General features: G+C 41.0%; 1 protein-coding gene and 1 long non-coding RNA gene across 8 annotated transcripts; one reads left to right on the top strand and one right to left on the bottom strand.

Annotated features, from left to right (window-relative positions):
- Window positions 1-12,106: 12,106 nt before the first annotated feature.
- LOC140848720 (uncharacterized) lies at window positions 12,107-14,092 on the top strand. Its single transcript, XR_012129831.1, has 2 exons — window positions 12,107-12,671; window positions 13,075-14,092. It is a non-coding gene; the product is annotated as an uncharacterized lncRNA (long non-coding RNA).
- Window positions 14,093-36,109: 22,017 nt separating this feature from the next.
- LOC140848937 (solute carrier family 22 member 15-like) lies at window positions 36,110-124,606 on the bottom strand. Of its 7 annotated transcripts, XM_073234379.1 has the most exons (15): window positions 123,429-124,604; window positions 121,109-121,218; window positions 118,596-118,659; window positions 116,705-116,919; window positions 110,651-110,866; window positions 87,420-87,552; window positions 86,588-86,752; window positions 80,627-80,756; window positions 76,691-76,906; window positions 70,698-70,838; window positions 68,704-68,789; window positions 42,859-42,979; window positions 41,287-41,359; window positions 39,021-39,209; window positions 36,110-38,718 (listed from the first exon to the last, which is right to left on the bottom strand). In XM_073234379.1, the coding sequence occupies exons 4-15, from the start codon at window positions 116,744-116,746 to the stop codon at window positions 38,629-38,631; spliced, it is 1,602 nt and encodes a 533-aa protein (XP_073090480.1). In that variant the 5' UTR covers window positions 116,747-116,919; window positions 118,596-118,659; window positions 121,109-121,218; window positions 123,429-124,604; the 3' UTR covers window positions 36,110-38,628. The 7 variants fall into 7 exon arrangements, 6 of the variants coding, with proteins under 6 accessions (XP_073090480.1, XP_073090482.1, XP_073090483.1 ...); XM_073234381.1 differs by lacking the exon at window positions 121,109-121,218; XM_073234382.1 differs by lacking the exons at window positions 118,596-118,659; window positions 121,109-121,218 and having other exon boundaries at window positions 116,705-116,994.
- Between the last annotated feature and the right edge of the window lie 19,573 nt (window positions 124,607-144,179).

Genomic DNA, 144,179 nt, shown 5'->3' with positions numbered 1-144,179 from the left:
GTTAAACAAACCAATTATAAGCAAAGAAAATGAAATAGTAATCAAAAAACTACCCAAGAACAAAACCCCAGGGCCGGACGGATTTACCTCAGAATTTTATCAGACACACAGAGAAGAAAGACATAATACCCATTCTCCTTAAAGTGTTCCAAAAAATAGAAGAGGAGGGAATACTCCCAAACTCATTCTATGAAGCCAACATCACCCTAATACCAAAACCAGGCACAGACCCCTCCAAAAAAGAAAATTACAGACCAATATCCCTGATGAAGGTAGATGCAAAAATACTCAATAAAATATTAGCAAACAGAATTCAACAGTATATCAAAAGGATCATACACCATGACCAAGTGGGATTCACCCCAGGGATGCAAGCATAGTACAACATTCGAAAATCCATCAACATCATCCACCACATCAACAAAAAGAAAGACAAAAACCACATGATCATCTCCATAGATGCTGAGAAAGCATTTGAAAAAATTCAACATCCATTCATGATAAAAACTCTCAGCAAAATGGGAATAGAGGGCAAGTACCTCAACATAATAAAGGCCATATATGATAAACCCACAGCCAGAATTATACTGAACAGCGAGAAGCTGAAAGCATTTCCTCTGAGATCGGGAACCAGACAGGGATGCCCAATCTCCCCACTGTTATTCAACATAGTACTGGAGGTCCTAGCCACGGCAATCAGACAAAACAAAGAAATACAAGGAATCCAGATTGGTAAAGAAGAAGTTAAACTGTCACTATTTGCAGATGATATGATACTGTACATAAAAAACCCTAAAGACTCCACTCCAAAACTACTAGAACTGCCATCGGAATACAGCAAAGTTGCAGGATACAAAATTAACACACAGAAATCTGTAGCTTTCCTATACACTAACAATGAACCAATAGAAAGAGAAATCAGGAAAACAATTCCATTCACAATTGCATCAAAAAAAATAAACTACCTAGGAATGAACCTAACCAAAGAAGTGAAAGAATTATACTCTGAAAACTACAAGTCACTCTTAAGAGAAATTAAAGGTGACACTAACAAATGGAAACTCATCCCCTGCTCATGGCTAGGAAGAATTAATATCGTCAAAATGGCCATCCTGCCCAAAGCAATATACAGATTTGATAAAATCCCTATCAAATTACCAGCAACATTCTTCGACAAACTGGAACAAATAATTCAAAAATTAATATGGAAACACCAAAGACCCCGAATAGCCAAAGTAATCCTGAGAAAGAAGAATAAAGTAGGGGGGATCTCACTCCCCAACTTCAAACTCTACTACAAAGCCATAGTAATCAAGACAATTTGGTACTGGCACAAGAACAGAGCCACAGACCAGTGGAACAGATTAGAGACTCCAGAAATTAAACCAAACATATATGGTCAATTAATATTTGATAAAGGAGCCATGGACATACAATGGCAAAAATGACAGTCTCTTCAAGAGATGGTGCTGGCAAAACTGGACAGCTACATGTAGGAGAATGAAACTGGACCTTTGTCTAACCCCATATACAAAGGTAAACTTAAAATGGATCAAAGACCTGAATGTAAGTCATGAAACCATTAAACTCTTGGAAAAAAACATAGGCAAAAACCTCTTAGACATAAACATGAATGACCTCTTCTTGAACATATCTCCCCAGGCAAAGAAAACAACAGCAAAAATGAGCAAGTGGGACTACATTAAGCTGAAAAGCTTCTGTACAGCGCAAGACACCATCAATAGAACAAAAAGGAACCCTACAGTATGGCAGAATATATTTGAAAATGACACATCCGATAAAGGCTTGACGTCCAGAATATATAAATAGCTCACACGCCTCAACAAACAAAAAACAAATAACCCAATTAAAAAATGGGCAGAGGAACTGAACAGACAGTTCTCTAAAAAAGAAATACAGATGGCCAACAGACACATGAAAAGATGCTACACATCGCTAATTATCAGAGAAATGCAAATTAAAACTACAATAAGGTATCACCTCACACCAGTAAGGATAGCTGCCATCCAAAAGACAAACAACAACAAATGTTGGCGAGGCTGTGGAGAAAGGGGAACCCTCCTACACTGCTGGTGGGAATGTAAATTAGTTCAACCATTGTGGAAAGCAGTATGGAGGTTCATCAAAATGCTCAAAACAGACCTAGCATTTGACCCAGGAATTCCACTCCTAGGAATTTACCCTAAGAAAACAGCAATCAAGTTTGAGAAAGACAGATGCACCCCTATGTTTATCGCAGCACTATTTACAAAAGCCAAGAATTAGAAGCAACCTAAATGCCCATCGGTAGATGAATGGATAAAGAAGATGTGGTACATATAGACAATGGAATACTACTCAGCCATAAGAAGTGGAAAAATCCAACCATTTGTAGCAACATGGATGGAGCTGGAGAGTATTATGCTGAGTGAAATAAGCCAAGCGGAGAAAGAGAAATACCAAATGATTTCACTCATCTGTGGAGTGTAAGAACAATGGAAAAACTGAAGGAACAAAACAGCAGTGGAATCACAGAACCCAAGAATGGACTAACAGGTACCAAAGGGAAAGGGACTGGGGAGGATGGGTGGGTAGGGAGGGACAAGCGGGGGGGAGAAGAAGAGGGGTATTAAGATTAGCATGCATGGGGGGTGGGAGAAAGGGGAGGGCTGTACAAGACAGAGAAGACAAGTAGTGATTCTATAACATTTTGCTATGCTGATGGACAGTGACTGTAAAGGGGTTTATAGGGAGATCTGGTACAGGGGAGAGCCTAGTAAACATAATATTCTTCATGTAAGTGTAGATTAAAGATAACACACAAAAAAAGAAAGAAAGAGAAGGGGGATTACTCCCTGATAGGATAAAACTAACTGTAAATCAACAATTAATGCATGCTTTAAATATCCTTAACTTTGATCACTTAAAGGGTGTCTGATGATCAGCTATGGATGTGCACTTTTCTGATAATATTCCTTTCTCTTAAAAAGAAAAAAAGCAGTTGCTGTGTGGTGACCTCCAATGAGTTCTACACAATGGTATAAAGGGCATATCAAAGTGTGGGCAAAGGGTCTGTTTGTGTTTATACAGAGTATCAAAGATTAATTTGGCTACCCAGAAAATGAACTAAGATACGATATGAAGAAGAACTTCCAACATCAGCACCCTCTGGAAGAGGCATACCAGCAGATGATCACCAAAAAACCTCAACAAAGATCCAGGTGATGCTGCAGTTGTAGCTGCATTCATCCCACCAGTTCCCGGACTTGCCATTGGAATGAAGAAGGAGATATCTAAGCTGGCCTGTGCATACAGTAAAACAAAAAATTTGACTGGATCTATACTGTTGGAACTCAACCAAGAATTAGGAGAAGTGCAAGTTGTAGCACTCCAAAATCTTACAACTACAGACTATCTACTGTTAAAAGAACATATGGGATGTGAACAGTTCCCAGGAATGGGTTGTTTTCATTTGTCTGATTTCTCTCAGACTGGGCAAGTACAGTTGGACAATATCCATTATATCATAGACAAATTTTCACAAATGCCTAGGGTGCCTCACTGGTTTTCTTGGCTTCACTGGAGATAGCTGGTAATTATAGATCTGCTTTGGTTATGTAACTGTATTCCTATTATGTTAATGTGTGTGCACAATTTAATTAGGAGTTTAAAACCTATACATGCTTAAGTTACTCTACAAGAAGATATGTCAAAGAAATAATCAATCTTCCCATGTTTCTTCCATCTGCAACCTCTATAGCTTTTCTTCTTCCTTCCTAATTACAACCCTTAAATAGAATTCGTGCCTCATATCGAATTCACCGAGTATCATAACTCCTCCAAGTGGTAAAAATACCTCAGGACAAATGCTGGGCATAGAAGCCACAGGGCATAAATATGCAAAGAAGTAAAAAGCTAAGCTTTTCAAACAATATGGCTTCTCTCTCACTTACCAACTTTACATTTCCCTGTATGGCCCCGGAAGATGACTGGTTAGCCAGAGACAGGTAAGATTCCTCAAGGTAGGAACAACCTAAGACAGGCACAGAAGCAGGGGGGCCTTCAGGTGAGAAATTGGGGATCAACAGAGGTGAGGCTTAGAACCTCACCCCTCCTGTTTTGAGAGAAATCTTCTGCATCCGTGGCTGTATTATTGCCCTTGTCTAGCTTGGATTAACACATAGTCTACAGGCACACACCTGATCATCTACATTTGCTCTCTTACAACACTAAACTATGTTTTCTACCTTTATCTTGCATCTACCTACCACTTCAGCATTTTATTTAAAATAATAATAATAATAATAAAGGGAGAAATGTGGGATTCACATATAAATCAATTATAAAAATCAAACGAATATTCATATTAGACATGATTGTTTATAGTTCATATTGAGTGATCAAAACCGAAAGTTTTTGTGATGACTGCCCTTGTACTGTTCACCATGTAAGAAATTATTCACTATGTAAGAATTTGTTCACCATGTAAAAATTTGTTCGTTATGCTTCAGAAGATTGGAGACTGACGAGAATTAGGCTGGGGGTGGATTAATGATTGTGCATTGAGCATTGAGCCCCCTATACAGAATTTTATTGTTGTTAACAACCATTTGATCAATAAATATGAGAGATGCCCTCTCAAAAAAAAAAAAAAACCAAAAACTTTTCAGTTTGATATAGTCCCATGAGTTCATTTTTGCTTTTGTTTCCTTTTCTTGAGGAGATGGGTTCAGGAAGAAGTTGCTCATGCTTATATTCAGGAGATGTTTGCCTATGTTGTCTTCTAAGTGTTTTATGGTTTCATGACTTAGATTCAAGTCTTTAATCCGTTTCGAGCTTACTTTCGTGTATGGGGTTAGACAATAATTCAGTTTTATTCTCTTGCATGTAGCTGTCCAGTTTTGCCAACACCAGCTGTTGAAGAGGCTCTCATTTCCCCATTGTATGTCCCCATTCTTGATTCTTGCCAGCAAAGTTCTTAGATTCGTATTGGATCCCCTCACCTAGATACTATGAGATTCTTACTCCCTCGATTTTAACTGTGGGAGATGGTCGGTAAAAGTTTACCTAACTAATCCCATGTCCCAGGACTGAGGGAAGGGGGAACAGAGGTGGGGCTGCACGCTGTTCCAGCAGGGGAAGTGTCTTCCTCAGGCTGGGTGAAGCCTCTGAACTAGGGTCTGGTTTGCGGAATTTAATTTTCCGTTTGGCTTGGCTGCCATCCCAGTGGTTGATGTGGCTCTCTCTAGCTTCATACTGGTTCATCCCCCCAGCCCTAGTAAGCCCAGTCTGGCTGTGCTCCCTCTCACCTAGGGACTTCCAAGGCAACAGCTTCTGAGACTGGTGCCCTACAACTGGGAACTGGGAACTAGGAGAGGGGAAGCTCCTTTCCCGTGCCTGGTATCCCCTGCTCTCCTTCCAAATCAGGGAATATGAATGAGTCATGGTAGAGCCCATACCTCCTACTATCACACATATCCCATCCTCATGTCATCATTACATGGAATTGGCTCTTGGCACCCGCTAATTTGTACCCATCTGCAGTTTGTGACATTGGAACAGTATCACCCTTTAGTTCCAGTGTGAATTAAAACCCCATTTTTCTTTTTCATTCAGCCGGCTTGGGGGGTGGGAGTAGAGGAAGGGTTTTGATACCTTGGCTTATTTTGCCATTTGACTGGAAGTCTGCTCTCATTCAGTGGTCTCTTAACTTACTATCTCCATTCTGCTGCCATCTTTCTTTCTTTCTGTCAGCAGAGGGATTCAATTTCTAGATGCAAATGTTACCATTTTACTTCCCAGCTTAAAAACTCTGAGTGGTTCCCCAGTGCCTCCAGGACAAAGTTCAGATGCCTCTTCATTATTTGGATGCTGCTGACCTGTAGGGTCTCAAATCATACCTCTTTACCTGCCACAGCCACAACAAACTCCTTTTAGTTTCTTAAATGTCTTATGTTGTATTTTTTCTCTAAAATACTTATTTATACCTACTTTCTGCTAGGCATTTTGCTGGACACTGGGCAAAGAAAGTCTCTCTGATAAATTCTACCTTCAGAGATCTTAAAAGACTGGTTGAAGACACAGACAAGTGTATCATTAATTATAATCCAGTTTTGATAATTACTATCCTCAAGGTTAGCAGGAAGCAAATAGAGAACAGTCTTGAAAAGTTGTTTTGCCTTCATGTTTTGTCTTTTTATTGATATATAATTCACATACCATAAAGTCTACTCTTTTAAAATGTGTGGTTTAGTGGGGTTTTAGCATATTCCTAAAGTTTTGTAACTTTGACAGTTAGGTAATTACATCGATGAACCACTGTCTAATTTCAGAATATTTTCATCACCCCAAAAAGGAACCTTCAACCAATTAGCAGTCACTCTCCATTCCCATCTGCCTTCAGCAGCTAGCAATTACGGATTTACTTTCTGTCTCTATGGATTTACATCTTACAGCTATATAATGCATAGTTTTTTGTGTCTGGCTTCTTTCACTTAGCATAATGTTTTCAACATTCATCCATATTGTAGCATGTGTGTATCAGTATTTCATTCCTTGTTATTACCCAATAATATTCCATTTTAAAGATACATTGCATTTTATTTATTCATTATTCAGTCAGTGGACAATTGGGTTGTTCCCACTTTTTGGCTAACATGAATAATGCTGCTATGAAAATTTAGGTATAGATTTTTGTGTGGACATAGGTTTCCATTTATCTTGGGTTTATACATAGGTGTGGAGCTGCTGGTTCATATGATAATTCTGTTTAAATTATTGAGATACTGAACAATTGTTTCCCAATGTGTCTGTATCATTTTATATTCCTTTCAGCAATATATAAGGTTCCTCACTTCTCCACATCCTGTCAACATTTGTTATTGTCTATCTTTTTTTATTATAGCCATCCCAGTGGGTATGAAAGGATATCGTACTGTGGTTTTAATTTGCATTTCCCTAATGTCTATTGATGATGTGCATCATTTCATGTGCTTATTGGCTTATTACTATGTCTTCTCTGTTTTTTGGTGTTTTTTTTTTTGATTTTTAAAAATTTTGTTGAGGTATGATTGATATACACTCTTATGAAGGTTTAACATGAAATGTGGTTACTACATTTACCCATATTATCAAGTCCCCACCCATACCCCAATGCAGTCACTGCCCATCAGTGCAGCAAGATGCAACAGATCCACTATGTGCCTTCTCTGTGCTACACTATTCTCCCCGTGATCCCCCACACCATGTGTACTAAACATAATACCCCTCAATTCCCTTCTCCCTGCCTCCCCACACACCCTCCCACACCCCTCCCCTTTGGTAACCACTAGTTCCTTCTTGGAGTCTCTGAGTCTGTTGCTATTTGTTCCTTCAGTTTTGCTTCATTGTTATATTCCACAAATGAGGGAAATCGTTTGGCATTTGTCTTTCTCTGCCTGGTTTATTTCACTGAGCATAATGTCCTCCAGCTCTATCCATGTTGTTGCAAATGGTAGGATTTGTTTCTTATGGCTGAATAGTATTCTACTGTGTATATGTACCACATATTCTTTACCCATTCATCTACTGATGGACACTTAGGTTGCTTCCATATCTTGGCTATTGTAAAAAGTCTGAAATAAACAAAGGGGTGCATATGTCTTTTTGAATCTGAGAATTTGTATTCTTTGGGTAAATTCCAAGGAGTGGGATTCCTGGTTTAAATGGTATTCCTATTTTTAGTTTTTGGATGAATCTACATATTGCTTTCCACAATGGTTGAACTCGCTTATATTCCCACCAGCAGTGTAGGAGGGTTCCCCTTTCTCCACATCCTCACCAGCATTTGTTGTTCTTAGTCTTTTCAATGCTGGCCATCCTTATTGGTGTGAGGTGATATCTCATTGTGGTTTTAATTTGCATTTCCCTAATGATTATTGATGTGCAGCATCTTTTCATGTGTCTGTTGCCATCTTAATTTCTTCTTTCGAGAACTGTCTCTTCATATCCTCTGCCCATTTGTTAATCAGGTTATTTGCTTTTTGGGTGTTGAGGCATGTAAGTTCTTTATATATTTTGGATGTTAACCCCTAGTCAGATATGTCATTTACAAATATATTCTCCCATACTGTAGGATGGCTTTTTGCTCCGTTGATGGTGTCCTTTGCCATACAGAAACTTTTTAGTTTGATGTAATCCCATGAGTTCATTTTTGCTTTTGTTTCCCTTTCTCGAGGAGATATGCTCAGGAAGAAGTTGCTCGTGCTTATATTCAGGAGATGTTTGCCTATGTTGTCTTCTAAGGGTTTTATGGTTTCATGGCTTACATTCAAGTCTTTAATCCATTTCGAGTTTACTTTTGTGTATGGGGTTAAACAATAGTCCCGTTTCATTCTCTTGCATGTAGCTGTCCAGTTTTGCCCACACCATCTGTTGAAGAGGCTGTCATTTCCCCTTTGTATGTCCATGGCTCCTTTATCGTATATTAATTGACCATATAGGGTTGGGTTTATATCAGGGCTCTCTAGTCTGTTCCATTGGTCTATGGGTCTGTTCTTGTGCCAGTACCAAATTGTGTTGATTACTGCAGCTTTGTAGTAGAGCTTGAAGTTGGGGAGCGTATTCCCCCAGCTTTATTCTTCCTTCTCAGGATTGCTTTGACTATTTGAGGTCTTTTGTTGTTCCCTATGAATTTTAGAATGATATTCTCTAGGTTGTTGAAGAATGCTGTTGGCATTTTGATAGGAATTGCATTGAATCTATAAATTGCTTTAGGCATGCTGGCCATTTTCACAATATGAATTCTTCCTATCCATGAGCACAGGATGTGTCTCCATTTATTGGTATCTTCTTTAATTTCTCTCATGAGTGTCTTGTAGTTTTCAGAGTATCGGTCTTTCACTTCCTTGGTTAGGTTTATTCCTAGGTATTTTATTCTTTTCAATGCAATTGTGTATGGAATTGTTTTCCTTATTTCTCTCTCTGCTAGTTCATTGTGTATTGATTTTGTTTCCTGCAACTTTGCTGAATTCAGATATTATATCTAGTAGATCTAGAGTGGATTCCTTAGGGTTCTTTATGCACAACATCATGTCATCTGCAAACAGAGACAGTTAACTTCTTCCTTGCCAATCGGGATGCTTATTATTCTTTGTGTTGCCTGATTGACATAGCCAGGACCTCCAGTACTATGTTGAATAGTAGTGGGGAGAGTGGGCATCCTTGTCTCGTTCCCAATCTCAAAGGGAAAGCTTTCAGCTTCTCGCTGTTAAGCATAATGTTGGCTGTGGATTTGTCATATATGGCCTTTATTATGTTGAGGTACTTGCCCTCTATACCCATTTTGTTGAGAGTTTTTATCATGAATGGATGTTGAGTTTTGTCAAATGCTTTTTCAGCATCTATGGAGATGATCATGTGGTTTTTGTCCTTCTCTTTGTTGATGTAGTGGATGATGTGTATGGATTTTTGAATGTTGTACTATCCTTGCATGTCTGGAATAAATCCTAGTTGATCATGATGGATGATCTTTTTCATGTATTTTTTAATTCAGTTTGCTAATATTTTGTTGAGTATTTTTGCATCTCTGTTCATCAGGGATATTGGTCTTTAGTTTTCTTTTTTTGTGGCATCTTTGCCTGGTTTTGGTATTAGAGTGCTGCTGGCCTCATAGAATGAGTTTGGAAGTACTCCCTCCTCTTCCATTTTTTGGAAAACTTTAAGGGAAATGGGTATTTGGTCTTTACTAAATGTTTGATAAAATTCAGCAGTGAAGCCATCTGATCCAGGAGTTTTGTTCTTAGGTAGGTTTTTAATGACCAGTTCAGTTTTGTTGCTGGTAATTGGTCTGTTCATATTTTCTGTTTCTTCCTTGGTCAACCTTGGGAGGTTGTGTTTTTCTAGAAAGTTGTCCATTTCTTCGAAGTTATCCAGTTTGTTAGCATATAATTTTTCAAAGTATTCTCTAATAATTCTTTGTATTTCTGTGGTGTCCATAGTGATATTTTCTTTCTCATTTCTGGTTCTGTTTATGGGTGTAGACTCTCTTTTTCTTGATTTGTCTGACTAGGGGTTTATCTATTTCGTTTATTTTCACAAAGAACCAGCTCTTGCTTTCATTGATTCTTTCTATTGTTTTATTCTTCTCGATTTTATTTGTTTATGCTCTAATCTCTATTATGTCCCTCCTTCTACTGACTTTGGGCCTCATTTGTTCTTCTTTTTCTAGTTTAATTGTGAATTTAGACTGCTTATATGGGATTGTTCTTTCCTGAGGTAGGCTTGTATTGCAATATACTTTCCTCTTAGCACAGCCTTGGCTGCATTCCACAGATTTTGCAGTGTTGAATTATTGCTGTCATTCGTCTCCATATATTGCTTGATTTGTTTTTATTTCGTCATTGATCCACTGTTTATTTAGGAGCATGTTGTGAAGCCTCCATGTGTTTGTGGGCTTTTTCATTTTCTTTGCGTAATTTATTTCTAGTTTCATACCTTTGTGATCTGAGAAACTGGTTGGTACAATTTCAATCTTTTTGAATTTACTGAGGCTCTTTTGGTGTCCTAGTATATCATCTATTCTTGAAAATGTTCCAAGTGCACTTGAGAATAATGTGTGTTCTACTGCTTTTGGGTGTAGAGTTCTGTAGAAGTCTGTTAGGCCTATCTGTTCTAATGTGTTGTTCAGTGCTTCCGTAGTCCTTACTTATTTTCTGTCTGGTTTATCTGTCCTTCAGAGTGAGTGGAGTGTTGACGTCTCATAGAAAGAATGCATTGCATTCTATTTCCCCTTTTAATTCAGTTAGTATTTGTTTCACATATGTAGGTGCTCCTGTGTTAGGAGCATAGATATTTATAATGGTTATATATTCTTGATTATATAATCAACAAGAATATATAACCATTATATGTCCTTTTTGTCTCTTGTGACTTTCTTTGTTTTAAAGTCTATTTTGTCTGATACAAGTACAGTAGGGAGCCAGTGCAGGATTTTAAGGTGGTGTGTGGTACTTAGAACCATCAAGTTGGCAACAGTGTGAGGTTGCATGGGAAGGAGACCAGCTGGGCAGTTGTTATGGGGTCCCTAAGGAAGATGAGTGCAGTCCTGGCCCTAGGTGTCTGGCTTAGCTACTGGGTACTATGCATGAGATGAACAAAATGGGGCATGGGGGCAGAGTGTGCTAATATTTTGTTGAGTATTTTTGCATCTCTGTTCTTCAGGGATATTGGTCCCTGGGGCCATGGGGCATGGGTGTGCTGTGCATGGCCATGACCAGGAGGCAGTGGCTCTGTAGCAGGGATCTCCTGGGAGGCACAGACCTGGGAGTCCTCTGCTGGTAGGTGACATTCGCATCCTAAATGTGGTATGGGAACTGTATGCAGAGAGTGGCCAGAGTCCTGACCTCTGAGGAGGGCAGAGTGGAAGAAGGAGCCACTGTGGGCCTTCTGTTCAGACACATCCCTGTGCAATGTGAAAGCCTTCAGTACACTAAGTATGGCTTTTAAAAGGAACAGAGGAACATGCCAGAACAAGGATGGAACTTCGTTTAGTGTGCAAGTTTTCGGGTGCTGTGGGACTGGGCTGTCAGGTGGCTGTGTTGAGCTCAAGCCCTGCACATTCCCTGCTGCGTCAGGCTTGCCTGGAACAGGGAGCAAGGATGAGACTCTGCCCAGGACTCTGGATCCACTGCCCTCACAGGGAGCGAGACTCAGAAAGCCCACCCCCAGCCCAGCAGAGCCAGGAGCCCCAGAGACTTGAAATCTGAGTCTGGTGTGGGTGTGATCCACGAGCTGGTCCCAGGCCCGTGATCCCAGCTGGCTCGCCTCAAAACACAGGGAGCCCACAGGAAGTAGCTCAGAAAGAAGACCATGAAATGCCCAGCATGAGGAGACATCACTGTGAATGAGTAGGATTAGCACCCCAAGACCTTGAGATAATTGTGCAATCCAAAGAACATTTCTAGAAATGGAGGCATTGTCTCAAACTTAAAAGTTAGTGAGTGATTAAGTAGCAGTTTAAACATAGTTGAAGAATTAGTGAATGGGAAGACAGAGTTTGAGAAATTATCAAGAGCTCAGTAATATAGAAAGAAACAGAAAATGGAGCCAGGACCTCAGAGGGGATGTGAAAGGCCTGTTATGATGTATCTCACGTGAAAAGTGATAAAGATGTTAAGTGTCATTATCCTCATGGTTTTAAAACTGTCTGTTAATCTTTGCTATTTTTTTCAGCCTTTCCCATGAAGATGATGAGTTTTGGGGGACCACACGAACACTGCATGTTAAATTCCTGCCTTCAGATCCTAAACTCTTTATTGTTGGCACAGATGTGGTGAATGCCATGTCTTTTAAATATTTAAAATTTAAAAATTCTACTCTGTAGATATTTTAAATTCTACTCTTTAACTCATTCTTTGAGTTGCCTGGCAAATATCTACACTAACGGTTAACCTACTCTTTACTTTTATTATAATCTTGTTTAAATTGCATCAGGAATAATAGCTTTACCCAGCCTTGCACCTAACCTTTTCCTTAGTCACCTTTGCATCTCTTACCCCTAGGGTCTTGTAAGGCAATGCACCGGACAGGGTCCGAGAGTGTCTCCCGGACTGTTTGCGCCCCAGCAGTGCAGTGTGAGACCAGTGAAGGTGAATGTGATTGACTTTTTGCCATTTGGAGAACCAGTTTTCCTGGTAAGAAAGTCTGTTTTAAAGCACCAGTTCTATTGGGGCAGCACAACACCTGATCATCTGTTGGAATTTTTAGCAGTTGGTCATCAGCAGTGCATGTGGGACATGCCTGCACACCTCGCTCCTCTGAGGTCCACCCGTGCGGTCAGTGCAGGTCCTTCACACAGCTGTGGAATGGATCAGATGTTAGAACATTTTATTTTGACATGACTTCAGGCTCATAGAAAAGCAACAGCAGTCCAGTTCTCTGCCTGCCCTCCATGCAGGCTCCCCACACGCCACGTGTTTGCCACCTGGCTCCATCCTGTCCCTTTGTGGGTGGGTTTACAGGTCCACCCTGAACAGATTGGTGTCAGTGTCCTTAGAGCAGGACCACCCTCTGCAGCTGTTGTCCTGTCCCCCACAGGTCCGACGGGGGTGACGTCCTTTCTGAGCAGAACGCTGTCCCGTCAGGAGCTCGTGCAGCTGCTGTGCCTCCTCAGGACCCTCTGACCTGGGCATCTCCCTCACGCTCTCCGGCCTCGGCACTGCTGATGCACCTCTAAATGCACGTGCTGGTCCGCACGGCTAGATCTGGGTCTGCGCCCTGGCCCGTGCCCGCCGGCGCTGTACTGTGGGTTCCACCCTTGCCTTTCTCACGCGGGTCCCATGGGGATAGACAGGCATGTCGGGAGCCCTGCTACTCGTGGGTCCACTGGTGCCTCGCCCTCTGTTGGTGGTGGCGTCCAGCCCCCGCTGAGCCTCCATGTGGAGCCAGCTGTTTCCTGGGCTCCTAGGCGCACATGCCTGCCTTTATTACATGAATGGGCATGTGGCCTTTGACTCTTAGGTGGGTCCTAATCACTTATTCTGCTGCTCACACTGTCCCCGGGGGTGTGCTCTGCCATCACTCACAAGCACTTCTTTGCCATCTGGTACAGTAGGCCCTGGAGTCAGCCGCTTCTCCAGGGAGTCCTGGCTCCTGGTGGGAGAAAAATACCTGGAAAACCAAGCTCTGGGCAGTAGACGTGGTTGCTGTGTAGGCACTTTGATCTCTGCCTGTCAGGTGTCTCTGATCCAGGTGACTTGGGTCCCCTGCCTCCCCAGCTGGGAAACCCGCTCCAGGTGTCCTGGCGCACTTGACCTCATGTGCTCCATCCCGAGTACACAGACGACTCATGATTGTGCCTCATGCCTCTGCGGCTTTTGAGTATGTGAAGGATTAAATATATTGAGGAAATAGGCATCAAGTGTCTCTTTCTGAGCTAAAAAGTTTTTCTTTGTGGAAATTTCAATCCAAGGAGGCAGTATTAACCACATTACTGGTACCCATGTATGTAATTTTTCTAAAAAGGTGGCTTGTTTACTTCCATGGAGCCTGTCTTAATGGCATATGATCACATCAGCAATATTCAAGTTTGTTAAAAATAAATACTGATTATGTATTCACTGAATTCATTAATTATCAGCCATTTGGGGAAGGGGAGGGGTGCAAGTGTGTCGAATCTCCAAGAGGAGCACCTTTGTATGGTGAGGGCAGAGGTAAGGCTCTCAGGAATTTCCCTGGCTGCTGAGATGAGGACGAAAGGAAAATGAGCCGGGATCGGCAGTCCCCTCCCTGCTTGGCCTGGTTGTCTAACACACCATATGCCTTCTACCTGCAGAGTTTTATTGACATCTCTTGGTGCTGCCCCTTCAAGTGTCTTGACTGTCATTTTGGGATTTGGGAAGCAGAAGAGAGGAGCTCCTACATTCCTGATTGGCTGTTCTCTGGGCTCACACTCAGCCCACACGCAGATGCCTCCTCCCCATTCCGGGCCCTGCAGGCGGCTCCTCCTGCGGGACTGGGCATGAATCTCAGTTAATGGCAAGGCCTGTGCCTTTGTGAGCATGTCTTCTGCGGCTTCTGCACGTGTTCAGTAAGCGAGCAGATAAAGGGAAGGGGTGCAGTCAGAGGCCTCTGGGCACCGGAGCCAAACCCTACCACGACGTGAGGAGTCCGGAAGTGAGCACACAGCTTTAACACCTATTGAGGTTTCATCATCAAAGCAGAAATTCAGCCTTTTTTGGTGACAGTGGTTGACCCTTAATCAACAGCCAGCCGTCAGAAAGCGCTACCTTATCACCCACCCACTCACATTGCAATCAGACGGCTCAGGGCCTCCATGAGACCCCTAGGGCTCACTGCCTGGCCTTGAAAAAAGAACCTGAACTTGAAAAAAGAGTCAGACCTCTCTGTGGCATCTCACTATGCTGATGGACAGGGACTGCAATTGGGGAGGTGAGGACTTGATTATGGGTGAATGTTGAAACCACAAGGTTGTTCATGTGAAACCTTCATAAGATTGTATATCAATGATACTTTAATCCAAAAAAAAAAACCCAGAGTCAGACCTTTGTACCCCTCTGTCCTCCCACCGTGGGATCCAGGCTACCTCCAGGAGGAGAGGCTCACTTGGGGAGAGCAGCTCTTTTCGGCAGAGAGCTGTGAGCTCAGCTGCTGGAGAAACGAAGGCTCCATCTAGTGAACTGGAAGATGGACACATGCAATCACCCGAAAGTCAGCATCTAGGTGTACGCCTTACAGAAATATGCCAGCACTGCACAAGGGGACATGTGCTAGGATGCACACAGCGGCAGTGACAGTCAAAGCAAAAACAACAGAGAAGCCCAAAATATCACTTATGACAATAAATGTCAGTGGTTAAACTGCTTTATGGATGCTTATATGAAATACAATAATTTCAGTTTTCTGCTAATTTTAATAGACATTTTAAGAGGTAATAGTGAAGCAAGAATCCTCAGTTAATGTTAATGTTAAACACTGAGAATAACATAAGGAGTAATATAAAGCATAACCTACTAGAAGTATAAAAAGAAATTGACAAAAACACAATGGTACTGTTGGTAGGGAGTTTTAACATACCTCTTTCAGTCCTTGGCAGATGAAGTAGGCAAAACTAAAATAGGGAAGTGGACAATCTTATCAAGTGCTCATAAAAAATTTGGAAAAATCATAGCAAAGAGAATCTTAAATAGTCTAAAAAGAAATTGTATTGGCTACATCTTTGGACAGTGCAAAACAATGGGGAAAATGATTAAATACAAAATAACTTCAATTACTTGGATTTTAAAAAAATAATTAAAAACAACAGAGACACTCACAAAGCCACTTTATTTACATTAAGTAAAAAGGAGCAAATTGAAATATACAAAATAGAGAAAAGAAAGATTTCTGATAATGCCTAGAGATATGGAGAGATTACTCTGCTAAAACATATACTAATCAATTTCAAATCTAATTAAAGTGGACAATGTCCTAGAAAAAAACTAGTTAGGAACATCGACTCAAAAAAAATCAGAACATATTAAGCAAAATCACTATAGTAGAAATGATAAAATTAAGAAGGTTACTAGTGACTCTTAAACTTCCAGGGAATATACAGTTCCCATAAATTTTTACCAAGCACCAGAAAAACACAGAAAATACTTCTAGGCTCCTACATCCAGATCTTACAAATGAAAACATTTGTTATTTTTGTTGCTGGTCTTTTTTTTTTTTTAAAGTATATATAATAGACAAAATGTTACTCATAAAGTTGAAGTCTCTCTACTTACTGCCTTTTCCCATTCCCCCCACCCACTTCCCTTCTTATGTCCAAAGAACCTGACCAGGCATGAGCTCTGCATCCTTACAGGCTGTGACATAAAGGTAGCATTTTTAATCAGTGGGGACAAGATGAACAACTTAGCAAATGGTAGAAAATTAAATACCCAGCTGCTCAGGAAAAAGTAAAGCTAGGTTCCTATGTCCTTCCGTATACCAAAATTAATTCCAAGTAAATTAAGGAGTTAATATAAAAGCAAATCATAAAAGGAAACAGGAAAAAAAAAGGATATGAACATGTACCTAAACTTGTGTGTATGAGGAACATATGCTGAAGGGACTGAAAACTTAAAGTGAAAATTCAAAACTTCAAAAATTAGAAGATATAATTTCACAATACAGAATAAGCAGAGAAACTGAATAGGCAGGCCACAAAAGAAATAAAAATGGTTAGTGAACACAGAAACAATGATATCTCCAGCTAACAAAAACATTCAAATTGTCCCTAACAGCTGCCCCACCCCTCTACTTGATAATTTGGCAAAACCCAGAAAAAGAGTGCTTAAGAGGCTGTGCGGGGTCTGTCGCTCAAACATTAACGGCGGCAGTGTGAACTGACATCAATTTTCATCAAAATGTTAAAAATTATGTCCATTTGCCCAGTGAGTCTGCATCTAAAAATGTATCTGAAGGAAACATGAGAGTTAAAGGTACTTTGTATGCCTCCTTTACAACAGGAAAAGTTGGACATAAATGAAACACCTAATGATTGGATTTTGGCTTTTTAATAATTGGATTTATTTTTGGTATTAAAATAAGTTATAATACATCCATATGATGGAAGACTTGCAGCCTTAAAAAATTCTACAGTAAAAGAAAATTTAATAAGAGAACTGCATTGGTGATATATTACAAATGGAAGAAGCAAGTCACAAAATATTACCCATGCTTGGAAAAAAGTTTAGGAACGGTTTTCTGTGGGTGGTGGAATTGCATCTGATTTTTATTTTCCATATTAGCTTTTTTCATTGTTGGACTTTTTATTTACAGTTAAGATACTGCTATACTGCTATTTTTATAATCAGAAAAAGTTTTAATATACAAATAATAAAACACAATATTCAGAGTACATGATGTTGAGATTGCTCTGGTAGAGTATGTAAAGTGGAAAGGGCAAAGGGCAAAGGACAGAACCCATATAAACCACTAGATATAAGTGACTCTGGTAACTTTTTTTTGTCCTTAAAACAATGAGATCTGTCTGTCACCTTAAGGGTGATGTACATAATGTTTCCTGTTAATGCACTGAAGGCTCACATGACTTTCTATGATTTAAACACAGATGGCATTCTGGCCAGATCACACGCTTTCCCGGAGCACAGAAGTAGTCAGAAAGAGTCGTCAAGGATCATTCTCTGTCCCTTGTAACCCAAAGAATGGTGCAGCCAGCCCTTCTGGCTTCCCCCTCCAGGCAGTTCCCTTGTAGAACTCTAGATGGAACACACACGCGTGCACACACACACACACTCCCCAGTTATCTCTCTCCCACACTTACCCTCCAAGCTGGTTCCAAAAGATTTAAGACATCTGTGGTCCAAGGCTAGAGAAAGTGGATTTTTTATAATCCTTTCACTCCTCCCAGCAGGAGGCTATTGTCTCCTCCCCAACCCGGGATTCCTCAGAAAAGTGGGAGGGGAAAGGGGGAGGTTGCTTAAAGGCATTCCTAAACAGGAAATAATAGACCTTCAAGGACAATAAAGAAGAAAGATGTGGTCCTGAAAATGTAATTGTTTCCTCAGTCACATGATTAGCTGGCAAATGAAGTGGATCAGTTGAAAATGTTTTTTTTTTTAAATATTCCATGTCAATTCCATTTTTGGAAAAAAATATTGCACCATGAGAGTTCACTTTTTCAAAAAACACTTTTTAAAATGTATTCAATCCTTGTTTTGAAGTCTTTCATGGTTCCTAAGTGGTATTTACTGAAGCCTTCTACATGTTGGAATTTCACATAGATATTACTTAGTAATCAGCACAACAAACATTTAATAAATATGGTATTATTAACATTTCATGTTAAAGAGCGGGGAATGAGAATAAAAATAAGTCTTCCTAATTCTAAAATCACATTCATGCAAAACTGTGACAACTTCAAGAGAGTATCTTCAGAGACTATTTGACACTACTCCAAAACTAAAAGTTTTTAAGCATCAAATAAAGAAGTTTAACGAGAAATGTGAAAAAATGGTGGCAATTGGGAAGGTCTAAAGGACTGCTCTGGACTTCACAATGTGGCTGATCTGATAAGTGAAGGGCCCCCACCAGTAAGATGGCAAACTTCCAGCTTCTCTTCGGGGTCCTCAGTTCCCGCCGGTGCCACCTGAAGCCCAATCACCTCTCGCCCCCCTCCCAATCCCAGCACCTAGCCAACAGCCACCAGCCCCGTAGAAGTGACACCTCAATCAATTCATGCCCCTTCCTATATAACCCAGCACCTTTCCCTAATAAAGCGGAACTCTCCGGTGAATTGCTGCTATGTGTCGCTCCTTTCCTTCCATTGGTGCCGAAACCTGGGAGACGGGACACCCCAACTGGGCCCCGTCTTCCCCCCGACAACAGCAGCAGCTTGCCCTCATCCTCTTTTTCCGGCGCTGGCTCATCACACTCACCACTCCTCTCTGGCCTTTAGGTAAGTTATCCCCCCGGAGTGGGCCACTCTTCCCCTAGCTATCGCAGTGCCATTGACCATGATCATCCGGCAAGGCCCTGACGCTCGGGGATGAGGAGGGAACGCTCCCCGCCTCAGGCCTTCACGGCTGCAGCAGACCCTCAGGCCCCTCCTCCAAAAGCCATAAATCCCCGCCTCAAGCCTTCACGGCTGCGGCCGACTCTCAGGCACCCACCTCCAACAGCCATAAACGAGGTGACTCCTTTGTGGATAAGAACGCTCCCTTCCCCCCCCTCCTCCTTCTGCTCCGTCCGCTAAAAATGCCTAGCGCTAGGTACCTCATGACTCCAGCACTCTGCCTTCTTAGGGAAGTCTGGGTGACGACCCACACTTCCTAAGAAATTCCGACTCGTATACGAGTTTCCACAGACCACCAAGGATCATCGGGGACGTCCTTTGTCTCCTTGCGGTCTGCTTCCAGTCCGAGGATCTCCGTTCGTCTTCCCCTGTTTGTCTCCTTCTCTGTCCTTTAGCCATAGGAGCCTCCTCATCCCTCCCTGAAAGTTCACCTCTTGAATGCCTGCTTAAGCATCTGGCTACCCTCTCCCTGACGCCTGATATAAAACCAAAACGTCTCCGTAAATATTGCTCCCAAGATTGGCCGACATACCCCCTAGACAATAACAACCAATGGCCCGCAGGGGGAACTCTTGATCCTAACATCACTCGCGATCTTTTTAACTACTGCCAGCGCCTGAAAAAATGGAAGGAGATTCCCTATATCGAAGCTTTCCACCTCCTCCTCTCCCCGCCCCCTCCCAAGTTCTCCTAGCCTACAAGCCGCCGCCCCTGCAGAAGCCTCCCCTTCACTCCCTACCCCTTCTTCTCCTACAACAGCCCTTCTCCCTTCCTTCCCCACCATCTCCTCCACCATCTCACCTCCTCCACCTTCATTCCCTGCAGATTAAGCCTGAGCCTTTCAGCCCCCCTTTAACTAGGCCCCGGGGGCCTCCTCTGTCTTTGCCCTCATCACCTGTTTCTCCCCTGTTAGGGACTGCCTTTGTCTTCTCACATGTTTGTAGAGAGAATGGGAAAGCACCTTCCCCCCATGTCTGAATGCAGCATGGGAAAGCACAAGCTAGAGAACAACCGGTGCAGTCCTTAGAAGTTATCTGTCCACAAAAACATATCTTGCCAAGACTCCTTACTCTGAAAATAGGGAGACCTTAAAGATGTGTAGAAACACCGCCCCTGCTTCTAGCTATGCCCTTCCCCCACTAGCTGATGTGGCAGGGATGGAGAACAAAGAACATTCTGTTTACACATTCCATAAGCAAATAACTGGAGACTGGCTAGCTCAGTTAGTAGAGCATGGGACTCTTAACCTCAGGGTCATGAGTTCAAGCCCAACTAAAGCAGCAGAGGTAAGCAGCTGGGCTGCAGGCTGGCAACACGTGGGTCTGATTCTATCTTTCTTTATTTTCTTTGAACCCCTTCCACACTTCAGGACCTGCTTGTATAGGCGCAGCTAGACCACGTCACTCCCCCACAGACTGAGCCAGAACCCTTCAGTCCCCCTCAGATTTGGTCCCGAGAGCCTGCCAAAATTATTGCACCCCTCCTGGAGGTAGCAGGATCCAAAGGCATTTAGGAGATTTAGCCCAACTAGAGAAATGCCTAAGTTTCTTTTCCACTGATCCCACGACATACATCAGGGAGTTTCAATGGACCCTCCAGTCTTACAGCCTCACGCATCATGACATTTTCATGCTCCTGGCCAATACTCTCCTCCCTGAAGAGCGTAGACGAGCTTGGGACTTCGCCCAAACGCACGCTACCGAAACCCACAGGACTGACCCCACCTATCCCCCTGGCCCCACTGCTGTCCCCGAACAAGACCCACACTGGGATTATAACACCGCCATAGGTCTCTGCTCTTGAGATATTTTTGCCTCCTGCCTAATAGCAGGTCTGAAAAGGGCGGCTCATAAAGTAGTCAATTTTCAAAAGCTCCAAGACATAATTCAAAAGAGACACAAAACCCCCTCCTGAGTTCTCAGACAGACTCACTCAAGCCCTATTACAGTATACCAGCCTAGACCCAGAAACACCTGAAAGAAAACATGTCCGTATGACATACTTCCTAGCTCAAAGCTACCCCGACATTAAAGCTAAACTCAAAAAGTTAGAACAGGGCCCCACTACCCCACAGACTGAGATCCTAACAGTGTCCTTTAAAGTCTTCCATAACTGGGAGGAGGAGAAAGAACGCCATAAACAAAAGGCTGATCAGGCCAATTTCCAGATGTTGGCCCAGCTGATAAAACCACAACCTGGGCGCCCCTCTACAAACAAGCCCCCACCAAGAGCTTGTTTCAAGTGTGGAAAAGAGGGACATTGGTCAAGGGCGTGCCCCTCCCCCAGATCTCCTACCATCCCATGCCCCAGATGCCACAAAAAGGGCCACTGGGGGTCTGATTGCTCAACCACCCGAAGGGGAGGCTGGACGAACAACCCCCATCCTAATCCCGCCATAGTGGGGCTGGCAGAAGAGGATTGACGGGGCCCAGAGGCTTCTCACCCGACCATTTCCATCACCAAACAGGAGCCCAGGGTTACTTTAACAGTAGACGGTCACCCCATCTCCTTCCTCCTAGATACAGGAGCCACCTTCTCAGTCTTGCGAGAATACCGGGGCCCTACCATGCCTGCCATTACTCCTAGAGTCGGGGTAGGAAGTAAACAGATTTTCCCATTAAACCCCCCCCCTTTTATGCACAATCCTAGACAATCCCATACCTTTCTCCCACTCCTTCCTGGTTATGCCCCAGTGTCCCATCCCTTTAGTAAGACGAGACATCCTTTCCCTCCTCCACGTTTCCATAACTATATCCACTCCCACAGCCCCCAGTATTCCCTTTCTGATGGCCCTCATAGCTGACGATCCCCCTCTACCCAATGAAAGCTCCGGTTCTGCCCTCATACACCCTGTAAATCCCAAAGTTTGAGACATTACAAGCCCCTTCGTGGCCCTATGTCCCCCTGCCTCTATCAAATTATGTGACCCCTCTCAGTATATCTGTCAGGCCCAATACCCCCTAACCACTTCAGCCCTCATAGGCCTCCAACCCATCATTCAAGATCTCTTAAACAAAAATGACCTCAGACCCACTAACTCCCCATTTAATACCCCCATATTAGCTGTTAAAAAAACCAACGCATCTTTCCGCCTTGTCCAAGACCTTCGCCTCATCAACATAGCCGTTGTCCCTATCCATCCCTTAGTTCCAAATCCATACAGCCTTTTATCTCAGATTCCTGCCTCGGCATTCCACTTCTCAGTCCTAGATCTCAAGGACCCATTTTTCTCTCCCTCTAGACCCCTGCTCCCAAGATTTTTTCATCTTCACCTGGACGGACCCATACACAAGACATTCTGAACAACTCACTTGGACAGTTTTGCCACAAAGCTTCCGAGATAGTCCCCATATATTTAGACAGGTCCTAGCTCAGGACCTCAAACATTTTCATCATGATCACTCCAAGTCCACCTTATTATAATACATGGACAATCTTCTACTCTGCAGTCTCTCGTGGGAACAGTCTCAACTTGACACTGCCTCCCTACTTAACCTTCTAGCATCCAGAAGTTACCGAGTATCCCCCGTCAAAGCTCAAATCTCTTCCCCTCCTGTCACTTACCTCAGATTCCTTCTATCTCAACAAAGAAAGTCCATTACCTTAGACAGAAAATAGCTCCTCTCTGACCTGCCCATTCCCAAAACCAAGACAGAAATCCTTTCCTTTCTAGGCCCTTTCTAAGCCTGGCTAGATATTTTAAAACGTAGATCCCTAACTTCTCCCTGCTCCCTGTTGGCAAGACCCCTATACGACCTCAGCAAGAGCCCCCCCCCTAAAAAACCATTATCCTCCTCACCCCGACACTCCTTCATTAAGCTCTGTCAAGCCCTTGTAGAAGCCCCAGCTCTCCATCTTCCTGATTTGTCAAAGCCCTTATCATTATACATTCATGAGAGGTCCAGTCAAGCTCTAAGAGTCCTAGGCCAATATTATGGCCCATCCTTTGCCCCAGTAGCTTATCTCTCCAAGCAATTAGACCCCACAGTTCGGAGATGGGCTCCCTGCCTACGAGCATTAGCCGCTAGACAGATCTTGCAGAAGGCAGCTCATAAACAGACATTCAGGGCGCCCCTTACCATTCTGTCCCCACATCACCTAAAAGATCTCTTAACCTACAAAAGTTTATAGACTCTCCCTCCCTCCAGACTCCTGACCTTACTGTCCTCTTTCCTCCAAAATCCCATTCACCCCTTTGCCACCCATACCCGAATCATGACTTTTTCCTCCTTTCCTGCTCTCTCACGTTTTTTTCCTCATTCCTATTGTCTTCCCCGCCACCCCAGCCTCCTTTGTATGGCGATTCAAAGTCAGACAGACTTACACACAGCATCAAGCAAAAGTTACTGCCCTCATTGCCACACCAGACTGCCCTCTGAAAAGCTGCTCTGAGCCTTTATACCTCCACTTTCCTCCCTCCACTGAAGTGTTCACCAGCAGCTACCCTTATTCTCCCTACCTCTGCTTCCTCTATGACCGAAAACAAGCCTATTGCAGGCGATGGCCAGACACCTACAGGGGATGTCCCTACTAGTCTTGCGCCATTCACTACATGAGTAACTTCCAGTACCCACAGTATTACTCCTCCAACCGTTTCATGAAATATCCCAACGGCTCATTCTCCTTATCAATCCCAGATCCCTGGGACTCTCGATGGGCTGCCAGAGTCACAGCCTCAGTTTACTACAGGGGGTCCTCAACCCCCCACGGTACCCTTCATATCTCTCAAAAGTATGTTCCCTCTCATTCCCAGATCTCTCAAGTTGCATCAGATAGCAGACATTCCGAAAAAGTCATTATCCAAACTCTTGACGGCGCCTCTTCATCTTCTTATCCCCGCCCCTCTTCCCATTTCTCCTACTCTTCATTACAGCTCATTCAGGACACCACCATCTTTCTCAACCACACCCTTAACACCGCCAATTGTTTCTTGTGTGCATCACTACAGCGCCCACTGCTGGCCGCCTTGCCCCTTAATATTTCTAACTACTCCTTCCATGCAGAAAGACAACCCCTCTGCCCTCTGGCAGACATACCCCTATGGGAACCAGAATACGCAGATAATATCACCATCCACCACTGTGTAGGCCCAACTCCACCCCCCTCCAGTGCACTTCACTGCCTCTCTATCTACACCCCTACCTCCGGCTCTAAGACTTTTATGCAACCGGGACACTTCTTTTGGTGTAATGGCAGTCTTTTCAACTCACTGCCTCTCAACTCTGATACACCCTGCATTCTTGTCACCCTAATCCCACAGTTAACACTTTACAGCATGGCAGAATTTCTTGAGCTCCAACCTCCCTTGCCCTCGTGCACAAAAAGAGCTGCTTTCCTTCCCATCATGGTCAGTAGCTCTTTGATCACCTCAGCCATTGGGGCAGGGTTTTCGGGAGAAGCCTTGGGTCACTCTCTATAGGCAGTTAGAGATCTCAACGCCAAACTTGAGGGAGCCCTGACATCCACTGCCTATTCCCTAGCCTCTCTCCAAAGACAGGTCACTTCACTAGCTAAAGTCACCCTTCAAAACCGGTGGGCCCTAGATCTGCTTACAGCCGAGAAGGGCGGCACCTGCGTCTTCCTCTGGGAAGAGTGCTGCTATTACATCAACGAATCCGGCATTGTAGAAACTGACATTAACAAACTCACCGACCTTGCCTCCAGTCTCCACTCTGCTTCCAATCCCAACCCATTCTCTTCAATACTAACAAACCCCCTCCTCACCTGGCTCTGGCCCACTGCAGGCCCCATAATAGTCATTCTTCTAGCCTGTCTCTTCTTACCCTGTATAATAAAGTTCATCAAATCCCAAGTCGGAAAAATCTCTAATCAAGCTTTCAACCAGCTTTTACTCAGGAACTACCAGCTTCTGGCCACAGAAGATCCCTCACCCTCAGGTGACCTCCTCACCACACGCTGAGATGGACCCCTCTCTCCACTGGAAACTGTTCCTGGAAACAATGGCCGCAGACGCCTGGCTCCTGACACCCATATCCTCTTGGCACCATTAGAATCAACAGGTCCTCAACCTATGGTTACAGGGAACCTTCATTGATTTCCAAACCTGAAGAAGTCCACATCTACTCGTCCTTACTGCGGGGAGTCCTGTCAACCCTTTCCTCCCAATCCTCAAGCCCTCACTCCCTTCTCCGCCCCTGTTCAGCAGGAAGCAGCCAGAGAGAAAGCAACGTCCACAACCCCATAGAGGAGAAAGGGGGGAATGAAGGGCCCCCACCAGTAAGATGTCAAACTTCTGGCTTCTCTTCGGGGTCCTCAGTTCCCGCTGGTGCCACCTGAAGCCCAATCACCTCTCGCCCCCCTCCCAATCCCAGCACCTAGCCAACAGCCACCAGCCCCGTAGAAGTGACACCTCAATCAATTCATGCCCCTTCCTATATAACCCAGTACCTTTCCCTAATAAAGCGGAACTCTCCGGTGAATTGCTGCTATGTGTCGCTCCTTTCCTTTCAATAAGGACAGAGAATGTTTACAGGAGGAAATGTTAACTCCTCCTAACAAGCTCCTTCTCCCCAGGTAACAGGTTTTAGCCTGTTAATTAATTTTAATTATTGGCATAATTAAAACATGCAGTGAGGAACAGCTTAAAAGTTATGTGATTTAGCCTTCCTTAAAATCACTAGCAGAAGCCTCAGCCTGAGATCTCACTTAAGAAATTCTTCCTTGAAAGAGAAATCCATTTCTGTTACTAGTCAGTTTCCCAAATCTAGATCCCAGACATTCCCTCTATTTTCCCCAGGGCCTCTTCCCCTGGGCAGGACTTCAACCCCTCCTATATCCTGTTTAGGTCAAAGACTCTGGAAAAGGTCACATTTGAGAAACTCACCACACTGCTCTTTGGCGGCTCAAAGAGCTAGTACAATGTCTGGCACACAGTAGGCCTTCAGTGAAAATTTTTTTGGAATGTTCTTGGTGGAATGGCAGGTTAACAGTAGGCCTAAATGGAACAATGCACGTAATTTCAAAGGGTACCCTACACATATGGTGAAGGATTTTTCTGTGTTCTCTACGAGACAGTAACTGCGACTGGCCCATTAGGAGGAATCTGAATCTTGATAAGCTTCTCTGTGCATATTATTTACTGACAAATGTATTCCTCCACAGATAATTCTAGAGAAAAAAATCTCAATGTTTCTCAAATACGGGAGAATCATTAACTAATTAGAATCTTTCTTCAAATAGTCTGCCTGATTTTAAGGAAGCCTAATAAAAAAATCTGAGCCTTGGTTTTAGAAGGATTCCACCAGTGTCTGTTCTCAGTTTACGGTTCTTCCTTCCTGCAAGTTGTCCTGAGAAGCTGGAGCTGTTTTAATAGTCTTTGAAACAGAAATGTCCCTTTTTTTCTCTTGAATTAACTCTCTTTCACAGGAGGCAGGTCAGAAGGGGTGATTAAATGCCAAGGCATTGAATAGAATCTAGACATAGCACAGACTCTTACTAGCTGTGTCCCTGAGAAAGTTATTTAATGCCTCTAAGCTTTATTGTTGTCATCAACAAAGCAGGGATTATAAATCTACATACAGAGTTGTTGTAAGAATTATATGACAACCACAGGATGTATTTAACATGTGACATGGTGCACGGACCTCGGTGTGTGGTACTTACCATCAGCACTCTCATCATCACCATTAAACAGCCCATGGAAGCACAAGGCCAGGTAAACATTCAAGAGCTCCTTAACAATTACAGCATAATACAGTCACCAGAGTGACCTCTAAAACCCAATAATCCAGGTTTTTCCCATTATTAGTTGCATGATTTGGCTAAATTGCTTAATGAGAGCCTCTGTTTTCTCATCTATAAAATGGAACTAATAGTATACATTTCAGTTTTCTTCTTACGATTGATTAGATGTGCCAAGGAATATTAACTGTTTAGAACAAAGCTCAAATACATGTTCTGTCTCTTAACTCAGCACCTAGAATTGGAAGCAGGACATGGTAGATACTCAAAATATATGATAATAAATAAATCTGATATTTTTCCCCAGAAGTAATGTCTTGAATACCAGGAACTAGTTAAGGAAATCTTTTCATGTTTTATGCAATCTTTCTATAATAAACTTAAAGCTATGGGGATTTGTTGAAATGCTTGAAAGTACATTGAAAGACAAAGTGTAGGTGGCCATTCCATTCTCTCATTAGATCTCATTTTATGACACTTTTGGCAACTAAACTTGTTCATGTCTATTCTGTTGATTAACTTAAATACTTACATCAAAAACTAAAATAACACAAACTTTGCTCTCAGACTATTTTTTCCCCCAAATATCTCTGCTGCCGCCCCAGATCTTCAACCTTTTACTGAGTCATTTTTGTTCCTATCAGCTGAATCCTTATCAAGACTCATCCCTCTCCTGATGCATCAGATTGGGAAGATCACAAATTCTTGCACTGTGAGAAATGTGTCTGCTATGCTGTGTCTCTTCTTGAAGGTGTTTTGGAACCTACATACCAATTAATGAATAGCTTCTCCTAGGATATATTAGGAAGAATAAATAAATACAATTGGTCTAATTGTTCAACTTTCCCCTTAGGCTTTACTCTGTTGTTTTCAGGTATTTATTCATTCCTCAAACAAAGCATTTCTCTGATAAACCAAAGGCGACATATATTTTAGTCAGCATAACAGTCAGCTTTTCAGTTACCTAGGAAACAGAAAAAAAATATAGAAATTGACATAATTCCTAATGAGTTTTTTCCTGAATGTGCTGATCCCTCAAATACCTGGAATTAAATTGACAGCATTTGACAATTTTACGCATTGTTCCCACTAGATGAATTATTTCAGGAGATCTGAGTGTTACAATATCAAGAGTTATATGAAAAATTCCTCCAAAGAGTACCTTCATAGGGTAGGTTGCCCCTCTGGGAGCAGGGAGATGTCTTGGCTTAAAAAAAGAAATCACCAAGTTAATTTTTTCCATGACTCAGTAGTTTTTTGAGTACCAAACAGTATTTTGGTGAGAAGTCTATAAATATAAGGACAAGATTATTATTTAACAATCAATACTTCTTTGCTTAGTTCCATCTTCAAAGTAGACATCTTAGACCTTGTTGAGAGGAATTTCTGTCTCCTGAATGTCTTCTAATAATTCTTCACAAAATGGTGAGATTGGGTAACAAGAAGGTTAAGGTAGACTGAAGGTCTAGCTATCCATAAGTGGCTTTCTCAGAGCTAATAATCCATATACCCCTTCTCAAATTGATTTTGGGGAAGAGTATCTCTTCTGAGTACGTTACTTGATGGACCAGTTAAACTAACCTTAACTGCCTTGTGTCTGGGCATCCATTCATTAAAAAATTTAACAAATGCCTACCATATCCCAGATACTGTGTTAGAACTTAGAGTTAATAAGATGAGTTGTAACGGAGTGCAGAGAGCATCAAGTCAGGAAAAAGAACTAATGACACTTAACCTGACTGCCTAGAGCGAGAGCCACCCAGTCTTTTCTTGTGTAAATTACCCGAGGCTTCTGAGAAATGCGCCTACCCTAAGTTAGATAACTAGAAGTGGGCAACAGCTTGGGAACGCCTGGGGATGTAACCCGTGATAAGTCACACAGACATGCTTGGGTAAGCAAGAGATAACAATTGAAGCGGGCAGGCAACTGGCGTGTTCCCTAAAAAGGTTACAATGTTTCCCATTGGTTACAATATAGAGTGTGTTTTAAACCTATTAGTTGTAGAAGTGCGCGGGCTTTGGTGTAACTGCTGTGAAGATCCTATATAATCAGTACCCAAAGTTGTTTTGGGGTCGGCAGCTCGGACTCGGCCTACGTGTCAGGGGAGGTGCTGTCGACCCCAGCTTGCTGGCTGAATAAAGACTTTGCTTAGATTTTCATCTCCGTGTCCATGTGTCTTGTTCTCTGAGAAACCCCGGAGTCCTAGACCCTAACAGAGTAAGATACAGTCCTTGCTGGCTTTTGAATGCAATGTAGCAATAGAGCTCATTTGGAATAGTGGTGAGATATTCATGTATTTCTTCAAAAATATTTGAAAGCCTGTGACACCTCGGGTCCACTGCAACTGGTTGACAGGCAGTAGGAAAAAAGAAAGGACATATACACAGTTTTCCTAGAACTCATGGCCTATGAAAATCCTGGGAAGAAATCAGGCTTAAGTACTGCAAGTACTATAATGGTAAACTACAGGCTGCTTAAGAGCACAAAATAAAGGTAGATGTGATAACAGAATTGATTTTGATAAGTGCTGAAAATTTTAGGACAGCAACAAATAAAATTCAGAAACAAGGTCTCGTAGGTTTAGATTATTTTGTAAGCAGTTCATTCCTTCAAGGAATAAGTGGGAGACTTCAGGCTCAGCCAAATAGGTCAATAATATTCATGATAAATGCAGATTTGAGGCTGTTACCCATCATCTGGATCTGGCTTCTTCCAACAATGTCTAGGTTATTCCATAAAACTTACAATTATACACCAAAGAGTCCAGCAGGTCCTGTCTACTTAGGATCCTTAATGATATGGTGATAGGCTAGATAATCACCTCCAAAGAAATCCACATTTTAATCCCTAGAACCTATGAATGTTACCTTTTATGGCAAAAGGAACTTTATAGATGTGATTAAGGTAAGATCTTGAAATGGAAAGATTAGCCTTAATTATCTAGGTAGGCCCTATGTAACCACAGATGTCTTTATAAGATGGAGGCAGGAGATCAGGGTACAAGGCTATGTGACCACAGAAGCAGAGGTTTGAGTGATGTGGCCAGGACCAAGGAATGCCACAGCATACAGAAGCTGAAAGAGACAAGGAATGGAATTTTCTCTGGAGAATTCAGAAGAAACCAGCCCTGCTTATCCCTTCATTTTAGCCCCTGAAGACTCATTTTGTAGTGTGACCTACAGAACTATAATAGAGTAAATTTGTCTGACCTAAAGCCACTAAATTTGTGGTACTTTGTTACAGAAGCAATAGGAAACTGCCTTATTATTTATGTAAAATAAAAAGGGTCCTTGGGAGTCTTTATGGAAAGGTTAGCTCATGATAGTCAATCTTTGCTTCCTCAAAAAGGATCACAAAATAGTGAGACATCATCCTTGTTGTTACTGGTGTTTCTTCAGTACCCCCTGAAAGAATTAGTGTGGGTAATGGAGGTGGTCTGGCAGATCACACTCCAGTTGCAGGCAGTATAAAACACACTCGTGTCTCTTCGTTTACATTCATATACGTGTAACTTAATCCTACTATGCAATTCAAAGGACACATACCACCTACAATAGCAAATAGGAAACCAAATATCCCGTGTATGGTGAAATGCCTCTGTAAGAAAAGTAGCTCTAGGGAGCAAATAACTTATGTTTTCATCAGTAAGATTAGCTTAGCTGCAGTGATTTTAAAACCTTAATCATCTGATGTGATGGATGTTCACCAACTTGCAAGTTCCTCCCATTGTTGAGTATCTGCTGTTTACCTCTCTGGGTCCACTCCTCACTGTTTCATGACTCAGGAGGCTGTGTTGATGGTTATCAATGGGTTCCTTCTCACTACTGCCTTTTCTTCTGTGGTTTCTGGAAGCTCTGCCCACATTGGTAAATAAATCATTTATTAAACTCTCCTCCAAGTTGAGTTGTGCATATTTTTGTCCATCTTACACAATCATTTCACTCAATTTTTTGAAGTTGTATTTTGAGACAAAGCAATTCCACTAGAATCTATTCTATTTAAAATCAGTTGTTCTGTGGGGTCTAGACTGAAGTTATTTTGTTACTAATATGGCTGCATCTGTCCTTGACATTTTCAGTAAACAAATAATCTCTTCTAAGCTTTCTTTATACTACAGAGCTCTAGGTTCTCAGCAGAGAAGCTATCTAAATGTTTCCACAGAAGCAAAGCTCTTTTTCAAGAGAAATTTAGACCTATAGGGAAGAGGGATAGTTTTTCATCTGGCTGGGAGTAACAGTGAGATTTCTCTATTTTTGCAACAGAATATCAAGTCTTAACTGTAAAGTGTGGCACAAAATATTTGCATGTCTGTAATCAGGAAGTACTCCAGCACTCACTAAAGAATTTAACCATGAAATGACTTTGATTTAGCAAAGATGCCAACATCTTGTTCATTTTTGAAATCCCTGCATTTCAAAACACAGTACTATGTTCCATTCCATTCTATAAATATAAAAGTGTATCTATACACTTCCCTGCTGAAGGTATTTAATTTCATTGTTTTACTGTAACAACAATGGACACTTTTGTACATATCTCCACACATGGGCACTAGGCAAGTAGTAAGGCAAATATTGTTTCCCTTTTGGCAACTGCATGGTTTGATTTGCTTACTGTGAAATCACTTTCATGTGTTTTCCAGTGTTCTTTTCATTTCAAAGTGAAATGGAATAGAAAATACAATGCAATGTATATAGGAAGGATATAATTTTTTAAAACTTTGTTTTGGTTATACAAATGTGCATGTAGATGTGTGCACTGTGTGTGTCACAGTGAAAAAACACTGTTCTTATACAGTCAAAAATACTGAAAACTGTTCCATGATCTACACAGAGCAGACTTTCTATATCATCAAATATGTTCATATTCAACCTGCCTTGCTACTGACAAGGTGATGAGAAAAGGTATGCTTTCATCAGGATATAAGTAAATCCTTTTTCTTCGTATCTTCAAAATTTGATTTTATGACTCCTTTTTCCCAACCTAGTGATTTTAAATATCTTAATGTTATTTCGATTTGCATTTCCCTGGTCCTCTAGCAAGGCTGAGCATTTCATCTGTGAATTGCCTAGCAGTATTTTTTATGTTTTCCTATTACTTTTATAATTTGCAGCAATTCTTGATATATTTTGCATATTGATCCTTATCTCTTACAGAAGTTGCAAATAGTTTTTCCCAATTTATTGCTTTTCTTTTAACTTTGTGTTGTTTCACCATATAGGAGGAAAATTTATATTTAGATGTAGTCAAACATAGCAATCTTTTTTTAAAAACAATGACTTGTGATTTTCACCTCTAGTTCTGAGATATCCATCTACCCCCAAGATTGTTAAGAATATTCTCCTCTATCACTTTATAATAGTTTTATAGTTTTGCTTTTATCATTTAGATCTTCAATTCATTTATAACTTATCTTTGTAGAGTGAGAAGAAAGCACCTAATTTTACTTTCTTTGATGTGGAAACCCAATAGTTCCTACACCAAGAAATGAATACTTTGCTATTCTCCCACTGGTTTGTCATGCCATCTTTAAAAAATGCCAAGTTGCTTTTTACAGTTGGTATTGTTCCGGGATCTCTTCTATGTTCTGTTGATCTACTCCTCCATCGCTGCAGTAATACTTAGGTTCGTAAGTTTCAGTATCTGGGAAGTCAGGTCCCTTCTGCTTGTTCTTATTTTTCAGGACTGTCCTAAGTATTTTTGGATCTTTTAAGTATGAACACTAGAATTATTTTGCCAGGTTCTATGTTAAAATCTTGCTTTCTCTCTGTCTTATTCTATGTTCTATTTCACTCAATCTGTGTTCTATTTAAAAATCTCAAAATTTTAATTGATACTGCCCCTGACTGTCAACATCTCTGCAGAAACGGCCTCAGCAAGATGAAAAGCCTTCACCACTATGGAGGCCAGCAGATAAAACCAAAATCAAAGGCCTCCACCACTGTGAAACCCAGCAGGAAATCCCAATGCTTTACAATTATGGCCTCCATCTCACCCCCACCTTCCAAATTCTGTCTGTATATACTGATGGAAACTAAATTGCACTGAGAAGCCTATCTGTAAGGGCCTTTGGGAAACGCAAATTTTAGCTTTAAAGCCTCTGCAGTAGAGAACAATGGATTTCAAAGTATGGGCTACAACCTATTAGTGGGTCATGAAATAAATTTAATGAGTCACAAGTGGCACTTTAAAAAATGAAACAGAACAGAATATATGTTATCAGTGTGCCTAACAGGAATAAGTATTGTGAAACTTTTAGGTACACACACACATACACACACACACACACACACACACACACACACACACACACACACACATTTGTAAAGAGGATGAGGGGAAAGAGAATAAGAAGGAAAACATAAAAAATTTTTTTATTGTGGGTCATGATCAAGAAAGTTTGAAGTCCAAGGTACCAGGAAGGTGAAGAGATGTTGTGTGCCAATTCACCATATGTCTTAAAATAGCCTTTTGACTTTAGGCAAATAATCTTTATGTATCTATTTCTTTTTCACTGTACTACATTAATTAATTTCAAGCAATACATTATTCTTTGTATTTTCCTCTTTTAAAAAATATTTTTATAGTTATTAATTGTGCCCATGACTCCCAAACTTGTATACAGCCCTTGTTCCACATACAGCCATAATTTCTAGCAGAGTCTACATTTGTCCAATTTGTCAAAGATGTTACTATGCATCCTGACACATCCTGTCCAACAAAAAAGGCTTATGTTTTGTGATTCTTTATTAAACTCATTAGAAGCCAAATCACGTGCATTTTGTTTAATTCAGAAAATCCCTAATAGAAATACCTAGGAATAAACCTAACCAAGGAAGTGAGAGATCTATACTCTGAAAACTACAAGAAACTCATGAGAGAAATTAAAGAAGATACCAATAAATGGAAACACATCCCGTGCTCATGGATAGGAAGAATTCATATTGTCAAAATGGCCATCCTGCCTAAAGCAATCTACAGATCCAATCCAACCCCTATCCAAATACCAACAGCATTCTTCAATGAACTAGAGAAAATAGTTCTAAAATTCATATAGAACCACAAAAGATCAAGAATAGCCAAAGCAATCCTAAGAAGGAAGAATAAAGCAGGGGGGATTGTGCTCCCCAAATTCAAGCGCTACTGCAAAGTCACAGTAATCAACACAATTTGGTACTGGCACAAGAACAGACCCATAGACCAGTGGAACAGACTAGAGAGCCAAGATATAAACCCAACCATATATGGTCAATTAATGTACAGTAAAGGCACCATGGATATACAATGGGGAAATGAGAGCCTCTTCAACAACTGGTGCTGGGAAAAAGGACAGCTACCTGCAAGAGAATGAAACTGGATTATTGTCCGACCCAATACACAAAAGTACACTCAAAATGGATCAAAGACCTGAATTTAAATCATGAAACCATAAAACTCTTAGAAGAAAACTAGGCAAAAATCTCCTGAATACAAACATGAGCAACTTTTCCCTGAATGCATCTCTTTGGGCAAGGGAAACAAAATAAAAACTGAACAAAATGGATTATATCAAGCTAAAAAGCTTCTGTAGAGCAAAGGACACCATCAGCAGAACAAAAAGGCATCCTACAGTATGGGAGAATATATTTGTAAATGACATATCCAACAAGGGGTTAACATCCAAAATATAAAAAGAACTCACATGCCTCAACACCCAAAAAGGAAATAACCTGATTAAAAAATGGGCAGAAGATATGAACAGACACTTCTCCAAAGAAGAAATTCAGATGGTCAACAGGCACGTGAAAAGTTGCTCCACATCGCTAATTATCAGGGAAATGCAAATTAAAACCACACTGAGATATCACCTCATACCAGTTAGGATGGCCAACATCCAAAAGACTAGGAACAACAAATGCTGGTGAGGATGCAGAGAAAGGGGAACCCTCCTACACTGCTGGTGGGAATGTAAACCCATTGTGGAACCATTGTGGAAAACAATATAGAGGTTCCTTAAAATACAAAAAATAGAAATACCATTTGACCCAGGAATTCCACTCCTTGGAATTTACCTGAAGAAAACAACTTCTCAGATTCAAAAAGACATATGCACCCCTTTGTTTACCACAGCACTATTTACAATAGCCAAGATATAGAAACAACCTAAGTGTCCATCAGTAGATGAATGGATAAAGAAGATGTGGTACATATACATAACAGAATACTATTCAGCCATAAGAAAGAAACAAATTCTACCATTTGCAAAAACATGGTTGGAGCTAGAAGATATTATGGTCAGTGAAATAAGTCAGGCAAAGACAAATACCAAATGATTTCCCTCATTTGTGGAGTATAACAATGAAGCAAAACTGATGGAACAAAATAGCAGCAGACTCACAGACTCCAAGAAGGGACTAGCATTTACCACAGGGGAGGGGTTGGGGAGGGCAGGTGGGAGGGAGGGAGAAGGGCAATGATTGTGGGGTATCATGATTGGTGCACATGGTATGTGTGGGGTCATGGGGAAGACAGTGTAGCACAGAGAAGACGAATGGTGATTCTGTGGCACCTTACTACACTGATGGACAGTGACTGCAATGGGATATGGGAGGTACTCAATAATAAGTGTGAATGTAATAACTACATTGTTTGTCTTGTGAAATCCTCCGTAAGAATGTATATCAATGATACCTCAATAAAATAAAATCCCTAATAGACACCTTTCAATTTTAGAACCTGCAATATAATAAGAATTTATAATGGAGTAAGTTGTATTGGAAAGCTGTATTTTAATTCTGATATGATAGAATTATTTCAATGTTTTTGTTTAGAATATAAATCTACTGAAAGTATCCTTATCAATTTGACCTCCTTTAAAAATACCTGTCCTAATACCAAATGATTTCATTCATCTGTGGAGTATAACAACAAAGCACAACTGAAGGAACAAAATAGCAGCAGACTCACAGACTCCAAGAAGAGACTAGTAGTTACCAAAAGGGAGGGCTGTGGGAGGGCGGGTAGGGAGGGAGAAGGGGACTGAAGGGCACTATGATTAACACACATAATTTAGGGGAGTCACGGGAAAGGCAGTATAGCACAGAGAAGACAAGTAGTGACTCTGTAGCATCTTACTATGCTGATGGACAGTGACTGCAATGGTGTGTGTGTGTCGGGGGGGCACTTGATAATATGGGTGAATGTAGTAACCACAATGCTGTTCATGGGAAGCCTTCATAAGACTGTGTATCAATGACACCTTAATTTAAAAAAACTCAATAACCAGGTATGTTCAAGGGACTCCTTGAGTCTGTAAACAATAAATAAATAAATAAATAAATAAATAAATAAATAAAGAGATAAACAGATAGATAAAAAATACCTGTCCAGATTTTATTCACTTTAACAGTGCCCAAGAAACTTTCATTTGCTTCTAGTTTATTTGCTCATCTTAAAATACTAAAGAATGTCTACATTGCTTGAAAGCAGCCAAATGACAAATACTACATTTTCAATGGGCGATTTTTAACTCACCAAATCAGGAAGTGCAACACAGTTTCTTTCAACATATACATGTGTGCCACAGTTCTTGACAAGCTATTACAAGAATTTTGTCCCTAGAAACCCTGGCATTTCTTATGTATCTTATATTTTCCTTGCAGCTTTGAGGAGAAAAGAAATTTTATTTTGAATACAATAAAAAAGTTAAAAAGGATACATACCTTTTACAAATGGTCTGCACAAAATATGTTACCTATGAACTAAAAATTTTCCAATAATTTAATCAATGCAGATGTGTACAACACAAACATGTACACGTGTACATATTCTCTACAATCAATATTCAACAGGTAATATCAAAAGGAAAAAAATCTGTTCTTACAAAAGGCAGTGGAATGAAAAAACAGTAATTATAAACTTCCAAAAGACCATCTAGAAACAATGAACATTTAGTGACACATCTGACATGAGCAACTCACCTTATTAAGCAACGTGTTCAAACTGTGTATCCCTCCCACCCTTCTTCCACCCATAGCTGGGAAAAGAGGATACCCAGGAACAGAACTAGTGGAATCGTCATTTATTTAGTCAGAGGCAGAGAGAACCCTAATGCCAACAGAGAGATGGATTCCCAAATGGTCTTCAGATAAAACAAAGCCACGCACTGGTCGTCTCTGGGTGTTGGGCCAATTGGTGATAGCCTTTTTAACTTTTAGTTTCCAAATTGTCTATAATGGGATGTACTGTTCTTTTAATACAAAGAAAACTCCAACCAACCAAAAATCACGTATATCTTAGTTAGCTGTTTTATTTTTAATGCCTGACTAGTGAAGAAGAGTTTCTAAGTGCCTTTGTTAAGTTCTTCTTTTCCTCTCCTGTTGGTAGCAGGGTCTCCATTTTCCAGAAAAGACAAGCAGGATTCTGCGGTTTGGGGGGTTTGGGTCAGATCTGTCTGGGATTTATAGAAATGATACTAGAAGGAGTTTCACAGTTTTCCTGATGGCTAAAAGTAGTAATATTGTTGAGGTCCTTAATATGGCTAGACCCATGTTCTATGCACAGCAGAGAGAAATAAACAGTAGTAGAGATGACCCATATTCATGAAAAGCCCAGTACGTAATCAGGGGCAGAAAGACATAAAAATAACACAAAGGTACAGGCTGATAGTGCAAACCAAGAGGTTAATGTAGAAGAGGACAGAGAGAATCAGAGCAAATTGGGGGTGAAACCTCCAAGGTTTCCAGAAGTAGTCTCAGCGAAGTCTCTTTTTTACTTCTAATGCAATTTCTTATTCTCCAAGAGGTTAGCAGAAGTGGAAATATGAAGACACAGAAATCTTCCTAGTTGGGAAAGTGACCTAAAGTGATGTTGCCCAAGCTTGGTGCCAGGCTGATCCTCTTATTTGAGATGACATTCAAGTTTCATGGGGAAATATTTCCAGCACTTGATTTTAGGAAACTAAGTATGATTTTGATTTACTTGAAAGTTGGTAGTACTTCATGAAATAACAGCATTTCCTGTGAAATTACTGTGCTCTTCATTCTGACCAAACAGGCAGGAGCTCATCGGGGCTACAGGAGTTCAAGTTCCTAAATATTGCCCCCACTCTCTCTCTATACAGCACAGAACACAAAGCAAAGAAAACATTGTGAAAGATGATTTTCTTTATTACTTATTGAAAATTGTGTTTTTCTTCTTAACATCCAAGTACTCAATATGTCATGTTTTCACACCCTTCTACCTTTATAAAACTTCATCATTTAGTGTTGATTTTGAAGTTATTGTTGGTACTGGAATCTGAGACGGAGATTTTTCTGGAGGTGTGACGAAGTGGGAACCAATGAATTACACAACTGGAGTATAGAAGGGATTTCACAGGGAGCTGCAGCCAAACCTCAGATGCTGAGAAAATGGCTTTGGTACCGTCGGCTTCTCCTAGTGGATCCTCTCAGGGACAAAGGGCACAGGAGCTCAAGCCAACCATTAGACTGGGAACTGAGCCAAGGACCCACCTTCATCTCTCAGGGCAAAGCTGGATGTCCTCGGGCCACAGAAGTGACCTTGGTGCTCTTCCTCTGGCACAACACTGAAATGCTCACACCAACCTGCCTCAAAGGATTCTTGGTGAGGAGCAACTGATAAGGACGGCTGTGAAATATGAAAGCTTAAGGATGGTTTATCTTATCACACTAAAATGGTAAGGAGGAATTTTCCATATCTGCCTTGAGGTCATGGAGGAAAAGCACATGATCGAACTTCTAGAAACAAAACCAGCTTGCCATCCTGGCATATGCATTTGAGCTATCTGGCCAGAGGTCATGACTGTCTGAAGTTGCCCAGGAGCAGCTGCCTTCACAGAGGCACGGAAGAGGAGGAACCCAGGGCTTCACTTGATCATCTGAGTCTCTTCATCGGCATCATAAAACTCCTCCTCGTCCTCACTCTGACTGCCTAGGGTGCTCTCCTTATCCGCAGACTGAAACGGGAACGGAGGAAAGGCTGGTGAATGTCAGCACACTCCTAAGATGAATGCTACTCCCTCGCGTTCATCTGACACACAATCTGTTCCCCTACAAATTAGCCCCTACGGCATTCTAAGAAGCTAATGAATCACTGATGATCTTCATTTCTATGAAGATCAGCTGCCATTAATCCCACCTTCGTTTTCCAACAATTTTGCTCAGTTATATTGAATCTAACCAGAACATTCTTTTTTACTCTATAACCTATCATCATCCAAGTGGTAAATCTGAACAATAAAGACAAATACCGCCATACCTCGGGGGGAGCCAAGGTCTGTAATGATACCGCTGCCTCCCCCAGCCTCCGATATGAATACACCTGAAGGTCGGAAAACGTCTCCAGCAACGGACTGTTAAGGGTTTCTGGCAATAATAAACTCAGGAGGCCCGAGGTTAGGCCGGTGGCTCCAAAGACAATAAAGGGTAAGGACCACTGCACATATTTCTGTGGGGTCAAGGAGTGGAATGAAAACAAACAAAACCTCAGTGTTAGTTTCCCAGCAGATGACATCAGCAGTCTGACTGCAGGAACTGCCAGATTTACCCCCCAGTTCGTGCCCTCCCACTAGACGGCACTATAAACCACTTCGTTCCCCATAGAGAATTAGCTGGGAAATCACTGAGTGACTCCGCAGGCAAACAGAGACGGGAGTGTGGAAATACTAGGACGGCACTGGTATGCGGACCAGAGCAGCGGGCTGTTCCGTGCGTGAGGTGGGAGCTGCGGGAGCAGCAGCCTTGGCTGTCCCTGAGCAGGGCAAGTCTTCATGGTCGGGATTTGCAGGGAATCTGCTGCTCCGCTTCCATTGTAGGTGAGCTGCCTATAACACAATGATCTCCCCATACTCTTCACATAGGAGACACCCCAAATATTTGTTGAGGACAAACTTAAAGTTCTTAAACCTGCAATCAGCCAAACAATCCCATACCCACTCCCCGATGCACTCAGCAGCATAACTAAGAAACAAAGGGGTTCAAGGTATAAACTCCCTGCAAAGAAAAAGAAAACCCTAAAGAACCCCAACATATACACAAGGTTTGAAAACTACCTGGACTGAACATGGTAGAGGGCTGCGATATAAGCACCGGCTATGGAGAACTGAAAGAAAGTCTCCAGAAAATGTAAGCAGTTCCTTTAAACACAAATATGTTCAAAGATAATAACACAGGAACATTCCTTGCAGGAGGTACTCGGAGGCCTTTCTGAGCTGATTAACACCTTGAATTCCTGCACAGGAGTAGCTCAGCTTTATCACCTTTTGGCATGGACTTCCAAATTCTGAGTAGCATAACTACTATTTACGATGTCCCCTCAGATAATACTTTCCTGATTTTTTTTCAAAAGTGAAGAGATGGTGGAGAAAGAAGAAGAGGTAGAGGAGATGGGATGGGGAGGTGGAGACAGATGGAGGGGAGAATCTCACTTCGGGCCACCTACATGCAAACATGGCCAGCAATGCGTGTGTTGTTGAATCAAAGGGACCATAACACTTACCTCCTCTCAACTTAGCAGAAATCAATAAAGACACAGGGCTAGGTATTACAATGGTTTAGGAGAGCCATCCAAAGTTGGGTATCTTTAAGAATAAACCCTAATGTTGGGCAATTTTGCAGAAGAGAACTAACATGACTCCTTCACAAGAAGTGTCTTGTAACCTAAAATTCAGCATGAAACATGGAGAGAGATACTCATAAAAACAAAGCATATTGCAACTCAAAAAAAAAAAAAAAAGGAAAGAAAGAAAAGAGAGGTTACAGTGGAGTTTCAGAGACGTCCCACACTAAGAAGTAGTGAGCCAAGCTGCCTGAGGAATGAAGAGCTGTCCATACACCAAATCTAGTCACCCTTCAGTGAGTCCTGGCTGGAATGCCACTGATCAGATCAAGCAGAGATATGCATAGAGACGCCACAGGCTCTTTCACAGAACCTGAATATTTCAAAACTGGAGGAAATTTAGTGCTGTTATTTAGTCTTTCCCCCTTTCTTCTGAGTATGAAATTTAGAATGTAGAAATGCCAAAAACTGTTAATAAACACACTACTAAGCATATTTCTCTTCTAATTTTCTTTCCTAAGTGGTGTGCCTTTGGGGAAGGTGTTTAACCCCTTTTAGCTGAATTTTTCATCTTTAATAGAGGTAACAACAATGCCTACCTCATAAGGTTACTGCGAAGATTACCTGAGATAATATATGTAAAATACTTAGCGCAGAGCCCAGCATACAGCAGACGCTTAATAACTAGTCACTGGTTGGCTAACTTATGAATGGGGACGTGAAGGGGAAAAGCTGGCACGAGCACACTCTCCAAATACAGATGAGAAAAAATGAAGGCCTTCAGGGTAAAAGCTTCCTTGGTGAGAGTCCAGCTGCCCTAACGGATCATTAATCTAAAAGGCTTAAGGTTCAGTTTGTGTCAGGCTGATATTAAATGGCAGCTATTCATTACTTCTTTCTACTCAAAAGCACATGCGTTTCCAAAGCAGAAAATCAAGAAAAACAAAACCAGGAAGTACAAACCAACCAGTGAGGGGATGAAGGGAGCGATAATCCCGCCAACTCTAGAGAACATGGAGCAAGTTCCAAGCCCAACATTCCTGAAAGGCATAAGAAAAAAAAAGATTGGTATATTCTAGGGGACAATTTAAAGATCCCATGGGATTATGGGCTTATTTACAATTATATATTCCAAAGTGGAAGCACAGGATCCTGTAGAGCACTGTTACCTACTAGAACATTCTGAGATGCACTGTTACCTACTAGAACATTCTGAGATGCTGGAAATATTTTATAATTGCACTGTCCAATATGAAGCCACTAGATAGATACAACTACTGAGCACCTGAAATGTGACTAGTAAGAAAGTGGAACTGAATTTTTAATTTATTTCATTGTAATTAATTTAAATGTACATAGCCATATGAGCTAGCAATGACCACACTAGACAGTGTAGTTATAGAAGATGACACAGCAAAGAGCATAAGAGTATTTCTTGTCAAATGTTCTCATGGGCTGTTGGGTCTTAGATCTCCTACGAGTTAAAATAACCTTGGAGAGCTAGGGCTTATGATCATTTATCTAAACTTTAATTATTAAATGATCAGGCTATACATACGAACTGACTGAGCATGTACTCTGAGGAAACCGAGAACATTACCTTCCTGGGGAGTGTGGGTATGAAAGAGTGGGAAGGAGTGGGAATAATGGTTCCAGGTAGGGTGATCACACTGCCTCGTTACCCCCGTCTGCTAACAATGCCCACACTTGCTCTCAAAAGTGTCCCAGTTTGGACAAAATGGTCATCCTTGTTTTATAGCCAGTAGCTAGAGAAAGTAGGTTACAGGAATCCTTAGGAAATGACTAGCCAATCACTGCAATCTGGGAAAAGGGGATTTAAATTAATAGTCAGAAAGAGTCATTAGGCTTGCATGGGTAAGGGGAACGAAGGATCCATTTGGCATGATCGTCAAGAAGCCTGGGAAAGTGCTGACTGAGGGAAAACTGGCCCAGCCCACAGGGGCCGTTCTGCAGAGGCCTTGCTGTGTCCCAGTCCTTCAAATCTGGGGTTGTTTTTGTTTTCAGACTTATTTCACAAAATGAAACTTCTGATATTATGTCCTACTTATTAGAAATCACCTCTAACAACTCATGTATAAATCTAATACTCATTTATTATTATATGCTATTATCTTTTTTAAAATGGACATATTTTGTGCTAAACTGTAGGCTCAGTCAGAACAGGGACCTTGTCTCTGTCACGTGACTGACACAGGCTGAGTGACTGAATAAATGAGGTCTACTGCAATAAGGAGGACGTGTGGGCACCATCTGGGTGATGGGATGTGTTCAGTGCAGAGTAGTTCTCTCACGGTTTACGTGAGAGATTTCAGCCCAAGATAAAGCTAAATTTTCCTCAGGCAAGTGGACAAACAGCAGTCTACACAGATGCTTTCTGGGCTCACACTGCTTGCTGAATCGCGTCTGGCCCTGCTAACTACGCTCCAGCTGAAATGATAGCCACACCCCTGCCGATGCAAGCCCCAATAGCAAACCACACAGGGCGCGTGCAGGAGCAGGCAGCTGGGGGGCAGCATACCTGATAACTGTGGGGTAAAGTTCAGACGTGTAGATGTACGCAACGTTAAAGGCAGCGCTGATCGTCAGCTTCCCAAGCAGAGACAAGGAATGGCTGTTCACCACTGCAAACACACCTGTGTCTGAGGAGGACAACAGCTGTGAGGCCCTTAGTGGACAGAAATTCCTTTACATAACACATTTAATTCTGAAGGAATGAGAGGCATTAATGTTGATCTCAAACAGCAAGGAGTAGAATAACTGAACGTATATTCGGAAGATTTCTTCACACGCACAACACACACGCCAATATTTTCTCCATGCTTTGGCTATCCCCAGGAAAGGTTACATAGCGGTGGTGTGAGTGGCACTGAACTTGAACTCATTCCTGAATGACAAAACTCCATGAAAACTTCGTACTGTACTGTAGTAAAGTAAGCTTCACGGAAATCCTGTTTCATCTACCACAGTCTTACCTGCCTCTTCTTTCTGCCTAACCTTGTTGAGCAATCACAGACATAATGGTGGTTAGCATGTCCAGCCCTAACATGCGAGTGGACTATGTCTGATAGACATAAGAGGCAGAGGCAAGGTCCAGAGAAACTCCTATCTTTAGTTTGCATTTCTTGGCATTGCATTAAAAGATATGAAACAATCTCATTAAATCACTACTAAGATGATAAAACATTAATGTTCTTTAAAGAACAGGACTCTAAATATACAACTACTTTTAATCCTTTTTCCTTCCCAACTTCTTACTTGACTTACTAATCAATGATATCTGAGTTTTTTAATGTAACATTTTTACATAAAATGCAAAGATACATTTTATGCCAGTTTATTTCTCAATCATGAAAATACTATCAATTGTCCTGTGGTCCTTTATTAGCATTGTCCTCTCTGGGATCTTACAATTTAATTATTACCTTTCAAACATATTTAGCCTCTCCCCTTCAGTAACCCTCTAGCCTCTACCTTCAAAATAATAATTTTCTCCTTCTGAGGAAAAAAACAATTCTTATCAGCTCTGTGGTACTTTCTCCCTTCAGTATCAGACATCTCCAACAGTGCCTGATGCTCAACTTTCTCAAATGAATCAGCCCTGTAACTCACTCCCATCTGGCTTTCAATAGGATCCTCTTCTGAAACTCCTATTCTTGAAGGTCAACAGTGATGTCCTTATCCCCAGAGTTAATTGCCTCTCATTCTCCTTGACATTTCTGTCAAAGAGAAATGCCTGTCTCTTCCTTGGGACTGCATGTGTGGCTCAGAAACCACTCTTCCCTCAAATAACCCAAAGGCAATATCCTCTAAGTCCTCTGACCTCCACTGTCTCTATTTTCCAATCCATTCACCTGGCATGCTTCAGACATTCTCTTGTAATTGCTTATTTTTCCACCTTGTCTGCCCAAAATGTACTTTTGAGTTACTTGAGAGTGAGGCAGGAAGCTTGCTTGTATCTGTGTCCCTCACAGCACCTCTCACAGTAGAATGCACAGTGATGCTCACTAACTATTTGCTGAATGAGTAAGAGGAAGGACTATGACAGGGATTAATTTAGTAAAAAGAATCTGTATTCAAGCTCCCTCAACTCAGTGGAGGGAGGCATGGAATATACTCCACTCTAAAATATAAGTTTCATCTTCTCTGCTTGACTATGAAATAAATCTTCATCAACTTTAAAGATGCTGTCCCAAATAAAATGGCCCAGACGCTGCCAAACTTGACCATCTGAGGCTTTCTCTTCTTTTGCCAGACTAGTTAGAAGGTGTTAGCTGTTTTAAGTACTGAAAATAGTATTTAAGCCATGAGGTGCATCTGGAAAAAGAATCGTGCCTTTCAGCATTTACCCCAAGATATGTGTCTGCACTTTTGAGGTCTAACAACTTCTTCAATTGAACCAATAATGAAGGCAAATTAAATTCCTCAATTATTTTCCAGAAAACTGAGTGAGTCTAGAAAAGATATTGGGTGGCATTAAAGCAAAACAAAATGTGCACATTTGCTTTATTGCAAATGGTTTTTGTGACTGTTTTCAAACCATACAGGGTGGCATCTTTCAAAACTGTATGGAAGAATGGATTGAAGATGGCGGTGTGAGACGTGAGATAGAGAGCTCCTCCCCAAATCACATATAATATGAAAATATAGTTAATACAACTAATCCTAAAAGAGCAACAGCAAAGAAGGCTGTGCTAGACTGCATACACCTGGAGAACAAAGAAGACACCTCATGAAACAGGGTAACGTAACAAAGCCTTGATCCGGTGGGACCCAAGCCCTTCCCCCACCCCAGCTCACCAGCAGGAAGAAGAGAAATGGAGCGGAAGAGGGTGGAGGCCTAGGACTGCTGAACACCCAGTCCTGGAGATCTGCTTTGGAAGCACAAACCTACATTGCATGGTGCTCTAGAGATTAGTGGGGCTGGAAAGCTAAGACAGGCAGAATACTTGGAGAGACTGAGATTCCAGCCATTTGTGGAGGACAGGGATCCACATCTGGCTGCTCTAGGACAAAGGAAAGGTGAGCAGTCTGACAGCCTTCCTAGCAGTGAGAGCGCTGCTGAAGGTTTGCATGGAGCTTGATACATGGGAAAAGGAATCTGGGCGGGCGTGCTCTACCCAGCAGGTTGGGAACTTTCAGGAGCTTCAGGCGCTCCATGGCCTTGGCTGGTTACACAGCTCTGAGGCCCCCCACTGTGATACGCAGCCTGCTGCGCCTTCCTCCTGGCCTGCTGGCCCACGCTCCCAAACCGGCAGTCCCTGCTCTGGCATCAGGCCAGCCAGAGGGAGGCCCCACCTACAGCAGCTACAGACCCAAAGCATAGAGGTTCATACCTGTATGCTTGGCCCACTAGTTCTGACAGTGGAGACAGACACTGCAGCTGGGAAGCAGGAAACAGCTCTTTCTATTTCTAATCCCCCAGGAACTAGCGCCGCTCCCCTGCGACCCTGATATCAATCCAGGGGCTGAGCAGCTTTAGAGACTAGAGCTTCTGGGCAGTAGAGGGCACCACACAAAAATAAGAAATGGCAAAGGAGCCTGCTTCAAACCAAAATATCACAAACACCAGAAAGAGGGCCAAATGAAACAGAACTCACCAACCTTCCTGAAAGAGAGTACAAAATAAAAATCATAAACATGCTGATGGAGGTACAGAAAACTATTCAAGAACTGAGGGATGAATTTAGGATGGATATTCAATCATTAAGAAATTCCATATCTGAAATGAAACATACAATGGAGGGATTTAAAAGCATATTAGATGTAGTAGAAGAAACGGTAAATGGAACAGAAATTAGAGAAGAGGAATACAAAGCTAAGGCACAGAGAGGAAAAAGGACCTCTAAGAATGAAAGAATATTGAGAGAACTGTGGGACCAATAGAAATGGAACAATATTCAAAGTATAGGAGTATGAGGAGAAGAAGAGAGAGAAAAAGGGATAGAAAGTGTCTTTGAGGAGGTAATTGCTGAAAACTTTCCCAACCTGGGGAAGGAGATAATCTCTCAGGCCATGGAGGTGCACAGATCTCCCAACACAAGGGACCCAGAAGACAACACCAAGACATATAATAATTAAAATGGCAAAGATCAAGGATAAGGACTTTTAAAAGCAGCTAGAGAGAGAAAAAAGAACACATACAAAGGAAAACCCATCAGACTATCATCAGACTTCTCAACAGAAACCTTACAGGCCAGAAGGGAGTGGCATGATATATTTAATGCAATGAAACAGAAGGGCCTGAAACCAAGAATACTCTACCCAGCAAGATTATCATTTAAATTTGAAGGAGGAATTAAACAATTTTCAGATAAGCAAAAGCTGAGAGAATTTACCTCCCACAAACCACCTCTACAGTGGGAGGGAATGCTATAGATGGAAGTATTCCTAAGGCTAAATAGCTGTCACCACGGGAAATAAAACCATGGTAAAGAAAGTAGAAGAGTTAATTACTAAGCAGATGAAAAATCAAATTAACTACCCCCAAAGTCAATTGAGGGATAGACAAAGAGTACTGAATATGATACCTAATATATAAAGAATGGAGGGAAAAAAAGGAGGCAAAAAAAAAAAAAAAGAACGTTTAGGTTGTGTTTGTAATAGCATACTGAGTTAAATTACAGTGTTAGATAGTAAGGGAATTACCCTTTAACCTTTGGTAACCACGAATCTAAAGCTGGCAATGGCAATAAGTAAATACCTATCGATAATCACCCTACATGGTAAATGGTCTGAAACCACCAGTAAAAAGACATAGAGTCACTGAGTGAATAAAAAAACAAGACCCATTAATATATGCTGCCTACAAGAGATGCACTTCAAACCCAAAGACATACACAGACTTAAAGTAAAGGGATGGAAAAAGACATTTCATGAAACTAATAGGGAGAAAAAAGCAGGAGTTGCAGTACTTGTATCAGACAAATTAGACTTCAAAACAAAGTCACAAGAGACAAAGAAGGACATTACATAATGATAAAGGGGTTACTCCAACAAGAGGATATGACTACCATAAATATCTATGCACCCAACACAGGATCACCTATATATGTGAAACAAATACTAACAGAATTAAAGGCGGAAATAGAATGCAATGCACTCATTTTAGGAGACTTCAACACACCACTCCCTCCAAAGGTCAGAAAATAACTAAGGAGACAGAGGCACTGAACAACATATTAGAACAGATGGGCCTAACAGACACCTACAGAACACTCCACCCAAAAGCAACAGGATAAACATTCTTCTCAAGTGCACATGGATAATTTTCAAGAATAGATCATATACTAGGCCACAAAAAAGAGCCTCAGTAAATTCAAAAAGATTGAAATTGTACCAAGCAGCTTCTCAGACAACAATGGTATGAAAGTAGAAATAAATTATGCAAAGAAAATTAAAAAGCCCACAAACACATGGAGGCTTAAGAACATGTTCCTAAATAATCAATGGATCAATGACCAAATAAAAACAGAGATCAAGCAATATACGGAGACAAATGACAATAGTAATTCAACACTCCAAAATCTGTGGGATACACCAAAGGCCATGCTAAGAGGGAAGTATATTGCAAAACAGGCCTACCTCAGGAAAGAAGAACAATCCCATTTTAACAGCCTAAACTCACAATTAATGAAACTAGAAAAAGAAGAACAAATGAGGCCCAAAGTCAGTAGAAGGAGGGACATAATAAAGATTAGAGCATAAATAAATAAAATCGAGAAAAATAAAGCAATAGAAAGAATAAATGAAAGCAGGAGCTGGTTCTTTAAGAAAATAAACAAAATAGATGAACCCCTAGCCAGACTTATCAAGAGAAAAAGAGAGTCTACACACATAAACAGAATGAGAAATGAGAAAGGAATAATAGCTATGGACACCACAGAAATACAAAGAATTATTAGAGGATACTATGAAAAATTATATGGTAACAAACTAGATAATGTAGAAGAAACAGACAACTTTCTAGAAAAATACAACCTTCCAAGACAGACCCAGCAAGAAACAGAAAATCTGAATAGACCAATTAACAGCAACGAAATTGAACTGGTAATAAAAAAACTGCTAAGAACGAAACCCCTGGAACAGATGAATTTTATCAAACATTTAGTGAAGACGTAATACCCACTCTCCTTAAAGTTTTCCAAAAAGTAGAAGAGGAGGGAATACTCCCAAACTCATTCTACGAGCAAGCATCAATCTAATACCAAAACCAGGGAAAGACATCACAAAAAAAGAAAATTACAGACCAATATCCCTGATGAACAGAGATGCAAAAATACTCAACAAAATATTAGAAAACTGAATTCAAAAATACATCAAAAAGATCATCCATCATGATCAAGTAGGATTTATTCCAGGGATGCAAGGATGGTACAACAGTCAAACATCCATAAACATCATACACCACATCAACAAAAAGGACAAAAACCACATGATCATGTCCATAAATGCTGAAAAAGCATTCAACAAAATTCAACATCCATTCATGATAAAAAACTCTCAACAAAATGGATATAAAGGGCAAGAACCTGAACATAATAAAGGCCATTTGTGACAAACCTACAGCCAACATTATATGTAACAGCAAGAAGCTGTAAGCTTTTCCTTTAAGATTGGGAACAAGACAAGGATTCCCATTCTCCCCACTTTTATTGAACATGGTTCTGGAGGTCCTAGCCATGGCAATCAGACAACACAGAGAAACAATAGGCATCTAGATTGGCAAGGAAGAAGTTAAACTGTCCCTGTTTGCAGATGACATGATATTGTACATAAAAAAACGTAAGGAATCCACTCCAAAACTACTAGAACTAATACCTGAATTCAGCAAAGTTACAGGATACAAAATTAGTGCAGAGGAATCTGTGGCATTCCTATACACTAACGATGAACTAGCAGAAAGAGAAATCAGGAAAACAATTCCATTCAAAATTACATTAAAAAAATACCTAAGAATAAACCTAACGAAGGAAGTTAAAGATCTATGCCCTGAGAACTATAAGACACTCATGAGAGAAATTAAAGAAGATACCAATAAATGGAAACACATGCCATGGTCATGGATAGGAAGAATTAATATTGTCAAAATGGCCATCCTGCCTAAAGCAATCTACAGATTCAATGCAATCACTATCAAAATGCCAACAGCATTCTTCAATGAACTAGAGCAAATAGTTCTAAAATTCATATGGAACCACAAAAGACCCCGAACAGCTAAAGCGATCCTGAGAAGGAAGAATAAAGCAGGGGGGGATTATGCTCCCCAACTACAAGCTCTACTACAAAACCACAGTAATCAAGACAATTTGGTACTGGCACAAAAACAGAACAATAGACCAATGGAACAGACTAGAGAGCCAAGATATAAACCCAAGCATATATGGTCAATTAATATACAATAAGGGAGTTATGGATATACAATGGGGAAATGACAGCCTCTTCAACAACTGGTGTTGACAAAACTGGACAGCTACCTGCAAGAGAATGAAACTGGATTATTATCTAACCCCATACACAAAAGTAAGCTCAAAATGGATCGAAGACCTGAATATAAGTCATGAACCATAAAAATCTTAGAAGAAAACAGGCAAAAGTCTCTTGACTATAAACATGAGCAACTTTTTTCCTGAATGCATATCCTTGGGCAAGGCAAACAAAAATGTACAAATGGAACTACATCAAGCTAAAAAGCTTCTGTACAGCAAAGGACACCATCAGTAGAACAAAAAGACATCCTACAGTAAGGGTGAATATATTTGTAAATGACAAATCTGACAAGGGGTTAACATCTAAAATATATAAAGAACTCACATGCCTCAACACCCTGTGAAGGAAATAACCTGATTAGTAAATGGACAGAAGATATGAACAGACACTTCTCCAAAGAAGAAATTCAGATGGCCAACAAGCACATGAAAAGTTCCTCCACATCACTAATTATCAGGGAAATGCAAACTAAAACTACAATGAGATATCACCTCACACCAGTTAGGATGGCCAACATCCAAAAGACTAGGAACAACAAATGCTGGTGAGGATGCAAGGAAAGGGGAACCCTCCTACACTGCTGGTGGGAATGTAAACTAGTCTAACCATCGTGGAAAGCAATATGGAGGTTCCTCAAAAAACTAAAAAAAGAAATACCATTTGACCCAGAAATTCCACTCCTAGGAATTTTCCCAAAGAAAACAAGTTCTCAGATTTAAAAAGACATATGCACCCCTATGTTTATTGCAGCACTATTTACAATAGCCCAGGTATGGAAGCAACCTAAGTATCCATCAGTAGATGAATGGATGAAGATGTGGTATATATACAAAATGGAATACTGTTCAGCCATAAGAAAGAAACAAATCCCACCATTTGCAACAACATGGTGGTGCTAGAGGGTATTATGCTCAGTGAAATAAGTCAGGCAGAGAAAGACAAATACCAAATGATTCCCCTCATTTGCGGAGTATAACGAAGCAAAATAGGAAAAATAAAGAACAAAATAGCAGCAGACTCACAGACTCCAAGGGACTAGCATTTACCAAAGGGAAGGGGTGAGGGAGGGTGCTTGGTGAGGGAGAGAGGGGATTGTGGAGTATCATTAGTGCACATCGTGTGTGTGGGGTCACGGGGAAGACAGTGTAGCTCAGAGAAGACAAATAGGGACTCTGTGCCATCTTACTACACTGACGAACAGTGACTGCAATGGGGTATGGGTGGGACTCTATAATAAGTGTGAATGTAATAACCACATTGTTTTTCTTGTGAAACCTTCATAAGGGTGTACATCAATGATACCTTTACATAAAAAAAAAAAAGCCAGGCCAAAAAAACAAAACAAAACTGTATGTAGACACTGTAATAACAGGTTACGGGACTGCCCTTCTGAAAACTGAATTTCAATGGCATGTCACAGAAAGCTTATCATCTGAAATCCCACAAGATCCAAGTCCGGAAAAAGTCTCCCACGTGCGGTTCTGGACACTTCCAGCCATGGTCCATCTGGGGAGCCTGGGTCCAGCTGCATGCCCACAGAGCACTCACATCAACTAAGTACCTCATCTGATGCTTGAAACTTCTCTCCTATGTCCCCACCAATGGAGTCTGCAGTTGTCACTTGAACTTGGGGAATTTACTCTTTCCCAAGGTAGCCCATGTCCATTTCAGACAGCACTGTTTCTTAGAAAATTATTTCTTATCCTTTTTTGGATTCTTGCCTGTTGAGCTGCTGGGTTACTGATCATCCTGACTTAATGTTTAAGAGGGCTTTGTAGTCACTGGGCTGTTTCCCTGAATTCCTGATCTTGGTCTTCATCTGAAAGTGAAATCAGATATTATTGGCTATTACCAATGAGAGCTCAAAGTGAATGTTTAGAAAAAATAGAATAATTTCAAAGGGAAAACTAAATTCAATCATCTTTGAAATTGTTTTCAAAATTTGAAAAAAAATTCTCAAAACACTTACATCCTTCAAAGTACTGAATTCAAGAGGTTCTAGTTATCTGGAAATTTTCTCAGATCCCATTTGGGGTTCCCAGAACAAAATGTCTCAGTGTGTTATATAGTCACATTTCACTGACCCAAAACAGTAAAAATTCAATTTAATAATCTACTTCATTTACTGGGTGATGATAGCAAATTTTTTATTGTTCATGCTTATGCTAAGAAGTCTTTAAGACAGCTATAGGTCCTCTACTATGATACACAGGTTCGTCAAAGAACCACATTCATTTTGCATTCCAGTGGATTTTTTTTCCCCTTAAAGAAAATACCACATATGCACAAAGTTCTGTCACTATAGTTTCAGCCATCTAGTAGTTCACATGAATGAAATAATTCAGTTTGTAGACTTTTGTGTCTGACTGTTTTCAGTTAGCATAATTTACCCAAGTTGTTGTATGTGTCAGTAGGTAATAGTTCATTTACTTTGCTATTGTTGCTGAGTAATAGTTCATTGTATGGATATACCACTGTATGTTTATACATTCCTCAGCTGTTGGGCATTTGGGTTCCTTCCAGCTTTGGAATATTACTAATAAAGTGACTATGAACATTTGCATCAAAGTCTTTGTGTGGATCAAGTTTCTAGTTTCTCTTGGGTAAAGCTGAGTCATATGCTAAGTGTATGTTTCACTTTAAGCTGCTATGATTTTCCAGTGTATATATTTTTATCAGAAGTATATAAGCATTTCAGTTCTTTCATCATTGTCAACATTTGCTATGATCAATTTCTTTTGATTTTAGCATTCTAATGGGTGTGTGGTGATACATCTTATTTTGGTTTTAATTCCATTTCCTTAATGTCTAATAATGTTGAACATCTCTTCCCATGCTTACTTCACATTTTCATATACTTTTGGCGAAGTGTCTATTCAAATCTGCTGAGTTTTTTAGTCATTACTAAACTGTAAGAGTCCATTCTATCTAAATGCTGGGTACAAGTCCTTTATCAGGTATGTTTTGCAGATATTTGCCCAATCTGAACTTCACTTTTCATTATTAATGTCCTTTAAAAAGTACTTTTTAATTTTTATGAAATCTAAGTTAAGAATTGTTTTTGTCCTATTCAAGAAATCTTTGCCTAGTCCAAAGTCACTAAGATTTTCTCCTATGTTCTCTTTTAGAAGTTGTATAGTTTTAGCCTTTATATTTAGGTTACCATCCACTTTAAGTTAATTACTGCATATGATATGACATGCAGGTTGAAGTTAAATTTTTTGCATATGGATATCCAATTATTCTAACACCATTCGTTGAAAAGATGATCTGTTCCTCATTGAATTGACTTGTCATTTTTGTCAAAAATCAATTGATCATATGAATTTTTCTTTATACATGTTATGATTGAATGAAACATTTTTAAAAGGTGAACAAAATCTCAGCCCCTCTAAAAAATAAAATAAAAACTAACTGACCATATAGGAAGGTCTATTTCATACTAAATTCAGTTCCATTATCTATACATCCATTCCTATGCCAATATCATGCTGTCTTGATTAACGTAACTTTGTAGAAAGTTTTTAAATCAGGTAGAGTAGTCCTCCAACTGTGTTTCTCTTAATAAAAATTATTTTGGATATTGTAGATCCTTTGAATTTCCATTAAAATTTTAGTATTAACTTATCAATATCTTTCAACAAAAAGAAGCCTGCTGGAAATTTTACTGGGCCTTGCTGAATGAAGATAGATCTATCTAGGGAGAACTGACATCTTGAACAAATATTTTCTAATCCTTGAGCATGGTAATCTAATTTATTTTATTACTATTATCACCAATTCATTTCTTTAGTCTTCTTTACTTTCATCAAAGTTCTATATTCTATAGTTTTCTATAGGTCTTATACATATTTTATAAAATTTATCCCCAAATCTTTTTTATTTTATTATAAATAGTATTGTTTTATTTTAAATTGTGATTGTCACTGATATACAGAAGTAAATTCTGTGTCACATGACTGCTAACTCATTTACTAATTCTAGTAGATCTTTTTTGTATATTTCTTAAGATTTTCTATGGAGATAAGCATGTAGCCTTGGGAAAGATAGTTTTACTTCTTCCCTGATTTGGAACCCTTTAATTTCTTTTTGTCACCTTATCGTATTCGTTAGTACTTTTAGTACAATGCTCTATAGAAGTGGTAAGGATGGATTGCCTACCTTTTTCTGATACAGCACAAGTTCAATATTGAGTTTTTCACCATTGAGTGCGATATTAGCTGCAGGTTTTTCCCTTGATGCCCTTTATCAGGGTAAGGAATCCTTACCGTCTAGTTGCTGGTAATTTGTGTAATGAATGGAGTTCTAACAAATGCTTTTTCTAATTGTATTGAAATGGCATGATTTTTTCCCTTTTGGTCTTTCCATATGATGAATGACACTGATTAGCTTTTGAATGTTAAACCAGCCTTGCATTTGTGGGATAAACCCTGCTCGGTCATGATGTATTACCCTTTTCATGCATTGTTGGCTTCAACTTGCTAATATATAGTTACGGATTTTTGCAACTATATTAATGAGGGATATTGCTCTGTAGTTTTCTTATAATGTCTTTGTTTGGTTTTTAGTATCAGGGTAATTAACGGCCTCACAAACTAGGTTGGTAGAGTATTCCCTCCTTTTTTTCTTTTTTCTAGAATAATGTGTAGAATTGGTATTAGTTCTTCCTTATTTGTTTTATAGAATTTACCAGTGAAGCTATCTAGGCCCAGAATTCTCTGGAAATGGTCTTAACTAAAAATTCAACTTCTTTAATAGGTATAGGGCTATTCAAGTTTTCTATATTTTTCAGTACACTTTGGTAGTTTGTACCTTTCAAGGAATTTGTGCATTTTGCCTAAATTGAATTGAGTGGCATAAAAATGTTCATAATATACCCTTATAAACACATACAGGTTCTGTAGTGATGTTTCTCTTTTATTCCTGATATTGGTAATTTGTGGCTTCTCTCTTTTTCCTTTATTAGTTTGCCTAATAAAGAGGTTTATTGATTTTATTGATCTCCAACAACCAGCTTTTGGTTTCATTGAAGTTTCCCTATTATTTTTCTGTTTTTATTTCATTGATTTCTGCCCTTATTATTTCCTTTCTTCTGCTTGTTTTATGTCTGATCTTTTTTAGGAGGAAAAAAAAGCCTTCTATTTTCCTAAGGGAGAAACTCAAATGGTAATTTGAAATTATCCTTTTTTTAAATATATTTTTAATTAAATATATTTTCCTCTAAGCACTGTTTTACAGCATCCCACAAACTTAAATATACTATACTTTATTGTTTAATTATAAATATTTTCTAATTTCCCTTGTGATTTCTCCTTTGACCCATGTGTTTTTAAAGTCCAGGTATTTGGAGCCAAGATGGCAGCATGAGTAGAGCAGCGGAAATGTCCTTCCAAAACCAGATATATTTATGAAAATACAACAAAGACAACTCTTCCTAGAATAGAGACCAGAGGACACAGGACAATATCCAGACCACATCCACACCTGCGAGAACCCAGCGCCTCACGAAGGGGGTAGGATACAAGCCCCAGCCCAGTGGGTCCTCAGCGCCCCTCCCCGCAGCTCCCCACGGGAGGAGAGGAGTCAGCAGGGAGGGAGAGGGAGCCCAGGACTGCTGAACACCCAGCCCCAGCCACCCGCACCGGAGCACAGACACAGTGCATGCGTGAGGTGCTGGTTACTAGGGAAACAGGACAGTAAGACTGGTGAGGGGCTCCCTGAGGCTGGTGCCGGAGAACAAAGAAAAGTGAGTGCTTTTTATTTTTTTTTTGGGCGAGTACTTTTTGGAAGTCTTAAAGGGACACGGACCACAATACTAGGGAAAGAGGGCAGCAAGACTGGTGAGTGGGTCCCTGAGGCTGGCGCCTGAGGACAAAGAAATTTATCTAATTTTGTTTTTGTTGTTGTTGTTGTTTTGTTTTGGTGAGTGCTTTTTGGAAGTCTTAAAGGGACGAAGCAGGACACTTAGTCCAGAGGCAGGGAATCAGGGGTTCTCTGGGCACTCTAACTCCCTAAGCAGCAGGGAGCACGGAGGCCCCTCACAGAGATAAATAGCCTCCCGGCCGCTCCCCCTCCAACACGGCTCCACCATTTTGGAGCAGCAGCCCGGGCCAGGCTACGCCCACAGCAACAGTGGAGATAAAATCCATGGAAGCTGGGCAGGAATCAGAAGCCCTGTCTGCATACAGCTGCCAAGCACAAGCCACTAGAGGTCGCTGTTCTCCCAGGAGAGGAAGGCCACAAACCAACAAGAAGGGAAGTTCTTCCAGCTGTCACTCATCCCAGCTATGCAAACTATTTCTATCACCATGAAAAGGCAAAATTACAGGCAAACCAAGACCACAGAGACAACACCAGAGAAGGAGACAGACCTAACCAGTCTTCCTAAAAAAGAATTCAAAATAAAAATCATAAACATGCTGATGAAGTTGCAGAGAAAAATGCAAGAACAATGGGATGAAATCCAGAGGGAGATCAGAGTTGCCAGGAAGGAGATCACAGAAGTGAAACAAACTCTGGAAGAATTTATAAGCAGAATGGATAAGACGCAAGAGGCCATTGATGGAATAGAAACCAGAGAATAGGAACGCACAGAAGCTGACATAGAGAGAGAGAAAAGGATCTCCAGGAATGAAACAATATTAAGAGAACTGTGTGACCAATACAAAAGGAACAATATCCATATTACAGGGGTACCAGAAGAAGGAGAGAGAGAAAAAGGGATAGAAAGTGTCTTTGAAGAAATAGTTGCTGAAAACTTCCCCAAACTGGGGGAGGAAATAATTGAACAGACCACGGAAATACACAGAACTCCCAACAGAAAGGACCCAAGGAGAACAACACCAAGACACATAATAATTAAAATGGCAAAGATCAAGGACAAGGAAAGAGTTTTAAAGGAAGCTAGAGAGAAAAAGGTCACCTATAAAGGAAAACCCATCAGGCTATCATCACACTTCTCGACAGAAACCTAACAGGCTAGAAGAGAATGGCATGATATATTTAATGCAATGAAACAGAAGGGCCTTGAACCAAGGAAACTGTATCCAGCACGATTATCATTTAAATATGATGGAGGGATTAAATGATTCCCAGACAAGCAAAAGCTGAGGGAATTTGCCTCCCACAAACCACCTCTACAGGGCATCTTACAGGGACTGCTCTAGATGGGAGCACTCCTAAAAAGAGCACAGAACAAAACACCCAACATATGAAGAATGGAGGAGGAGGAATAAGAAGGGAGAGAAGAAAAGAATCTCCAGACAGTGTATATAACAGCTCAATAAGCGAGCTAAATTAGGCAGTAAGATACTAAAGAGGCTAACCTTGAACCTTAGGTAACCACGAATTTAAAGCCTGCAATGGCAATAAGTACATATCTTTCAATAGTCACCCTAAATGTAAATGGACTGAATGCACCAATCAAAAGACACAGAGTAATAGAAAGGATAAAAAAGCAAGACCCATCTATATGCTGCTTACAAGAAACTCACCTCAAACTCAAAGACATGCACAAACTAAAAGTCAAACATATGGAAAAACATATTTCAGGCAAACAACAGCGAGAAGAAAGCAGGGGTTGCAGTACTAATATCAGACAAAATAGACTTCAAAACAAAGAAAGTAACAAGAGATAAAGAAGGACACTACATAATGATAAAGAGCTCAGTCCAACAAGAGGATATAACCATTCTAAATATATATGCACCCAACACAGGAGCACCAGCATATGTGAAACAAATACTAACAGAACTAAAGGGGGAAATAGACTGCAATGCATTCATTTTAGGAGACTTCAACACTCCACTCACCCCAAAAGAGAGATCCACAGGGCAGAAAATAAGTAAGGACACGGAGGCACTGAACAACACAGTAGAACAGATGGACCAAATAGACATCTATAGAACTCCACATCCAAAAGCAACAGGATATACATTCTTCACAAGTGCACATGGAACATTCTCCAGAATAGACCACATACTAGCCCACAAAAAGAGCCTCAGCAAAATCCAAAATATTGAAATTCTACCAACCAATTTTTCAGACCACAAAGGTATAAAACTAGAAATAAATTCTACAGAGAAAACAAAAAAGCACACAAACACATGGAGGTTTAACAACATGCTCCTAAATAATCAATGGATCAATGAACAAATTAAAATAGAGATCAAGGAATATATGGAAACAAATGAGAACAACAACACAAAGCCCCAACTTCTGTGGGATGCAGCGAAAGCAGTCTTAAGAGCAAAGTATATAGCGATCTGGGCACACTTAAAGAAGGGAGAACAATCCCAAATGAATAGGCTAACAGCACAATTATCGAAACTGGAAAAAGAAGAACAAATGAGGCTTTAAGTCAACAGAAGGAGGGACATAATAAAGATCAGAGAAGAAATAAACAAAATTGAGAAGAATAAAACAATAGCAAAAATCAATGAAACCAAGAGCTGATTCTTTGAGAAAATAAACAAAATAGATAAGCCTCTAGCCAAACTTATTAAGAGAAAAAGAGAATCAACACAAATCAACAGAATCAGAAATGAGAACGGAAAAATCATGACAGACTCCACAGAAATACAAAGAATTATTAAAAACTACTATGAAAACCTATATCCCAACAAGCTGGAAAACCTAGAAGAAATGGACAACTTCCTAGAAAAATACAACCTTCCAAGACTGACCAAGGAAGAAACACAAAAGATAAACAAACCAATCACTAGGAAAGAAATTGAAGCAGTAATCAAAAAACTACCCAAGAACAAAACCCCCGGGCCTGACGGATATACCTCGCAATTTTATCAGACACACAGAGAAGACATAATACTCATTCTCCTTAAAGTTTTCCAAAAAATAGAAGAGGAGGGAGTACTCCCAAACTCATTCTATGAAGCCAACATCACCCTAATACTAAAACCAGGCAAAGACCCCACCAAAAAAGAAACTACAGACCAATATCCCTGAAGAATGTAGATGCAAAAACACTCAACAAAATATTAGCAAACCGAATTCAAAAATACATCAAGAGGATCATACACCATGACCAAGTGGGATTCATCTGAGGGATGCAAGGATGGTAGAAGATTCGAAAATCCATCAACATCATCCACCACATCAACCAAAAGAAGCACAAAAACCACATGATCATCTCCATAGATGCTGAGAAAGCATTTGACAAAATTCAACATCCATTCATGATAAAAACTCTCAACAAAATGGGCATAGAGGGCAAGTACCACAACATAATAAAGGCCATATATCATAAACCCACAGCCAACATTATACTGAACAGCGAGAAGCTGAAAGCTTTACATCTGAGATCGGGAACAAGACAGGTATGCCCACTCTCCCCACTGTTATTTAACATAGGACTGGAGGTCCTAGCCATGGCAATCAGACAAAACAAAGAAATACAAGGAGTCGAGATTGGTAAAGAACAAGTTAAACTGTCACTATTTGCAGATGACATGACACTGTACATAAAAAACCCTAAAGACTCCACTCCAAAACTACTAGAACCGACATCGGAATACAGCAAAGTTGCAGGATACAAAATTAACACACAGAAATCTGTGGCTTTCCTATATACTAACAATGAATCAATAGAAAGAGAAATCAGGAAAACAATTCCATTCACCATTGCATCAAAAAGAATAAAATACCTAGGAATAAACCTAACCAAAGAAGTGAAAGACCTAAACCCTGAAAACTACAAGTCACTCTTAGGAGAAATTAAAGGGGACACTAACAAATGGAAACTCATCCCATGCTCGTGGCTAGGAAGAATTAATATCGTCAAAATGGCCATCCTGCCCAAAGCAATATACAGATTTGATGCAATCCCTATCAAATTACCAGCAACATTCTTCAACGAACTGGAACAAATAATTCAAAAATTCATATGGAAACACCAAAGACCCCGAATAGCCAAAGCAATCCTGAGAAAGAAGAATAAAGTAGGGGGGATATCACTCCCCAACTTCAAGCTCTACTACAAAGCCATAGTAATCAAGACAATTTGGTACTGGCACAAGAACAGAGCCACAGACCAGTGGAACAGATTAGAGACTCCAGACATCAACCCAAACATATATGGTCAATTAATATTTGATAAAGGTGCTATGGACATACAGTGGCGAAATGACAGTCTCTTCAACAGATGGTGCTGGCAAAACTGGACAGCTACCTGTAGGAGAATGAAACTGGACCACTGTCTAACCCCATACACAAAAGTAAATTCAAAATGGTTCAAAGACCTGAATGTAAGTCATGAAACCATAAAACTCTTAGAAAAAAACATAGGCAAAAACCTCTTACACATAAACATGAGTGACCTCTTCTTGAACATATCTCCCCGGGCAAGGAAAACAACAGCAAAAATGAACAAGTGGGACTATATTAAGCTGAAAAGCTTCTGTACAGCAAAAGACACCATCAATAGAACAAAAAGGTACCCTACAGTATGGGAGAATGTATTTGTAAATGACAGATCCGATAAAGGCTTGACGTCCAAAATATATAAAGAGCTCACCCACCTCAACAAACAAAAAACAAATAATCCAATTAAAAAATGGGCAGAGGAACTGAAGAGACAGTTCTCCAAAGAAGAAATACAGATGGCCAACAGACACATGAAAAGATGCTCCACATCGCTAATTATCAGAGAAATGCAAATTAAAACCACAATGAGGTATCACCTCACACCAGTAAGGATGGCTGCCATCCAAAAGACAAACAACAACAAATGTTGTCGAGGTTGTGGAGAAAGGGGAACCCTCCTACACTGCTGGTGGGAATGTAAACTAGTTCAACCATTGTGGAAAGCAGTATGGTCATTCCTCAAAATGCTCAAAATAAACTTACCATTTGACCCAGGAATACCACTCCTAGGAATTTACCCTAAGAACGCAGCACTCAAATTTGAAAAAGACAGATGCACCCCTATGTTTATCGCAGCACTATTTACAATAGCCAAGAAATGGAAGCAACCTAAGTGTCCATTAATAGATGAATGGATAAAGAAGATGTGGTACATATACACAATGGAATATCATTCAGCCATAAGAAGAAAACAAATCCTACCATTTGCAACAACATGGATGGAGCTACAGGGTATTATGCTCAGTGAAATAAGCCAAGCTGAGAAAGAGAAATACCAAATGATTTCACTCATCTGTGGAGCATAAGAACAATGGAAAAAGTGAAGAAAAAAACAGCAGCAGACTCACAGAACCCAAGAATGGACTAACAGGTACCAAAGGGAAAGGGACTGGGGAGGATGGGTGGGTAGGGAGGGATAAGTGGGGGGAAGAAGAAAGGGGGTATTATGATTAGCATGCGTAATGGGGGTGTGGGAGAAAGGGGAGGTCTGTACAACACAGAGAAGACAAGTAGTGATTCTACAACATTTTGCTATGCTGATGGACAGTGACTGTAAAGGGGTTTGTGGTGGGGACCTGGTATAGGGGAGAGCCTAGTAAACATAATATTCTTCATGTAATTGTAGATTAATTATAACAAAAAAAGAAGAAAAAGGAAAGAAAAGGGGGATTACTCCCTGATAGGATTAAACTAACAGTAAATCAATGATTAAAGCATGCTTTAAATATCCTTAATTTTGATCATGTAAAGGGTGTCAGATGATTAGCTATGGAAGTACATTTTTCTGATAATATTCCTTTCTCTTAAAAAAAAAGAAAGCAGTTCCTGTGTGGTGATCTCCAATAAGTTCTTCACAATAATATAAAGGGCATATCAAAGTGTGGGCAAAGGGTCTGTTTGTGTTTATACAGAGGATCAAAGCCTAATTTGGCTACCCAGAAAATGAATTAAGATACGATATGAAGAAGAACTTCCAACATCAACACTCTCTGGAAGAGTCATTCCAGAAGATGAACATCAAAAAAGTTCAACAAAGATCGTGGCGTTGTTGCAGTTGTAGCTGCATTCATCCCACCAGTTCCTGGACTTGCCATTGGAATGAAGAAGGAGATATCTAAGCTGGCCTGTGCATACAGTAAAACAACAAATTTGACTGGATCTATACTGTCGGAACTCAACCAAGAATCAGGAGCAGTGCAAGTTGCAGCGCTCCAAAATCTTGCGATTACAGACTATCCACTGTTAAAAGAACATTATGGGATGTGAACAGTTCCCAGGAACGTGTTGTTTTAATTTGTCTGATTTTTCTCAAACTATTCAAATTCAGTTAGACAATATCCATCATATCACTGATAAGTTTTCACAAATGCCTAGGGTGCCTAACTGGTTTTCTTGGTTTCACTGGAGATGGCTGGTAATTGTAGGTCTGCTTTGGTTATGTAGCTGTATTCCTATTATGTTAATGTGTGTACGCAATTTAATTAGTAGTTTAAAACCTATACATGCTCATGTTTCTCTACAGGAAGATATGTCAAAGAAATAATCAATCTTCCCATGTTTTCTTCCGTCTGCTACTTCTATAGCTTTTCTTCATCCTTCCTAATTACAACCCTTAAGTAGACTTCATGCCTCATAACAAAATTACCGAGTATCATAATTCTTCCAAGTGGTAAAGATACGTCAAGACAAATACTGGGCATAAAAGCCACAGGGCATAAATCTGCAAAGAAGTAAAAAGCTCACCTTTTCAAACAATATTACTTCTCTCTCTCACTTACCAACTTTATATTTCCCTGTACGGCCCCGGAAGATGACTGGTTAGCCAGAGACGGGTAAGATTCCTCAAGGGAGGAACAACCTAAGACAGGCACAGTCTCAGGGGGGCCATCAGGTGAGAAATTGGGGATCAACAGAGGTGAGGCTTAGAACCCCACCCCTCCCTGTTTTGAGAGAAATCTTCTGCATCCGTGGATGTTTTGTTGCCCTTGTCTAGCTTGGATTAATACGTAGTCTATAGGCACACACCTGATATCTCCATTTGCCCTCTTACAGCACTAAACTATGTTTTCTACCTTTATCTTGCATGTACCTACCACTTCAGCATTTTATTAAAGATAATAATAATAACAATAATAATAAGGGAGAAATGTGGGATTCACATAAAATCAAGTATAAAAATCAAACGAACATTCATATTTGACCTGATTGTTTCTAGTTCATAATGCATGATCAAAACCGAAAGTTTCTGTGATGACTGCCCTTGTACTGTTCACCATGTAAGAACTTACTCACTATGTAAGAATTTGTTCACCATGTAAGAACTTGTTCGTTATGCTTCAGAAGATTGGAGACTGTTGAGAACTAGGCTTGGGGTTGATTAATGATTGTGCATTGAGTCCCCTATACAGAATTTTATTGTTGTTAACAACCATTTGATCAATAAATATGAGAGATTCCCTCTCAAAAAAAAATCCAGATATTTGAGGATTTCCTTAATAACTTTCAGTTATTGATTTCTAGTTGAATTCCATTCTGGTCATAAAACTAATTTTTATAATATTTCAATCCTTTTAAATTTATTGAAACTTGTATTATGGCCCAGAATGTGTTCTCTCTTAGTCAATGTTCTGTGTGTACTTCAGGTGGAATGCGTATTCTGCTATATTGGGTACAGTGTTTGAAAAATGTCAATTAGGTCATGCTGGCTGTTCAAGTCTCCAAATCCTGAATTCTTTTCTGTCTACTTTTTCTATTAATCACTAAGAAAGGGATAATTGAAATATTCGTCTATTTATCCTTTCAATTCTATCCATTTTTGCCTCATGAATTTTGAACGCATTGTTACATGCACACACAATCAGAACTGATATGTGTTCTTGAAGAAATGACCTTCTCATTATTTGTTTACAGTTTTCATCAAATTTGGAATGTATCTGACCCATTTCTGCAAATACATTTTTCTTTACTTCTTCCTTCTTAGACTGTAGTTACATATGCATGTTAGGCTTGGTATTGTCCTACAACTCACTGATGCTTTGCTAACTTTTTATTCAATTATTTTTTTTCCATTTCATTCTGGGTAGTTTATTTTGTTAGGTCTTTTTCACTGATCTTTTCATCTATAGTTAATTTCATCCACTGCATTTTTTTTCAAGTAATGTATGCTTGATCTCTAGATGTTACATGTGTGCCTTTTTTGTGTCTTTTCAAATTCTCTGCTCATTGTGATCATGCTTTCCTCTACCTTCTTAAACATATGTGGTATGTTTGTAACAGCGTTTTAACAGTCTTGTCTCCTCATTGCATCATCTATGTCATTTTTGGTTTTGTTTCCATTGTGATGTCTCCTGGGTGAGGGGGGCATTTTCCTGCTTATTTGCAAGCTAGCAATATTTGACTAGATGCTGTCAATTATAAATGCTATACAGTTAGGTGCTGGATTTTACTGTATTACTTTAAATATTATCATTCATTACTCTGAGATGTAGTTAGTTACTTGGAAACACTTGAACCTTTTGATTTTTTTAAAGTACTTTTAGGGCACATAGAACAGACTTTAGTGCAGGGCCACTTTCATCCAGGAGGGTCTCTACCCAGTGCTCCACACCTGGCTGAAAAGAACACAAACCAGGTATGGCCTTAGGTTCCAAGAACTGTTCCACCTGCTCCTTTCTGGAGGTCCTCTTCCTGGCCTCAGCAGTTTCCTCAAATGCAAGCACAGAGTAGTAAGTAGCTAAGGGCTTAGAGACCCCTTGTGCAGATCCTGGAGTTCTTCCTTATGTATCTTACTCCTCCCTGGTATTTCACCCAACAAATTCTAGCCATCTTGGCCTCCTCAAGCTTCAGTATCTGTCTTTTCAGTCAGCAAGAGCACCAGGATTTGCTGGGCTCCTCCTCCCTGCACTATGGCTTGGAGACCCGAGCTATGACACTCATGGGCACACGACATTGCCTTTCTCTCAGGGATCACTGTCTGCCCGGTGCAGCCTGTTGTCCAATGTCTGAAAATCAATTTTCTTATATTTTTTCTGTTTTCATAGTTGTTTAAAGCATTTAAGTAGCTGGTCTCCATCATGGCTTGAAGTTAAAAGTTCCCATAGCATTTGGTTGTCAATTCTCATACATACCCTCTATCACTCATTTTCCTCACTAGACTGTAGGCTTTTTGAAGCCAAAAACTAGATCTTGTTTACAAATAGTAGCCTGCATATAGCAAGCATTAGGGAAGTCAAATAAATGAATGGGCAAAACAAGGTTGAGGAAAGACGTGAGATATAAATATTCCACTTGAGGTGACTCTGAGGAGACTCCCTTCAACTGGGAAACTTATTTATCTAGTCACATTCTGTGACTTCCTAGTATTCAGATTCCCTGCCAGGACCACAGTTGCCAGAAGCCTTCCTACCACCCAGGGCCACTCTGACAGCCCAGGTTCTTGGACTGTGGCCAGTTCTCATCAGGTCTGCCCACTGAAGAGTTAAGAATTGGCCCAGGCAGGATTAATCCTCCAGGACAACAGCTTCACCATGTACAATGAATACTGTGGTTGTAAAACTCCCAGAGTACAAAACGACATTCCTCAAAGAGCCCAGGCTTCAGAGTCAGAAAGACATGAAATCTGAATTCTGGGTGGGCTGCCTACTGCTGTGTATCACTGGAAAGTTTCTGGACCTATCTAAATTTTAGTTTCCTCATAAAATGGGGATAATATGTACTACCTCCTATATCTGAAGAGAACCCAGCACACTGGCAATATTTAGTAAATGGTAACCAGTTATTATAAGCTTAATCAGGTTCCTTCAAGCAAGGGTAGCGATCAGGTAAAATGTATGATAACCTGTAGTGGCCACCTAGTAACATTAGCCCCAGAGAAGAACATGTACTTGGAGGCCAAGCAGGTGCAAATATGCACTGGGCAGGACCCTTTTGTCTGATAATTCTGTATCACAGGCTGAGGAATGTCAAACAACCTATTTTCTGGCTGTCTCTTCTAGAGGTGTATCTCTATGTCTGTGCCTCAGTCACAGAGAACCACATCATATAGAGATGCTAAAAATATTTGGTAGGCAGTGGGACACCTAAATTGACAGAAAGGAGAGGAGGAATGTATGTCTGATGGGAAATAGGAAAAATAAGCATAAAAAGCAGTGAGAAGGAACCCTCCCACACTGTTCATAAGAATGTAAACTGGTGCAACCTCTGTGGAAAGTAGTATGGAGGTTCCTCAAAAAACTAAAAATAGAAATACCATTTGACCCAGGAATTCCACTCCTGGGAATTTACCCAAAGATAAGAAAATCCCTGACATGAAAAGATATATGCACTCCTATGTTTATTGCCACACGATTTGCAATAGCCAAGACAGGGAAGCAACCTAAGTGTCCGTGAGTAGATGAATGGACAAAGAAGAGGTGGTACATATACACAATGGAATATTATTCAGCCATAAGAAGAAAACAAATTCTGCTATTTGCAACAACATGGATGGAGCTAGAGGGTATTATGCTCAGTGAAATAAGCCAGATGGAGAAAGACAAATACCATATGATTTCACTTATTTGTGGAATATAAAAACAAAGCAAAATGGAACTAAATAGCAGTATACTCGTAGATACTGAGAAGGGACTAATGGCTACTCAGGGGGAGGGGTTGGGGAGTGGGAGGGAGGGGGATAAAAGAGCACAGTAATTTGCAATCACAATATAAATTGATCATAGGGACTCCTGAACCACTGTGGTGTACATTTGAAACCAACATAAGATTGTATATTAACAATACTTAAAAAAAAAAAAAGTCAGTGAGAAAATGAGTGGTCTCCAAGCTCACACAAGATACTAAAAGAATTTTTCAAACAACTACGTCTCTTTCTTAATATATATTTATCAGAATTTTCACTGCATGTAGCTTAAAGCTCAGAACTTTGAAATAACTGAAATTTAAAAGAAAGTCATCAAATATTTTGAAGAGTAAATATGAAAAGATTAAAGAAAGTGTAAAGTACAGGTTTTTTTTAGCTCAAACAAGAGGAGATTCAGGAATAGATGACTCCCTGCAAGTATAGAAAGGATTATGCAAAAGGAAAAAAGGGTGACCATCTGTTCTATATCTCTAGCAATGAATAAAATGAAAGGAAATGGGCTCAGCTGTAGTAGAAGAGGATCATTCTAACATTATAATGGTTATTAAAAACAGAAGCAATTTTCATTCCCCGGGAATCTCTAAAAATAGAGTAGATGTCCACTTTTCAAAGAATGATAGAGGCATCATGTTCCTGAGGCGCATTCCTGGAGTTTCTAAGACACCCTGCTATGCTCAGTATCCGCCAAGGGGCACAATGGACAATGGGTTTGAGATGCTCTCTTCAAACTAACTGGAAGTGAGCAGAGAGTGAAGACTGGTTGGATGGGAGATAAATACGCTTTCACTTTGGGTTTTTGTAGCAAGGGCCATGGACAGAGTCCTAGGATGTAGGTTACTGGGGTGCACAGATCTGTGCAAGGGAGGAAGATATCTATAGGTTTGGCTTGCAGAGATGAGATAGGTTATAGGTGCTTATAGTAATGATGGAAAGCTTTTCTCTATGAGGTGACAATTAGAACACTGGGCTAATATAGGAAGAAAACACTTGTATTTCCACATTGTCTATGAAAAACAAAACCTGCTGATGACATGCAGCTGGTTACTGTCTCGTCCCAAACAAACAGCCCTGGGCACTTAGTTCTACAAGCCCACAGCAGGACAGTAGTTGGGAGGAATTTCTCCTGTTCTGTCTCTAACCAGAGTCAATAATTTGCTTGAAAAATAAGAAATAAACTTACTGAATTTCTAGTTTCCATGATTCCAAGAAAATCACTATAAGGCTATTTCTAAATACTGGGTAAAATCCAAATTAGTGAACAAACTACACTCTCCATTCAAGGCAAAGACTTTCAGGCAGCAATCAACAGCAGAGCAGCTGTACTGGAAGGTTCTAGAAGTAGAACATGTGGCCGGGAGTCTCCAGCAACTGAACCTCAAGGAGAAGCAATTACCAAAGAAGCATTTAATACATGATATGCTCTGAAAGGAATGGATTCTTCAGCTGCATTTCTTGTGTTTTTCAAAACTTTCTGTTAAACCATCTCACAATGATTCCCACCTGAAGTACACCTCATTATGGAGCCCTATAAAAATCCCAAAGCCCTCAGACAGGCCTCTGGTTGTATCATATGACCCAGCAACAGAGAGTTTGTCACAACCCTCTCCTCACTGTTGAAAATCAGTACCTAAACCACAGTTCTTGATACTGAAGCTCACATGCCTCAGGTGTGCTGGAGCAACAACGAAAAGGTTGAGAACCAGCACTATGAACAGAGCTTCCACAGAGGGGCAAAAATCAGGTTAGATAGGATGCCCAAGGGATCTTTCTTAAAGACGTGTTGGTGTAACAAAGCTACAAATATATAAAAACACCAAAGTTTCCTAAGTATGGTTTATTCACCCTTTATGTATGACTGAGAAAACAGCAACTGTCACCAACAGTGAGTGTTTTTCTTACTGTTGCTATGTTCCTGTGAGGCACCCTGGGAGCACTGATGGACACACTGAGGGCTGCCAAAGCTGTCTCAGAGAACCAGTGACTCTGGTCTGCAATCTTGTGACTGGCTGGAGTGAGGAGTGCCATTTGGGGCTTTGGACAGTTTCTTTTTGTACAGAACTCAATGGTTCTCCTCCTCGTCAAACAAACAATTCTAACATCACCAGTACTTGAGGCCAGACATCCCAGATGGTAGCTTAATCGCCTGAAAGAATTAATAGTGCACCTCTAAGTACATTATTCACCCAGAGAACAGTTTACGCAATGGAAAGAATCTGGCCCATTATATCCTGCACAATTGCTAAATAATATGCAATCACAGAAATACAGCATGGCATATGGAAATCTCCCTACTATACTGAGATTCACTGTAATAAAAGTGCTGTTCAAACCCCTTATGTAGAAATTTGAAAGGCATACCTTTCTTTTCTGGAAGAAACATTACAATAAGACAAGCCAGTCCTCCCAGGCACAGAAATGCTGCTAATGTCCGCTTTCTACCAAACCTAAATAATAGAAAGAAATTGCACATTTCTCTTGAGACTAATAAATTCATCTGCTTCTTCCCTCCACCCCAACTTTCCTTTTCAAACGTCCGCAGTTTCATTATGTTCTCTTTTCTTAAGGGGTGGGTGTCAAATGTGACTGACCAGGACATAATATACATAACAACCATAAAACAAAGGCAAATTTGCTGGATAGAAGGATTAAATGATGGGCACAGGAAAAGAACATATTTCTGTATTTACTATGCTCCAGGCACTGTTTTAAATGTTTCCTATCTATTATCTTACTTAATTCTAAAAATAAACCTATAAGGCATGTACTGTTACATTTTCCATCTTCTACAGAATGAAGCTAAAACAAGAAGAAAGGAATCTTGCAGTTCAGTTCATTTTCTGATTGCTTGAGCCTTTTAGCAGTTAGTTTTAAACATTGTAAAAATAGTTCTCTTTAAAATACAAACAGAAAAAAATTCTTGTTAATATATCAGAATTAACTGAAATTTACTGCACACTTTTATTGGGGGAAATAATTTCAAATAAGAGCTCTAGATTTGGAAGAAAGATATTAACACTAATTAGCCTCCCTTTTCTAAGGGCCCACAATTTGCTATGTCCTCTTGTAAGAACTTCAGTATTACTTTTAATTTTTATAACAATTTTGCCAGAGGAATTTTATAATTCCTAGTTCAAGGATAAATACATGGAGGCTTAGTAACTTGTCAAAGTTATAAAACTAACAGGTGGCTGACTTCAGGCTGATTTGAATTCAGGTTTGCTTGATCTAAGAGTGATGTTCCTTCCCTGTGCCTGAGACTTTAATCCTCACTCTGACTGGTAGTGGCTAGGAGACAGGAAGGGACTTGAGTGGCCAGGTTCCTGTGCTTCATTTAAGTCAGTACTGACTGCCTTTCAAATGACAGCCCCATGCGAGGCAGGCACTAGGGATGCACACACACACAGGAGCCTTCCACGGACAGCATCTTTGTAACACGTGAAGTGGTCATCAGAGGCGTGCACAGGAGGCTATAACAGCACAAAGGAGACGTGTCTGGCACACTGGGGACCTGGGGAACAGATTTCTGAGTATGCTGCCTGACTCAACTGTGGGACCATGGTGAGAGCGACTCAGTCATAAACAGGGGGTCAGCAGGCAACTGGGACCATCCCCCAGAGAAGAAGCTTCCACTGAACACAGTTCAAACCTGCCTTTCAAAAATGCTCTGAGCTCAATATCCATCAAACGGCACCAAGTGCAATGGTAAAGGAATGCTGTTTTTGATTAAAATGATGAGTATTGGATAATGAGAAATGACACAATCCAGCGGATCCCTGGGTCACACAGAATGGGATGTTTAGCTGCCATTGCAATGGGTTCCACAACAGAAGCAACTGGAGAAACCTGAGGAAAGGGTGCTCTATGAAACAACTTTTAAAACGTATTTTAAAACTGCCCACTGACAATGAGCAACAAAAGCAGGATACGTGCTTCAGCTCAGCGAAGTCAAGTCAGTCTTGGGTGGTAAAAAAAGTCTTTCTGGTTCCTCCAGTTCCCTGTCTTGTGTAAGAACTTCTCAGTGATAGCGGTTAGGCTGATGGAGTTCTCTCTACATACAGCCAACAATCTTATCTGTTAGGATCAACAAATTATACACACACTCTCAAAAATGTTCAGGTGGTTACGCCTTTCAACACTGCACCAAAAACCTACATGAAAACCTGTACACATGGAACCCAAACAATAATACACTAAAAAATGAATTCTTATTGTTGTTTGTTCTGAGAAGAATTCTAATCATCATGGACTAATTAGCAGATACTGCATATGGGCAAAGACAATAATATTTTGGTATTGATGTATAGAAGAGTGTGTGTGTGTATACAGTGCACTTCACACTAATCTATACTCACCATCTTTGGTTGATCAAGTAGATGCATATAGGGTAGGATGGAATCTCTATGAGGCCAGACAGGGCCAGATTGGCATAAATATTTCCACCTAGATCACCTGCACTCAGAGTTAGGCCATAATATACCAAGCTGCACACAAACCTGAAAATGGGGGAAAAAGACAAGAAGGACAACAGAAAAAGCACTTAAGAAGTTGCCAGAGAAGTTTCAAATATTGGTTCAATATAATATCATCTGTCTCAAGCAATAAGCTTGACTCTTCCACTAACCTTCCTACCCTAATCTAAATTTTTATATTAGGAAAAAACAAAAATTAAAGGGACCTTGGAAATGATTGGAGCTACATTTAGATGTTCTGAAGAGCCAATGAGTAGCCTGCTCCTAAAAGAGGAAAGACATTGTGCTTTTCTAATTCTCCCAAATATTTATTTATTTATTTATGGATATTTTATTATTTTTTATTAAGGTATCATTGATATACGCTCTTATGAAGGTTTCACATGAAAAACAATGTGGTTACTATATTCACCCTTATTATCAAGTCCCCTTCCATACCCCATTGCAGTCACTGTTCATCAGTGTAGTAAGATGCCACAGAGTTATTACTTGTCTTCTCCATGTTACACTATCTTCCTCATGATCCCCCCCACACCATGTGTACTATTCATAACACTCCTCAATCCCCTTCTCCTTCCCTCCCACCTACCCTCCCACACCCCTTCCCTTTGGTAACTGTTAGTCCCTTCTCGGAGTTTGTGAGTCTGCTGCTGTTTTGTTACTTCAGTTTTGCATCGTTGTTATTATACTCCACAAATGAGGGAATTCATTTAGTATTTGTCTTTCTCTGCCTGACTTATTTCACTGAGCATAATACCCTCTAGCTCCTTCCACGTTGTTGCAAATGGTACGATTTGTTTCTTTCTTATGGTTGAATAGTATCCCATTGTGTATACGTACTACCTCTTCTTTATCCATTCATCTACTGATGGACACATAGGTTGCTTCCATTTCTTGGCTATTGTAAATAGTGCTGCGATAAACATAGGGGTGCATATGTCTTCTTGAATCTGAGAACTGTTTTCTTTGGGTAAATTCCTAGGAGTGGAATTTCCAGGTCAAATGGTATTTCTATTTGTAGTTTTTTGAGGAACCTCCATCTTGCTTTCCACATGGTTGAACTAATTTACATTCCCACCAGCAGTGTAGGAAGGTTCTGTTTGTGTTTTCATTAAGCATTCCTACATCTAATAGAAGACAATGACTCTACTCTTACTTTTTTCAATTCAACAATTTATGGAACACTTGCCTTAGCCAATTATTATAATATTATCAAAATGGCTCCAGAAAAGAACTTCTATGCAGAAAGCCAACAGAGGATGGTGTTGAGAACATGCACTGAGAAGTGACTGGACCATCAGTGGGTCACCAGCAGGCCAGAAATGACTGGTACCCCAATTCCCAGACCAGGTTCTCAACCCCACCCAGCATTCAGTGGAAGCATATGCTGCAAATACCCAGAACAGGAAAGAGAAAACAAGGTGTGTGGCAGAGGCAGAATCTTCTAGGAGGATAAGCTGGGGGAGAAACCTTTAAAAAGCCACTACTTTATTTCTGCATGTCATTGCAGGAACACTTAGGGAGCGCCTCCTGGGGGACAGGCATCATGCTGGGCCCTGAGCCTACCTCCTGTAGCCCAGGAACTATGGAGCCCAGGAGCTTAGCCAAAATCAGTGCCACCCTGAAGTTTCAAGCTGTGGCTTCCTCAAACCAGAGTAAAGGGAGTAACAGGAACTTCTGTGTCTACTTGACCACATTATTAAAAAGAAAACATAAGAGAACAAACAGAAATGAAACCCTAAAACTAGACTTTACTAGAATATAACATTTTGTAAACCAGGAATTTCTATACAAACAGTAAAACACTTGAGTTTTGGAAGTTCATCAGTTTTTCTGTTTTTGCAATTCACTTTGACAAGTGTTTATTTGGGGAAGTTCCCAATTGCTTCTCTTTCGTTTTCCTTAGGAAAAGTCCAATGAGCTGAGGCTGTGATGAGATCAAACAGGAAAGGGAAAGCTTCCTTTCCAACTCTGCCAAAACAGCCTCGTAAGCCTAGGGCTGTAGACCAAGTGCCCTAGGCTATTAAGAATGGGCTACAGTAAACCAGGAGAGAGATGGGAAGCAAGGAAGGGAGATGCCTGGAGCTGCACTGCTTAGAGGGTCAGACCTTTCTGGCCGCTGAGCCAGGGCAGCAGCCACTTCCCATGACTTCTTACTGCACAGAGCTGTCACTCTTACACTCAGGGTGATGAGCAGAGTCGTAGCTGGGCAACACATGTACGGATGCAAAGTGACACTCACCTGCCTGTAAGCAGCTGGCTAAACAAATTTAAAGCCAGGTACTTTACTAAAATATTTTAAAAATCCTTTCTATCTGTAGTAGAGATCCTTGATAAGGAAAAATTCTGAAATGCCCTAAATTAAGAGACATAGGACCAGAGTATAAGAGAGAGAGGCAAGGGAAGGTCATCAGTCAACAGCCACAGGCCCATAGCTAACCAGAAACTCCATGTTCCTGGATGAAATCATTTCAGCAATCATCTAGGAGGCCCCCAGGACCACGGCATTCCCCTTGTGAGTGAATGGTACCTGACCTTTATCAACCAACCCACAAGCCTTCTATGTGGACTCACCACCTATCCCAGGACTTTCCCTACTTCGTGTTAGCCCACCTTTCTTATCTGTAGCCAGTGTAAATTTTAAAAACTTTATTTCCTGGAGACCATTCAAAATGTGCCGTTTCTTGAGTCTGGTGAACAAGTTGTTTCTGCTAACTACTGGCCTTGCTACTGGTGAAGCAGAAACCTCCTGCCTCAGGACTTAGTCCTTATCTGGCCTGCATCTGCAAAGGCTCCATAAACTCTTTTATTTCAAAGACCTCATGGGCTATGGAGGTTTTGATTTCTCACCCTCCTCCTACACGACGCTATTCCTAATGTGTTGTATGTGTCACGTGTGTCTTCTCTGCATTGAAAACAGAAATTCCAGTTAAGTAATTCCAGCCAAGGAAACACACACAAACATATTTAAACCAAGCTGTGATGGTAGCAAGTCCAGCACAAATAAACAACGCCAGTTAAGGATGCTAGAGAGTTTAGTCATCAGCTGGTGGTGACAGAGAATGGGGAGAGCATGGGCAAAGAAGGCCTATGGGCCCAAGGCGGGGGCTCTGCTTTCAAGTTTCCTTAATGGCAGAGATGGTTATTCGGATGCATAATTGAAGCTATTAAAATCCTTTTGATAGGCCATAAAAATTTTCTTTAATGCTTGTATAATATTTAACAGTATATTTAGGGTATCAAAGAAATATTTAAAGAGGTACTATCGTGGGAAATAACCAAAGGAACAGAGGTTGAACACAAAGGAATAATTTTACTCTCCAGTTAAGACTTTCTTCAATAACAGATTCCCCAAAAGATTTTAGAATTTTATAGCATCTTCAAAAAGAACAGTAGTATGTGGAGTGATATTGTCTCTATTATCATTATTTTAACATTCTAAGCCCAGGGGGAAGAAGTTTATTTGAGAAGAGCTCTTTTGGCTGTGTAAGATATAAAATAAACAGGGACATCCTCCCTGGCTCTAAGTCTAGTTTATTTGTTTGTATATTTTTTGTCCCCTGAAGGCCAGAAATCACAAATTAATATTCCTCGAAAAAATACAAACTGGATAAGAAGAAGTAATCGCCAAGAAGTGGGCACACCCTTCCAGGCAGAGGCTGTGGCTAGCTGCCCACAGGGCAGGAGAAAGCACAGCTCTGTGGGGCTCTGTGTGGTTTTTGCAACAGGTAGGGCCCAAATTAGTACCTCCTGTGCGGTTGCCAGGTTAGGCATTTAAAGGTTCCCTTGATCTCCATGCCACCAAGCTCGTGTCCCTGGTTCACCATTTATTCTGTATCCGTGACAGTCCAGCACTGTGCTGGCTCAGTGGGGAAGGTAGTGGTTGGTATGACCTGGTCCCTGACCATCCAGGTGGCAGCCAGTGCTTGTCTGAGTAGGAAAAGACAATCATGATGTAGAAAAATGACCTCAGAGCTTCCTGTTCTGAATCTGTGGTTCTTTTCAGCTTTACATATAAGACCACTTTCATGTAAACTTACTCTTCTTTATCCCCACATGAAAATGTAGGTTTCCACTCAGCCTTCATGGCAAATATGTACAAACCATAGCACAACAGTCCTTTAAGCCAATAAATACGATGTTCACACCCAATACTGGACCAGACAACATTGGCATCCTAACAGAATGTAGATTTAAAACACATGTGTACTTCACAAATCATAAGTATTACCCATGCATTTCTCCCCTTTTCGCAACTTCACTCTTCACTCTAGTCAACCATAGGAAAGAGCTAATGCTGAACACAGCAGCCTAGTCTGCAAAGCATCTAGCCATGCCTGGGAGCTCCGAGGACAGCACAGCGCCGTCACAGGCACTCTCCCAACTGGCTGAGGTGGAAGAAAATATTGAGCAGCTCCACCAGGAACAGGCCACCAGTGACTTCTTCCTCCTTGCCGAGCTCCTGAGTGACTACATTCTCCACTTGGCCATAGTCTGCGCTGCCTTCGACGAGCACATGAAGACATGGCAGTGCTGGCAGGACGCTCAAGCCACACTGCAGAAGAAGCGGGAGGCTGAGGCTTGCCTGCTGTGGGCCAGCAAGCCTGACACGCTGCAGCAGGCTAAGGATGAGATTGTAGGGTGCGAGTCTCAGGTGATTCAGTATCAAAGGGACTTCAAAAGGATTTCAACTGTGGTCCGAAAAGAAGTCATACAATTTGAGAAAGAGAAATCCAAGGACTTCAAAAATCACGTGATCAAGTACCTTGAGACACTCCTGTATTCACAGCAGCAGCTGGCAAAGTACTGGGAAGCCTTCCTTCCTAAGGCAAAAGCCATCTCCTAATGGACCAAGGACACCAGAGTCCACCTACCTGATGCTGCCTTTTTATACACTGTCCTCCTCCTCTCCTGGACCCCAGTGATGCACCCTGCCTAGCCTGGACTTCCCTTCCTCCTGGCCCCCATGATCAAGCTGTCCCTTCTCAATCTAATAATCATTACTTCATTTAGCTTCCATATATATTTTCTTACCTGAGAGAATAGTTTCTTGCTTTAAGCAAAAGACCTACAATAGGTGGTGGGATTATGGGATGGGGTGGAGTATTGATATAAATATATAAATACAAGTGTATATTTTTCAGGATGTGGTCAGGAATTGAGAATAACGTTTTCTGTTACTCCTGATGGTGCCATGAAAAGATTATGTAATAAAATATTTTAAAATCAGGTAAAAAAAAAATCTTGAACCATTCAATGTAATTTACACTAATACTGGGAGCATTCTGGGAGGGAGATTATGATAAACCCAACTAAAAAATCAGGTTCAGAGAGTGCTAATCGGTTCATTCACTGATTTGCATACTGGCTTTGAGTCCATCAGTTCACACTGTGGGATCCCATCTGCACACAGGACATTACCTAGCCTACCCCCGTCAGTGAGCGAGTGGGAACACCATGCAAAGTGCAGTTAGAATGTGCTCTCCAACTGCTTGGTGCCAAAAACAAAGCTAGGTATTTCTAAAGTCCTATTTAGAAACGTCTGTTTCTGGCATGCTTGCTTGTTTTTTTGTGGGGGGAGACGGGGGATTTCTATTTACATTAAATGCCTCCTGAGCAAAGATGTGTTCCTGATGTCTACTACTACTTACTTGCTGTCAGGCACCACCATTCCCTCCCTGGAAGGAAGAGTACTGGGAAAGCAGAGGGGAACACAGCCCCAGGCGCCAAGGGGGAAGTGCCTTGTTCCTGTGAAAACCACCACATGCTGACAAAAGATGTAACATTTTCTGTAACCCTGAAGAAGGAACATAGCTGTCAATAGACCTCTGGCAACCTGAGCTGAAGACCAACAAAATCCCCTTAGATATAATTACCAGATGCACATCAGGGTCAGGGTGTGCCCCAGAAGGATCCGGGAACGGAACAGGTCCAGGCAACTTCCCCTCTCCTTACAATTCCTGTTGGCTGGATGTGTTAGCGAGAACGTACACTTGAGCCTGCGGTTCCTCTTAGCAATGAGGTGCAGAGCTGCTTCAGCCTCACTCAGCCGACCCTGGGAGTATAACCAACGAGGTGATTCAGGAACGAATCTGAAAGAGATGTCATTGAAGGCTGTATATTCATATAGGCGTATGTGCACAAGAAGGAGACAGTTCACCTACACAGTAAGGGAATTCCCTCACCACAACCCGATTCCATGTTGGGTTTATATACAATACAATTGTATTATATCATACAAATTCTTAATAAAGCATGGATTAGAGATTCAGCTCTAAATCATAGCCAAGTGTTGTTAGAATAATACTGTAGAGATAGTAGGTTTTTTAAGTTCTAAAAAAGCCTCACAGAGAAGATAAAAATCTTTATTATCTTTTCAGAAAAAATAAATTTTAAAGAAGTGTTTAATACAGTGATACACTATTAAGGAGAGGGGTTATTTTGAGACTACATATAAAAATTAAAAAGGTTTATCACATCTTAACTACTTTTGCGTGTTTACTACTTCAAAATGCTTCAATCAGCTGACATACTTGCTTCAATATGTCCTAAGGTTATTCCTGAACCCTCAAGACCTTAAAGAACTAAGGTATTTTCCGGTTAATTCCAGTTATAAAAACAACAGTTATTTCCTAATAGACCTATAAAGTATTGAACATTTATATCCCCACTGATATCTTCCAACAGTTTCAAGACTTGGATTATTATGTCTACTTTCTCCTCTTCACACTATACATACTTAGAGAACTTTTCAAAGACAAAGTTTGGCAGAACCTAGAAGTCTTGTTTACTAAACACAACATCAAGTGCCTTTTGATTTAATTTGATATTATTTGCTTAAAATGCATTTTGTATAAATAACATTGGCTACTGAAGATGCCTTTTAGAATTTGCCATGCTTTGCATGGACAGTGGATTGGCAACAAACATTACAGAATTTGGAACTCATGGACAGCTAGTCAGTGAATAAGCATTTACTGAACATGTTCATTTTGTTTGTACCGTACAATGTAATAGGTGACGAAAAGAAAAGACAATAGAAATGTAAAGGCAGAACTTTTCCTAGGAATTTTGCTACCGGGGAGAGAATATTCACACAACATTTGTCAACAAAAGCAAGAACAAAGGCCTTCTATAACACTGTGAAAGATCCCTTTATTTACTTCTCCATTGCCACTGATACACAAATAAATAATCAAGTAAAATATTGTCCTGTTGGACATTAGGTCTTCCAGTCATCGGTTGGACCAACTGGCCCTATCCACAGGGCTGCACATGAGGTGCTATGCAAAACACCTGATGCAGTCTAAATACAAATATAAAGAACAAAAAAGAAGACTATTGGGATGAATATAGAGAGTCCACTTGAAATAGAAAAACAAGTGAGATACTAGGAAGTCATCATAACAAAAGTTAAAACTGAGGAAGACTGTAAGGAGAGAGAAAAAGACAATAAGGAAATAGCCAAAATATTAGGTCATTCTCTTTGGGTAATTTAAATCATTTCTCCCTCTCCATAAACTTCTCTGTCTTTGCAGAGCAGTTTATAAGCAATAAAAATTACTTTTAAAACTTGGTAAGTCATTTTCCTATATAATATTTGATACTTGAGAAAGGGTTTATCTTGATTATGTAAACATAGGACCTGATATTTCTCTGTATTTTGAGAAGCCAATAAGGTTACTGCTATGAAGGTTCACCTGGCTGTCAATTGGAGGATCTGGGAATAGAAATTCTAACACAGGCAGATTTTGCATACCAAACAGTAAGACATGTTTTTGAAAGAAAAAGCACTTGCTGTCCTCTGCATGCTGCCCTGGCAGCCTTCAGAAGCTACATTGCTAATTTGACAGTGTTGCCTCTACTCAGAAATGTTCTATGAACTTCCTAAAAAGTAGAAACCTTTGTAAATTAATGGGGCAGTGATTTTTAAAACAAAACTATTCAAATTAAAGAACTGCGAATTGAGCTAAGAATTTCAGCTAATAATGTTTCTAGTAAAACAAACAAACAAGGTATGACTTAGATAATGTGACTTTTCCTTATGTTGCTGATGGCTAATTCTGAAAGCTAATTCCGAGTGTTTTTGTGCTGCCATCAGTCCAGTGGATATGAAGGGCCTCCTACTGTGTAGAAGGCTCTGGGTTTTGGTGCCGGGGGACATGTAACCGAGGAGAGAGCCTGCTGCTGTCAGGGAGCTCCTGGTGTATGAGGAGAGCTGGGTTCCAGTCTGAGGCAGAAATAAGAGGGCCATCGAAGATGACGGTGAAGTGCTATAGAATTCAGAAAAGAGAGTGACCTGTAGCTGGAGGTCCAATCAAGACAAATTTGCAAAGACTGGCATTTGGGCAAACTGGAAGGCTGTTATTAAGGAAGAAGAAATGGAGAGAAGACCACTGAAAGGGCAAACGCAGCATCGAGTAGGAGGCACAGAAGCAGACAAGATTAAGATGTATACTGGAACCAATAGGCAGCTCGGTGTGCCTGGAACACCAAGGGTATGGGTATGGGAAGTGAGATGTGAGGAGATGAGGAAAGATAAATTGGAAGCCAACTGTGAGAAGCTGTACATTCTAGGCCTAGTGGAATAAATTATTGTAATTTTACACGCTTTTTTCTGTTTCCTATTTCTCATGACCTGAGTTCATTTCCCACTGCATATTTCCCACCTAGTCCTAGGCATTGACAAACTCAGGCTACACATTCAGAAAAAGAAAGGCAGAATGGCTTGGACCATCCATCAAACTCACTCTACTACTGAACAAAAGATGAGGGCCATATTTGATTGAGAACTATGAGGTTTATTAAATATTTAAGAGAATATTCATGTATCTACCAATATTTACAAGAATGCTTATTAACTCAAGGACTATACAAGGTACCCATTTATTCCAAAAATTACAAGACACAAACTAATAAAATATTGTTAGATTCCCTTTCTACTAAAGTAATTTCACTCCAAATCACATAATTAAATATATTTAATACATTTTGCTTTCTTAAATATGGGTTAACTCTATTATATTCATTTTTGTACTTAATCCTCCTAGTTTCAAAGAGAGTATGAAAACGAATGGCAGTGCAGTCCTCACCAAATCTCCATTAGTAGAACTTGAATAAAGAACTGCTAAATTAAAACTCTGAGTGAAAATTCTACTACAGGTATTCCTTACTTTATGGCACAGAAGAAACCTGGTATTATTGGCTGAAAATTTTATTTCTTTCAAAGATTCTGTGATTGAAATGCCCAGGTGGAGTCTTGCCTTACAGCATTTATAGCAGCCTGGTGTGACATTTGAGCAAGTTGTAGAACCCTGGCCTGACCAGGGGATCATCCTTTTACTGCTAGAGCCCAGGCATTCTCAGGACTTTTCCTGTATCTGAGAATCTTTCTGCACCCACGTTTAGACGCCCTGAAGTGGTCCTCATCTGTAGGATGAATTGTTGCCACTACATAGTCAATATGATGACTGTCCTAAAACATCAAACCTCAGTTGCATACCTAGCACATGATCTCACTAGCCTAAAGTTCTTTAAGCTTGAGGCATTCGGTTAAAAAAGAAATTGGCACCTTACATCAACAATTTGAAGGTTAAAATGCAGTGTATTGAGAGGTTACTTTAAATGAGGGATACCTGCACTCTGAATTAGTTAAGCATCTCTGTTTCCAGCAGCTGCCAAGCACTGGAGCACTTGTGGAATTTAGTTCTTCACCAAAGTCAGTTCAGGCAAACTCCTGAAAGGGAATAACGCCACTCATTGACCTGCATCCTCTTAAGACATTCCTTTTGCTTATTAAATTAACTACTTACAAAGATAAGAGAAAGACCACTGTTCCCTGCAGGTTAACCAGAATGGCTAGGGTCCTCCAGGAGCGGATGAAGTAACCCAGTAGGGCATACTGGGCGATGCCAACTGCAAAGAAGAGGCCACCAATCGATCCTAATGCAGGGAAAGGAGAGCTGTTACTGGAGAGGGCACTGTCTGCACCATCATTTCCAGCCCCTGTCACAGAGCCATTGCCTTCAGCAGAAAAGAAAAACCTACACAAATATCAAGCACCAGATGACAAAAACATAAGAGAGTCAGCAAATTAGTGGGCAAGGAAGAAGGACAAATGCCAAAAACAAACATGTAGCCAAAATGAATTTTCAGGGTTTGTGCAAATACTTTCTGCATTGAATGCTGTACCAACATGAACACATGCTGAAGCTTAGAAATATTTTTTGCTGTGTGGCAGTAAGGCTCTTAGGTCACTAGGTTATTGCATTACTTCATCTTTATCACAGAGGCTGTGCCTGAAATGCTTATCTTAAATAACATCCTACTCCGCAGTTCTCCCTACTTCTCTTCCCTACTGAATTTATTACCATTGGATATATAATATTTTATATGTATTTGTTTCTTGTCTGTCTCTCCTCCATAGAATATAAGCTCCATGAGGCATGGATTTTTGCCAGCAACCTGACAGAAAAAAAATCAACCGTGGGATTGTTAAGAAACCTTTGTCTTTTGAAATAAAGACTGAAATGGGTATTAAATCCACTGGCATATCCAATATGCCTACAAATTCTATACCTCTGACACACTTTCCAGGTTTGCTACTATTGCTATTAGCAGGGGCAATAGCTAGTGTTTACTAAGCACAGCCTTTTACATACATTGTCCTATAAAGCAGGTACCATTATTGGCCATATACAAAGTCAGGAAATAGCTCAGAGAGGTTAGGGCAAGGAGTTGCAAGTGGCAGCGGGATCACATCCTGGTTGGTCTGACTGGGGAGCCTGCATGCTGTACCATTCCTCTCTCTCCACCTTTTGAGGGAAAGGTGGGCATCCCATTACGAAAGGACTCTGTTGATCTTGTTATAAGAATTTTCTACAATGACCTTATAAAATAAATGTTCTCTTCTATTCTTTTCCATAATTATAAATCTATAACAACAATTACTTGGATACTCTTTGCCCTAGTGAGGAAATGGGGGAAGCAAAAAGGAGAACTGAGGTGGCAGCATGTTCAGTGTGCTCCGACCACCAACCAGAACATGTGGTCTGATAAGTAAGGGAATGGGGACAGGGTGATTTCCTTGGAAATTTAAGCTAATCAATAGCTATGACAGATTAATTATAGTGCATCAGATAGCACCTGGCTTCCAAGAGTAGGCTTTTTGTCCTTGTTCACAACAGTTCTGAGCATTCAGTGTCCACTGACAGCGATGTAGGAAAAAGACAGCCCCTAGGTTTCAGAGGGACCACTTTCAGACCCTAGTTCCACCACATGCTGCTGTGCGACCTCGGGCAAATCATTAAATATGATTTGAACCTGGTTACTCATCAGTGAGACAATACCTACCCCAAAGGGTAGATGTTAGGGTCAGATGAAATAATGCATGCTACACAAATGTTGATTATATTGTTCTACTATAATTGAGTATTGTCCATTATATCTATTAACCTTCCCCCCAAAGCCATCTTGTGCCTCCTGTGGTATCTGTTACAAAATATTGTCTACCATCACTCCTATCTAATTCCTTTTCTAGAGAGGGGATCTGTCCTACTTCATCCTTGTACTTCAGGCAGGGGCTGCCAATCATACTTTGCCTAACTGCAGTGACCCCCAGCTGCACCATTCATAGCTCTCACCCAGGATTTTAAATACTGGCCTTGGTGATGCGACCTGAAAGCTGCTGGGTCCCCTCCCTGACTGAGCAGACGAAGCTTCTGAGAGAGGATGGGGAGTAGAGACGCAAAGCATCTGACTTCCTGGTTCTGGACCTCTCTGAAGCCTTGGTCCTCAGCAGTTCAGTCAGGTTAACCAAATGATTTGCAATATGTAAGCTCATCAGAGTTGACTCTGTCACTTACAATCAGTAAGTCTTGGTATCAATTAGATATGATGAACAAAAGGAAATGATTCAAATGTATCTAGTTTAATAACCTTAAGTACTGTGATGGCATTACCACAAGCAGAGGTCCCTGGAGATGACAGAGTTGTTAGGTTTTCAAAAGCAATAATTTTTTTTTGAGGGGCCAATAGACATTCATATCTAATGTCCAGCAAGAAGCTGTACCTGTGTGCCTGGAAATGACAAGAAGGTTAAGATGTTGAGATGAAGATGTGATCTGGAGTACCAGCGGTGGTTTTGTAACTGTTTATGGGCCTGTATGTATTTATCTTGTTTTTCAGATTTCTTTTCTGCTTATTTTAATTTCAAGTCTGCTACTATTGCTGCTCAGTTTGCACTAATAAAAGCTAAATTTCAGCTGGTCAGGAAATAGTACAAAGCTGTGACTTCACTTCTGTAAATGGTACCATCAATCCATCCAGTTTTCAAGCAAAGCCATGAAGTCTCCTTGATTCCCTCTTCTCTCCTGGCTCTTATCCTTTAGCAAGTCATGCTCCAACCCAAATCCAGGTCAAATGCGTCTGCTCCCCTCTGCCTCCACTGCCCTCACCTTGTCTAACCCACCACTGTGCTTCACGGGGGCAACCAAAACAGCCTCCTGAATGATCCCTCAATTTCTACTTCTGCTCTTCTGTGACCCATTCCACACACCTACCAGAGTCATGTTCTATATATAAGATCCTATCACTCCTGTATTTAGTTCTCCCACTGGCTTCCCACTGAACATCAAACAAAAACAAATCCCCCCACCAAAAATAAAAAAAAAACCCAAATCCCCCCTTTGGCTTACTGTGGGCCCTACATCATCTGGTTGCTCCAACTTGCTCTCTCCTCTCTCTCTCCCTGACTCCACACTGCAGCCACAGGCACCCTTCCAGTCCCTCAAAGAAGCTCTTTCCTGCCGCAGGGCCTTGGTTCTTGCTATTCCACCTGGCTAAATGTTCTTCCAGAACCAGAACCTCACATGCCAAAGTTGTTTTCAGCATTCACATCTTAGCTCAAACACCTATATAGAGGTTTTTCTGTAACTACCCTACTAAAGTAACTATCCCCCACAATTATTGTTTGGTCCATTACATTGTTTAATTGTTCTTCACTGTACTTGCAATTTTCTGAAATTACCCCATATTTGTTCTGCCTTTCCTTATTAAAACATAAGCTCCACGAGAGCATGGACCTTTGCTACCCCACCCCTGTCTTGTCTACCCTTTAATCCTGAATGCCTAAAAATGCAGTGGCCACCACATGGCAGGGTCTGTTTGGTAAACGGATGTTGTGGAACAGATATGCGAAGGACAAGCTCTGGAAGGACACGTCGCAGTGGCCACTAGGTGGTAAGACTAGCAGTATTCTTTCTGTTTGACTTGTACAGATTTCTTGATTTCTTTTTTTTGGTCATGAACACCAATTTTTTTTGGTTATAGATATTAATATAAGAAAGTAATTAAACAATAAGCATTAATATAAAAATTTCATAATTCAGCATTTTTTTTTATTTATTGCAAATTGGACAAAAATGGATATTTTCAGTTTGTACTTACACTTTTTTGTACATATTTTACTAGCATTTTATAAATCATGCAATCATTTTGTACTCAAGCATAATTTTTCAATTTCTTTTTACTGCTAAATAATTAGGCTACTTCCAATTAATCCCCTCCTGCACCACAGGTTTCCCCTTCTGGCAGCTCATTAGCATATCTGAAGCCACAGGAGTGCATCACCTTGTACCAGAGAAAAACCAGCTTGAGAAGAAAGGCCAAGGACAAACCTCTGGGGCAGAGAGGGCATGTGGGAGAGGAAAGAGGGAAACCCCCGCAGCAGAGGGACTGGTGCCACCTGAATCGCACCTGTGTCTCAGGTGCGGCCCAGCGCACGGGCCTTCAGAGAATCTCTCACTCTCTCTCTCAACTTCACATTCTGGGCAACCGTCTGGTTCCTCTGTTACAATTTTTTTCCTTTCAACCTTTTTTTTTTTTTGCTACAGAAATTTTAAAGGCCTCATTTAATTCAGTTTCAAGGACAAGAATGGGAGGTCCAAGCACTTTAATAGGAGTCTCTTCACTGGGTATAGGTGACTGACAAGGGAGTAAGAGACCAGAAAGTCTTTCTTTAGCTCATCACAGGCAGCAGGACAGGAATAATCCTAAATAATCTAGCAGGGTCGGGGACAGTGTACGTCTTTTGTAAAGAAGCATCTTCATGGAACAACTAAACTCAAATGTTAATATTTTCATAGAGGAATGTGCTAGGTACATGAAAAATAGGTCCTCATTAGGCTCTAGATGAGCAAGATTTAGGACTTCAGAGAAGCCAAGCTCACAGGGGAGACTGCTTGCGGGTCTTCCCTGAATGAAGTGGGTGGTCATGATTGCCATCATTACTAATTTCTAGAAAAGTCCCAGCAAGTTTGAGCCCACTACTTGAAAAAATGGTATTGAAGTGTCAATACAAACTGAAGACTCAGAGGAAGTTTTCTCACTGGTCTGAGCTTAGGAGCTGGGCTAAGAAAAACGCAGCCTGCCCCAAAAGGTTTGGGAGCTGCTGTACACAAAGCAAGTCATAAAGCACCATGCGAGATGTGGGCAGGAAGCCAGCCTTGTTAGGATGGAGTTGCTGTGTCTTGCCCGCCAGCCTGGTCCTAAGTTTTCCAACCTACACACCCTTTAGCTGAGACAGTAGTTCTGTAAACATACAAACAAGAGCAGGAGTCTATATTATTTAGCCTTTGTCTTCAGCTCAGTACATTAGCCCTCATCAACTTCAAAAACAACATTGGTGAGAAAGAATGGACTGACCAGGCCAGCATTCATGTGAGGTGACATAATGAAGTACCAGGAGAAGAGTTGTCAGAAAACAGCAGGAAAGATGTGACCTTGGGTACCAGGCAGACCCAGGTTGCCATCCTAGTCCTGTCAGTTATCAGCTACGTGAAAACACGTGCATCACCTCACCTTTTAGGGGCTTAGCTTCCTCATTCATAAAATGAAGTTAGAAATTCTTAACTTGTAAACTCTGAGAATATTACAGATAATGTGCTAAATGCCTACTGAGATACCTAGCACATAACACATGCTCAGCAAATGGTAGGTAGCTGGCACTGTGCATTAGTTCTAAAGAAATGGCGCTCTCTCCTACATACCCACCTTCAGACACATTTCTATTGGTCACATGGTCAACTTGTTTCCCATATTAGTACAAGAATTTCAATAGTACTCAATAATTGTCACATGAATGAAATGCAAAACAAACAAAAAGTTGTCACTGCAAACCTATAGCCCACAAAGTGGAGTCTCAGATGCAGTCACTCTCCCAAGACATTATTTCAAGTCAAATGACCTTTTAAAATTATTGATTTTACTACAATGTAGTTCTTGAGATGATGGGATGGTTAAAAATAAAACAGAATATTCCCTCAATTTTGGAACTTAGACATCAGTAAAGAAACACTATGATAGTGTTATCTACCAACTTGAAGAAACCAGAAAGGTCTATGAGATAAGAATTTAGTAAAATATAAGAAGAAAGCTCACAGAAAGGAGTTTCTAGTATTTCCTATCTCTGCACTATTTTTCAGTATAAGGTGAAAAGCAGACAGTGCCCTTCTGAGGAAACTGACCCACTCACAATAACCTGTAGGCAATCTGTGAGATGGAGGGCAGGCACACCATCTGTGAAGCAGGCCCCAGGGGTGGCTTTCTACAGAGGAATATATTCAAGGTCATACCAGAAAAACTCAGGAAAGCAAATCTTGACTGGACAGAGTGCCTCAAGTCCACATGCATTGTCAGATTCAGGGTTAAAGTGGTTGCCTACAAGGTTTTCTGGAACAGATAGACCTGTATATCTGCATGAAATTAAGCAGTACCTGCGAGTGCCCAGTAGGTGGTGCCCACACATTCGTTTAGCAAGACAAAGGCCACCAGTGACATTCCTCCATTCATCATACCCACCAGGAAGCGAGTTATTGCAAAGAACTCATAGGAGGGGGAAAATCCATTTGCAATAGCAAATAAGATGTCAAGGGCAAAACCTAGAAAGAGAGGAACAATAGTCAATAATCCAGAAGCAAAACAGCATTTGATGAAAGTAGTAAATTGTGTTTATTAATCTGTGAAGATTAATCTTTGTAAACTTAAAATTTTCTGAGCTGTTTCTTTTCTTTTCTTTTTTAAGCAGTTTCTCTTAAAAAACAGAAAGGAAAAACTAAGGTTTTCTTTATTTGTTACAAGTTGATTTCTGTCAACCACACAGTTTTCAATTATTCACAATAATGCTGGAAATTGAAAAACCCTAGCTCATACTTGACTTGTCAAGAGCACTGTGTTGATCCTGTGCAGCTCATCTGAAATGAAATCAACACACAAGATGTTAAGGAAATGGATCCAGTAGACTGTCTCAATCTTTGTATACCTTAGAAATATAACTTAGAATTTGGGGGGGGAGGGTGCGGAAAGCAACATCATCTTTGAGAAGCTTACAATACAAATGCCAGGTACGCTCTAGAATGCTTGGCCAGAATCAGCTGTGGCTGCAGTACGGCCTCTTGAGAGCAGCACGAACATCAGTTCTGTGTCCCTGTGGCAATTCCCTGAGAACCTTAAAGAAACAGTCTTCTTATTTTTGTCCCCTGATTTTTCTGATTTCTTTATAAGGAAAAAAGTTCTCTTAGTCAGTTCATGAACACACTAATAGATTACCTGTGAGATAGACTTTTTTCCTCCCAAAGCGATCTGAAAGCTGACCGAAAGAGAAAACACCCACGAACACACCACTGAAGAAAAAAGAGCTTGCTGCACTGACTTTGTAGGATCTGTTGGCAATTAAAAACCACTGGAGGAAGAGAAAACAAAAGAGAAACATTTAGATCACAAGGAAGACAGATGGATTGTGTTGGCTATTAAAAAACTAAATGTATAACAAAAACGTGTGCACTGGAACTTCTCTACTCCATTACCCTATTAGCAGAATTTGGTAAAGCATCCATCTTGGACAACATCCAAGGAGATTTTGCCTTCAGAGACACTAGATAACATTATTATTGTAAGGTGCTTTCAGAGTACTCTATACACATCTTACTACACAGTACTGAACACAATATATAATTGCTAATTTTATTCATGCATCTGTTGACTAAGGTCCTCATCCCAGCCTCCTGCATTTCTTGAAAGAAGCTGCATGTGATTCACTTCCACTTCTCTGACATTCACATACTATATGTGTATATAGAGCAATAAATGAACAGTCCTTTTCTCCAATAGGTTAGTGGGTTTTTAAATCCCTTGAGTATTTTCCCCAAAAAATTAAACCTAAAGTAATTCTGGGTTTACTTCTGGGTACATGCTTAGAATTGTAAGCAGAGATTCAAACAAATAATGTTCATAGTGGCATTCTTCACAGTAGCCAAAATGCGGAGTCAACCCAAACATCCATCCATAGATGAATGGATAAACAAATATGGTGTATACATACTTGGAACATTATGCAACCTTAAAAAGGAAGGAAATTCTAAAAAGCTACGACATGCATAAACCTGCTCAGGAGGAAAATTCTTCCTCTAACCTTCAAAATTCTTCTCACTGGTCTAAAAATTAACTTGACATGAGATACATTAAAAGGCGAAAATAAAATATAATTCGTAGAAAAGAACCATTACAGAAAACTCATACATAGGAGTTAAAGAGGAAGAAAAAAAAGCAAGGGGGGAATGCGACGTCACAAACACAAGAGGAAATTTGACTCAGGAAGGAAGAGGTAGTTAAGGAGGTCAAACACTGCTTTAGGTAAGGACAGAGATGTGGTGCTACTCTTGGAAACAAAGGGACACTTAAAAATGGAAGTTTCAGTAAAGTATGAATAGAAGCCAGATTTGAGAAGGTTAAAGAACTGGAGGAGGTTGAGGAATTGCAGGCAGCGGATGTGTGCAAAAATGGTTTCTGTAAGTTTTGCTGTGAAGAACCAAGAAATGGAACAGTAGTGGGACAGGTATGTAAGGCCAAAGATTATTGGCCTCCTTTTTAATATAGGTGCATGTTGATGACAGTGATCCAGGAGAGAAGATATCCTTGTAGGAGAAAAGAATTTGGAAAAGCAAGAAGGGATGGGCTTGAGTGTACAATGTAGAGAGATTAGCCTTCCACAGAAGCAGGGAGATGCCGCCATAAAGGGGAGGAAGGGAGAAAGGCAGCAATGTGGGTTCAGAAGCAGGCAGTGAAGGAACTCCTGCCAGTGGCTTCATTTCTTTTTCATTGAAATGGCAAGTGAGGTCACTAGTTGAAGGGAGTAGAAGTGGAGGGGGAGTTTGAAGTTTAAGGAGAAAGATGACACACAGGCTCCTTAAGGAAGATGTCAGGACCTGGCCCATTCAAGAGAAAGGCTGCAGGGTTGCCAGGCCACGCTGAATACACACCTGAGCTCTGTAAGTTATCAATTTTATGAGGAGAAAGTAGGGTGTTGAGTTTACACACAGTTGGGGATTTCCAAGGAGTACTACAGAGAGAGAGAGAGAGACATCAGGGAATTGAGGGGATTTGCAAAGGAGTGATTATTAAAATGACAGAGTATATGCTGGTTAGGAGAAAAGGAAGACATATGACAGCGGGTAGTGAAGTAATATCATCATCAGGAAAACCCCCACTATCATTAATTTCTCTGTACTTCCCATTCTTGCCCTAACTGAAACTTGGTTGTCCCCTTAAGAAATCACTCAGTTAGTTGGATCACTGTCAGCTGGAGGCTGCTTTTCCTTTTGTACCCATTGACCTGAGAGCCTGGGGTGGGAGTAGATACCACACTGCAAAATTATCAGCTTCTCTGAAGATCACATTATCAGACTGTAATCTACTCTCCTTCTGTGGCTGGGACACTAGCTTGTTTTGAAATAAGTACTCTTCCTTTCTTCCATAGTAATGGAATGTTTAGCTAGGTATAAGACTACCAAGACTAAAGACTACATGTCCCAATCTCCCTTCCAATTAGGTATGGCCACACTGCCAAATTCTGCACAAAGAATGTAAACAGAAACATCACGGGGCAGCTTCCAGAACTTGTCTTAAGAGACAGCCGATTGTCCCTTTGCCCGTTCTTCCTTCCTACTAGCCTACTGTTTAGAAAGTCCCTATGAACGCTGGAGCTCTATCTCGGGCCATGATGAAGACAGCCACATATTAAGAATGGGAATGTCAAAAGCTGGGAGGAGCCTGTCTCCCTGAGGACACGGGGGTAGGGCTCAGGCACTGGCATATTCTTTAAGTTCTCAGGTTAAGCACCCCTGTGCTGGCCTTCGTGATCCTCAGTCACTGCGACACCTCCAAACTCTGGAGTTTGAACTGCCTGCTCACTCTGACACCCCCTTCCCCTACTCCTCCAACTCACTTCTTTCAGTACACCCCACTCCAAATTCTTCAACCTGTTCAACACCTCCAGTTACCAAACTCTACATTAAGTGTAGCTGGAGTCTTCAAAAAAGATTAATCAAGTTAAGAAGTCCTGACTTAAGGATCTGTGAAGGAAAGGGAAAACACGTTTTAAATTCCACATAAAAAGAGATGAAAAGGGTCCTGGAATTTGAAGGTCAAATTCTGTTTTTTGAAAAAATTTATTTTGAATATTTGGATAGTTCTGTGGTATAATTTTCAATTCATGAGGAATGCCTAGGATGACATTTTTCTAGGTCAAAAAATGAATCAAACATTAGATACCCGGTTGGCCAAGGAAGGACATTTATCACAGCCATATTCCTTCTCTTACAATAGCCTACAAACAATGCCTAATTGTACTTATTGTTAATACCTTGAAATCCACAGAGCTTGTTTTAATTTGTTCTTGCATTACGTGTCCTAGTGTTTGTTTTGCTGCTTGCATGCCTTTAAAATCTAGCCTGCAACTTTAGCGTTGATCATCCTGTATCTCAATTTTTGCTAGTTTGTTTATATGGTCAAGAGACTTAGGCTCATACACATATGTTTTGTGCTTGATTAATAAAGAGTGACTAATTTGGCTACTCTATAATCAACTATTCTGTTGACCACATTTGTAGAACTTCTCAAATCCATCAAAAAGGCTATAATACCATCCTTCCAACAACTGGATATCTGTCAACAGTTTTAGGAAGAAGTGGCCTATGGAATGTTTGACCAGCAAATTCCAAATTCTGATTCTCAGGCTGCCAGTTCAAAACGTCAAAGTAATTTCTACTAATTTTTCTTCATGTCAATGCTGGTTGGGCTTATGCATTTCCTTATTTCTCCTGGAATACATTCAGGAACTGATGGAACAATGGAACACTGCCAGATTCTTTTTTAAAAAAGCAAATTAAAGCATATGAAGCTGGAACCCAGGAAACCTCCCTGACAGATCTAGGTGAACCGGGCAGGTAGACTCAGGATGCCAACCCAAAGACTTAGGACAACATGTTTACAACCAGCTTTCCATATCCATGGTTCCCCAGCATGTGAGATTTTGGTTTCAGTGTTTTGTAGGCAACTTTAAACATTTCCAAAATAGTTTATATATTTATCACATAGCTACTATGTGATCTAAAGGTTTATTTTGTCAAAGCTCAGACCACATACACTAGGAGAATGATCCCTACAGTATTTGAGAGGATGTACTGGTATAACCAATCTTTAAAAAGTCACTCAAACCCTTAACTAGCTAGAGATCATTAAAGTGTTGATTCTTCCATGATTTTTCTAAATGGCAAGCCAAATTCCACAGCTACAGGATACATTTTCTCGTTACACCAATTCATTTTGATTTGAAAAAATCACATGTGAGCTGAAAAAGCAGGAAATCTTTTCCCACAGATTAACAAAAAAGGAAGAATATAAAGATGAACTATTTTCAGTCTCTCAGGCTGACATGGCTACATCTATTTTGTTTTATGACTAGCATCTGTATTTTTCTTCATATACTTACCATAATCACTGAATTGAGTTCATTTGTGGGCATTTATTATACTGTATTTTCAAAATGGATGTGAAGGGGCTAACATTAAAAGCACTGATACAATCATTCACTCATAAAAAGAAAGCCAACCTGAAATTCAGGAAAAACTGGGGAAAGATACCAACAGCAGGTGCCTGGAACATAAATATGGCAAAGAGCAGTGTGAGTACACAACCAAGGTGCCGCACAGAGCCTTCCAGCTCTTGTGGGAGGAAAAAGACAGACAGGCAGAAGTGAAGAGAGTTGAGACAGTTACTACTGACTGGGAATTAATGAAGCATCTGGGAGTTTTCTATTTAATGTTTGGATTCTTCCTGCTTATGTTTCATGAAAAGTTGCTCAGCTGCAATACAGAGACTGGACCCATCAAAGGTCATAATAGTGATCCAGGCCAGCCTGGATAGGGTGGAGACCTCAGAGAAGAGACTGGATTCAAGGTGGATAGAAATCTGGACTGAGTCATCCATGAATAGGTAGTATGATGTCACTAGCATGGATTAGATCAACCCAGATTGATGAGGCATGAAGATAAATTTTAAAGGAAATAACAAAATGTACTTTTAGCATCTTTTTGAAATCATCAAACCTTATGCTTTATAGAAATGCCACAGGTCAAATCAATCATTTTTCTGAAATGGCCAACATAGGATAGTCTGAAGAAAGAATGTGTTGCTTTAAAATGGGCTGCATGTTTATATAGTCCTAAAAACAAAATTAATATCCAAGTAATGAAAAATATGTATCCAAGTTATGTCAAATAAGAAGGCTGTAGCACCTTATATCAGGTAATAACCAACCAATTTTCATATAATGTTCTCCTGGAATCCCAACAACCACCTTTTAGAATAGGTTCTTATTATTATATTAGTATTAGTATTTCCATTTTATAGAAGATACCATTGCAACTCATATACAACCACACTAGAGTAAGCAAGGGAGCCTGGGCCTGATCACAAGACATCTGTCTCAGAATCTCCTTGAGCACTATATGTTTGAGCTAGTTAAGACCTAGGATTCTGGAGCTAACCAGTGATTATAACACTGTATTTAAGTGTATTAAGCCAAAAACACAGAAATTATAATATATTGGATAAAGACTTTATTTTTAACCCTTAGCATGTGCTCCATTCAAGAAGTCATGAAAAAAACCAATATTAGAAGGAATACTAAAACAAATATGTCCTTGTGACCTGGGGTAGCAGAACCAGAGGCTGTAGAAAGAAGAGGGAAAAGGAAGAAAAGGGAAGGTTCCATGACCAATATGAAGTTAAGGGCATGTAGCCTGTGTGCTTGGGAAACGAGGGGCGGCTGGGGTGAGAAGAGAGTAACATATCAAAAAATCAACTTCCAAAGTGTTTTTTTGGGGGTGGGGAAGGGTTATCTCATTCCTCAGTGTCTGTTTGAAATACAAATACTTGATACAATTTCCGTACTTTGATGAACTTTAACATTGAATGTCTATTTGACATCCTTGTACCAACAGGACACATAAGTCCATCCCCAGGTTGCTTTCTTTTCATTCCCCCGCTGACAGCTAACTTACCATTCCCTACATCGTAGAACACAGGTTATAAGAGATGCTTCATAAATTGGTCATGAATATTAGGAAGACTAAAAAGCAAGAAGGACCCCTCTTCAACTAATTTGCTATATTACCACAGAGCACTCTAATGGAAGTGACAGTGAAGAATTAAAGGGCTCCAAGCTTTTCCGAATATCAGGTTATCCTCCTTATTTGGGCCCACAGTGAGTGAATGACTCTGCATTCCCACTGCCTTGCAGCAGCCCCAGGGAGGACATGAAACCCCAAAGGAAAATATGCATTCCTCATCCCAGTTTTGCTGAGATGCCTGGCGCCTTGGTAGAGGCTGTGCCCTCAGCTGCCCGTGCCCACCCCCAACCCCATCTCTTCCGCTGGGAGCTCCTGTTCAGCCTTCATGACACACCTTAGGCAGCTCCTCTCACGCAAAGTCCTGCCTGTTTCACTGGAGCAGAGCTGACCATGCTCGCCTTCCTGCCGTATGTCTTGCTATTTTTGCTTCTAATATGATGTATGGTGAGTTATGTGTTTCCTTGTCTCTCCCCTATGATGCTGTGAGATCCTTAAGTGCATTTTATATCCCAAGTGCTTACCTGACAGCACTGATCAAATATTTGCTGAGTTACTTATGTAATGAGAGTGAATACTATAGTCTTACAAGGCATCTTCACATACAATACCTCAAAGTATGACTCAAGCATCAAGTTGTGAGTTTACAGACAGAGAACTACCTAACTAGTCACCCTGAAGCCACTGAATGGCGTTCTCATGAAAGAGCAAGTAAGGGAAATTTGGAATTTGAGGGCTTTTTCTTCTTCCTATGTGACATATAGAATATTCTGCATTGATCTTTAAACTTTGTATTACTGAGAAAGAGAACTAAGGAGAAAAAGAAAATTGGCAGTTTTCTGGAAATGTGGCTGGAAAAGCTATAAAGGCAAAATCTGTGCAACTGAAGCATACACTTCCAAGCATCTGTGTCCTGAATTCATGGGTCCACAAATACCCCTGCTGAGAAAAGCTGAGAGAAGCATGGCGGATCACACAGCCTCGAGGATCTTGCCGTGGATGATGCACTGAACATCCATGACCTTCCAGCCAGGCAGGGGCCATGCAGGTCAGAGAGGGGCACCTAAGTGCCTTACCTGGCTGGCATGTCTCTTCTCAAACTCATTTTGAGCCCAGTGCAGATTGCTAGCCCCAACTCAGCTTTCCCTGAAAAGGGGACAGATCCCATAGGAAGAGCCTCCCTGATCATAAAGAAACAGGAAGATGAAGGCCACTCCCCCAGGCAGTCCAGGTGGGCCAGCATGTGCTTACTAATAGAGCTCCTTGTCACCCGAAGTCCTGCTTTGATGAAAAGCAAATCACATTGTAAGTGCCATAGCCCTACCCAGGTTCCCAGCTTGTCAGTATTTCGAGGCTGCAGGGCTGAAACAAACAGTGGCTTCCCCCACACATGCATATGTCTCTGAGGGCTCTGCATAAGCCAGAAGGTGGCTGCTGTCTTGTGAAACATTCTGGACAGTTCCGGAAACAATTGCAACCAAATTTCAGCCCTCCACTGTCCTGTATTTCCCACAAAATATTGACAGCTTTGTAAGGACAACCTCACTTCAGCAGAAAATCAGGTAATCAGAGGCCTCCTGTGATTAGGGAGTATTTAGACAGGGTACTTCACCAACAGTTTCATGGTAATTAACTAACTTGCTTCATTTCAATGTAGTTGTCACTCTGCATTACCACTTACTGGGTGAAGTGTGCAGGCTATAACAATCAGGAGTACAGGCGTAAAGAAGCAAGACATTAAAAAAAAATTAGCCCCTAAAGCAATTATTGCAGTGAATTTTTCAAATAGTTCTAATACTTTATCTTTTGACCCCAGGGTATGGCTTGGGAAAAATATATTAATCTTATGATAATAATCAGTCAATTTCAGTTCTTCAATATCCACAATGATATTAAGGATTCCAACCTTACCCTTTTTGGTTGCAAACATTAATTAAGCATGATAATTGTGTGTCTCCGTGATATTCGGTGCTTTCTGAATGACTCAGAGCTCAGGGAATAATTTGAATACAGCAGACAGCAATTTGCTACATAAACTCACCCTATTGGCTATTAGCTCATTTTAAAACAGTCAGGACTCCTGGATTACAGGGGTTTTTTTTCCTATTAATACCATGTTAATCACATCTATATAACCTTTTATTCACCCTTCTCCAAATCCTCCATGAATAACTTCTATGGGCCTGATGTGAATGTAATGAGGTACAGGGTGGAACTTTTAAAATGTGTATTTTTAACACAATCCCCTGAAACTGTAGTTTTGTAGAGTCTACCTTGATATTTATTTTCAGGAGTTTTACATGACAGGTCAGCAAGACTTAATACTTGCTCTTTTAACTCTCATTTTATGCCAAATAATTTCAGTAAGAATCATGTATTCTCTGCATGACATAGATTGCATATTAAGGATATTTGCCATCTTATCGACAAATTCAGATGCCAATTTTAATATTCTCACTCTGGAAATTTGGAGTAGCCACTGAAAAACTAGAGAGGTAATCAAAACTGAATTAATGCTAAGACACTAAGTGGAGGGTTTCACTCGGGATGGCACATCACCAGAATAAAGGTGTATTCAACTGGCAGTGCAGCCCCAGCAGCCCCTACAGGACGCTGGCTGGAGTGACTGCCCTGCCATCCTGCTGAGCGCTGCTGGCCCTGGCTGCTCCTTGACCATTCTTCCCTCGGCTGCTGTTTCTCCACTGACTCTTAGTGGCAGCAGCCAGAAGCTTGGACGCCACCCATTCCACGCACTTCAAATCACTCCAGAACTTGGACCACCACCCAAATAGGGTTCCGATGTGCAAAGCAGAGGCAGAATATGTGAATCCGCATGTAACTCACACACTCTGAGTGGTGGAGGCAAGGACACAGGGTGGACACTTTATTTGTACCTTGAAATAAAATACCATTACTTCAGGATAAACAAAAGATTCTGAACTAAAAATGTAAAGCAGATGAGCCTCTTTTTGGGTCTACCTGAATATATTCAGACAAGAGAAATGGGGCTGACACGTTAGCACAAGGAGAGCAGGCTGCTGAGTTCTGAACACACGGACAGACCCTGCTACTCTCTGGGCTCATATGTTCCTATAATTTTACTTTGCAAATCACAATACAAACATTATGATTGTTTGCCCTTTTCTCAGTGGGAATTCACTCTGTCGGAGGCAGTATCAAGCAGGTGACCAGCAGCCTAGTGGGCGGGCAGTTATTTTGCTTATGGGCACGATGCACCATACTTTGCCAGCCTTCATGCTCACCAGTCCACTGACACATCCTTCCATCTGCTCTTCCCCCTGTTCCTCATGGAAGTGCCTCAGGGCTGCCAAGGATGCCTGGCAGTGGCAGAGGTATTGGGGCCCCGGACCCCAGTCCTCTTAAGGACAGCAGCAAAGCATCTGGCTCTTTGACACATGGAAATGCCAACCAAAATACCATCAAAAACTAAAAGCTGCACTTCTTTAAGGAAAAAAAAGTGGTTTGAAATCACTGATACAGTGGAAAAAATATGGGATCACTGAATCCCAGACCAGTGGTTTATTAAATATATGATTTAGGACAAACTCTTTAAATTACCTACCTGCCAGTTGTTTAAATTACCTACCTACAGGCTAGGGCTACTGGCAGGACTACATAAGCAGCACGAAGGGAAGGCTTCTGAGAGAGCCTCTCACACAGGAGTGCATTAAAAGGTAGGCATGATTATCTGCCTCTTCACACTCCCTACTCCTTATAAAATTTCACCTCCTCATCTATAAACTCTTTGCAAGGTAGGGAATTGTCTCATTGCCCCTAAGGATCCTGTGGGGACCACAGACTTCTGTCCCACTGTGCAGCCAACAAAGCTACCCTGCCATCATCCATTGACATGGGGGGACATGCCACAGGCATCCTTGCAAAGTATCATGAATCCACTCGTTCTCAGAGTGGCTGGTTTCGCATGTGGGAAGCACCAAAGAAAATTCTCTCAAAACCATGACCCTTGAGTCCCTCAGAGATCCCAGAGCAGCAATGCATTGCTGTAACCCAATCAAGTAGCTGGGCAGCCCTGCCCCCACCATCTACTCACCTGCTAGACACTGAGGATCACTGTCTGCACAGGGAATATTTGTGCCTTCAGATATACCTCTGAGCTGGAAAACTGTTTGATCTTCTGATGGGATAGGGATATAATGTGTGACTCTATACCATAAGGAAAGTACCATGTATTTATGAATCTATAATGATATATGTAAAATCAAGATGGATAACAGCATATACATCCAAGAATGTGTATCTCAGTGAATCTACATGGGTGGGAATGAGAAAGAGGACAGATGAGTAGCACAGGAAGAGGGAGAGAAGGTGATGAACAGTGAGAGATAAAGAGAAAAACGCACAGAAACACAAAGAGAGAAACGTCAGAGAAAGAGATGGAAAGGCGAGACAGACAGGCAGTGCAACACAGACATGAAAGCAGAGAGAAAAAAATGGAAGGTAAATCAGACAATATAGAATTGAAAAGGAGAGAAGTGGGGATAGAGAGAAACATACACAGAAGGACAAAATGACAGAGGCTGAGAGAAATAAGGGGAGAGAGAACAGAGAATCAGAGAAAAAGAGTGGGAAGGGAGACACACAGCTAGTCTGACAAAGACAGATGGCAAGACAGACAGTGACTCACAGACACACCCCAGCAGTAATGAGAAGACATGAGATACTATCCCAGGTAGGAAAGGGGACAGCCATCGCAGCCTTTTATCCTCGTCTCAGAGCTGCTTTAAAGGTTTCAGCACTTGCTGGGGGAATTATTTAATTCCATTTCTCCTACATCCACCAACTCTTTTTCTTGGGAGTAGGCTCTCTGGGCTCTCTTCCTTTCAGATCCTGCCTGCACTGTTAAGGGAGAGCCTCTTAGGTGCCAACAGGGGGTACCGGTGATCAGGGCACCCTGTTCTGCTGTCCTGGGACATAGGCCCTATCAGCACTCTCCCTCCTTGTATCAGGACAAGTAGTAGTTGCTCAATGAGTATTTGCTAATAATGGCATCCCTCTGGTAATACCTAAAAGGGCTCATTATGTTCATTAATATTAATTCAATCCAATTCCTCTGGATTCCATTTGTTGAGTGTCTGCTATGTTGAAGCATAGTATTGCTATGTCACCTAATTTACTTTAAAGTGTAAAGCACATGCAGTGGGATATTCCATGTGTAATTTAGGTCAAGCTTTCACCCTGGCACCGTAAGTATCTAACTAAGGTTGCATTGTCCAGTCATGGTCAGCTGGCCATCTATTCAGGAAGCCCATTCTCCAGAATGAGCTACCACAAAGGCTTCTGTAATTGTTTCTATCAACAATGGATGTTCTACTTGTTCTTGATTAAAATAGTGGCCTGTTGACTAGCAATGATGAATGCAGAACATGGGGTATCCCTGATGAAGTTAGACATTCAAGATAAATGCATCAGCTCTATATATTTCAGAGACACTCACTACTCCTCCATGAACTTGTGAGATGATCCAGTGTAGCCTGCACTCTATCTACAGGGGTGATGCCCTGGGCTAAAACCCCTCCTTGGTCCAGAGCCCATATGAACTCTGGAAGAGTGTGTCTGATGGATGTTGGCAGGGAGGGTCGGATGAGTACTTTCACTAAGAAAAACTAGTCTGTAGTGACCTGTCTCGCAAGCAGTGTTCCAAAAACCTATAAAACCACATAGCTAGATGTCTCAAGCCTGCAAGATAGTTTATTTTGCACTTCTTTGATAATAAGAATTTAGTTAATAAGTATTTATATGTGTGGAAGAATTTAGTCTGAGATCCACTTTCATTACAATGTGGTAATGAGCTTTTTGGAGAGCAGACATCAGTTCTTACCCATTCTAAAGACCTATGGAAGCAATAAATAGAACCATTTTTAAGAAATGGCAAATTCTATGGCTGGGCAGGAGGGTACAAGATGAACCCAGAGCATCATCTTATACCAAAAATGTTTGAAATGCTCAAAAAAATGAAGGGCACATAAAAAGGACATAGGATGGCTTTCAGCTCCAGGAAGATGGGATAAACATACTTATCCCTGTTTCTCTTACTATATACTACTAAAAACTCCAGATATTATGTATAAAACAAATATAAAACAACTTGGAAAGGTGGAGAGAAGACTAGCTAGGGACTCTGAGACCCAAGGATTGACAAGGGGTGAGTTTCCAGGTTTCTCTTTGCCTCACATACCCCAGACTGGGTGCTGGAGAAACCAGAGACACAGAAATGCTGGGAAAAGTGATAAAAAGGCCCCAAGAAAGCCTGCTCTTTCTGGACAAAGGCCGAGTCGGGCAAAACAGAAAAAATTAGATGATAACTGTTTAATTCCAACAAATCATCACCACCCCCATACACACACATACACATACAACTGTAGCTCCAACCTCATCTACCCAAGCAAAGAGTAAGTGGGGAACCTCGCTTCCCCCATGGCCAGGTGTTAACAAGTCACTCCACCCCAGCCAGCTTGAGTAGTGTCAGAAAAAGACAAGCAGGGAGCCAGCACATTCATTCCTACCAAACAGCAATGAGGAAAGAAACACCCCACACTCCCAAATACCACCTCCACCACCATCACCAGTGTCAGTGGAGACCACATGGGGAGGCTGGATTTCCACTACCACCTGGTAGTAATGAGGTAGTCCTCCCCTCTACTTGTGTCATAGTAGTGTCACAGAAAGACAGCTAAAACAAGGCTTAAATAAGACCAAGAATTGCTTAACAAAATAATACCCTAAACTTCAGGTTTCAAACAAAAATAATTTGTCATATAAACAGTCAGGAAAATCTCAAAGTAGAATAAAAAAAGGCAATCACTGAGATAACAGAGATGGTAGAAATAGCTGACAAAGATTTTAAGGCTGCTATCAAGATAATGCTTCAATGAGCACTTATAAACATGTTTGAAACAGATGATGAAGTAGAAAAACTCAGCAGAGAAACAGAGAGTCTCAGCAAAGAAAGAGAACGTATTAAAAAAAAAGTACAAAACAGAAATTTTAGAACTGAAAAATTTAATGAATGGCTTCAACAGAATGGAGGGGGGCAGAGGAATGAATCAGTAAACTTGAAAACAGAGCAATAGGAAAACTCCAATCTGAAAACAAAGATAAAACAGACTGCAAAAATGAACAAAGCTTCAGAAATCTGTGGCGGCTATAACAAAATAAGTAGTATTTCTGTCACTGGAGTTCTGGAAGAAAAGGAGAAAAAGGAAAGGGCTAAGAAAAAGCACTTAAGTAATAGCTGAAAATGTCCTAATTTGTCGAGACATAAACCTGCAGATCCAAGGGCTCAGTAATCTCCAAACAGGTTAAACCTGAAGAAATCCACACCAAGAAACCTTACAGTCACACTTCTAAAAATTAAAAACTAAAAAACTAAAAAATCTTAAAAAAAATTGGGTGACTATGCCACTTAGGATTTTTCTTTAAAAAAAATATTTTGCAGGGGTGGAGGCTAAAAGATGGCGGCATGAGACGTGAGGCAGAAATCTCCTGCCAAAACCACATATAATACGAAAATACAGCAAATACAACTATTCCTAATAGAGTGAACAGAAATAAGAATGCACCAGCCAGTCTACATCTGGAAAAAGAGAACGGAAAATCTTCCTCATGAAAATCTACATAACAGAAAATGATACAGTAACAAAGCTACAACCCAGTAGGACCTGAGCACTCCCCCCATCCCAGCTGACAGGCGGGAGGAAGAGAAACAAAGTGGGGAGTAGAAGCCCAGGACTGTGAAATACCCAGCCCTAGAAATCTAGCCCAGGAGCACATACCCACATTGCGTGGTGCTCTAGAGATTAGAGGAGTTGAAAAGCAAAGTCAGAGACTGAGATTTCAGCCCCTTGTGGAGAACAGGTTCCCACAATTGGCTGCTCTGGGACAAAAGAAAGGCAGGCACTTTGAAAGACTTCCCAACAGCGAGAGGGCTGCTAAATGGGCCAGGATTACACAGAACTTGATGCTCAGGAGAAGGAACAGGTGGACAAAATCGTCTCAGCACACTCAATCCAGCAGGTTTGGAACTCTCAGGAGCTTCAGGTGCTCCATCCCCCTGGCTGGCAATGCAGCTGCAAGGCCCCCCACCATGATATGCAGCCTGCTGCTCCTTCCTCCTGGGTGGCACCTGCATGCAAACCTGCTGGCCCCACCAATGCAACAGGCCAGCCAGATGGCAGCCCTACCTATGGCAACCACACAGGCTTAACACAGAGGCTGCTCCTTGTGCATGCGGCTCACTGGCCCTGACAGTGGAGGCAGGCATAGCTGCAAGAAGCAGGAAAGAGCTCTGTTCTCCTGGCAGGCAATGACAAGGCTCGCCTGCGACCCCTGCCATTGCTCAAGGCCAGCAGGAGAGCAGCCCCACCTACAGCACCTTAGAGGTTTAACACAGAGGCTGCTCCCTCTGTGCAGCTCACTGGCCCTGTGAGGGGCCAGGCACTGTGGCCAGGAAGCAGGAAAGAGCTCTCTTTAGGGTAGGCACTGGCATTGCTCGCCTGCAAACAATACCATCACTCCAGGTGCTGGGCAGCTCTGAAGAGTAGAGCTTCTGGGCACTAGAGGGCGCCGCCTACACAAATGTAATATTTCTCATTATCCAATAGTATTATGAAAAGGCAGAACATTGTTCAATACAAAATCCCTCGAACACCAGAAAGAGTGCTCACTGAAACTGAAATCCCCAATCTTCCTGAAAAAGAATTCAAAATAAGAGTCATAACCATGCTAATGGAGCTACAGAAAATATTCAAGAGCTATGGGATGAATTCAGGAGGGAGACAGACACCTGAAAAAATACAGTAGCTGAAATGAAACAACTGATGTTGGCAAAACTGGACAGCTATATGCAAGAGAGCAAAACTGGATTTTTTCTGACCCCATACACAAAAGTAAACTCAAAATGGATCAAAGACCTGAATGTAAGTCATAAAAACATAAAACTCTTAGAAGAAAACATAGGCAAAAATCTGTTGAATATAAACATGAGCAACTTTTTCCTGAACACATCTCCTCAGGCAAGGGAAACAAAACCAAAAATGAACAAATGGGACTACATCAAGCTAAAAAGCTTCTGTATAGCAAAGGGTATCGTCAGCAGAACAAAAAAGTATCCTACAATATGGGAGAATATATTTATAAATGACGTATCTGACAAGAGGTTAACATCCAAAATATATAAAGAACTCAGACACTTCAACACCCAAAAAGCAAATAACCCTATTAAAAGTGTCTATAAACATACACTTCTCCAAAAAAGAAATTCAGATGGCCAACAGACACATGAAAATATGCTCCACAGCACTGATTATCAGGGAAATGCAAATTAAAACTACGAGATATTACCTCACACCAGTTGGGATGGCCACCATCGAGAAGACAAGCAAAAACAAATGATGACAAGGATGCAGAGAAAGGAGAACCCTCCTACACTGTTGTGGGGAATGTAAATTAGTTCAGCTATTGTGGAGAGCAATATGGAGCTTCCTCAAAAATATAAAAATAGAAATACCATTTTACCCTGGGATTCCACTCTTAGGAGTTTACTGGAAGAAAACAAGATCACAGGTTCAAAAAGACATATGCACCCCCCATGTTTACTGCAGCACTATTCACAATAGCCAAGACATGGAAGCAACCCAAGTGTCCATCAGTAGATGAATGGATAAAGAAGACTGTGTATATATTCCATATACACAATGGAATATTACTCAGCCATAAGAAGAAAACAAATCTCACCATTTGCCACAACATGGATGGAGCTAGAGGATATTACGCTCAGTGAAATAAGCCAGGTGGAGAAAGACAAGTACCAATAATTTCACACATCTGTGGAGTATAACAGCAAAGCAAAAACTGAAGGAACAAAACAGGAGTCGACTCACAAAACCCAAGAATGGACTAGAGGTTAACAAAGGGAAACAGACTGGGGAGGGTGGTTGGGAAGGGAGGGATAAAGGGATTAAGGAGCATTATGATTAGTACACATAATACGGGAGGGCACAGGGAAGGCAGTATAGCACAGAGAAGACAAATAGTGACTCTATAGCATCTTACTATGCTGATGGACAGTGACTGTAATGGAGTATGTGGTAGGGACTTGATAATAGGGGGTTATGCAGTAACCACATGTTGCTCATGTGAAACCTGAGCATAAGATTATATATCAATGTTACCTTAATAATAAAAAAAAAAAAGAATGGAAACAAGGAAAAAAATTATATTGTGGTACATACAATAAAATGCACAAATCTTAGCATACAGCTTCATGAACTTTGACATATGCACACAGTCACATAACCATCACCCAGATCAAGATATCAAACATTCTCACTGATTTTCTCCCCTTTACCTATTTTACCCATCCTTCCCTACTCTAAAAATATCTTGAAAGTAGCAAGGGAGAAATTTCCCTATAGGAAAAAAGCAATTCAAATAACACCATGTTTTTCATCAGAAATTATGGAGGCCAAAATGAACTGACACAGTAGCTTTTAAACGTTGAAAGCAATTCAATGCCAACTAAGAGTTTTATAACCAGTGAAAAAAAGGGGTGAAGGGGAAATTAAGATAATCTCAGGTCAAGGAAAACTAACAGAATTTATTGCCATTAGAACTAAAATGATGTCTAGTGAAAATTTCTAAAAGAAATAAAACATTAAAAAAAGGCATCTTGGAAAATCAGAAAAGACAAACACTATTTGGGTAAATATAAGACTTTCCTTCTCCACTTAGGTTTTCTAAATTATGTTTGATGTTTGAAGAAAAACTTACAACACTGTTATGTGGTTATAAAAATATGTAGAAAAATATTTAAAACAATTATATTATAAACAGGGGAGAGCAAAGGAATGTAAGTGAAATAGAGTTTCTGTATGTTACTCACACTGGTGATTTGAAAACATCAGTAGATTGTGATAACTTATCCATATATAATGTAATGCCAAGAGCAATCACTAAAAAGCTATACAAGGAGATACACTCAAAAACTAGAGATAAGTCAAAATGGAATTGTAAACAATGTCCAAGTAACCTACAGGAAAGCAGGAAAAATAGAAGAGAAAAATAAAAAACAGAGAAAATAAAGGGAAAAAAAAGAAAAAACTGGAAGAGGTAAGCCCTAACAAGTAATTATGCTAAATGTAAATTATCAAAATACACAAAAAAAGAAATAGATTGAAAGTGTGGATTTTGAAAATGGATCCAATTATATATTGTCTACAAGAAATTAACTTCACATATAATGATACAGGCAAGTTGAGAGTATAGGAAGAAAAAATAAATATGCTAATGCTAATCAAAGAAATTAGGAGTGCTGTATTAATATCAAATAAAACATACCTCAGAGCAAAGAAAATTAGGAGGGACAGAGAAGGACACTATAAAATGATAGAAATGTCAATCTTTCAAGAAGATTTAGTAATCATACATATATATATATACAAAAGAGTTACAAATATATGAAACCAAAACTGAGAGTAATGAATGGAGAATTCAACAGTTCTATAATTATAATTGAAGACATACTCCTCTGTCAACACTCTGTAGAACAAATAGACAGGAAATCAGCAAGGATACAGAACACTAAACAACACCATCAACCAATAGGATCCCATAATATTTATAAAACACTCCATCCAACAGCAACAGAGTAAATATTTGGTTCAAGAGTCAATGGAACATATAGCAAGAAAGATCACATCCTGGGCCATAAAAGAAACCTCAGCAAATTGGAAATAACTGAAATCATACAGAGAGTGTCCTCTGACCTCAATGGGATTAAACTAGAAATCAAAAATAGAAGGCTAACAGGAACATCTCTAAACACTAGGAAACTAAACAATTGACTTCTAAATAATCATTAGGTCAAAAAAGAAGTCTCAAGGATAAAGAAATACATTGAGCTAAGTGAAAATGAAAATACAACATATCCAAATTTGTGGGATACAGTTAATAGAGTCCTGTGAGGAAAATGTATAGCACTAAATGCTTACATTTGCAAAATGGAAAACTCTAAGCTATGTCTAGAACCTCTAACCCTCTAGAACCACCCCCAAAAAACAAGAAAAAAATCAAATAAAGCAGAAAGAAGTAATAATGATTAGAAATCAATAAAATTGAAAAGAGAAAAACAATATAAAAAAATCAATGAAACAAAATGATGGGTTTTTAAAAATGTCAATAAAATCGAGAGACCTCTATCATGACTAACAATTCAGATAGAAGACACAATGGTGTCAAGTAATAAATAAGGAGATATTATTTCAGACTCGGCAGACATCAAAACAATAATAAGGTAATAACAGTGAACAATTCTACACACATAAATTTGACAACTTTGATGAAATGAACCAATTCCATGAGAAGCACAGACCAGCATGACTTACAATACAAAATAGATAATTTAAGTAGCCCTCTAGATCTTAAGGGAATTTAATTTGTAACTTTTAAAACTCCCAAAAAGGAAATCTACAGACTCAGATGATTTCACTGGAGAATTCTACTAAATGTTTAATGAACTAACACCTATTCTGTACAATCAATTCCAGAAAGTAGAAAAGGAAAAAAAATCACATGATCATTGCATTTGATGTAGAAAACTGTAAATTTATCTATTTGACAAAATTAATACACATTCATGATACAAAGTAAAGTCAGAACGGGGACTTCCTCAAATTAATAAAAAACATCCACAGAAACCTACAGCTAACATTGCACTCGATGGTGAAAGACTGGGAACAATGCATAGAAGCCAATTCTCACCACCTGTTCAACAAAGTGCTGGAAGTTCTAGCTGAAGCAACAAAATGAAATAAGAGAGACAGATTGGAAAAGGAAAAATAAAACTGTCCCTATTTTTGACATGATTATCTAGAAAATCCCAAAGAATCTTAAAAAAAAATCACTAGAATTAACAAGTGAGTTCAGCAAAGTCACAGGCTACAAGATCAACATGAAAAATCAACTGTATTCCTATATACTAGCAATGAACATGTAGACACCAAAATTTAAAATACAGTATCATTTACAACCATGCAAAAAATGAAATATTTAGGTGTAAGTCTAACAAAACATATACAGAATTTATACGGTGAAACTACGAAACACTGAAATCAAAGAATGAATAAAACAAATGGTGTTCATGTACTGGAAGACACAACATAGCAAAAATGTCAATTCTCCTCAAATTTAATGCAACTCTTATCAAAATCCCCCCAAATTTTTTTGTAGATATAGAAAAAATTATTCTAAAATTTATATGTAAAGCCAAAGGAACTAAAATAGCTAAAACAATTTTAAAAAATAATAAAGTGAAAAGAATCAATCTATACAATTCCAGGACTTACTCTATAACTAAAGTAATATAACTAAACCTAGATGAATCTGCAGAGAATTATACTGAGTGTGAACATTCAGTTCCCAAAAGCTATGTAAAACATGACTGCATTTTTATAACATTCTTGAAATGACAAAATTGAAGTATAGAGCAGATTAGAGGTTGTCAGCAATTTGATTTTGGACAGGGTTAGGGAGGGAATTGAGTGTGGACATACATACATACATATAACTAAGTAGGCAACACAAGGGATCCTCATGGTGATGGAAAAGTTCTGTGTCTTAGCCATATCAACACCATTGTATTGGCTGTGATATTATACTATGGTTTTGCAAAATGCTACCATTGGGAGAAACTGGGTAAAGAATTCACAGAACTTCTCTGTATTATTTCTTACAACTGAATGTAAATCTACAGTTATCTCAAAATAAAAATTTTAATTACAAAAATAAAAAGGGGGCAAGAGCCAGCTTGAAAAGGTTCCCACTGGTAAATTTAGGATAACCTGAGAAATGAAATAATTAAAGGCTATAGCAAATTGTAAATAATTGAAAAGAATAGGAATTCATGAGTACATGCTATGTATATATAATCATAGATATTTAAGTAGGTAGGTAGGTAGATACATAGATTGACAAGCAGGCAAGATGAGGGAGAAGAAAGGGCTCTTGCTTACAGCAGAAAGCAGAACCTTAAAAAAATCCTAAAAAAGCCCCAAAAGAATCAAAGGATGTTAAATGATGGTGGTGTGGTGGTGGGTGTTCTGTTAAGGAACAGTAAATTTGTATAATCATGAAGTGATTTCCCCATAGATTACACACATATACAAACAAACAAATTACAAAACAAGCTTATAGAAACAACAGATTGGTAGTTGCCAGAGGTCGGGGGTGGGAGGTGGCTGAAACAGATGGAGAGGTTCCAAAGGTATAAAGTTTCAGTTATAAAATAAGTAAGTCTTGGAGGTGTAAAGTACAGCATGGCAACTATAGTTAATAATAGTGTATTGCAGATTTGAAAGTTGCTAAGAGATTAGATCTTAAAAGATCTCATCACAAGAAAAAAAGTTGAAACTATGTATGGTGACAGACACACACAGTGTGGGGATCATTCACAATATATACAAATATTGAATCATTGTGTGGTACACCTGAATATAATATAATGCTATATGTCAATTATACCTCAATAAAAAAGAAAGAAAGCAGACTGCCAATTGACAGAAATGGAGGAAGGGCTAAAGTTAAGAAATCATCGTTTTGTAACCATTATAGTCTAGCTTGACTTAACAAAAGAATCACAGGATGCTAAATGGTGGCAGGGTGGCCGGTGGTTCTGTTAAGGAATAGTAAATTTACATAATCATGAAGTGATTCCCCATAGATTACTTTTTCCTTGAAATGAAAAAAGTATTGTACCTGTAACAGAGGCAATACCTAGAGTGGATGATCAAAATTAACATCACCAAAAAGAGGGCAGATGGGTATTCGTGTCTCCAGATGCCATCCTGAGAAGGACACATTACTTATGTACTAATCCAACTATAGATGTATGACCTGAATGAGGAATCATCAGTCAGACCCCCAAGTGAAAATATTCTTATTTTCAAAAAGGAAGGGTTATGTATTCTTCCAAAGAATCAATAACATAAAAGAAGAAAGAATGAAGGTGAAAAGACACTGAAGAGGCAGGACAACTACATGTAAATGTGACCCTGAACTGAATTCAGTACAAGGGGGGGAACCTATTAAGGACAGTGTAAGGTCAAGTGACAAAACTGTGTATTCATGGTAGGTTAGATAAAACTATCATAGCAATGTGAAATTTCCTCAAGTTGATAACTGTACTGTGGTTATGTAAGAGAATGTCCTTACTTTTAGAAAATACACAGTGAAGTATTTGGGTGTAAAAGAACACCAGTATATGCAACTTTCAAATGGCTTAGAAAAAAAGTTGAGAGCAACAGTACCAAGGAGATAATACATTAACATGAGCTGAAACTAAAGGATGTTAAGACTAGTCTTTGTACTATTCTTGAAATTTCTGCGAGTGAAATTATTTCCAAATAAAAAAAACTTCGTTTTTTGGCCACTTACAAAAAAAAACTAAGAGATATGCATACCAGTGTGGATTGAGTAGGTCCCTAAAAAGTATAATAAGGGCACAGGCTTCTGAGTTAAGACAAATTGGGGTTCCAATCCTAGCTCTGCACTTACTGGCTGACCCTGACCTCAAGAAGTCTCAATTTCTTCATCTGTAAAGTAGCAAAAATAATGCTTATCTGGTAAAATTATTTTGAAGGTTAAATGAGATTAGGACCATAAAATATCACAATGCTGGCATAAAGTCACCGTCCCACAGTGCTACCTATCATCTAATAGGTTAGAAGTGTGGTGTTGTGAGGGTAGGTATTCTTGGTGCTGCTCTTCGGCCATCGAGATACAAATGGGACCGAAACATGGTTTCTGACCTTAAAGAGACTTTAGAACAGAGACCAACTGTGAATACAGTGTGTAACATAAGTGCAAACAAAATGTTACTGGAGCAGAAACAAAAGTAAATTTACTTTTTCTGAGAAGTGGGTGGCGAAAGACTTCCCAGGGACAGTGTGGAAGTGAGAGACCGAAAGCAAGTTAGGATTTCACATGGAGGCGGCGAGGGGGAGTGGTGAGGGCCTCCCTGACCCAGGTAACAGGGCATGTGTGCAAGACAGGGAAGGTAGAGGGAAGTGCAGGTGGGGCTGAAAAAGTACATCCAGGACCACATGGGGAGGCTGTAAAATGTAGGGTAAGGGCAGACATGACTGGACTGTTGTCATAGAAACGCCACTTAGTATCTGGGAAAGTTAATCCAGTAATTATTCCTTCAAATGGGGAACTCCTGAGGGAAGGCCAAGCAAACAGTGCCCTGCCTTCAGCAAGTCTCTTCAAATCCCAGTATGCCCCGCCCACAGGGTGATCATCAAAATAGCCAACAGCGGGGAACCTCGTTGATGCCATGAGGCAGACACACACACACACAGATATACAGACACAGACCACATACAGACATACTCACCTAGATGCATATACACACACAGAGACACACAGGCAGGCACATGCACAGATGCACACCCTCCACAGGGAGAAGAGTGGAGGGATCATGCAGGCAGGGCATCTGGCAAGCACTCTGGTACCCCTGCAGGGAGCAGCCAAGTGGGTTTTGAGGGAGCCAACTGTCATGGCTGTGGGAACCCAGAGCTGGAAGGGGTCCTGGATGCCCCCTGCTGCACCAGACATGAACCCTATAGTTATAGGATCATGGGGCCCAAAGGCTGGGTCAGGGACAAATGGACAGCTGGTGGGGAGCAGGCAAAGGGCAGAGTATTTCACCATTTTAACAACCAGTACACATGCTTTCCAGCTGAGCATCAGCCCTGCCTGCCTTGTCCCAAGCTTTTCTTCACCAGACTATCTGTCCTCAGCTTGTTTATCTCAGGCTGGCTTAGGAGATGCTGTCCACACCAGAACCTTCTTGGCCAGCAAAGCCCTAGTGAAAGCAGGGTTTCCTGCCCATACCAGGTGGTACCATTTGTATTTCTATTACACAGTCAAGGTGCCTTGGGCACACACAGGATGCATCTTAAACATGACCTCTGGATGTTACAGATGAGGCATGACACTTCTCTCTTTACTTTGTTAATTTTTGTGTCTATAAGAAAAATACATGAAAGGTTTAACTCATTTTTTAAAAGGACATGAGGATTAAAACATGGTTTTTGGAGTTTACATCTCACTTCATTCAACCAGTCTTATAGTTCCCGCTTCTCTGTAGTGAGAAGGGAAAAAAGCGCATTCTCATAGGATATTCTCCTTTAACTCTCAAATTTACTAGAAACTTATTTAAAGGTGTGGTTGAAGTTCATTTCACAGACAAAAAGGTGGCTCAACTGGAAAGGAGAAGCATGTGTTCAGTGATCCGGATGGCCTGGTGTGCTTCGCTGTGCACGTTCGTTCTGTTACCTCAGAGGCAATGGACGTGAAGCTGCTGCTGAAGTGCAGGTGCTTGTGGATCTCACTGCCATTGGCTGCCAGGAGCCAGTGCCCGAGCGCCTGGTCTCCACCCACCGCCGACTGATTGCTGAGGTTCTGATTCAGCAGAAGGCCCGCCAGGTCCCAGTGGTATGATGGCGTGGCCCCAACCAGTGCAATGAGGATGGCTTCCGTGGCCACATAGAGCTGAAAGAACAAACGCATAAAACCATTTCAATGTTGGAAACTCAATGCATACACTTACATGCATTGAAAGACCCGATTCTCGCTTTTGTTTTTATGAGCTACAGAAATGAGACACATCAGAGACACAAAGGAGAAAAACACTAAAAGGCAGCTTCACGACCTACTGTGAACAGTCAGCAGTGATCCTGCTGGTAGGAGACCTTATACTTTTTCCAAGGGTTTTCCTTCTACATTTCAGGTATGTCTGATGCTGAGGACACTGCACGTAAGTGGCTCCACACTCAGGAGGGGGGCTGGGGGTAGGCGGGAAGGACAGTATTACTGACTCTGACTTAGAAGACTAACATTCCAGCTGTTTGCTCCTCAACACTATACCCTCAGTTCAGATAAGCAGTCACCAGGGTACAGGGGTATCTCAGCCTTGCATTCACAATCCTAACAAGAAAACTTCTTGTGGCAGAGTTAAAATGTCTTGGAAAACCACACATAAATATTCTTTATATTTATATATAGAGAGAGATAGAAAGAGCAAGCAAGAGTACTTTATTAAGGCTGGTAAGCATAGTAAGTACTTGGGTAGGCACTACTTAAAAATATAGTATACAGCTTATAAGATATAAAGAAATTCAAAATCCCAGGAATATTTACTTAATAACCCTTAGCTGTATTAAATCACTGTTTAATCTAAGCATAGCTGTCCCCACAAAGAAAAATATTTCACTCATTCATTCAAGAAATATTTATTGAGTACATATGCCATTTGTCTCTGATTGTTCTGAGCTTTATAGCTATGCACAACTGGGTTGGTAAGCTATTAAGCCCTATGCAGCCTTGTTATGCTATGGATTTCTATTTATATTAGCTTTTCTATTTACATTAACTCTCATTGTTGGATGACTATTTCAAGCTTAAAATTTATTAGGAAAACTTAGAATTAGTCTGTTCCATAGTGAGACAATCTTATTCGAAGAAATTATTCCCATTAACATAGAACTTGGTATCTGAAAATACCCTTAAATAGAAAAAGTATTTAAAAAATACAAAGCATGTGGTTTTTCTGTAGTACATAGTAATAACCCCACTGGATGGGTGCTCTGACTGAGACACAAAAAGGTAGAGAGCCTTGCCACAGCTTTATCTCCAGTCATTGGTGACTCCCAGCTCCTTCCACACCGCTCTGTAGGGGCATATTCAACTGTTAAGTGGGTAAGCTAAAATGCCAATGGCAGAGTAATTTATCACAAGTAGATGATGGAATTACTGTCAAGGAAAGAGAAAAGAAAAAGCTAATGTAAAATCCACGATGAGATTTTTTTCCACTCATGATAAGACTGGGAGGATATAAGGCAGCCCCAATTTATTTTGAGTCAAATGACTGGGGGCCTCTTGAGATGTACCAAGCTGCCACAGGTCAGTCTATGTGGGTGATTTATTGTAAAATGCAAAGGAAAACATGTTACTAGATTTATATTGCTTCCTGCCCCCTATTTGCATATTATTAAGGAAGTTTTAGAACAGGAGGTAATCGGCTTATGAAAATAAAAACCCTAATAATTACAAGAACAGACAGATGACACATTGAGCAGCAGCTATAATTACAAAGCCACTTGCATCCATTTTAGTAACTGCCCCTCCTGACCACAATCTGCTGAAACTTAACTGACGGGTAAAGAAATGAAAAAAAAAAATGGGGCGAGGGAACTCAGATGATGCAAAACACATGTTCTGTTTGGTAAACACACAGACTTCAATCCAACTAGTTCTGTTTTCTCTCTAAATACGCTATTTTCTGCTTGCGTTTCTACCATGCACTTCACCTGGAGAGCACTTTCTCCTGCTGTGACTATCTGAACGTCTCCCACCTCCCAGATGCAACTCAGATGCCCCCCTCCACGTTGCCTCCTCCCATTTGGCGTTCCTCTCCAACCCCCAGAGCCCTCTCCTGCTTCTGCTCACTCCCCAAAGGCCCCATCTAGACCTTTCTTAGAGATGCATCGTAAAATGCAAAGGAAAACATGTTACTAGATTTATATTGCTTCCTGCCCCCTATTTGCATATTATTAAGAAAGTTTTAGAACAGAGGCAATCAGCATTTTCTTCACTGCATTTGGTTTATGTATTTACTTGTCTGGTTTTTCCTGTTGCAATATGCTTTCCTAAGGGCAGGATCAATATCTGATACAACTTTGGGCTTCAGAAGCAAGTAACTCAGGGCCTAGATACATGCTATCACACACTCAGCAAAAGAATGGGTGAATCAAGTGGCAAGGATGGACTCTAATAATAACAGCAGACACTTCTCTAATGCTAACTATGTGTCCTAAGTGTTTGTTGGAAATATATAAGGTCATATTTTTATCTGGACTGTACTAGGATAAGCAATGTTCTAGGTAAACGAGGAAATGCTCCACAGGGTCCTCTAATCTCAGGTGGGTTTCCTTGTAGAGGCTACCATTCCTGGCAGAAACTACATGTGTAGGAAGCAGTTCAAAAACAAAGAGGTGGTGCTGATATACACCCTTATTCAAAATCCTACAGGGAGCAGTGAAACCCAGTCTATCAATATTACCTGTATTAATATTTTCCTTAGCAGTGTGCAGGATGAATAAGTACTTACCACCTTTCTCATCTTCTCTGCCCTCCTCCATTCCCATGACATTTCCATTGCCTGCCACACGTGCGCACACATACACCCAGGAGTCTCAATGGAATACCCAGAGCCAGAGCTGTATGTCAAAAGAAGAGTCAGAAGCATACAGCTCTCTATGCAATGTCATCCTCCACAAAGCAGTGTCAGCCTTTTTGTCTTTGACACACATGGTCATCTTCCATTTTGCTAAAGGTGAGGGAGTCCGAGTAGGCGGGCAGCTGTGATACTGCATGATAAATGCTATGAAAAGGTGCCGTGAGGACCAGGTAAAGGAGGGGATGCTTACCCTCCACATGCAGATTCATGTTTGGTCCTCCACACATATGTGGGTCACATGGCCATGTGAGGTCAAAGATGGCTCAGCACTTATCTAGTCACAGGGATGTGCCATTTCTACACAGAATATACGGGTGGTTTTCCCCAGTTTGTGCTCTTCAACTGTGACAGTGTTAGAGCTGACATTCTGCTTCTTCCCCAGAGTATAAATACTGTCATTCTTCTCTCTGCTGTGACTCTGCAACCACCTTGCACACACTCATCCACATACTCTCATCTAATGAATCACACCCATCAGCAGACGGACCTTAAAGCCACAATGAGAAACCACCATCCATTCTCCCCCGGAGAGGCACTAACAACGTCTCAGATAAATCATTATCTTCTCTAGCGCTACCTCCAGGGAGGGGAAAAAAAGTGCCACAGATGGCTGGGTATTTTTTTCTCCTTTTAATGTAATTATAATTAGGAAAGTGACTAAAATGCACCAGGGGATTGAAATTTTAAAAGTTACAAAAAGTGAAGGTTTTAAGAGTAATTTTATACTAAGAGCACTATAAGCTTTTATAACACTCAGTAAACCAAAAAAGTATCCCATAAATGATCTCATTGCAATATCCTGCACTGTGAAGTCATGGTTAAGTATCATGTTTATGTTACAAGTACAAATGAATGAGCTACAGAGAGGTTAAGTGAATCATTCAAGACGACATACAACAGCAACAGCAAAACGAGGATGAGATTGGGAGCTACCGAACTTTGAAAAAGGCCAGTGCTTTTTTCAGAGGAAAAAAAAGAAAAACAGAAACAAAGATGATTTTATTATTGTCATTACTGTTAGTCTTTTATGCACTTAGTCTTCAGTGACCCAGCCAAATCATTACATGTGCAAGACTGTATCGTGAATGCAGGACCAAATGCCGAGTGCCCGGCACAAAGTGGGCATTCAATAAATATCTGCTGGGTGACTTACTGATGCTACCTATTTTTTGTGTCTAAAACATTTAGTTATTATGCCCTGAATAACCAGTATCTCTAAGTTCTGTTTTTCCCCAACTCCAATTCATCCATATAAAGCCACCAGACCAGTCTCCCTGAGCAGTTCTCATGAAACTCTTCTGGTCAAAACATATTAATGGATAAATGATAAACATCCTAGCATTCCAGATTGCCACCATATGGCCCAACTGCTACCTAATCCACATTTAAGCTTTCTGTACTAGCCTATTCAGTTCCCTAAACGTGACTTTTCACTGTGTGGTGTGAAAACCATATGCAATCTGTATACCTGAGTCTGAACCTCTCTAGTAAACTTCAGCAAATCAAAACCTCTCTAAGCCTCATTTTTTCCTTCCAATAATACTGGGCACTACTAGTACATCTTTATCTGTTTCATTCCTATCTGACCTATCCCGAGGGTCAAAATGGGATGTTTCTTTAGCCAACAGTAAACTGGACCACACCATACAAACAGCATGTATGCAGTGTCTGACTCCATAGGCTGGGTGGGACCTGAGATGTCACCTTTCTGACAAGCTCTGGCAAGGTCAGTGCTACTGGTCTTGGGCCACAGTTGTGCAGCAAGGGTACATGTTATTCCCTCATCTACATTTTTTCCAATTTTATGTTTTTCTACCTGAAATGACCCTCCCATTTCTCTCTAAACCCAGGCTTCCAAGTTTAGCTCAAGCTCAGCCCTCCTATTTGATGTTTTCAATGTACCACTCTAGATACCACTTTTCTTAATTTCCAAAGCATTCAATGGTTGTATTATTTACTAGGGATATATTGTTTTGTGTAATCATTTAAGAGTGCAGATACAGGCAAATTCTACCTTTATAATGATTTGTCATCTCCTGAAGCAACCATAACATATACTTCTTTATCTTTTCAAGAAACCTAATACACCACTATGTACGTAACAGCCTCTGATACATTTTTGTTATCTAATTCCTTGCAGAACACTGTGGGGTGGGGGGGGAAGATAATGAATTAAAACCCAGCAATTCTGGGACCTAATCTTGGTTCCAACCACTAATTAAGACTTTGGACACATAATTTAACCTGAATTTGTTTCTCTCTCTCTACTCCCCAAATAAAATGTGAATACTACCGCTTTCCTTCTGTTATTTTAGTTTGATTTTTAAAAATTTGTAGTGAGAACCAACACCTCTCAACTCATTGTATTGTGAACCTCAGGTGATAGCAATGATGGGTAAGAAATAGCTATTTCCTTCTAGATGCATACATTCAAGTGAACACAATAAATACATTCAAAGCTATAAATACAAGGCAGATTTTGACAAATGCTGTATTAGCCATAGTAGAAATGAACTGAAAGACAGCACAGAGGAAGTAGATGTGAATTCCAACCAGAGAATAAGGAAAAGGTTGCAAAGGTGACACTGAGCTAGGTAGTAAAAGACTGTTAGGAATTTAATCAAAACAAAAATCAGGGGAAGGAATTCTCAGGCCAAAGAAATAGTCCAGACAGAGTCAGGAAAGTAAAGAACATGTTTTTAATGCTCTTTGAAGAAGTTACAGGGCTAGCTCAGCTTTACCCAAATGTCAGTCATCCAAGTACCCCCTTCAAGAGTTTTACATGTCAATTTTCTATTTTCTACTATTGACTTAGTAGTTTCCTTTTAAATTGATTCAAATTTCTTAATCGACAGAGAAGTAAAAACTGATATTGATACAGACATGACTGCCAGAAGGAACTGTAAAAATACACACCATGTTACAATGCCAAGTGTTGGCTAGTATGTTTTTTATTTGTGGGCCACAGGAGACATTTTCGAGTAAGGTTAGGGGTAGGGTGGAAGCAAAGGGGCAGCCATTTTGGTTGTTGTGCTCAGAAAGCTGGGGTATCTCTCTGGCACCTCACAGAAACTGCCTCTTTGCTGCCTCACCTTTTTAGTCCAGCACAGCAGCTGGACCTGCAACTGATCCATGCTCGCCTGACTCCCCTTGCTCACCAGAAGAGCCAGTTGTGTGCTTCATTCCAGGATGAAAGGAGTTTCCTTCATCAAGGCGAAGGCCCAGAGAATGACACGGATTCGAGTCAACTCTGATGGGTTCCAGATTATCTTCTCTTCCAGACCGCCTTCCCTGAAGACTTCCAGCTCTGACATCAAACACGAAGACAACAGCCTTACCGGGAGTCCTGAACCAGCTCCCCCAACTGTATATAGTCAAATCCCTAAAATAAATTATTCATTAATCACCTCTCTTACTATATACACATACATATATGTGATACATACCCACGCATATATACACATGTATGTATCACCATCCTAGGAGTTCTGCTTCCTGCTTCTCTGGTTGAACTATGAATGATAACACTGGAAACTGATATGACAAGAACTAGCATTTATTAAATCTGGAAGTAGGTACATGTGTGCTTATGTATTAATCTCTGTATTGCACCTGAAATGTTTTAAAATCTAAAATGAAATTTTAAAAGAAAATGAGTAATAAATACAATGAAGAGAGAATAATGTTATTAAATTCTAACTAGGTAATGTCTTCTGCCAACATCTGAACCTTCTTTAATTCTAGTTCATTCCCTCTGTTACATCAGAAATAAGTGCAAATATTTAGTGAAGTGCTAGCATCAATGAGCCCTCTTCTTAGATGAACAGAAGGATTAAAGAAGAATTGAAAAGGGAGTAAACCATTCACCCTCCGAGTTAATGCTGCTTAATACTATTTCCATGTGCCACCTAAATCTACTACCCAGGCTATTCTTTGGGATGTCAGAGAATGCAGAAAGACAGAGGATGAGAAATAACTGGGAAAGAGACATAGAGTCAAGAACAAACATGAGAGGCTATCCCTGGAAGGATGGTAGAGAGATGTTTTTCTCTTGGACTGAGGATAAAAATTAATTCTAAGGGAAAAGGAAAGGGTGTTTGGGGAGTTTACACCTCTATTTCATCAAGCTGGGCAAAGAACATCTGGAAAGAATGATAGGAATGGAGTCAGAATGGAACTTGGGCTTGAGGAGAACTGCCCTGGGAAAGTGCAGGCCAGAGCCAAAGTATGACACCACAACATGGGCTGTGCAGGCTTCAGAACTGCTAAAGAGAGGAAATCACCCACCTACATTAGCAACAAAAGAGAACTGAATATGCAAATTATGCTGTAGCCATACAATGGAACACTATGCTACAGCCATCAAAAACTATACTTATTCATACGTGAACACAGCAAGGCATTCATAATATTGTTGAAAGAAAGGTTAAAATACAGAAAAGACAAATGAAAATATTTGTCTAATAAAAAGTCTGGAAGGCTAGACACCAAAATGTGACCATGTTTTATTTCTAGGTGGTAGAAGTTCTGGGGATTTTTTCTTTTCCATACTTTCTTTTTTCTGCAATCACCACGTACTATTTATTGACTACCCTATAATTCCCATGACTGCAGATATTAGTTTCTGTTTGAGCGTTTGGTCAAGAAAGTCAGAGAGGAGATTCGTGAGCTGTGAGTGTCTTTGGATTTGATCTCTTCCTTCTAAGGCAGCCTCTAACTGTGGTGATAAGCCAAGCTAGTCATCTGAAAACTTCAAGGTCAACAGTGACACAATGCCAACTAATTGCTGGGCTCCCTAAATCTTCCAGAGGCCTTTTCTGCATTTCCGTAACTTCCCTGGATGGAAATCTGAGGATCTGATAGACTTGCAGCTGCACTTTCTCTACACCAGGGGGCAGTGTCTGGCTTTAGACACCAACAGCTTTCCAGAGGATATAGAGCGCGTGTAGCTATAGTCTCTTTGACCTATGGTGCCCCACTCACCTAAACTGATGGAAGGAATACCAGGCAGATTCCCCAGATTATCATCCAAGCTCCCGTCCATTGTCTGTGGGCAGAAAGAACTAAATTTGAGAGTAGAGGTGGCATAAAACTTGCTCAAATTAGCAGAGAACCCTGGTAGATGGTCACATTTTGGAGTCATGACAGAGAAGCTATTACTAATACCATAGGTTCTCATCATAGCTGAACCCCTGGTGGTGGTGAGAATGCCCAGGGCATAAGGGCTGGTCTTCATGACTGTAATGCAATAAGGTCTTCACTAGTGCTTATGGTGTGAACCTCATCACTTGGATTTGGGAGGTTGAATGAACCACTGGCTATCCACCTCTAAGACACCTTGTCAAAAGGCAGTCTTTCTACCAATCTCCTGGGAGAGTGGCGCATGTGGACAAATGCAAGCAGTTGGGAGACATCAGTTGTGACAGTTGTCCACACAATGTTTAATAAAGCACCCTGGACAAAGCTCACTCTACCTCATCCTCCTAAGTGTTAAATGACCACATTCACAGCCATCATTGGTTAAAGGAGCATCAATAAGAGTGAACTGTTACAGTCATACAGTGAACTGCAGCATCCTCTCCAAGGTATGCAGATCTTCTCTTAACCATTTTTTTAAAATTTAACACAGAAAAGCAAAATGAATAAATTAAGATCCAGGAACTTATCACCACAAAACAAGTAACCTTTTATCATATTTGCTTCAGATTTTTAAAATACAACATTAAAGATACAAAGAAAATCTCCTTTGTTCCCCTCCCCAGTCCCACTCCCTATCCTCCTTCTCAAGAGGCGGCCAATCTCATGAACTGAGCTTGGATCTTTCAATTCTGTGTTTATACTTCTACATTGCTCACACACATCGTAAATACAGTATTGTTTCCTATGTTTTTAAAATTTGTAATAGGAGTATATGTCACATTGTATACATCATGCTGGTTATATTTTTCATTTAACATTGTGTTAGAAATTCATCCATATAGTTATCTATAGACCTGGTCATTCATTTTAACTGTGATATTCTATCAAATTTATACTACATTTCAATTATCTGGTCTCTTTTTCAGAGTTATTTAGGTTGTTACTAATTTTTGTTATCACAAACAGTGTGCAATAAACATCCTATACATCTCCTCACACACATGTTCAAGAGATATTGTAGGACATATACCTAGGAGTCCAATTCTGGGTTTCAATTTTACTAGATAATGCCAGATTATTCTGTAAATGAGGTAGGTTCTACTTCTCATCTTTATCACACTTACAAGGTTAGACTATTTAATGTTTGCTACTAATAAGTGTGAAATGATATTTCATAGTCATTTTACTGTACCTGTCCCAGATGACCATTGAAGGTAAACATCTTTTCATGTGTTGGCTATTAGAGTTTCCTCTTTGACAAAAATACTCGTTCAGTCATTCCACTTCTAAAACACCATGAAAAGATACTTATTGTATGGATGATATGAATGCACTGTTAGTTCTAGGAACTGAACAACAAGATTGGGGTTATTCAGAGTTTACATAAAAAATAATGCATTCCAGAACACCAGAGTGCTACACCTCAAGCTGAGGCTTAAGCAGCATCACAACTTTGCTGGTGAAACTTATGTTTATTATAGGTTACATATTTCTGTTGGTTAATGGGTATTTTCAATCCTGTGCAAATTATACTACAACCTATATATGATTCATGACCCTGAGGAAAATGAAAGAGCTGGAGTATCTGGCTTAGAACAAAGAGGTAGGGTCTATTTTCACTTCATGTCTAGAGATCAAGAAACAAAGAATTGTGTTCCAAGCGTCCCCCCCAAGACATCCTGGCAAATAAGCACACACATACACAAACACAAAACAGTGATGACGGCATCAACTCTGAATCAACTTAAAAAAATACAGACATAATAAATAGAATTATTTGTATTTAAATACCACAAATAGCTCTTACCCAAGGGAGGGCATGTATACTTGGGGAATAAGAATTTTGCCAACTATAAAAATGTAAATCTTACTGCTTGTTTATAAGACAATCATTTCTACATAAGGTGATTTTTTTCCTTTAGCTCTTTGTTCATGTACTTTAAAAACCACATACAACTATAATCATGGCATTTACATCTTGTAATGCCAAAGCAAAATCTACAAACTCTGCATCTGTTCTTTACACATTTAAAAGTTGACCACGTGGAGATTCCAAAGAGTATGTTTGCAAGGAGTTTGCAGGTAAGTCTCCCAGATATTGGGTAACTTTTGAGGAGCTACATGATGGTAACAAAATCAAAGAAAACACCTAACCTAAAGACCTTTAGAGTTGGCTTTGGAATGTAGTTTTGTCCTCTTACTTTGGACTTGGTTGTGTTTGAAGTAAAGGGAGTTAAATCCATTTTCTAAAAAAGAATAACAGCCCCAGAAGGAAGAAAAGGCAAAAGGATCTGTAAAGTTTCCATCTCTGTCCTTCCTGTTCTGTGTCTCTCGGCTCAGCTCGGGTGGTTCATTACCAAACCAGAGATGTAGGAAAGGCTCCTGCTGAAGCAGAGGCGGCCTCTTTGCGGCAGTCACATCCACAGTGCGCAGGCTCTGGCAGTGCTGCTGTGCAGTTGGTCTGTACCTTCCTTGGGCAATGACAGACAAGTGTCAGTTTTAAAAGCTGACCAACACCCATGTCCTTCCATTTAAACCAACCCTGCAAACTGGCATCTTACTTTTTCCCCTGTAGGAGGAAACGACCCTCACAGGAACGCATCATGTTACAGCTGTGTAATGGTAGACCCCAGGACTCCCAGTCTGCAGGCTGGCTCCCCTAACCAAAACAATTTCCAACAATAGACTTGGTAGAGAGGCCTTTGGGGAATTCCACTCTCATGTCCCAGATAGCTCTGGGCAGCCCTAGGATTCCCTGCATCATGTATGTCAGTGGGAGACCTGTGTCTTCATAAGCATGTAATGGCTGTGAAGGATTCACGCCTGCCTGAACTAGGGCATTTCCTCTGTTGGGACAGGCACAGCCAGCCACAAGAGAAACCCTTAAACACCTGGTTCTTCTCTGGCAAGTACTGACCACACATCAGGCAGGCTTCAGTAAGCATCATGCTCATGGGTTCAGACCTCTTTGGTACTAAATTCTCATCAACTGGTTCAACCATAAAGAAAAGCAAATGAGGAAAACAACAGACCCTGAACCCAGAACACTAGCCTTTTCAGTGCCATGTTCCACTCAAGACAAACTTATTCCAGAGGATTCCTGTCTAGGCAGGTAAAAAGATAATTACACAGGAGGTATAGTGTATGGATGTGGGATTGCTCACAGAGCGAGTTACACTCCTAGAATTCTGTCGATAGGAAAATAACTTTCTCAAATAAAAAGCACTAAACTGAACATCAGGCATCAAGTTTACAGTTCTATTCTCTCTGCATTAGACACGCTTTTGTGATTAAGCACAAATACTCTTTCTCCATAGGAAAAGGTACATTTAAAGCTAAAACAATGAACTTTAAGGAACTTCAGAATACTGAATATTTGTGACCTGTTTTGCTAGAGAAAAAACTGACTTCTTCTATCAGTCCATCATTTAAACAGTTCTTCTGGCTGGTAATGAAATCAACTTAGCTTTCAAACATTTTAATGGAAAAGAGAATCGGTAAGTCAACCCTTACCTCCTCTCACCCCATCTTCCTGTTGAGCAGTTGTCTAATGCAAGGTTTAAGCACTGGTGGTGGTTATACTCATGACCACCCTGTACTTCTCTCAGAATAACTATCATCACATGCTAATTGTAATTATGTCTAACTACCTGCCTCATCACACCGCCCCTGGAACGCAAGCTTTGATTTCTCCACCACGGCAGCCCCTGCCAAGCACATAGTAGGCATTCATTAAACATGTGTTGAATGAAAGAATAAGTAAAGTGAATCATACTAAAGACTAATAAAGGATTAGTGAATGAATGCCTTTAGAATATTTGGAGAAGTAATTGTTGTTAAATGGGCCATTAAAGCTGGCAAAGGAAGAGTAACTCGCCTGGCAAAGTGCCTTTGTAGTGACCTTGAGCATATGGGATCCAGATTTAGGTTGGGATGTGCAAGTAGTCTCTCAGAATTTTATACAATCAAGATGTGATTCCATTTTATAACCACACATTGTACGGCACTATTCGACTCATAAAAGACAACCTGAAGCTGGCCTCTCAGCAGAATGACCCAGCATAACTTAAACCAGAAAGAAATAAACCCTATGCATTGAAAGCCCCTGGAATAGGAAGCCACCTCAAATCCAGGGAAAGATAGCCAGTAGATCCCCAGGGCTGAAGGGGTCGCTCTACATGGGGCCTTTCATCAGCCGGTGATCAGGGCCCCCGCTGTGTTTCCCGATTCCAAGGTGGCAGTGCCACAGGTTGGAGTAAAATTGCCTTCCGTATTCACTGTGTATTACAGTTACGGCGGAATTTTGCATCCCTTAATAACCAACTTCTCTGCTGAAGAACCCCGCCTACACACACACACACAGACACACACACACTTACTTCAGGTGAGGGCCTAAGGTGAGGGAGCCGAAGGGTAGGTGGAGCCGCCTAAGGTGAGGGAAAGGACCTGGGGCTGGGGCTGGGCGGACACAAAGCTTGACAGGCCCGCCAAGCGACCTTGGCGTTCTGGGGCCCAGGCCGCAGCGCGGCGCCTCGCCCAGGTCGGCCGGCGCGGGGTGGGGGCAGGGGCGGCTCGCCACCCCTCAGGTGTTTGCAGAGCCCCGGCGTCGTCCGGGCTGAGGGCCCAGGCGGCCCACAGGCGGGGAGGTGGGAGCTGTCGGAGCGGCGGGGGACTCACCTGCAGCAGCACCGCCAGCAGGAAGCACAAGTACATCTGGTAGATGCCCATCTCCCCTACCGCCTGGAACGCCTCCTCCACCTCCATGGCGGGCCGCGCTCGGCCCCGGGCCCAGCCGCGAGCAGGAGCCCTCCCCGGCCTGCCCTCCCCGGCGGGCCCTGCGCGCGAGCCCCACGACGCGCACCCCACAGCGCCCGGCTTCGGCCCGGACCAGGGCCAGGGCGAGGGCGGGGGCGGAAGCGCGGGCGGGGCGGGGCGTCGGCGCGGGCGGCGGGCGCGGGTGGGCCTGCGGCCCGGGCCCTGCGAGCTAGTCCGGGGCTGGACACCGTGTCCCTGGCCTCGGGGCTTCCAGTCCGGGAGGGTTTTCTGGGAGGGGCTGCGCCGCTTCAAATGAGAGGAGCGGGGAAGTGGGCTTGGGCTGAGGCATCCTGTCCGCTGCAGAAACGGGGAACAGCAGCCGGTCCGAATCCGCGTTCCCTGCTTCGCGGGGTAGGGGTGCGATCACTGTTAGGTACCTGGTGGCGGCGCAGCGTTATTTGTCCTGTTGTGAAAATCAGTTTAATGCGGGAGGTGGGGATGGCAGGGCGAGATCCTTAGGAGAATAGTGCTGTTCTACATTTCGTTCCAGCCCTATTCAGGGCTAGCTATACGGTCAGGTAAACAAATCTTGCAAAACCGTGAGCTACATTGCTTATGGAAACATGCACGAGGTACAAAAGAAGTACAAAAGAGGAAAGATTCATCTGTGGGACAGGAGATGAAGGCTGCCAAGGTGTTTGAAGGATCAACAGCAGTTGGCAGGGCTGGAAAGGTGGAGAACGACATTGTAGGGCCGAGCAACCCTGGTCACCTGCCCTAAATTCCCCCATTTCTCCATCTCCTAACCTAGGTTTTAACAGCTGCATAGTGTCTTATTGTCCAGGCCATGACCCCCAATACAAGATTGAGCAGAAAGGGGGTCCAGCTTATGTTTCTTTAATGATTTTACATCTAACATTGTGAGATTGGCCTGTGATTTTCTTTTCTTCCTAGTGCCCTTGTTTGGATTTGGAGGTAAGATTACAGTAGCTTAATAAAATGAGCTGGAGATGTTTGGTAAAATCCTTTAGACCACCTGTACTCGGCTTGTTTTACAGGGGGAGCCTCTTTATTAGATAGATAGATAGATAGATAGATAGATAGATAGATAGATAGATAGATAGATAGATAGATAGCACATTTTTTGGCTTTGTGTTCTTGTATTACTTTTATTTTTGTTTCTAGAAATGTTTCTAGAAACATTTTGTTTCTAGAAACTCTTTAATCTAGTTTTTCTATTTGGAATAAACTTGTTCATCTTGTTCTCTTAGGGTTTTTTAAAAATCACATTCTAGCTGTATTTTTGCCCCACTCTTAATTCTTAATATTGTTCATTTCTATTACTCTGTTCTTACCAGTTTTGCCAGTTTTGTCTATCTTTTAAAGAACCAGTTTTTTCCTTTATGATTTTTTTCTTTATATATTTTTTGCTTTCTATTTTAAGAATTAGATGAATTCTTTTTTTAACTTTTGTTACTCAGTAATTTTTTACTAGCTACATGACTTGAAAGTTTAGCTTATTTGCTCTCAGTTTTCCTTTTTTAAAAATAATTATATAAAGGGCTCTTAATTTCTCTCGAGGTGCCACTTTTTCCATGGCTCTATCCCACAAGTTTTGTCATGTGGTACTTCCTTTGCCTTTAGTTTTAAATATTCCATGACATTATAATGTCCTGTTTAACCAGTAACTATTTGTTTGTGCTTTTTTTTTTTTACTTTCTGATTAAAGATTGTTGCTACTTTTTAACCATGTTTTTATTGTTGATTACTAATTTTAAAACAGGGATGGTACTAAATCCTGGAAATTATTTCAGGTTTCTGGTGACCTTGTATGTGATCACTTTAGAAAAATGTACTGAAAGTTGTAATGAGAATATTCTCTGTTTGGGTGGAAAGTTCTTCATATATTACATCAAGTTATTAATTTTATTCAAGTAATATGTATTACTACTGGATTTTTCTCTGCTCAATATATTATTTTTAAATAAGTGTGTCAAAATCTTCCAAATGATTACCATTTTTGAGTTTTTATGAAGTACTCTTTTTATTTGTGTAGATTCATAAAAGTAACAATTGAATCTTTCCTTTTATGATAAAATAGCTCTTTTCTCTTTTAATGCTTTCTGTCTCAATTTTTATTTTGTCTATTGTTAATATTGCTGCCTCAATTTTGTTATTATTTTTCTTGTAATCTTTTTATTTTCATCCTTCTGCTTTCATTATGTTCTAGGCATGTTTTGAAAAGAGGGTTTTTTTGCCCATCTAATTTTATAGTCTTTTGTCTTTTAACTGATAAGTTAAATCCATTTATATTTATTGTGAGTGATCTGTTTGGAATTATTTCTACCATTTCATTTTACGTTTTCTACTTAACGTCTTTCTTTTTCTTTGCTGCCCATCTGCCATTTTTATAATGCCCTTCTCCCTGTTTGCTATTTTGGGGAGCTACAGGTTGTATTATTATTATTATTTAGTAATTACTTCTACATTTTTAACATCCACATTACTATATGCCATTTGTAGTTATTTAATATATCTATCCTCTTTTCAAATTCATAAGAACCTACACAAGATTCTGAAGGAATTCAGAACAAGTCTTCCCAAAATCTGCCACTTTCACATGTGGACTATTTTGAGCTGAAGGCTATCAAGACACAGCAGACCCCCAAAAAATTTTTACCTCTCGTTTAAACTACCTAAAAAAATTTAGATATTGGACCTGGCACAGAAAGAGAGCTGTTACTAAGAGATAACATTTTTTTAATCTGAATTACCTATATGTATGGCAGGATGAACATCTAATTATCAAACATCTGCTCTTCTTATCATCCTGTGAATCACCCTCCTCCCCTTTGAAGCCCAAGTCTGTATCCCACATTCCTTGGTTCAAAATGGCATATAAACCTCAGTTGCCTAGCTTATCCATGGGTTTCGTATTCTTATGGGGGCCCACATAGGAACACAATTAAATTCTTCTCCTGTTAATCTGTCTTATGTTATTATTAGACCAGCCAAAGAACCTGGAAGAATAGAAGGGACTTTTTTTTCTTCCCCAACAATTCCAAGATTGCTCTGTCTTACAAAGCATAGGAGGGCATAAAGATGTTATATTCTAGTAAATTTTGTTAAGTGACTCAAGAAATGGCTATTGTGGTACCAAAACACTGATGGAGAAGATTCATAGGAAATTTTTAAATAAAAAACTGATATTGCTAATAAAAATTATCCCACATTTGGAAATAATTAAACATCAACAAGAGGACTATATATTCTTTCAGCATATTAATGAAGCATTGTTTAATAGGCCCATCCCAAGATTAAATCTGTAGGAAATTTACCCATTTGACTTTGCTATTTATTTACTATGAATTAGAGCCCAGATATTGTGGTTACATGTAAATTTGTAGATTTTTGTTTAGTAGAGATGTAAATAATTGTTTAATAGGAAAGATAATCTGTTATTTCATTGCCCTGTAAAACATTAACTTGCTTTTTAGCTAACCTAGCAATCTTATTTTAACATTTTTTTCCCAGAAATACACAGCTCCTCTAATGCTCTTAGAACCAGCTTTACCATCCTATTGGTTCCCTCATCAAATAAAATCTTTGACATGGGTTCATTCTATATTGCTGAGACTCATATTTTCAACTTTTGAAAATTTTTCTTTCACATCGTAATGTATGGGAGTGAAAAAATTATAAATTAATATTTCATATGATATATAACTAAATAAATTATTAGGTAGAAATTGGGTTATTTCATCTTATTCTCTAAAAGTTTATTTTAAATGAGCTGAAACCTCTTCTATTATTGTGTTACATCACCTTATATTGAGACACATTTGCTAAAAGCAGTTATTGTGAGAACAGAAAATATAACTTGGGTAGTGTCATAAATGAGATTTGATGGGTTGGTAGCGGCCAAGTATGCAGTGCTAAGGAGCTTGAACTTTTCTCTGTAGGTTATGGGGAACCATTGAAGTGTTTTAAGCTGGAGTAGTAGGCTTTTTAAAAGGTGATTTGGCAGCAGTAGAAAATGGATATAACATGAGTTGAGACACTGTTGTAATGTAAAATGTAATGTAAAATGGCAAGAACCAGTTGGAGTCTAACCAAGAACAATGATAACAGGGATGAAGAAGTGTAATTGAATTTGAGGTAAACTGATGGTGATTACATTTTACAGAGGCAAATGACAGAGATCAGGAATCACTCCTGTGTTTCTGGCTTTGATGCCTGGGAAAATGGAGGTCCTATTAACCAAGATAGGGAACACAAAAGTGGAGTAGGTAGGTTGAAGGGCCTCTGGCAGGAATGGTGGGGCCAACAGTCATTGCTCTCTTAAATGGTCATCACCCCTTTAAGAACCTGCCCTTCCCCCTTAAAACACCCAGGCCCCTGCTGGATTTTCTTGCCCTAATTTACAGTTAGCTTCAGAGTTTCTGAGCTTGTGCTGAAGAGTTGAACTAATTAAAGCTCTCCTGAGGTTCAAGGTATTGCATCTGTGGCTCTTAAAAAGAGTTCTCCATTTTGAGAGCATATTTCCTCATCTGACAATTCTTCCCTCATTTTCTTTCTTCATCCTTTCCTACTATAATTTTATAGTACATGTTTTTTTCATTTATAACTTAGAAGTAGTAAACATCTGGAATTTCTTTTAATAATAAATTAAAATAATGTTTAGAATAGAGTGCATATCACAAACTCTTTGGTCTCTGAGAAGGAAAAAAGCTAACTTTATCTGGTAAATTACATAAAGCTTTGAAGTAGATGTACTCAATCATTATATTCTTTTTTTTTTTATTTTAAAACCTGAGCACCCAACCACTGTATCACATCTTCTGCTTCCTCGGTAGCTTGGTGTCCCAGAAGTCTACTGAAATTTGGTGTGCAAGATAATAGACACCATCTATGCTGAGTGTTGTTTCAAATGTTTGGAAATCAGGGTTCATTATCGGCCTAAATGTACCCAGAGTTACTGTCTTTTTAAAAAATCTGAAGGACGTTTTTCCTTTCACATAGAACTTTGTGCTGAATAACCGCTTATCATTAGTACATCACCGCAACATATCTTGATAAAAATAGCCAAAATACAAATATCTATGTCAACATTAAGTTGATATAAACACAGCACATATGATGGGAATAGCCAAATGCTGGGGAAGCTTGATTTTGTGGGTAGATGTCTGGGAAACGACAAAATGAGTAGAAGCAAAAAGAAAATAGAATTAACAGTGAGATAGAGGTATCTTTGTCATCTGGTGTCCCAAACCAACTGTCATTCAAAGCCACCCTTAAGTGGGAGAAAAATGTAACTGAAGTAGAACTAAATTTAATGTGGAGAGATAGGCCACTTCCATGTCTTAAGCCTTAGTAAGAAATGAGTTTGACTAGCATTAGGTCTAAAGTTCCCGAGGTTACAGTAGCTAGATAGGAAACAGGAGGGCAAGTAGCCATTACTTAATTTGAATTTAGGTAGTAGAGTGTTTTCCTTGCTCAAAGTCCAATTTTACTTGTCCCAAAGGCACTGAATTTAGCTAATAGGACATTCATTTAATTCAGATTCGTTCCTGAGTGCCCAACGGGGGTGAAAATGCCGGTGGGGTTGTCATTGTTGCTCTTACTGCTGCTCTGCTGCTGCTCTGAGATGGGAGAGTTACGTAACTAGGGTATATGGACAAAAATGATGAATTTGCTATACTCATGGGGTCGATACATCAAGGTTACAACTGAGGAGGATGCATGAAATTTTGCCCTGTACAAGGACAAATGTATTCAAGTTTCCCAGGATTAAAATCTGGATGTTAATGGAACAGCCTGATCCACTTTAGTGGGTTGAGTATTGCACAAAGCTAATGATAATGTGCATATATAGAATCTTAAACCCCACTGGGTTTTGTAAATTAAAACCAGCAATTTATATTGCTTCCAAAAAATAGGAAGCCATAGCAGATTTCAGAGAATTAGGTTTGGTATATATTATCTACTCCGTCTCAAAAACAAGAGGTATGCAATCGGTAACCATTTTGAAAATGTTAAGTGTTAGAACTCTCATTCAACAAATGCTTGCTGAACAACTATTCTGTGCTGGGCATTGTGCTAGTTGTGAGGAATACAGCATTCAACCAGCAAAGCCTCTGCCTCTCCCTTCTGGCACTTGCATTGCAGTGAAGGCTTCCTTCTCGGCTGCAGTACTGGATGGGCTCAGTGGGGTGAATGCAAGGAGGAGGAGGAGGAGATGTTGACTATAAAAAGTGCACTTGCTCTATTATCTGATCATTAAATCAACCCCAAATCAAAACATAATAATTCAAAACCAAGTGGATTATAAAGGAGTCTTTATAATCCATTGAGTTTTCTTCAGTCTAATGGCTCTTTGTCCTTATATTTATCTGCCTTAAGAAGAATGTAGCCAAATCTTGGATCTCTCTATAGTGAAATTCACTTACTAGAAAGTTACATTAATGCACAAATTCACAAAGAGAATTTGCATGATTTCCAGAACCAAATTAATCCCTAATTTACTGGCACACAGCTGTTTGAGCCAAAAGATCATATTGCATTTTAAACAATATAAAACTCATCTTCTTCATCAGTCTCCATTTGCATGAGAAGAGGGTCTTATTCTCAGCCAAACACAGCAATTCAAATCTGCTTGTCAATTATCTGTTCCAGCACAAGAAATTGAATATTCTTAGTTTCATTTTCCACGCCTACTAGGGCTGAGATTCTTCCTTCACCTTTTTCAAGTCACAAGGCCTTTTGCAAATCTGATGAATGTTTTTCTCAAAAACATGATGGCACAGGAGAGGGTACATTCTACAGAGGCACATGCTGAACACTGTCTTTAAAACATCACCAAGTCTAACCCCATGTTATAGAAATGATAAAGTAAAGCTATAGGAGTTTAGATAATATGTTCAAGATGATTAAGGGACATAAGAAAGTCACGCCATTAGTTGGCAGAGCAGTACATGAAACCAAAAGTTTGTGCTTTTTTTTTAACTACCAGAGACCACTCTCAGATATAGGCCTCATCTCTGACCCATTTTTTCTTACCTGAAAATATTAATATAGAACATTATCTTTGTAATACATTTGTGCTTCACTTCCTTTCTAAACAGATTAAAAGTGTCCCTAAATCTGATCCACTAAATTTTAAGATTGGGGATTTAGCTAAATAGGGCCTTCCTTGCCTGTCTCCCAAACCACAAACTCTAGTCGGGAATATGTAATAACACAGTGACGTGACCGCAATCACAATCACACAGAAAGTGTGCTCATCTGTTATGCTTTAAGCCAAAGAATGTAATAGTATTGTGGCTTTCCTTTGTGGATTATTTCTTACTCAGCAGCTCTTTGGTTTTGACCTAAAAAACCGGGCCATGAATATCCCACACCATCAGGCATATTTCTTATTGGGCTGTGAATATCTAGCATATGGCTAATTACAGTTTACACCTCCTTAAGTGCTCTAACAATACACTAAAGGCTGGTCTGTCTCTTTAGTTTACTGTTCATAGCACTTTTTGCAGACAAAGCAGTAAACAATTCTTTTGGAAGTACTTTTTCATTTCAAATGTTGGTAGAAGATGACGGTCTTCTGCCTGGGTTGTTAATGATCTGTTCTCAGCCTGGTCTGTTAAAATGGCTGTGTTCCTAACAATGCGTCATTCCCATGACAGCGTCCTGGTGACCAGCTTTCTTTTTCCTCTCTGTCTTCCTCCCTGGTGGAGACATGTCCATTGAGGATAAAATGAAGAACTACAGTAAGTGAAAGAAGATAAGATTTTAGAAGCAAAAGGTCTATGGCATAAAATTAATACAAATGATAAAGATATTTGAGTTGTTTTGTGTTTATGTTTTTATGTTTATCATTGTTTCAGCTGTGTGTGTTTGCAAGATAAAAATGTGCTCTGTTGCAAGGAGATGGGTGTCTCTTAAAAAACATAATGGAGAGATATTTCCTCAAAGTTCATTTAGTTGTAAGTTTGTTAAAATACAAGCTGATAACTAGACATTACTTAAGTAGAAAAGTTTTCTATTCAGGGAAGTGGCTTGCACAGGGAGTAGATAGGGATATTCTGTTTGAAACTGAATGTAAAAGGGAAGTGTGGATTTAGTCCTGGAAAGATTTAGCTTCTACTGTCCTTACCAACAGGTGACCAGCTGGCACCAAAAAGAAGCATGACAGCTTGGTGCACTCAACTGAGACCCATGTTTCTATTTTACTTCATCCAGGGAATAGCTAAAAACGTGATCTCTAATTCCCTTATTGGCATGGGACAGGGCAGAAATAAATGAGTTTTCAGTTAAAGATTCTAAATAAAAACATGTCCAATCATTTAGAATGTAAAGTTTAAGTTAGGTAGTAGTTAGTCGTATTTTAAGAAGTAAAGTGATCCATGAACTAAATTAATGTGGGCCCTGTGAGTTCTCTACCATATGAATAAACTTGAAAAAGATGATAACACACTGAGATTATCATTTATACACATACACACACATATACATATATAAAATATATAATAAGCCAATAAAAACTGATTTCAAATCTTCAGATCCAACTTTGAGATGTTTACAGGATGAATATCCTCTAAGGGATGAATGGGATAAACATCCTCTAACCTGGGAATACAGGCATAGGTGAGAAATTCAGCTCTTCTCCTTTTACCTTGCATTGCTTGATTTGACCTAGAGTCAAGAGAGACATGAGAAACTCTCACAAATATCTCAAATGAGCTCTTCAACTTTAATGTTTTCCTTTTAATTAATATCTATTAATAGTAAAGGTACCTTTAAATAGTGTCCTTAAAGCTCCCAAAGGATGGTTAAAAGGAAGGAAAAAAGATAATATGACCAACAATTATGAGAGTTTTGCTGCAATAAGCGCAGGACGGAAGGACCTTAGGTTCAGGTGGGATAACAGGCAGGTGGACCTGAGACACAAACCTGTTCAGGAAAACATGCAACCTGATCACCAGCTGTTCTGTGCTGGGAGACCAGTAAATCTTGTACTTTCTGCAAACAATGTCATTCCAGGCAGAAGTACACTGGAACTTGATCACAATTATACCTGTCTTCCTACTTCCACGGCACCTGTCAAGGTCACTTTAAACTTTCCTTAGGGTTATATATGATATGTTCCCCAAGACAATTTATAAATAGGTCCATACAGAGAAACAAAAGTACAAGTTACATGAAACATCTTTTATAGAAAAGAGGCTGTAGGACTGATAACTTTTTTGGTAGGGGATGTTTACTGAAAAAGAAATCTTGATATGATTGCTCATATTTTCTTTGTTGTATCTTCTACTTCTCATTATATTTATGTTTTCCTTTAAATATATGGGCATATTTATAACTTGTGAAGTCCTTGTCGGCTAATCTGCTAATTCTGTTATCCCTTTCTTTCTGCATTTGTTTCTATTGGCTGATTTTTCTCATGGTTATAGGTCCCGATTTCCTGCTTCTTATGTATAATAATTTCTTGTTGAATCCTATAAATTGTGAATTTTTATTATTGAGCACTGGAGTTTACTGTCTTAGTTAAAGAGTAGTAGACTTTGTTCTATCAGGCAGTTAACCTATTTGTGTATCAGCTGGACCTTTTGAGGCTTGTCCTCAAGCTTTGCTGGAGTGGGTTTGGAGTGGCCTTTACTGCAGGCTTAGTCCTCCAACAAAGGCACAACTCTTCTGAAGTGTCTAGTGACTACCCAGGTGTTCACTGTAGACTTTTCACTCTAGTCTGGCTTTTGCCTTTTCCATACCCTGGAATTGCTCTTTCTGGGTTCACCAATGACTTTTACATCCAAAGAACTTTTCAGTTTTCATCTTACTTGATCTCTTAGTGGTGGCATTTAACACTGTTTATGACTCCCACCTTCTTGAAACACTCATCTTGAGACTTTTGTTTCTTGACATTCTCCTAGTTTTCCTTTAACCTCCATGGCCATTTTGCTGGTTCTCCTTCTACCAGTCTTTGAATACTGCTCAGAATTTTTCCCAAGCCCTCTTTTCATTTCACTCTACACATTTTCTCTTTCCAATACCACCTATTTTATACTGAGAAACCCAGTATGTGTGTGATGTGTGTGTTCTCAATCCCAGACCTTTTCCAAGCTTCAGACTCCCCCATTACCAACTACTTCCTCAGTATTGCTTCTTGAATATTTTGACTACATCATGTCTAAAGGGACTTCATGATTCCAGCCCACTGCCCTCGTGTGTTTCTCTTCCAAGGTTCCTGTGTCATTGAAAGGTACCGTCCAGTTTATTATGCAAAAAAAATCTATAAGACATTCCTGAAGTCTCTCTTGACATATATGAATCCCCAAATACAATCGTATTTTCCTTCAAAATATCTCTTGAGCCTGTCCCCAAGATCCAGTAGGAAACTATTGGTCCTGCACACAGAATGTGGTTCTAGAGCAGAAAAGAGATACATGGCATGGTTGTTAGGGTCTAGGACTCCGGGGTTTCCCAGAGAACAAGACACACAGACACAGAGATGAAAATCCAAGCAAAGTCTTTATTCAGCCAGCAAGCTAGGGTCGACAGTACCTCCCCTGACATGCAGGCCGAGTCCGAGCTGCCGACCCCGAAGCAACTTTGGGTACTGATTATATAGGATCCTCACAGCCGTTACACCAAAGCCCACGCAGTTCTACAACTAATAGGTTTAAAACACACTCTATATTGTAACCAATGGGAAACATTGTAACCTTTTTAGGGAATGCGCCAGTTGCCTTCCCGCTTCAATTGCTATCTCTTGCTTACCCAAGCATGTCTATGTGACTTATCACTGGATACATCCCCAGGCATTCCCAGGATGTTGCCCACTTCTAGTTATCTAACTTAGGGTAGGCGCATTTCTCAGAAGCCTCGGGTAATTTACACAAGAAAAGACTGGGTGGCTCTCGCTCTAGGCAGTCAGGTTAAGTGTCATTAGTTCTTTTTCCTGACTTGATGCTCTCTGCACTCCATTACATTTCCCCCCTCTTCTTGATCAGACTAAGGAATCTTCCGCAGCGGTGTCTAGGGCCTGATATTTTTGGCAAAGGACCAGGAGTTGGACGGTGTGAAACCTCTCCTGCACAAACTTAAGCAGCCTGTTTATTATACACGGGCCGAAGGTAAGCAAAAACAGCAGGATGACCAGTGGCCCTGCAACGGCCGAGAGGAGGGTAGCAAACCATGGCTTGTGCTTGAACCAAGACTCAAGCCAGCCTTCACTGCTGCTGCTTTCATATTCTTTACGCCGCCTGTCAAGATCTTTTTTTAGTTTGGCTAAGGGATCTCTGACTGCACCTGTCTTATCTACATAGAAACAGCATTCTTCTTTTAGGGCTGCGCATAGCCCACCTTCTTTTAAGAACAAGAGGTCCAGGCCTCTTCGGTTCTGTAGGACCACCTCTGACAAGGAGGTGAGGGATTGCTCCAGGTCTGATATTGACTGTCGGAGTTGTTCTAGGTCCCTGTCGACTGCCAGCCTCAGGGCTGTGAGCCCTTTTTCCTGCGTCACAAGGGCTATGACCCCAGTGCCTGCCCCTGCTATCTCTAGGGAGAAGAGGGTCCCAATGCTCAGGGTGATAACAACCTCCCTCTTGCTCCGGTGGGGGCTCGGCCTTTCTTCCCAATACGAAAGGAGAGATTCGTGAGAATGATACATTAGGCAAGGTAGAATGGCCACCAGCACACAAAACTCACTGTTAGCATTGAACACAGAGGTGGATAGGCTTGTCTTTGAGCAGAGCCACCAGCCCGAGGAGGGTATAATCCACTTTCCCTGCTCCCATGTAGTGTTATTATAGGAGGAGAATAACTGGCTCTGGGTCGTCGGGACTGTGCCTACACACATAACAACTACTGAGACTTGAGTGATTGTAAGTCCCCACGGTCTCCCGTCCCAGTAAGTGGGATGGGAGTTGTTGATAGTGTAGGAGCCATTTATCCCAATTGCCTCATAGAAGGGGGGTGAACCTGGGTAGCAGAGCCAACAGGGATCGGTGAGGGAGGAAGTGGTGTGTTTAAGAGTCTCTACTACTGCCTGCACCATTTCCCACATGGGATTATCTAACCGGAGGGAGTGTGCTGGGCCCATAACGCAGAGGTCGATGGACCCGGTCCTCTCGTGGGCTCTGGAGCAAGCGTTCTGGTCGGCATTTTCTCATCCTTTTTACTCAGGCCCTTGTCCTGGATTGAAGGTTTCTGGGGATTTATAACCGGGTTGGGACCTACGGCGGCGGTGGGAGTTGACACGGTTAATTTAATGATGAGGGTCTAGCCGGCATGCCCCCCATATTTATAATACACCATTCCCCACGTTAGTCCATTTATCCAGCGCGATACCTCAGTGTTTTTACCCGTCTCGGTGAATTGAACTCTTACCCAATCCTGATCCATTTTGTCACAAGCCTTGGTTTTCTAAAGGGTCATAGGCTGCTGATGAGGGATGCCCTTGTTGACATAAGTAAATTTGACAGAATTGATTTTTGTAAGTGTCCATCTCCAATCCCCATCGTTCGAGGTTACACAGTCCCGGCTGGCAAAAAAGAAGTCATGCCCCCCCCCACAGTGCCTTCCTTTACCTGTTTCTGGGAAAGCATAAAACCCATGGGAGCGAGCCAAATTTGGAGGGACGGATCGGTAAACGGGGTTCACCTGCCAAAAGCAGAAATACAGGTCAGGCCACCAGGTTCCAATTGGCGCACTGTGTTGTGTGGAGTTGATGACTTCCCCATTGTCGCTATCAATCAGCATCCAGGTCAGGTTCCTTGGTTGATGGGGTTTGGTGCCTCTGATCCCCACAGATGTGGCTCCCATGAAGATCCATACTAAGGAGCTTATTAGCAGGATCTCTTTCATCTTCGGCTTAAGTGTAGTTTTAGGGGATTGGCAGGATGCTGCTGCACCTTCCACTCTTCTTTTCGGTTCCTTGGATTGTTACGAGGTAGGATCCGAACGTGGGTGTGGTGCACCCATGGAGCGATACCATCAACCTTGAGAGCAGTGGGGGTGGTAAACAATACAACGTAAGGTCCTTTCCACCTGGGCTCAAGAGTCCTCACTTGGTGTCTTTTGACCCATACCATATCCCCTGGGACTATGCCATGTTCCGGGCTCGGAATTTTCCCGCCCTCATAATATGCTCTGATCAGGGGCCAGATTTCCTGCTGCATTTTAGCAAGAGCTTGCAACACATTCAGATAGTCAGGGGATGGGTCCTCTGCACCGGGAAGCTGCACTCGCCGGGTTATGGGTGGAGGGGCACCATACATTATCCAAACTGGTGTTAAACTATGTACATAGGGGGAGTTCCGAGCGCGGAAGATGGCTAAGGGAAGGAGGGTCACCCGGTCCCCACCAGTCTCCAATACCAATTTAGAAAGTGTCTCCTTCAGGGTCCAATTCATTCTTTCTTCCTGCCCAGAGCTTTGTGGGTTATAAGCACAATGTAACTTCCAGTCTACTCCCAAAGCTAGGGCTAGTCCTTGCAGGATTTTGCTAATGAAAGCCGGGCCATTATCGGAACCTATTGCTTCAGAGACCCCATATCTGGGGATGATTTCCTCGATTAATCTTTTTGCTACTACCTGGCTAGTCTCATGCTTGGTTGGAAAGGCCTCCACCCACCCAGAGAAAGTATCTACCATAACCAGCAAATACTTGTATCCATACTTCCCTGGTTTTATTTCAGTGAAGTCTATTTCCCAATTCCTCCCTGGAGCCCTCCCCCTTTCCCGGGTTCCTGCTGGGTGCAGCCCTCTTGGGCTGGACTTAGCATTGCACAGCTACTGCATTCTTTCGTGATCTGACGAGCTGCCTCATTCTGGTGGGGAAACACCAACTGCGCGGACTGGAAAAGGCTGAGCAGCTTTCTCCAGCCTAGATGGGTGGACTTATGCAGATTAGCAAGCATGTACTGCCCCAGTACTTCTGGCAGGATCAACCTACCAGCTTGGTCCCTACTCCAATTTCCCTCCCCAAACACTTTCCCCGAGACTTGTTTCTTAATCCACTCAAGATCCTGGGGGGAATACTCAGGTTTGAGTGGCAAGGCGGGCAGTTCAGGTATGGGTATTTAGAGGGCTGCAGGTACAAGGGAGTCCGAGAGGGCTGCCCTCTTAGCTTCCGCATCAGCATGGCTGTTGCCGATGGCCTCAGGTGTCTTCTTTGATTGGTGGCCTGGTACATGTATAACTGCTACCGCTTTGCGTTTTTCGACAGCAGCTAGTAGTCTTTGGACTTCTTGCAGATTCCTCAGTCCCTTCCCTTCAGCGGAACGGAATCCTCTTTCTCGGTAGATGGCACCGTGGACAGTGCCAAAATCATATCTGCTATCTGTGTAAATGTTGGCCCGCTTGCCTTCTGCTCTTTCCAGGGCCCCAGGGAGAGCAGTAAGTTCCGCCTTCTGTGCTGAGGTGCCAGGGGGCAGAGCTGCGCTCCAGACAACTTCCCCTTCGTGGGTTACTACTGCTGCCCCTGCTCTCCTGACCCCCTCCTGCACAAAGCTGCTCCCATCCGTATACCAATTTAGCTCACAGTTTGGTAACTGTGTGTCTTTCAGGTCTGCTCACACCTGGATAATTTTGGAAAGGATGTCTCTACAGTCATGGATGGGGGTCGTCAGATCTGGGTCCAGCAGAAGGGTGGCAGGATTTAGGGTTACCGGGTCAGAGAATGCGATTCGTAGAGAATCTAGTAGGAGCCCTTGGTAGTGGGTGAGTCTTGCGTTCGTCATCCATTTTCCTGGAGGATGCTTGAGGATCCCCTCTACGGTATGTGCGGCTGTTACTCTCAGGTTCTGGCCAAAAGTCAGCTTGTCTGCCTCCTTTACCAGTAGAGCGATAGCTGCTAGGATACACAGACAAGGTGGCCACCCGGAGGCCACTGGGTCTAGCCGCTTGGACAAATAGGCCACAGGTCTTTTCCACGGGCCCAGCTGCTGAGCCAGGACTCCTTTAGCCACTCCCTTCTTTTCATCTATAAACAGGATAAAGGGTTTTTCTGGGTCTGGCAGAGATAGGGTGGGGGCCCGGAGGAGAGCTTCTTTTAGTCTGTCAAAAGCCTCTTGTTGTTCCTGAGTCCATTGCCAGCCTGGCCCTTCTTTGGTTGCTTCATATAGCGGTCGGGCTATTTCTGCATACCCTGGAATCCAGAGCCTGCAAAACCCGGCTGAGCCAAGAAATTCTCTCACTCCCCGGGGTGAGGAAGGGACAGGGATAGTCAGGATAGTTTGTTTCATGGCCTGCGTTAGCCACCTGGCCCCATTAGATATTTTGTACCCCAAGTAGACTACTGACGTCTGACAGATGTGGGCTTTCTTGGTGCTGGCTCGATATCCCAGTTCGCCCAGTTCAGCCAGCAAGTTCCCCGTGGCTTCTTCGCACTCTTCACGGGTTTCCGTGGCCAGCAACACGTCATCCACATACTGTAGCAGTGTCACACGGGGGTGGCTCCTGCGAAAGGGCTCCAGGTCCTGGCTTAAGGCTTCATTGAATAATGTGGGAGAGTTCTTGAAGCCCTGTGGTAGTCTAGTCCAGGTAAGCTGCCCTTTTCTTCCCCCCATCTGGCTCTTGCCACTCAAAGGCAAACTAAGGCTGACTAACTTCAGACAGTGGGATACTAAAGAAGGTGTCTTTCACATTCAGAGTAGTATACCACACATGCGTTGGTGGCAGGTGGCTGAGTAGGGTGTAAGGGTTGGGCATTGTAGGATGGATGTCTTCTACCCTCTCATTGACTTTCCGCAAATCCTGCACTGGTCTGTAATCTCTCCTGCCAGGCTTCCTCACTGGAAGCAGTGGCGTATTCCTTGCAGATTGGCAGGTTTTAAGGATTCCTGTCTCCAACAGTCTATGGATATGGGGTGCTATCCCTTTCCTAGCCTCTTCCGACATTGGATATTGCCGGACCCGGGTGGGTAGAGCCGTGGCTTTGAGTTGAACGACCAGGGATAGGTGTTTAGCAAGACCAATTCCTCCAGTCTCGGCCCATGCGGAAGGGAACCTCTGTAACCAAGAGTCCATTTCTCCCCAGCCCCCCTTTTCTTGATCCTCCTGAAACAGATGATGTTCGTCGGCCAGGGACAGAGTTAACACATGCACCGGTTGTAGGGGCTGCCCTTCTTTGTCCATGATTTTTATCCCTTCGGGTTCAGAGTGAATGCATGCCGCAACCTTGGTTAGTAAGTCGCTACCTAACAATGGTGAGGGGCTCTCAGGTACGACCAGAAATGAGTGAGAGACCTGATGCCTTCCTAGGTCCACTTTTCTGCTAGTGGTCCAGGCACATTTCTTGGACCCTGTCGCTCCCTGGACTATACTTGTGCGTCCTGGGTTCAGGGGACCATGGGCCTGGTTAAGAACTGAATATTGTGCCCCAGTATCTACCATAAACCCAATGGGAGTCCCCTCCACACACAGGGTTACATAGGACTCGGGGAGGGGTGCCGAGCCCCGTCCCCATCAATCCTCCTCTCCTAGATGCAGGGTCTTAACAGGGTTCCCTCTTCCTTGTTCCCTCCTTTGGGGGCACTCCCTCTTCCAATGTCCATATCTCTTACACACGGCGCATTGATCTCGTCCTAGTCGGAATTGGCGGGGTCCTGTTCCTCGAGGTGGCCTAGGGCCCTCCTTCACCCTGGCCAGGAATATCCTGGCCATCTCCTCCCTCTGCTTCTTGTTCTCTCTCTTCTGAAATTCTCTGTCTTCCTTCCTATTTTTCTCCTTACCCATTTCTCTTTCCTCAGCCTTTCTTCTCTATCCTCCGGAGTTTCCCTAGCATTGAAGACCTTCTCCGCCTGCTGCAGCAGTTCCCTAATAGAGATCTCCCCCAGGTCCTCCCGCTTGTGGAGTTTTCTCCGGATATCGGGGGCTGCCTGGTTGATGAATGAGAGGACTACAGCTGATCTATGTTCCTCTGCTTCTGGGTTTATGGGGGTATACTGACTGTAAGCATCAAACAGCCTTTCCAGATACACGGCTGGGCTTTCCATTTCCCCCTGAACAATAGATTTTACCTTAGCCAGGTTAGTGGGCCGTCTGGCGGCCGCCCGGAGACCAGTCATCAGAATCTGGCGGTAGACCCGGAGACGCTCCCTACCATCTGCAGTCCCGAAGTCCCAATCTGGGCGCGTAAGTGGGAACACCTCGTCGATGATGGGCTGGAGGGTAGTGGGTCTTACATTCTCTCCGAGGACATTTTTCCTGGCCTCATTGAGGATACGCTCTTGCTCTTCCGTCGTGAAGAGAGTGTGGAGCAATTGCTGGCAGTCGTCCCATGTGGGACGATGGGTAAACTTAATGGACTCCACTAGACCTATAAGACACTTGGGGTCCTCTGAGAAGGGAGGGTTCTGAGTCCTCCAATTATAGAGATCACTAGATGAAAAGGGCCAGTATTGATATTGTTGAGCGATGCCGGTACCGATGGCATGCACAGGCAGAACCGGCACTGCTCCTTCTGAGGTGGAGGAGGGAGCCTCCCCTTCTTGTTCCCTGGCCCCCCGAGGCCTTAACTGCATTCCTCCTGTTCTACCTGGCCCCCAGCTTGGGGCCAGGGTGGGGGAGTGTGGGGAAGCTCCTTCCGGCCTCCGGCCTCCCTCTGCTGAAGAGTCTGGGGAAGCTGCAGCCGCCTGGTTCCCGCTGGGTTCCCCAGCCTCGTTTTCTATCCTCCCGGCAGCTTCACCCCTCTCCTCCGCATACGGTGGTGGCTGCTCAATTGGCAGAAGAGGGTAGAGAGGAGAACTGTCAGGGAGGACAGGCGGCGCACTCTGGTGCTCAGGATTTCTGGCCCTGCGATCAGAGGGCTTTAATTTTTCCTGAGCAAGTAGGACAAATGTCTTTAGTGGGTCAGTATGAGGTTTCCCCACCAAAAAGGGCCTCAGCCAGGATGGAGGATTCTCGGCTAGATTTTCCCAGATCAAGATATAGGGGAGTTGGTCAGGGTGGCCCTCAGGGTCTGGTCGGGAGATAATGGTTTTGACTTTGCTGATAAAGTCCAGGGAAAGAGATCCCTGGGTCAGCCAGCTTACTCCAAAGGAAGGCCACTCGACCGAGCAGAAGGTGTCGAGCTTACCCTTCTTGATGCCAAGGCTCATATTTAAGGCCTGATCCTTGACTTTCAGGAAATGGGAAAGGATCAGACTCTTAGGAGTAGCCTGAGTCTGACCCATAGTGAGAAAGAAGAAGAAAAAGAATATGAGGGAGACAAAGGCGAAGGATGAAGATACCACTTCAAACAAGATGACTGTTGTATGTGCTTGTGAACGGGTGCCTGTCGTTGCACAGTTTTTCTTCTGCGGGGACGCGAATTTATCTGGGATTTGCGGCTGTGACCCCTTATCCTGTCACGGAGTCTTCTAGCCGTGGTTGCCCTAATGGCTCTGAATTGCCCGACCCGTGCCCACGGGGAATGATGTAGTGGCAGAAAGGAGGAACGGAGAGAGCAGGAGAACCTTAGAACAAGGAAACTTAAAATGAGAAGCGAAAAAAAAAAAATAAACTGAAACCAAAACACAATAAAACAATCAATGATAACACCAAGCACACACACCACATCTGATCGCACTCGTCCGGACCAGTCCTTCTTTCACTCTGGTGCACACCACCCTCACCACTTTCAGGATCCTCAAAAACTCTCGTGATTCTCCCGAAAGGCGTCCACTGGGACTGCCGCAGGGTGACGAGCTCGATCCTTTCCTCCTCGGGCGCCAGGTTCCTGCCGATTGGACTTGCTTTCCTAAGGCCGAGTCACTCAGACCCTAGGGCCAGGATTAGTCACCTGGATTTCACCCAGGGTCACTAACCCGGGTGCCAGGACTACCATCCCGGACTCTCTCACTCGGGGTCACTAACCCGAGACCATACACAGAATGGCGACTCCCACTTTATAATGGATTTATGCAGACATGAGGGGGCGACCCTCGAATTACAGTGCCCCGTCGGGACAATTAGACTTTGCCTCCAGCCATCCTTTGTTCTCAGGGAAGCCGCACGGATCCTGGACGAGCCCCCAAATGTTAGGTTCTAGGACTCCAGGGTTTCCCAGAGAACAAGACACACGGACACAGAGATGAAAATCCAAGCAAAGTCTTTATTCAGCCAGCAGGCTGGGGTCGACAGTACCTCCCCTGACACGCAGGCCGAGTCCGAGCTGCCGACCCCGAAGCAACTTTGGGTACTGATTATATAGGATCTTCACAGGCGTTACACCAAAGCCCGCGCAGTTCTACAACTAATAGGTTTAAAACACACTCTATATTGTAACCAATGGGAAACATTGTAACCTTTTTAGGGAACGCGCCAGTTGCCTGCCCACTTCAATTGTTATCTCTTGCTTACCCAAGCATGTCTATGTGACTTATCACGGGTTACATCCCCAGGCATTCCCAGGCTGTTGCCCACTTCTAGTTATCTAACTTAGGGTAGGCGCATTTCTCATAAGCCTCGGGTAATTTACACAAGAAAAGACTGGGTGGCTCTCACTCTAGGCAGAAAGTTTAAGTGTCATTAGTTCTTTTCCTGACTCTTGATGCTCTCTGCACTCCATTACAATGGTGAGGTAGCAGAGCTGAGATAGCGCCAGAGTGTTGACCACAGCCACATTATTTTGGAAGAAGCAGAACTTTTTCTATATCCTTGGATGACAATGTAGACATGGTGTAGGGACCTGTGGATCTCAAGCAGTATTAGGATGGGACAAAGATGGCAGCACAAGCCTGGGTGAAGTTCTGACCATAAGTCAGATGGGAACAAGGATGTGTCAGTGTGTACCAGAGTAGAATACAAAGAAGGAATCCAGATTGTTCACCCTACAACCACTTTGTAAAAGATTTCAGCATACCTCCCTCCCCAAGTTCAGATCAATAACAAGGAATGTTAGGGTCCGGGCTTCCGAGGCTTCTCCAGAGAACAAACTACACAGGCATAGAGATGTACATTCAAGCAAAGTCTTTATTCAGCCAGCTAGCTGGGGTCCAAGTGTCAGCCTGACGCAGCGGGTCTCAACAAGGACCCCAAGCACTCAAAGCCAAGGGTTTATATAGCATTTTCAAAACACTTAACTCATAGTAATTTTCCACAGCTGCACATTATTCTTGCAAGACATACATCCTGGGGTTAGGCAGGAGCAAGATAAGACCACTTCTCAATTGTCAGGGAGGTTCTGCACGATAAGGTTGGTATGTAAGATTAGCTGACCAAGGTTAGCTGACTAAAGGCCACAGCTGCCCACCACCTGGTGTTCATGATTAACTTGTTTTTCAAGGCCTTACCCAGTTCCAGTTTTTCTAAGTCACATACTCAGAAAATGCCTTCTAGGCCTTTAAGATGGCTATGCTTATGCTAACCTATTTCTATTCCTACAGGAAGAGGTAGAGAGACCCCCAAATTGACTGAAATCAAATTTCCAACTTCAAGAAGAATGGGGGCTTGAAACTGAAATTAACTTCACTTACATAAAAAATAATACCCTACTTCTTTGCAGAGGAATAAAAATCATACCCAATATATGAACAACTGATAAAAACTTGATATTTAATCTGAATTGTGAATAAGCGTAAATGCAGAGATTAAATTGGTTCTGCAATTAAGGAATCTCCTTGCTACCGTCCTGATCCAATATATATTTCATGAACACTAGTGATCACTTCCTAAATGTTCTCTCACT

Source organism: Manis javanica, chromosome 4 (genome assembly GCF_040802235.1).
Source record: "Manis javanica isolate MJ-LG chromosome 4, MJ_LKY, whole genome shotgun sequence".
Classification (NCBI taxonomy): Eukaryota; Metazoa; Chordata; class Mammalia; order Pholidota; family Manidae; genus Manis; species Manis javanica.
The sequence above is the reverse complement of the archived record's forward strand: the minus strand, read 5'-3'. Positions and strand labels throughout refer to the sequence as shown.

What these genes read in the sequence shown, in the direction of transcription:
- LOC140848937 (XM_073234378.1), bottom strand. Translation starts at nt 123,515, where the DNA reads ATGGAGGTGGAGGAGGCGTTCCAGGCGGTAGGGGAGATGGGCATCTAC. An exon ending in CTTTACCCCACAGTTATCAG is followed by an intron (nt 41,360 to 42,858) that starts GTATGCTGCCCC and finishes TATGCCTTTCAG; the next exon opens with GAATGTTGGGCTTGGAACTT. An exon ending in AGACCTTGGCTCCCCCCGAG is followed by an intron (nt 38,719 to 39,020) that starts GTATGGCGGTAT and finishes TTCCCGTTTCAG; the next exon opens with TCTGCGGATAAGGAGAGCAC.